The 109906-nt window shown below is 47.0% G+C and overlaps 14 protein-coding genes, 2 long non-coding RNA genes and 1 other non-coding gene across 32 annotated transcripts; 9 read left to right on the forward strand and 8 right to left on the reverse strand.

The window, feature by feature from the left end:
- The first annotated feature begins 23106 nt into the window (after window positions 1-23106).
- LOC112878788 (probable arabinose 5-phosphate isomerase) lies at window positions 23107-26256 on the forward strand. Its single transcript, XM_025943003.1, has 3 exons — window positions 23107-23935; window positions 24938-25161; window positions 25708-26256. Exons 1-3 carry the CDS (start codon window positions 23279-23281, stop codon window positions 25862-25864), a joined length of 1038 nt encoding a protein of 345 aa, XP_025798788.1. The 5' UTR covers window positions 23107-23278; the 3' UTR covers window positions 25865-26256.
- Window positions 26257-26438: 182 nt separating this feature from the next.
- Window positions 26439-29946, reverse strand: LOC112878789 (single-stranded DNA-binding protein WHY2, mitochondrial). Its single transcript, XM_025943004.1, has 8 exons — window positions 29786-29946; window positions 28685-28770; window positions 28486-28583; window positions 28315-28407; window positions 28085-28179; window positions 27930-28003; window positions 27440-27528; window positions 26439-26940 (listed from the first exon to the last, which is right to left on the reverse strand). The coding sequence occupies exons 1-8, from the start codon at window positions 29821-29823 to the stop codon at window positions 26824-26826; spliced, it is 690 nt and encodes a 229-aa protein (XP_025798789.1). The 5' UTR covers window positions 29824-29946; the 3' UTR covers window positions 26439-26823.
- Window positions 29947-31131: 1185 nt separating this feature from the next.
- LOC112872654 (protein IRREGULAR XYLEM 15-like) lies at window positions 31132-33526 on the reverse strand. Its single transcript, XM_025935726.1, has 3 exons — window positions 33250-33526; window positions 31862-32631; window positions 31132-31761 (listed from the first exon to the last, which is right to left on the reverse strand). The coding sequence occupies exons 1-3, from the start codon at window positions 33268-33270 to the stop codon at window positions 31503-31505; spliced, it is 1050 nt and encodes a 349-aa protein (XP_025791511.1). The 5' UTR covers window positions 33271-33526; the 3' UTR covers window positions 31132-31502.
- Window positions 33527-33890: 364 nt separating this feature from the next.
- Window positions 33891-37558, reverse strand: LOC112890853. Its single transcript, XM_025957755.1, has 2 exons — window positions 37249-37558; window positions 33891-34541 (listed from the first exon to the last, which is right to left on the reverse strand). The coding sequence occupies exons 1-2, from the start codon at window positions 37405-37407 to the stop codon at window positions 34176-34178; spliced, it is 525 nt and encodes a 174-aa protein (XP_025813540.1). The 5' UTR covers window positions 37408-37558; the 3' UTR covers window positions 33891-34175.
- Window positions 37559-39022: 1464 nt separating this feature from the next.
- Window positions 39023-44929, forward strand: LOC112878774 (protein PECTIC ARABINOGALACTAN SYNTHESIS-RELATED-like). The gene is made up of 11 exons (XM_025942989.1): window positions 39023-39522; window positions 39635-39685; window positions 39782-39872; window positions 41215-41291; window positions 41737-41825; window positions 42760-42879; window positions 43153-43269; window positions 43400-43543; window positions 43636-43759; window positions 43880-44071; window positions 44270-44929. Exons 1-11 carry the CDS (start codon window positions 39178-39180, stop codon window positions 44627-44629), a joined length of 1710 nt encoding a protein of 569 aa, XP_025798774.1. The 5' UTR covers window positions 39023-39177; the 3' UTR covers window positions 44630-44929.
- A 159-nt stretch (window positions 44930-45088) lies between these two features.
- On the forward strand, window positions 45089-47990 carry LOC112878775 (SNF1-related protein kinase regulatory subunit gamma-like PV42a). 3 transcript variants are annotated; one of them, XM_025942991.1, is made up of 5 exons: window positions 45089-45761; window positions 45861-46200; window positions 46284-46747; window positions 46787-46803; window positions 47585-47990. In XM_025942991.1, exons 1-3 carry the CDS (start codon window positions 45244-45246, stop codon window positions 46728-46730), a joined length of 1305 nt encoding a protein of 434 aa, XP_025798776.1. In that variant the 5' UTR covers window positions 45089-45243; the 3' UTR covers window positions 46731-46747; window positions 46787-46803; window positions 47585-47990. The 3 variants fall into 3 exon arrangements, 2 of the variants coding, with proteins under 2 accessions (XP_025798776.1, XP_025798775.1); XR_003225866.1 differs by having other exon boundaries at window positions 45091-45761; window positions 46787-47159; XM_025942990.1 differs by having other exon boundaries at window positions 45091-45761; window positions 46787-47990.
- A 1621-nt stretch (window positions 47991-49611) lies between these two features.
- On the reverse strand, window positions 49612-52580 carry LOC112894855. Of its 2 annotated transcripts, none has more exons than XM_025962791.1 (4): window positions 52314-52580; window positions 51608-51704; window positions 50346-50501; window positions 49612-50254 (listed from the first exon to the last, which is right to left on the reverse strand). In XM_025962791.1, the coding sequence occupies exons 2-4, from the start codon at window positions 51698-51700 to the stop codon at window positions 49853-49855; spliced, it is 651 nt and encodes a 216-aa protein (XP_025818576.1). In that variant the 5' UTR covers window positions 51701-51704; window positions 52314-52580; the 3' UTR covers window positions 49612-49852. The 2 variants fall into 2 exon arrangements, with proteins under 2 accessions (XP_025818576.1, XP_025818506.1); XM_025962721.1 differs by having other exon boundaries at window positions 51608-51720.
- A 3801-nt stretch (window positions 52581-56381) lies between these two features.
- Window positions 56382-60644, forward strand: LOC112892634. Its single transcript, XM_025959765.1, has 6 exons — window positions 56382-56716; window positions 57168-57300; window positions 57523-57626; window positions 58303-58447; window positions 58534-58674; window positions 58787-60644. Exons 1-6 carry the CDS (start codon window positions 56676-56678, stop codon window positions 60296-60298), a joined length of 2076 nt encoding a protein of 691 aa, XP_025815550.1. The 5' UTR covers window positions 56382-56675; the 3' UTR covers window positions 60299-60644.
- A 4616-nt stretch (window positions 60645-65260) lies between these two features.
- Window positions 65261-69709, reverse strand: LOC112879041 (protein SCO1 homolog 1, mitochondrial). Its single transcript, XM_025943364.1, has 7 exons — window positions 69369-69709; window positions 69053-69256; window positions 68743-68833; window positions 66900-67112; window positions 66518-66607; window positions 66251-66383; window positions 65261-65689 (listed from the first exon to the last, which is right to left on the reverse strand). Exons 1-7 carry the CDS (start codon window positions 69456-69458, stop codon window positions 65584-65586), a joined length of 927 nt encoding a protein of 308 aa, XP_025799149.1. The 5' UTR covers window positions 69459-69709; the 3' UTR covers window positions 65261-65583.
- Window positions 69710-69878: 169 nt separating this feature from the next.
- On the reverse strand, window positions 69879-70075 carry LOC112879149. The gene has a single exon (XR_003225974.1). It is a non-coding gene; the product is annotated as a U2 spliceosomal RNA (small nuclear RNA).
- Window positions 70076-70668: 593 nt separating this feature from the next.
- On the reverse strand, window positions 70669-83714 carry LOC112888877 (DExH-box ATP-dependent RNA helicase DExH11). 3 transcript variants are annotated; one of them, XM_025955266.1, is made up of 22 exons: window positions 83500-83714; window positions 82868-83401; window positions 82688-82768; window positions 82489-82606; window positions 82125-82324; window positions 81847-81954; window positions 80901-81002; window positions 80362-80562; window positions 80136-80246; window positions 79508-79575; window positions 78147-78513; window positions 77729-77884; window positions 77533-77643; window positions 77021-77074; window positions 76149-76406; window positions 75248-75357; window positions 74444-74597; window positions 73308-73770; window positions 72178-72392; window positions 71522-71760; window positions 71184-71310; window positions 70669-71106 (listed from the first exon to the last, which is right to left on the reverse strand). In XM_025955266.1, the coding sequence occupies exons 1-22, from the start codon at window positions 83623-83625 to the stop codon at window positions 70894-70896; spliced, it is 4116 nt and encodes a 1371-aa protein (XP_025811051.1). In that variant the 5' UTR covers window positions 83626-83714; the 3' UTR covers window positions 70669-70893. The 3 variants fall into 3 exon arrangements, with proteins under 3 accessions (XP_025811051.1, XP_025811033.1, XP_025811041.1); XM_025955248.1 differs by having other exon boundaries at window positions 82125-82348; XM_025955256.1 differs by having other exon boundaries at window positions 82125-82327; window positions 83500-83713.
- A 1172-nt stretch (window positions 83715-84886) lies between these two features.
- Window positions 84887-89558, forward strand: LOC112879276 (myosin-2-like). Of its 3 annotated transcripts, none has more exons than XM_025943487.1 (5): window positions 84887-85176; window positions 85349-85499; window positions 87224-88610; window positions 88729-88944; window positions 89068-89558. In XM_025943487.1, exons 3-5 carry the CDS (start codon window positions 88341-88343, stop codon window positions 89467-89469), a joined length of 888 nt encoding a protein of 295 aa, XP_025799272.1. In that variant the 5' UTR covers window positions 84887-85176; window positions 85349-85499; window positions 87224-88340; the 3' UTR covers window positions 89470-89558. The 3 variants fall into 3 exon arrangements, with proteins under 3 accessions (XP_025799272.1, XP_025799281.1, XP_025799291.1); XM_025943496.1 differs by having other exon boundaries at window positions 84887-85172; XM_025943506.1 differs by lacking the exon at window positions 85349-85499.
- LOC112879293 lies at window positions 85581-87252 on the reverse strand. Its single transcript, XR_003226029.1, has 3 exons — window positions 87147-87252; window positions 86448-87061; window positions 85581-86328 (listed from the first exon to the last, which is right to left on the reverse strand). It is a non-coding gene; the product is annotated as an uncharacterized LOC112879293 (long non-coding RNA).
- A 2220-nt stretch (window positions 89559-91778) lies between the features above and the next one.
- Window positions 91779-93934, forward strand: LOC112901403 (F-box/LRR-repeat protein At3g03360-like). The gene is made up of 3 exons (XM_025970317.1): window positions 91779-93019; window positions 93100-93261; window positions 93359-93934. The coding sequence occupies exons 1-3, from the start codon at window positions 92045-92047 to the stop codon at window positions 93725-93727; spliced, it is 1506 nt and encodes a 501-aa protein (XP_025826102.1). The 5' UTR covers window positions 91779-92044; the 3' UTR covers window positions 93728-93934.
- A 2111-nt stretch (window positions 93935-96045) lies between these two features.
- Window positions 96046-98761, forward strand: LOC112901411. Of its 2 annotated transcripts, XR_003230278.1 has the most exons (4): window positions 96046-96294; window positions 97206-97381; window positions 97919-98036; window positions 98496-98761. It is a non-coding gene; the product is annotated as an uncharacterized LOC112901411 (long non-coding RNA). The 2 variants fall into 2 exon arrangements; XR_003230276.1 differs by lacking the exon at window positions 96046-96294 and having other exon boundaries at window positions 96399-97381.
- A 1170-nt stretch (window positions 98762-99931) lies between these two features.
- On the forward strand, window positions 99932-105172 carry LOC112878649 (nudC domain-containing protein 2-like). 8 transcript variants are annotated; one of them, XR_003225830.1, is made up of 7 exons: window positions 99935-100439; window positions 101590-101886; window positions 101991-102139; window positions 102274-102322; window positions 102778-102920; window positions 104055-104243; window positions 104352-104573. XR_003225830.1 is itself a non-coding variant. In XM_025942896.1 (6 exons), exons 2-6 carry the CDS (start codon window positions 101838-101840, stop codon window positions 104559-104561), a joined length of 516 nt encoding a protein of 171 aa, XP_025798681.1. In that variant the 5' UTR covers window positions 99932-100439; window positions 101595-101837; the 3' UTR covers window positions 104562-105172. The 8 variants fall into 8 exon arrangements, 7 of the variants coding, with proteins under 7 accessions (XP_025798681.1, XP_025798674.1, XP_025798689.1 ...); XM_025942896.1 differs by lacking the exon at window positions 104055-104243 and having other exon boundaries at window positions 99932-100439; window positions 101595-101886; window positions 104436-105172; XM_025942889.1 differs by lacking the exon at window positions 104055-104243 and having other exon boundaries at window positions 99934-100439; window positions 104436-105172.
- A 2020-nt stretch (window positions 105173-107192) lies between these two features.
- LOC112902586 (sugar transport protein MST5-like) lies at window positions 107193-109187 on the forward strand. Its single transcript, XM_025971712.1, has 3 exons — window positions 107193-107410; window positions 107530-108485; window positions 108602-109187. Exons 1-3 carry the CDS (start codon window positions 107275-107277, stop codon window positions 109073-109075), a joined length of 1566 nt encoding a protein of 521 aa, XP_025827497.1. The 5' UTR covers window positions 107193-107274; the 3' UTR covers window positions 109076-109187.
- Window positions 109188-109906: the final 719 nt, after the last annotated feature.

A 109906-nucleotide genomic window follows, 5' to 3' on the forward strand; every position in this document is an offset into this window, starting at 1 on the left:
AAATTACGCATAGGTCCTTGGAGAATTTCATCCCTTCTTCTCCTCTGTTTTTCTTTTCCCTGGTGCTCCCTTATCCCCTGCCGATGCCATCCCCATCTCTATCCCTTCCTGCTTCCCCTTTCTCTCGTCAACACAGGCAGCAGAAGCAGGAGGCAAGCGCTGGGGCGGTGGCGGTGGCAGCAGGCGCACGGCGCGGACGCGAGTGGCCCCAGGCGCTGGAGTGCAGGGTGAACGCGTGCGCGGCAGAGCAGAGCGGGCACAGATATTGGCGGCACTGGAACAGGTGGCCCGAGGAAGCAATGGCACGCGTGAGCGCGTGGTGTTGGCGCGCAGGGCGGATTCAAACGCGTGAGCGGCACGCAAGCTAGGCGGCGCTGGAGCGAAGCTCGCGGCGTGACAGCGCGCGAGTAGAAGAGGACCGGCATGGCACGTGCGAGCAGAAGACGGGCGGTGTAAGCAAGGCATGACGCGGGCCAAGAACGCACGCGGTTTGGGCGTGCGCGGAAGCGATTCGGCAAGACCGGAGCAAGCGCGGGTCCAACAACAAGAAAAGAGGAGTAACTGTGCAGGGTAACGACGTGCCGAGCGACGACGTGCAGGGTGGCGCCATGCAACGCGTGGTGGTGTTCTCGCTGGGCGAGCTCAGGCCGCGACCAAGTTGGTGTGCAGGAGGGTCGCGCGTGATGGACGCTGGAGGCCGTCAAGGAGAAGGCAACGGACGAAGTCCGACGTCACTACGGACTGCTCGTGGGGAATTTGGAGGTGGCCAGGTGCGAGCAAACCTCGAACCCCGTGGAAGCGGAGAGGCGCTTATGGCGCGGCAAGTCGGAAGGAGAAGTTACGAAGCGAAGGTCCGGACGGGTTTGGACTAACACGTCCGCGGATACGAGCGAGAGTGTTCTACCGGTAACCGGCTCGACTCGATTCAGCAAGCGCATGCGTATACAAGACAACAGGCCATCTTCCACCCACGACAACCCTTCCCGGCGAACTTCTTCGTCACCCATGGAATCTCGTCATCATCGAGCTTATCCTATCGCCAATCCTATTCACCGCGGGAATTTACTTTCCGCGTATTCTTCTTTATAACCAAGGCTACCCCAAGGTTCGCCCTAATCCACTGAATCTTCTTAATGCCGGCGATTCCTTTGCCCGAATGTTGTCGTTAACTTCCTATTATCTGTTGTCCCGACCAGGGACTTAATTGCTACATTTTGGAAAAGTTCTAGGGTGTTCTTTGTAAAATTTCCAAAGCTTTCTGTATTTCAAATCGATGAACCTCTACATTTCATAGATTTTCGTAGGAAGTTCATAAAAAGGTAAAATCAGTTTTGTTTGAAACTCTAAGTCAAACCCTACAAGTTTATATTGTGATCTTGAATTGAAAATCTTGATTTGTGGTCTAGGTTAAATGTTAGGGAATGAGTGCTTTATTATACCTTGTGTTGTATGCATGTGTTGTAGCTTAATATAGATCATAGGATATATGTCTCAAGTGCAAATGTGTGATATCTAGTTAATCTTTTCATACGAGTGCTCTTATCCTTACCGTCAAGACGTTATCTTTGTCTTGATGGCCATTTCCTTAAGATCCTTTTCGTAAAAGGATCCCTGTTAGTTTATGTACTTTTGTTGCTTAGCTTATACACCTCTGCGGCTATGCTTCAACGTCGGCTATCAGTTCAGCCGCTAAGCATTCGTTTCCCTTGAGTCTAGGATGTTTCTGTGTAACAGCTGTCAGTCGATGTTTTTACCACCGGCTGATTAGCTGATATAGTTGTTACCTTTCTAGTATCGGCTACTGCCGATACAATTCTTTTGTTCTGTCCTACATCGGCTGCACATAGTCGATATATCGGAGATGCACACACGATCTTAAGGTTCTCACCATCGACCTATCCAAACCGATTTTAGTTACTCTTTATATCAGTTATGGCCGATCAATCCTTAGTTTTCTCATCCTTATCCACATACTTCTATCCGTCAATTTATCGACTGAGAGATTGGCTATATATCTATCGGTCAGATACCCTTAACCACATTCCGTTCGGTTATACGTCACCCAATTGTTGTGCTGACGTAATCGAGTCAATATAACCACACTTAGTTACCTAGAATAACACTTAAGCACATCTCAGTTAAGACAACTGCTTTAGGAATCATCCTTCTGCTAATGTAATCGATGCTTTCATCGATCATCTAGAAACCCGATACACCTTTCAATCGAATAAACCTCTATTGTTTCCAATCGGCTCTGTTGTAATCTTCAACGAGCAGCCGATTCTAGTTAGTTGTTCCCCTAAAGCTTTGTCTAAGTTTAGTTCAGATCTTTTTGGCTGTTATGTGAGTGGTATGTTAAATGAGTGTTGGATTGCAACTTTATTGTGAAGTAAGATAGTTTTATGTGCACACTTTGAATGTATGTTGCATTGCATGTAGATACGACTACTTCTGCAAACGGTACCTACAAGATCTCCCCGAAGTCTGCAGAGGATGTTTTTGAAGACCAAGTCAACGTCACCAACGGATTATCTGAAGCCCCGAACCAAAGTTCGGAAGATAATAATACTAACATCCCTGACTTCAGCCCCACCAGTAAAGGCAAGCCCCGGACATATCCTACTACTTTACTTACACTGCAATCTATGTCTATCTATATTATACCTTGCATTAAGTCTAGGAATTGAAGTGAAACCCTAGATGCATGAATCCTAGGAATCCAATGTAATGCTCCCGAGTCCTTATCGGATAAATGCTCCGCTAATAGGACCGGTAGAAGTCGAGTGATTTCCTATCACTCGCGCGATATAGGAGTTGCATGTTTACATTCCTGCAACCACTATAAGGATGACGGACAGGGTCATGTGTTGTCTCATGACCTGGAAATTTACCCTGTCTGTTTCGTTAAAAGTTGATAAGGTCGATATGTGTGGTAGTGGTGGCTAAGCGTTTGAAAGTACTAGCCACATGCCGCGAAATATGGTAAGCGGTAAGCCTAGTACCCGAGTGGCCCGGCGAATGGACATGTCTCCACCACTCGATTTTTATTTTATGTTTACACGCACCAACGTGTGGGAGTACGTTCTGCAAGGCAGACAGGAATGCGGGTTTTGTAGTCGCGCTACAGACCTATGTCCTGTACACATTGGGTGTACGTACGGTCCTGCGGTCGCTTGTGGTGGCCCTGATCCATAACCCGGAATATGAGGGAAACGGTTGCTTCGGAACACCCTGTTGGTATTCCAAGCGTGTGTGTTAGGTTTACCTTGCAAGGTTGAATCTTGATTCAGGAATCGTCCGCCTCTCACGATGTATGAGACTGCTTATCCCTTTTACCACATCAAGTAAAAAGTGAAATTATTGATGGAACAATTTTGATGGATGATAATCTCTACCTTGTTTGTTTAGTGTAGGTGCTTACCTAGAATGGCTAATCAAACTAGAATCTGAAAGCTAAAACTTGAAAATAGGTTATATTCTTAGTTGCTTTTCAGCTAAAACTAAACCCGGAACCATTACAAGCTTTCATAAGTCTAGTTATGGGCTAAAGTATACCCAAACCCGGGTAAGCCTTGCTGAGTATTAGTATACTCAGCCTTTCTAATTTTATATTTTTCAGGTAAAGCCTTTGAAGACCCTACTCTTTCCCTGTCATGGCCCTGTGCTCTTCCAGAAGGTTGGTCCGTGGAATGGGATCCGTCCCCGACCAACTTTGGTGATACCGAGTGATGTCATGTAACACCCTGAAAATCCACCAAATTAAAACTATGCGTTAGAGTGTTCCGATCAAAAACGTACCCGTCGTAAAACCCTAGCCCTGACCCTCTCCATTTCCCCGCCACACTGACAGCCGACGCGAGACTGACCGTCGTCCCATCTCGCGCCACTTGGAGGCCTGCCGCCCACGCGCGATCGCCCGCCGGCGCGATCCTTTTTCTTTCTTTCGCGCAGCGCGCGAATGCCGCGCGCGCGTGGCCGACCGGCCGCGGTCGCCGCCGCGATCGGTGCCGACGCGTTTTCCTTTCTCCTCGCTGTTTTCTTCACTCAGCGTGCATGCGTCGCGCGCGCGAATCCCGCCACGCACGCGCCCACGCATCCTTGCTCCCCGTCTTCCCCGGCACTCGTCATTCTTTCTCTTCTCCCCATTTTCTTTTTCCTTTCCCATTTCTTTTTCCCTTTTTCTTTTCCATTTCTCCTTCTCTTTTCCTTTCTTCCCTTTTCTCTTTTTTCTCTCCTTTCTTCCCTCCTCTTCTCCCTGTTCCTCCCTCCTCCCTCTGCTCCTGAACGCCGGCCGGCCGTGCGCTGGCTCCTGCCCCGGCCGCGCCACGGCGCACGCGCACGCGCCGCGCGTGGCCGTGCGCCGCGCCGCGCCGCTCGTCGCCCGCGCCCTGCCCCTGGCCCGCGCCTTGCCGCGCCACCCGTGCACGCGCGCGCTCTCCCCTGCGCGTGGCCGCGCCGCCCGTCGCTGGCGCCCCGCTCTCGCCGCCGCCCGCTTCCCTGTGCACCCCCACGCGCGGCACTGCTTCCCGCACCGCTCGTCGATAGGACGGCTGCGACGTCGCGCCGCCCGCCGCTGGCGCCCAGCCGCTACCCCACGTGCGCACGCCGCGACGTGCGCTGCCTCAGCCCATTTCCCGTGCGCGCGCTCGATGTGCCCCTGCCGCTGACGCCCCGCTCGCGCCGCACTGTGCCCACACACGTGCCGAGCCATCGCGTCGCTCCGGCCTTGCCGTCCGCGCCGCCGCTCCACGACACGGGCGCCATTAAGGTGCTCCGCACCGCTCGCCGGCCCCCCCCTCACCGGCCACCACCATCCCACCGCCTTTAGCCGCCTATAAATAGGCCCCAACCCCGCTCCCCTTTCCACACAGCCCCCACTGCCACCGCCCGCCGCCTCCCAAGCTCGCAGCGCCGCCGCCGCAAGCACCTCCGCCTGCCGCCGCTCGCCACCGTGGGCAGGCCGCGGTACGCCACCCCAGCCCGTGGTGAGTGGGGGGATCGATTCCCCTTGACCCCCTCTCCGTTTTGCCCCCATCCCCGGCCGCCACCGTGCCTCAGGCCGCCGGAATCGGCCGGCCGCCGGCGCCCCTTCTCCTCCTCCTCTGTTCTGCACGGGGGAGAGAAAGGAGAAGGGCAGTTTTGCCCGTAGCCCCCCCTTTTTCCTGTTTTTCTCCAAAGAAACCCCTCTATCTACTCCCTTTCGCTAAAGAAGCCTACTCTTTCCGTTATTTCAAACCAAACCCCTCGATACATAAACCTAGATATACTTGACACCTGTTAGCATGCTCAGAGTATTTCTAGGATTTACAAATAGGTCCTTACTCTTTCCGGATAGTTACGAATAAGCCCTTGGGCTCCTGTTTAGCCCCTGAAACCCCCTTCGCCTCGTCATTTTATGCGCCAAACGACCTCGGATCAACCCGAAATTTTACCACGCCCTTTCTAATATAGTTTTAACCATGTCGTTAAGAAACCACCCAAAAATATTACCTCTACCTCCGTAACTAAATTATTTCCGATTCAAGCTCAAAGATAAAGGCTTTTGGTTCCCTCGCTTGATTGTGTGCCTGTTTATTTGCGTCGTAGGACACGGAGTGAACGAGGAAGGTCCCGACCGTGACCAAACGAACGAGGACCAGTTCTGCGACCCCAAACCCGAGGGACAGTGCTTCGATCAGGACCTCCCGCAAGGGTTTGACGATGGCAAGTTCAATTCCGCCCTTTGATGCATGTTTCTGTCCTAGTTTTTATAAACATAATGTCAGACCCGGGGCCACCGGGCTGGGCACATTATGTAGTCTAAGAGATTAAGCCCGTCTTATCTCTTATTCATTTCTTTTATCTCTTGTTTATCCCATTTAAATAGGAGATAGAGCTAACCAACACGGAGAGGATCTACTCGAGATATGCTCTGGCATGATCCCTTGACAGAGGTTGGTTAGCATCTTTGTAACTCTGACCTCTTGGATATATAAGGGAGGTCAGGGACCCCCCTCACAACAGAAGATCATTAGGTCATTCTACACCAGAGAGAATACAAACCACCATACAGGACGTAGGGTGTTACGCTCCGTGCGACCCGAACCTGTCTAAAGTCTTGTGTTCTTTGCACCTTCGAGTTCCTGATCTCGGCGTTCCCTCACCCAAAACTTGCCACCTTAGGTATATCCCTCGGTGGGCAGCCGGTTAAACACCGACAGCTGGCGCGCCAGGTAGGGGAGCGCGTCGAAGATTCGCCGGCGAGCTTGATGGCATTTTTCAAATTCATTAGGTCAGTTCCCTCTGAGGGAACGACGTTTGTTTTTGGCTCGTGGGTTTGCGTCGCAGACGGTGCGGGCAACTTTCGGCGATTCCTCATCGACATGACGCCGAAAACCGTCGCTGCGGATCCTCGCAGCGGCCTCGACAAGTTTGTCGACGAGCTCGACAACTTGCCACTCCACGCTTCCGCGGTGCAGGTCGAGATGGAATTTGTTCCAAGCTCGACTTCTTCTGGTGTCACGATAACTTCCCCTGGTTTGGACTTGTTCCAATTCAGGGATTCGCTGGGTCGGACTCAACCTGGCTTGCGCAAATCGGCCACTGATCTTCAGGAGGCCAATGCGCTTGGATCCCTCTACATGTCAGAGAAGGATCTGGATCTGTTGCTCCGGGACGGAAACCCTGAAGCCACCGCGTGTCGGGAGGCTTCGGGTTGTTTCGGCCCCGGTGATTTGGTGATGGCCTCCTCGCCAAAGGGACACATCGTGCATTGGAAGGGCATGAAGCTCTCCAATCTTCTCGAGGCAGAGAGCCGGCTTGTGGCTCACCTCGAGCCATTGCCTTTCCAGGAGGGCAGGCCGTTGGCCACCGCTGCGGAGGAGTCGACGGAACTAGTCGACGAAAGTTCTCATGAGCTTTCCTCCCGCCAGGTGCTGATGGCCGAAGAAGGCGAGGACGGTGGGAATCTCCTCATCGACAACTTTGATGTGATATCCGACGATGAGCTCACGGCCAACGCCAGTAACGAGAACGACGCCGATCGTGAGGCGCGGAGGGCCAGGAACAGGGCTCGAACAATCCGGCGGAGGAGAGCTAACGAGCGAAGGCGATCTATGCATCGCGAGCTCGACCCCGAGTTTGCTGCCGTAAGCGAGCGGGGCTTCAGGACCCCGGTGGCCAACATTGCTAGGGTCACAGCCATCCTCGAGCACAGCCACGACCCGGAGGTACGTCAAGCACTCCTCTTTGCGCAGAGGGCTTGGATCCAGTTGGATCAGCATAATCCGGCGTCCATCATCCGGGAGGAGCGCGTGGACGAGAGTCGGAGCCAAGCCCGCAGTCGAACGACCGGTGGTCGTCCTCAAAATCAGATCAGCAACGACAACGCACGCACGAGCCAGACCCCTGGCGGGAGGCAACAGCCATCGCAAGGGGGCCGTCCGCGACAGGCCAGTCGACGACCTCTTCCGGAGGACCTGCGCCAACACATTAATGACGGTCGCGACGCGCGCACCGTGATCTCCTCCAGGCGCAAGACTCGCGAAGAAGTCGAAGCTGAAGGTACTGATTGTAGTGATCGATTCCCTACTTTCTCTGCTCGTTTCAGTAGCTACAAGTACCCGGAGGGCTTCAAGCCGATCGGCATCACCAAGTACGACGGCAAGCAGGCTCCCCAGCAGTGGCTCCGTTGCTACTCCATGGCCATTGATGTCGCGGGGGGCTCAAATATCACCAAAGTCGTCTACTTCCCGATGGCTTTGGACCCTGCGCCGCTCACTTGGCTGGAGAGCCTCGGCAGCAACTCCATCGACTCCTGGGAACGACTTAAGAAGGTCTTCATCGACAATTTCCAGGGAGCAATTACCCGTGCAGGTACTCGGCACGATCTTGCCCAGTGCAAGCAAGAACGTAACCATCTCGGAGGAGGACATCATCGACTGCTTCTACAACAGCATCACCGACCCGAGCATATACAGAGATTTCGGGCGGAACAGGCCGAAAACTGTTGCGGGCCTTCGTGATATGATGCACGATTGGTCCGAGCAGGAGGAGAAGATGCGGGAGCGGTTCCCGCGGCGCCATGATAGCAATCTGCGGCGCCCAAACGACAACCGCAGCGACAAAGGCCAGCGGGACTTTTCCGGACCACCCCGAAAACGAAAGCCAGATGATGTCATCGCGGCTATCGATCGTCCTTCGCGGGGCAAGAAGTCGACAACTCAGGAGGAGTTCGAGAAGCTCCTACAAAAGAAGTGCCCGTGGCATCCAGGCGCCAACCACGCTGCCATCGACTGCTACCACCTTCGGAGGACGTTCAGCAACTCCGGTGGCGGCAGGAAGAACAAGAAGCCTGTTGACAAAGAACCTGAGGACGATGATCAGGAGGATCACGGGCGCAACCCGAAGTTTCAGGATGCGTCGAAGGTGGTCAACGTCATCTTCGGGGGGGACGAGGATTTCTGTTCCAGGCGGGATCAGAAGCTGCTCCTCCAAGAGATTATGTCCATCGAGCCGGCGGTACCACGACCACTCCGTTGGTCGGAGGTCCCCATCTCGTTCTCTCGTGATGACCAGTGGACGAGTTTTTCCGAACCCGGTGAGTTTCCCCTGGTTCTGGATCCTGTGGTGGCGGAGGTCAAGCTTACCAAGGTCTTGATCGATGGCGGGAGCGGGCTTAATCTCATCTTCGTCAGCACTTTGAAGAAGATGGGTCTGGATTTCAAGGATATGCTGGTACCCAGCAAGTCCCCTTTCTACGGCATCGTCCCAGGTAACGCGGCACATCCGCTCGGTATGGTGGTCCTCCCGGTAACCTTCGGTACGCGGGAGAATTATCGTACTGAATTCATCAAGTTCGAAGTGGCTACTTTTGACTCTTCTTACCACGCAATACTGGGTCGACCGGCACTCGCCAAGTTCATGGCAGTGCCGCATTATGTCTATCTGCTTCTTAAGATGCCAGGACTCGGTGGCGTGCTCACCCTCCGCGGTGACTTGAAGAAGTCGTACGACTGCAATCAGGAGGCGATCCAGTACGCCTCGACTACTCGCGTGCCAGATGCTTCGGGAGAAGTACTCGCGGCCGCGCAGCAGCTCTCCCAGACCGGGCTGGAGATTCCATCCAAGAAGGCTAACAAGTCGAGCATCCAGTCAACTGATGATGTGGCCCTCAAGACGATCCAGCTCCAGGAGGGAGATTCATCCAAGACCGCCATCATTGGTGCGGGCTTGGGTGACAAATAGGAACTCGCGCTCGTCAGCTTTCTTCGGGCTAACCGAGACATATTGCGTGGAAACCAGCGGATATGCCAGGGGTGCCCAGGGAGTTGATCGAGCACGCCTTGAATGTACACCCGAAGGCTACGCCTAAGAAGCAACGCCTGCGGAGGTTTGCCCACGACAAGCGTGAGGCCATTAAACGGGAGATGCTAAACTTCTCGCGGCTGGATTCATTAAAGAAGTAATCCATCCAGAGTGGGTAGCGAATCCCGTCCTTGTAAAGAAAAAGAATAATGAATGGAGAATGTGTGTCGACTACACCGATCTCAACAAGCATTGCCCAAAAGATCATTTTGGGCTGCCGCGCATTGACCAAGTCGTCGATTCGACGGCCGGGTGTGTCCTTCTTTGTTTTCTCGATTGTTACTCAGGGTATCATCAGATTGCACTCAAGGAGGAGGACCAAATCAAGACTGCATTCATCACCCCGTACGGGACCTACGCCTACAAAACAATGTCCTTCGGGTTGAAAAATGCAGGGGCGACATATCAGCGGGCAATCCAGATGTGTTTCGCGGATCAGCTGCATCGAAATGTCGAAGCTTATGTGGATGACATGGTCATCAAGACTAGGGAGTCCGATAACTTGATCACGGATTTGGATGAGACATTCAGCAGTCTGCGCAGATTCTGGTGGAAACTCAATCCCACCAAATGCGTCTTCGGCGTACCTTCAGGGAAATTGCTCGGGTTCATCGTCAGCAACCGAGGCATTGAAGCCAACCCTGTGAAGATCACGGCCATCACTGATATGGAGGCTCCGGCCACAGTCAAGGATGTGCAAAAGTTAACAGGTTGCATGGCAGCTCTGAACAGGTTCATCTCCCGGCTTGGGGAGAGAGGACTACCATTCTTCAAGCTCCTAAAACGACAGGATAAGTTTCAATGGACGGAGGAGGCCGAGCGAGCTTTACAAGATCTGAAACATCATCTGCAGTCACCTCCAATCCTCACAGCACCGTTGCCAGGGGAGGATCTACTACTTTACATTGCGGCAACAACTCATGTCGTCAGCAGTGCTATTGTAGTCGAGCGAGGCGAAGAAGGCCATGCGTTTGGAGTGCAGAGGCCTGTCTACTTCATCAGCGAAGTCCACTCCGAATCCAAGGTACGGTATCCCGCTGTTCAAAAGCTTTTGTACGCTATCTTGATCACATCCAGAAAGCTGCGCCATTACTTCGATAAGTACAAGATCACTGTGATCACAGACTTCCCGCTGGCGGATATTCTGCATAATCAAGATGCCACGGGGCGCATATCCAAGTGGGCAGTGGAACTGGGGGCTTTGTCAATAGACTTTAAGCCACGCACTGCAATCAAATCACAGGCCCTAGTCGACTTCATGGCTGAATGGAGAGAGAATCAGGTCCCACTCCAGTGGACAAGCCAGAGCATTGGACCATGTATTTCGACGGGTCCCTCAAGCTCGACGGCGGTGGCGCTGGGGTTCTGCTTATTTCCCCACGAGGTGAGCAGTTGAAGTACGTCCTTCAATCCTGTGGGCGGTATCCAACAATGAAGCCGAGTACGAAGCTTTGCTTCACGGGCTTCGTTTGGCGATATCACTAGGGATCAAGCGACTACTTGTATATGGCGACTCTCTTCTTGTTGTTCAGCAGGTCAACAAGGAATGGGATTGCAACAAGGAAACAATGGACGCTTAGTGCAGGAAGTGCGCAAGTTGGAAAGCAAGTTCTCCGGCCTGGAAGTTCATCATGTATTGCGGGAGCACAACATCGGCGCGGACACCCTGTCTAAACTGGGGTCCACGCGCGCCCAGGTCCCGCCGGGAGTCTTCGTCCAGGAGCTCAACCAGCCATCGATCAAGTCTTCCCGCAGGTAGCCATCGACGCGGGTCCCAACAACCCGATCGAGAGGTTATGGTGCTGGAGGAAGACTGGCGAGGGGCTTTTATCGACTTCATTCGAGATCAACGGTTGCCAGCGGGAGTCGACGCCAGGAGTGCTGACGCGGCTCGCTCTTGCGAAGAAGCAAAGGATTCATCCTGGTCAACGCAATCTCTATCGGCGAGGCGCCCGGTCAGGGGTCTCATGAAGTGCGTCACAAGGAAAATGGTTACGCCATACTGCGGGAGATCCACGACGGCGTCTGCGGTAATCACGCGGCTTCAAGAACACTGGTGGGGAAAGCCTACCGAGCCGGCTTCTGGTGGCCCACCGCGGTGACCGACGCGGAGGATCTCGTGCGCAGGTGCCAAAACTGTCAATTCTTCGGCAAACAGACGCACGTTCCAGCTCACAGCCTCATCACCATACCGCCGTCCTGGCCTTTCGCTGTTGGAGTCTTGACATGATCGGGCCCTTCACGACAGCACCAGGCGGTTTCACCCATGTTCTGGTAGCTATCGACAAGTTTACTAAGTGGATCGAGTACAAGCCGATAGCCAAGCTTACACCAGATCGGGTCGTCGACTTCATCTCAGATATTCTGCATCGTTTCGGCTTCCCCAACTCCATCATCACGGACTTGGGATCAAACTTCACGGTGAACCAGTTCTGGGAGTTCTGCGAGAATGCCTGCATCGAAGTCAAATATGTCTCGGTTGCACACCCCAGAGCTAACGGACAAGTCGAACGGGCGAACGGTTGATCATTGACGGCCTCAAGAAGAGACTCTATGACGAGCATAGTAAGAAGGGAGGAAAATGGGTGCATGAGCTACCACATGTCGTCTGGGGGCTTCGGACTCAGCCGTCCAAAGCCACAGGACAAACACCTTTCTTCCTCGTGTATGGATCTGAAGCTATCCTACCGCCGATATCATGTGGAAGTCCCCAAGGGTTGAAATGTACAACGAAGGCGAGGCGGATGAGGCGCGGCGATTAGAGCTCAATTCCGTGGAAGAAGCTCGCTGTACCGCCCTTGTTCAGTCAGCCCGATACCTGCAGGGGATCCGGCGGCACCATGATCGCAACGTCAGGGAGCGGTCGTTCAGCGTCGGCGATTTGGTCTTGCGTCGCATTCAGGACGAGTCCGGCCTACATAAGCTCAATTCAAGGTGGGAGGGCCCGTTCGTCGTCAAGCAGGTCACAAGGCCAGGGTCTTATCGACTACAATTCCCCGATGGTCGCGAGGTCCCGAACTCCTGAAACGTTCAACACCTGCGCAAGTTCTACCCTTAACTCGAGACCCGGTGATCGCTAATTCCCCGGGGGCTCCGAAGATTTTCTTTCCCCGAACATATTTGAAGGCCGCGAGCCACATCACTCGAGTTGTACATGCTGGTAGGTGTCGCGTGCAAAACGTATACAACCAAATCGACTTCTTGTCGCCCATGACGCGGGGGCCACGGCCACGGTCATCTCCTTTCGGGTTCCGCCGCGACTTTCGATGGTCGCACGCGACAGCAGTCGCACCTTTTCCAACACAGTCGATCCGTTCGACTGGCCTACACCTAGTACGTTGGAACGGCTCGTATACAGAGCTACATCGACTACAGTCTGGGTGGCTGCACTCAGAACAGTCTTGTTTTTGCCAAAAGAATGGCAAACTCGCGGCGCTGTCCGCCCCTGCTCCTCGCAAGCTTGATCCGTCTGTCCGGGTCCTACCTAGCCTGCGGAGCACGCTCACAGAAAGAGCGCTTCTCGACTACACTCCGAGGCCTCGAACTCGGGGTAGTCCCCTTTCCGCCCTACGCACAGCAACCCCGCGACGATGCTCGCGTGCTTCCCTAACAAGTCTATACCCGCTCGATCGAGTTGTGGCTACTCTGTTAGACGAATTCTAGCCGCCCTTCGGGTCGTTGCACCCAAGGACATGTTCCCTACTTGAGTCTCGTAAGCCTGGATCTCAATTCAGCTAAGACATGAAAACAAGTAGAGGCGTCAAGGGAAGCATTTACATAAAAGAATAATTAAGTGGTTCATACACCCTAATACTGCAGTACATTGTGTACAATCTGTTCTGCTACGGGTTGAGCCTCTTGCAGGTACTCTTCGAACCGCTCGTCTGGGCAGTCCGCCGCCATCCCTTGCACGAAGATGCTCAGCTGCGCGGTCGGCATGAAGGACTTAACGTACGCGAGCGCATTGCTCACACACGCGACCGGAGCCTCTGACAGGAACTTGAGCACCTTCTTCGGGGCTTCGCGGAGACGCTCCAGCAGGGGCCGCGGACTTACATCGCCTTATTCCGGCGGATCCACCATGTCCACCAGCTCCTGGGCGGCTCCCCGGAGCTCCTCCAGCTCCTTGCGTTGCTGCTCGTCCTTCTCGCCCAGAGTTTTGACTTGCTGAAGGCAATCGACGAACTAGCGTTCGGTGTCGCCGATCACCTTCTGCAGCTTTTCGACTTCATCTGTACGTCGATACAGCATATTCTTCACGTCAGTAAGCAACTCCTCTTTGTGTTTCGTTATTCTCCTATGCTCTGTGATAAGCGTACTTCAGCATCTAATGGGGAGCTACTGAGGGAAAGTACTCGAGGGGAGCGAGGGCCTACCTTGGTGCGCCTTCTTCTCCGCCTTGAGCTGCTCTTGGTGTTATGCTTGTTGCTCCTTGAGCTGTTGTTGGAGCTCGGAGTTGGCCTTCTCCATGTTTTTCAGGTCATTCTTGAGCAGCCAGGTCTCTCGAGTCCTTTCCTGCTTCAGCATATCAAGCTCTCGCTGCAGATAGCAATTCTTCGTCTTCTCCTCGGAGATGCGCTTGTCCAGAGCAGCTAGCTCCCGCGCATCACTCACGACCGCGTGGAGTTTCTCCGACTTCTTCTGGGATTTGGTGATTACATGCTGCACAAAAGGAGGAGAGTGAGTCATAAACAACTCGCCAAGGCGCACATCGGGTTCATCGCCCGAGTCTTACCATGGAGAAGTCGTACAGCTCCTTGAAAGTACTCTTGAAGGTCTTCAGGTTCTCCGCCGACAGCAGAAGGTCATCCACCAGGTCGGTAGTGATGACGTTCCGGTGCCCGGGCCCGGCCCTCAACACCTCACGGGGACTCCTCGAGGGCCCGGTGGCATCCCCTGGCAGCGGCGGCTGGACACCTGCAGGCATACGAAATGGTAAAAACACTACGCCCAGACCCCGGCAGCCAGACGCGGGCGGATAAGTGCCTACCTGCGCCATCAGTATGAGCGGCGTCAGGGGCCTCGACTTGTTCCCCGCCACTGGGTCCGGCTTCCTCTAGTCGAGGCTCGGGAGGCGGCAAGTCAGGGAGCGCCACATCCGCTTCAGGGGCCACCTCCGCGGGTACTGGCTCCTCAGGCGCCGGGGGCTCGGGGGCTGCAGCGGCCGAGGCAGGCGCCGCAGCCGTGCCTGGTTCGATCTGGAGTTTGACGGCGCTCGCAGCCCTGGTGACATCGACAACATTGTTACCCGAGCGGGCACGAGTAGGATTTTCAAGCGTTCGAAAGGAAACTTACAGTGTCGACTTCTTCTTGGCAGCCTTCTTAACCCGCCAGGCCCGACGGGGGACGCCCGCTGCGGATGGCGGGGCCTGATCGGCCGATGGAGGGGTCCCCGCCACGGCGATTGTCACCGTCGCGGCGTCAGAGGGGCCTGCCTCCACTCCTTCGGGTTCAGTCCCGGGCGGCGGAGCAGGGAGACTGCAAGGGGATGCTGTCAGTACTCAGCACCATGGAAACTTTGGAACTGGCCAAAACAGCAATTCCGTACCTGGAGGACTCAACTTCTTGAGCCTTGCGTTTGCGCACCTGGCGCTGGCCCTTCGGCACCGGTGGCAGAGCGCCGGCCAACTCCACGCTCTGATCGGAGAAGTTGTCCCCGCGCGGCTCCCCCACGGTCCCTTCGCTCGCCTGCGAGCCCACGCACTCAGTGGACTCGCTGCTGCCTTGAACCGCAGCATGGCGAGCCGCCTTGGTGGCAACGGCGGCAACAGGGCGCGGACCTCCCTCGGCTTCTTCCCCCGCCGACAAGTCCGCGCGTTCGGCGGACTCGTTGCGGCTTTGGGTCGCATCAAGGCGAGCCTTCTTGGCCGCCGTGACTGCAGAAGGAAGGAGGTGATACGCCCGGGGGAGGTCCGGCTGCGGTGGGTAGCTGCAGTACAGTTCCGAATGTCCCTGCAGCAAGTCCTTCAGTTCAGTACCGGCGCAGTAGTCGATTTCTTCAGCAAAAAGAAGTCGAGTACTTACCGGCGGGGGCGGAAGTTGCGCGGAGTACAAGGTGGGCACGTACGGCATGGTGTTCACGTCCAGCAGCACCCGCTGAACCCGCTGGAGCGCGACTTCATCTGGCACCTCTTCTGTGCACATGCGAGAAGGGTCAGCAGGGCCGGTGTACTCGAAGCCCAGGCAACATCTCTGTTGGATGGGTTGGACGCGGCGCTTGTAAAAGGAGAACATGACGGAGGCGCCGGTCACCCCCTCCTTCTTCAGTGCATCGATGGCCTCCAGCAGCTCCTTGACTTGAATTATTTCCATGCCAGAGGGTTCAAGGTTCCATTCCCCCCTCACCACGGGCGGTTTGCTCGACTTCGTCGGCAGGGGGGGAGCATGGTTTTCGATGTAAAACCAAAGGTTTTTCCACCCAGGAAGGTTGGAGGGGAACCTATATGCAAGGTATTTTTCGCCGGCCTGCTGTCGCAGTTGGATGCCGGCGCCCCCTACCACAGCGAGTTTTTTCATGGTTGGCTGGGGCTTCACGCGGAAAAGGAAGCGGAATAGATCCCAGTGGGGCTCAATTCCGAGAAATGCTTCACAAAAGTGGATGAAAATGGAGATGTGGCAGATGGAATTCGGGTTGAGGTGATGGAGCTCAAGCCCGTAGTAGTAAAGAAGACCGCGGAAGAAAGAACAAGTGGGGAGGGCCAATCCCCGTTCGGCAAAATGGTAGAATGTGACGATTTCGTCGACATTCTCCATGGGGAAAGGTTCACGGAAAGAGGGGCGCCAGTTGACGAGATTTTTCTCTTGCAGCAACCCCTCGGAAACAAGTTTTTTCAGATTGTTGAGGGAGCACTTACTGTGTGTCCACTCCGCGGTTGTTGGTCCCGCATCCTTCTTCATTCCCTCGATCTCTGACTTCTTGGACGTCATCTCCGATGCGCTGGCCACGAGATGCTCGGGGGCTGCGGGGAGAGGGGCGGGGAGGTCGGGGTGGGAGTTTTTCTTGGGGGAAGGCGGCGGCGTTTGGCTCGGATTGGGGAATTTGGTGGCTCTTGATGGAATGCAGATTGAAAGCGTGGTTTTTTCCTACAGTTATCGCGGGGTTAAATAACCAGCGGAGTGGGGGAAAGTTACTGTTCTTAAGTTCAAGAGTCGTTTCGTGGAATATTCCGAAGATGAGGGGTCATTTGGTGATCTGATTAGATTGAATATTTGATTAATCATTTTTTCAGGGCTAATTAGCCCGAAAAAAAGGGGTTTTTCGGATCTTTGGTCTAATTACATCATTTGTACCATCGCTTTGGTCTCCCCTTAACGTGTCATTGTTTAGCCTGTATGCCACGATTTTTGGACCCTTATCTCCAATTTTGTGGGATTCGGATTCAAGGGTCGGGGGCTGCGGGGTACGTGGCATCGACTACTTATTTTTCAAATTTCTTTGAAGGGTAAGGAAGATTACAGACAAGTGAGACTCTCAGCCTGATTCTCCGATTCAACCTAAGGCTCGGGGGCTACTCCATATGGAGTGCGATTTTGCAATCGCACACCATATCAGAAATAAAATTCGGGGCATGAGCACCTCATAGCTTCGATGCAGCCAAGCAAGTACTCGAAGAAGGACTTCAAGACGAATCATCGGAGGAAGTCGAAGACTGCTTCGAAAGTACTCGATAAGCCTGCAGTACTCAGCTACGAAGAGCTCGGGGGCTTGTCAGACCCGGGGCCACCGGGCTGGGCATGTCACGAAGTTTAAGGGATTAAGCCCGTCTTATCTCTTATTCATTTTGTTTATCTCTTGTTTATCCCGTTTAAATAGGAGATAGAGTTAACCAACACGGAGAGGATCTACTCGAGATATGTTCTGGTATGATCCCTTGACAGAGGTTGGTTAGCATTTTTGTAACTCTGACCCCTCGGATATATAAGGGAGGTCAGGGACCCCCCTCAAAACAGGAGATCATTAGGTCATTCTACACCAAAGAGAATAAAAACCACCATACAGGACGTAGGGTGTTACGCTCCGCGCGGCCCGAACCTGTCTAAAGACTTGTGTTCTTTGCACCTTCGAGTTCCTGATCTCGGCGTTCCCTCACCCAAAACTTACCACCTTGGGTATATCCCTCGGTGGGCAGCCGGTTAAACACCGACAGTGATGGATTTGATAATATTGGATGCATGAAGCGGGATCTCCAAAACTACTATCGGGGACTGAGGGAAAAAATAAAGAATGCGGATGCTCATTTATTTGTGGCACTGAAAGGACCAACACTAGGCCTAGAGGGGGGTGAATAGGCCTTGTTCAAATTTTCCTGAAAAATTTGACAGAAAAACGTCAGTGGCCGGATGATCCGGCACTAGGTCGGATCTTCCGGGGGTCGGATGATCCGGCCTAAGGTCGGATCTTCCTGCCGGGAGAAAATGACCAACAACTAAATTCAAAATATACTTAACTTTTGACAATTCCCTTTGAATACAAAGTTGATAAAAGGTATTACAAAGCCTATGCAGGTATCCAATGTGAGAGATCTACACCTATCTAGTAGATCGGGTCAAAATAAGTTCAAGAACGATATGAACAACAATAAGTAAATGGAGACACAAGATTTAATTCGAAGTTCACTCCACAAAGGGGCTACGTCTCCGTTGAAATGCTCATAAAGAGCCGGGCTGTCACTAGCCCCAAGTCTCTCACAATCAACCACGAAGGAGGATTGAGTTACTTACTATTAATCTCACAAAGAGATGGGTAATACAAACTTCCGAGAGCTCAAACCATAAGAGAATGGGAGCTTCCCGGCACCTCTAACCGTCTAGGAGCTGGGTTCCAGGAGTAACAAACGCAAATCGACGAATCAAAGGATGCTTCAAGTGCTTCTTGAGATGAATAAGTGAAAGCCCACAAAGTGCTCTCTTCCCACACCCCAAATCTCACTTCCTCTCAGTGCCTAAGTGAATCTTTGCAAGAATCAAGCTCTTGGATGGAGGAGAGAGTTGAAATCAATGCTGTGGAGGGGTGTTGGGTCATGGGAAGCAGCAGCCATGAATGAGGGGGTGAGAGGGTATAAATACCCCACCCTCCTCAAGTGACCATTATGTGTAAACTGAGGGGTACCGGATCATCCGGCCTATAGCCGGATCATCCGACCCAGCACTGACTTTAAGCACGAAAAGCACTCCAGAATTCCCAGGGCCGGATCATCCGGCTAGGGGGTCGGATCATCCAGCTGGCAACAGAGGGTTTCAGGCATGTAGGCCGGATCATCCGGCATAGGGCCGGATCATCCGACCCAGGGCAGAGGGGAAAAGACCAGGCAGACCGGATCATCCGGCCTGGGGCAGAGGACTTTTGCTGGCAGGCCGGATCATCCGGCCTAGGGCCGGATCATCCGACCCAGATGAATTTGGAAGAAAGTTTTTCTCAATAAAGTATTTCATCTCAAATTGAAGCACTTTGACAACCTAGATCAATCGACAGCATCCCCCTTTATAGTACGGTGGTCCTATACTCAAATTCAAAATGAAAATTTGAATTAAATAACCAGTTAACTCCACCACCATACATATTTAAATTGAGGACCTTCTTTTCATCTTCTTCTTAATTCTTTCATTTTATTCCTGCACACAACTTTATCAAAGTATCATATCCCAAATTGTGATTGTCAAGAATCACCAAAATCAATTAGGGGTCTAGATGCACTTTTAGGCACAGATGGAGAGGAAGGAGGAGGCAAATTCTGCATTCTTCTATGATTTTGTTGTCGATGAGCATGGAAAGTTGGTCTACATATTCTGGTATGATGCTACATGTAGAAAGAACTACAGTCATTTTGGTGATTTAGTGTCGTTTGATGCAACATATAGAGCAAACCAGTACAATATGATATTTGCACCTTTTACTGGTGTGAACCATCATATGCAGAGTGTTTTCTTTGGAGCTGCTTTCTTAGTAAATGAGAAGATTGAATCCTATGAGTGGCTGTTTAAGACTTTCTTGGTGGCAATGGGAGGGAAAGTCCCAAGGCTTATCATAACAGATGAAGATGCTAGCATAAAATCTGCAATTAGAACTGTTCTCCCAGATACAATTCATAGGTTCAGTATGTGGCACATTATGGAGAAGGTTCCAGAGAAGGTTGGTCCTCCTCCAAATCATGACAAGGAATTTTGGGATATTCTGAATAATTGTGTATGGGGTTCAGAAACTAGAGAAGAATTTGAGATGCGGTGGAATGCTATCATAGATGCTTATGGTCTTCAGAGCAACGAATGGCTGGTAATAGATATCATATCCGTGAGTTATGGATTCCAGCGTTCTTCATGGATATATCTCTTGCAGGTGTCCTTAGAACTACTTCAAGGTCCGAAAGCTCAAATTCATTCTTCAATCGATTTATCCATCGAAAATTATGTTTTGTTGAGTTTTGGCTTCGATTTGATACGGCCTTGGAATGCCAACAACATGAGGAGTTAAAAGCTGATAATATTAGTCTACATACCACACGTACCTTATGCACCCCATGGGCTGTGGAGAAACAAGCAAGCATATTGTACACGCATAAAGTATTCAGAATATTTCAGGATGAAGTGGTTGCTGCTAGAGACCATTGCTATGTTCTAGGAGCTATACAACAAGACGCAGTGAAGTACGTTACAGTTAGTGATGGGTCTACGAGGGATAGAGTGGTTCAGTGGTGCACGCTAAATATTTTTGGTAGTTGCTCGTGCAAACTATTCGAAAAGATTGGAATTCCATGTTGTCATATTATTACGGCACTGCGAGGTGAAAAGATATATGAACTACCTTCATCTTATATTTTAAAGAGATGGGAAACACGATGCAAGAGGTAAAAGAGATATAAAACCTTCATATTAATGTTGACTATCTTTTTATACATCCTTACTTGACTAACTTTTTTAAAAAATATTACTTTAGAGAGATTGTGCATGATGATGAAGGCAACTTATTGGAAGAGAAGCCCGAAGATGCTGATGAAGTGGAAAAAAGAAAAAACTTGTGGTTATTCGAAACAAGATAGAAGATTCGATTCAAAGAGCAAAGAGTTCAAAAGAAGCTATGGATTTCTTGGTTTCAAGTGTGCTGAACATAAATGATTCTTTAGGACAAATTGTACCTAGCATGGTGCAACCTTCGCAACAAGAATACGAGAATTTTATTGGTTGCGAAATTCCAGAAGAAATACAAATACATCCTCCAAATGATGTTCGATCAAAGGGAAGGAGTAAAAGAACTAACAGGGCTAAAGAACTACCAAAGCATCGCAAAGGAAAGAATGCAAAGAAAGACAAGGACGCACCTATATAGATTATTTTGCTGCTGTTTCTATGTGCAAACCAGCATAATAATATCTAACTTGTACTGATATTTATTGTATCAATTACAGTGCTATTTCTATGTGCAAACGAGCATAATGATATCTAGCTTCTACTGATATTTATTTTATCAATTACAGAGACTCATATGAGCTCATTTGGTCTGCGCAGTTGTGTACTACTCATACTGACCGAGTACATGTTGCCGGAGCAAGATCAAAATCTTTGAGGCCAAAACAAGATCATTCTAAGCCTTTATGCGGTTACTAAATCACTCACACATCAACACAATCAAAGTGTTGTTTACAATTCCACAAATTTTACATGGTATAGTTTACATTCTGAATCTGAAACACCGAGGTTTAGTCTCTTCCGTTCTGTAATACAGTTTCTTGATGGTTGCACTGTCATCGTAGAAGCGCTCAAGGTGGACAGATTGCAAAAGCTTCATCGTAATGTCTATTGGCTGGGTTCTGCGGATTGACTCCTCGATAGCTGCTGGCTGGGTTCGCCGCTGCATCCAGGAGGACCGCTGGCACGCCAAATGAGGAGCGTCGTCGCGTCTGAGGACGGCCGCCCACACTATCGCATGCGGGTCGCCGTCGGCTGGCCGAAGCACCGATCCGAACCCTACTTATTCGTCATGGGAGCCAGCAGCTTCAGACTAGGTTGGAAGTGGTGCCGGTGTGGGCGGAGATCGGCGGTGTGGGCGGCGGCCGAAGTGGTGGGCGGCCCTCGCCGTGGTGGGCGGCCACGGGCGGCGAGCGCGTTGTACGTGCCGCCCCTCTACTCTCCACCGTGCCGATCGTGTTTCTTCTATTTGGGGAAGAAGGGGGTGGCGGGGGGGGTTTCCATAAAATATCCAGGAAGGACTTGGGGGAGGAGTGGGGGTTGGTGGGGGGCCTGTTTGCAAAAGGGGACGCTGAACGTTGGATCGCAGATCGGTAGCCCATGTTCTGTTTGCCCATGAGAGCACGGAGCTAGCGCATCAGATACGACGCCAGCTGGGAATGGGATGCGCGGCTGCGATGCGATCTCCCTGCCTGGCTGCTCTTCTCCAGGGAGCCGAGACACGTGCCCGTCTGCCACAGCACCCGCTCCCCACGCGCAACGCGTGACGCCGACACTGACACATCCGTGAGTGGTTCCGTGCCGCCGGCGGAGCACGTGTGCGCGCGCAGCGGCCGACAGGCCACGCCGCCAGCCTGCGGCGCCTCTGGAACTCTGACGTTCTGAGTCGCAGCGCACGGCCTTGAACCTGAATGGGCAAAAACCAGCGGCAGATTCACGTTGGCGGCCGGCCGGCCTCGGCTTGGCGGGCGCAGTGAGAGCAAGTATTATGGCTGGCCGCGAGCCGGCTGAATCACCGCTGGCGGAGAGAAAATGTGGAGCAGGCGTCTCGCGAAACGGCGGCTTGAAGCGGGCGGATTCGCGCGGGCTGCGCTTCCATTCGCTGCTCTGCTGCTACGTTCCCTCCACATTATCTGCATGTGCTACTGCAGAGCTAGAGCTATCGATGCTGCTGCTGCGTTAATTGGAAGTCACGCTGGAGTTTATTTGGCCAGCGAGCGGAGTCCACGTCAGCGTGAGCGGTCATCACTGCCAGGCCAGGACGCCGATCAGAAAGCTCAGGGCTGGTCTGGGACGGAGTTGCATGATTGCACGAGTCCAAACCTGTGTACTACGCAGGTTGGAAAAATTCTGTCTAAATTTTCCGAATAAGAATCCGCGCCCAACTCACGATCGAACTTTTTTTCCGAGGTCTTTAAGTAGCTGATGGGCTTCACTAAATAAAGAAGAACACTCTATACATCAGTTTGAGTTGGAGGTCTCCTCCATAACTGTTTTTTTTTCTTGGTTGGGAGTGCCAACCCCTGCTTCGTTCAGGTGCAAAAGACAGTCTAGCAGTATGCTTATGGATTTTGGGTGTTTTCTTGTTCTTTTCTTGGGGGGGCCGTGAACATTTTGCAGTTGCAGAGAGTGATGTCTAAATACTCTCTCTCCATTTTAGCCATCACTCTTCACAACAGTGCTTCAAGATCCCAGAGTGATGCAAGTTGAGGCTTCGGTACCAGGTCAATAAAAAAACGTGAGAGTCTAAAAGCACTTGATGGCGGTACAAAGAGAGCAAATGCAACAATTTATTCTTATATAGGGTCCTAAGCTTGGTTCAGGTGCTTAGATTTTACTTATTCACCATGTCCTAATTAGCAATTCTTTTGGGGTAATATTTGAATATTGTCAAAATTTTACTCCTCCAACAAGTATCTAATTTTGATTGAAGATAAATTGACAGCTCCAAAATTAATAAAACACAGGTTAAATCGGTTAAGCACGTGTACGCTGGATTTGTATATATATATATATATATTTTTTGCATTTTTCCCTCGAAATAAATAGGGCTCGATCTTGCTTGCCACATTCACACAGTTTCAATTGCTCGCTCGCACGCGCAAACGCCGCCTCTTCCTCCTCCCATCCTCCCCCCGACATTCGCCGCACCCGTTTCCCCAGATCCCAAGGAACGAACCAGCCCACACCTCTCGCCGCGGCATTTCCTCGAACATCCCGCGCGCGCGCGGGCGCCCCGCCGCCGCCGCCGCCCATGGGCTCCCTCCCGGTTAACGCCTCGCCGGAATTCGCCGCGCAGAGGCGCGCCACGGTGTCGGCGTCGGACCTGGCGCCGCTCTTCTCCACGCAGCGCCGGCACCTGGACCACTTCTTCGACCGCCTCGACATGTCGCAGGCGGCGGCGTTCGCGCAGGCGCTGCTCGACGCGCCCGGGGCCGTCTTCTTCACGGGCGTCGGCAAGTCCGGCATCGTGGCGCGGAAGATCGCGCAGACGCTGGCGTCGCTGGGCTTCGCGCGGGCCGGCTTCCTGGCCCCCGTCGACGCGCTCCACGGCGACATCGGCGCGCTCTTCCCCGGGGACGTGCTCGTGCTGCTCTCCAAGTCCGGCGCCTCCGACGAGCTGCTCGCGCTCGCGCCCTGCGCGCGCGCCAAGGGCGCCCACCTCATCTCGCTCACCTCGGCGGCGTCGGGGGCCGACTGCCCGCTCGCCGCCGCCTGCGACCTCAACGTGCACCTGCCGCTGCAGGGGGAGGTATGCCCCTTCGGCCTCGCGCCCGTCACCTCCACCGCCATCCAGATGGTGTTCGGGGACACCGTCGTCGCTGCCATAATGGAGGCGCGCCGACTCTCCAGGGACCAGTACGCCTCCAACCACCCCGCCGGCAAGATTGGCAAGACCCTCATCTTTAAGGTAACTACCTCTGACACAATCACACAAACTAAAACAGGCTACCCACGCATTACTTTGTTCAGAACGCACTTGCAATGATCTTGTGCTGCCACCCCCGTGGGAAACATCAGATCTCAAATGCTTGTTACTACTAAGATTCCCAAATTGTTCCTTGGGAAAAAAAATGGAGATTCATTACTATTGCGTGTCGGTGGGATTGGTTCTGTAGATTTCCCTGTGAAATGCTCTTTATTATTGGATAGTTTTGTCACTATCCACCGACATTTTGTTTCTGTCTATCGTTACCTGTCACCATCTTTTCATATGGGACGATATTATGCACATGCCATTTAAAACCTGTCTTTTTCATTGTCGCAAGAAAAACAACAAGAAAAGGACTCATCATTTGCGTGCGTTGCCCATTGTTTAATAGTGACAGGTTTTAACAAATTTCGTAGCGCTGAGTTATAAGTAAGGCAGGTCTTTTAGACTATGAATGAGGTGTGTCTTTTAAACTATATGTTCTTATGCAAACCGCAAACGTTCTGTAGGTTAAGGCGGGTCTGTGGGATTGGTTCTGTAGATTGCCCTGTTATTATGAAACCGACATTTTTTTTCTGTCTATCGTTGTCTGTCACCATCTTCATATGGAACGATCTTATGCACATACCATTTAAATCCTGTCTTTTTCATTGTCGCAAGAAAAACAACAAAAAAATGTCTCATCATTTGCGTGCATTATTGATTGTTTAATAGTGACAGTTTTTAACAAATTTTGTAGCTCTGAGTTATGAATAAGGCGGGGTGTGTTCGTGACATGACATATTTGAATGAAAGTCTTGTACTCTTGTTAATGTGGAAAGTAGTTACTGAATGCGAAAACAAGGGTATATTTTGTTTCTTCAAAATTACTACTATCTGATTTCTGTGGGTCTTGTTATTGATCCAGCATGCTATCATTTTCTTTTCCTTTGGGTGAGGCATATCTTTTATACTATATGTTCTTATGCAAACACCCTGCAGGTTAAGGATGTTATGAAGAAACAGAATGAACTTCCTCTGTGCAAGGAGGGAGATATGATAATGGACCAACTCACAGAGCTCACCAGTAAAGGTTGTGGGAGTCTGCTTGTGGTTGATGAAGAGCATCATTTGATTGGCACCTTCACTGATGGCGATCTCCGCCGTACATTGAAGGCAAGCGGGCCAGCTATTTTCAGTCTCACAGTTGGAGAGATGTGCAACAGGTTTGCCAATATTACCTTGCTATTGTTACTGGTCCTTTGTTAATTATTTCTTGTAAGTATGAGGTGGTAGTTATATGACACTGAAATCGTTCTAGTACATCTGGGATTTAGAGCCTGGCACCGCCCCTTTGGTTTGCTGTAAACTGAATCGCTTGTTTTCCTGCCAGCTTATCTTTTTTGGCCTATTGTTTAGTCCAATTTCTGAAATTATGTTGTTTTGTTAAACCATTTAATTTACATGTATTAACTTTACAGGTGCAATACTATGGAAATATAATACTGGGCCATAACATCGATGGCTGGCATAATTTAAATGGCAGGATAAAATGTTGAAAAAAAATGTATTGCGAACAATTATGAAATAGCTGAGTTCCCTATAAATTCAATACATTATTATAGTAAATTAGACTCAGAACATTATGCTAATGAACACTATCAAAGAAGGAAAATAAATGTGCTGGTTACAATATCCACTTACTTAGTGTAGATAATGCTGACTTCCTTGTATTTGTGATGTCCTGTGTTCTGTTGCATTTTATCTTACAGGAATCCAAGGACAATCACCGCGGATGCAATGGCAGTCGAAGCCATGGAGAAGATGGAATCACCTCCTTCACCTGTGCAGTTCTTGCCTGTTGTCGACGACAACAATGTCGTGTGTGGGATCATTACACTGCACGGATTGGTCTCTGCCGGATTGTAGACTTCTGTGGTCATCACCTTCTGCTGGATTACATGTTTTTTGTACCAGCTTACCGGGTTCTTAATGATTCAGTTTGTCTGCGTCTATTTGGCTCTAGGCTGCCAATTGCATGTATTCTTGCCGTTCAGTTTAAACCTGAACGCGTTTTGTTGCTACGGTATCATGTGTAGCTGTCAATGTACCCTTATGTATAGTGTTTGGTAAGAGGAATACGCTCCTCAAGGCGTTTTATCGCAACAGTGTCACGTGTAGCCTAGACTGTCAGTTTAACCTTATGTGTAGTTGGCTGCTTGTGTATGTGTCGTACCCTGTTCTGTAAATGATTGTGAATGTTGAGACATTTCAATGCTGTTGAGCAAGCAGAAGCTGTAGCCCCACAAACCTTATTGATCCTTTCAATTCTTGTGTAGGGTTGACAGTGTTGGTGTTTATCTAAATTCTTTATCTGTGGCAGACTGGTCTCACGCATTTTGCCTGACTGCTCCGTGTCCAAATGCAAGTAGTATCATCTGTTCTAGTCTTCTAAATTACAGATTGCATCGTGCCGATTGATGAACACCAAGCACAGACATCATTTACAGGAAACCGTAGTGCTACCAGCTCAGTCGACTAGAAACATGCACTTAGTAGCTGTTCTAGTCTTCTAAATTACAGATTGCATCGTGCCGATTGATGAACACCAAGCACAGACATCATTTACAGGAAACCGTAGTGCTACCAGCTCAGTCGACTAGAAACATGCACTTAGTAGGCATGGTGAAGTTATACATGCACTGAACAAACACAATGGTCCATGCTCCATCGGGCCTTCAATCTCAAGTTCCAGAAATCTAACGCAGACTGTTCTGAGTCGATCAGGAGGGAGGTACAATCAACGCACACCAATGTTCCAAACTTTGCAGCAGCAACTTCGTAATGATGCCCAAAATACTACATCATCTAGCTGCTACAAGGAAGCTTCACCTTTCCCATTCAGAATCCGGGTGTGGACGCTCCACCCGGGGCTTGCTGCTAGTTAGGGGAGCTGGATGGTGCGTCAAGACCTGATCCCAGCCCATGATGTGTGGCAACGCAAACTGCACGAATACAAAGAAAGAGCAGTCAAAAGCATGAATAAACCATATGCAATATATACAATGAATGAAGAGGAGAATCAATAAATAACAGTGGCATGTGTACTAGTTTTAAGAGCGTTCTGACTTGTGTGCACCAAAGTGAAGTTCGAGATCTTAGAAAATGTATATGCCTGAACACACTACCTAGTCATGGGCTTCATGCTTTCATGGCACTACTGGTTGAGTAGGCAGGCAGATGATAATAGACATAAGCTATCATTTACAGGTGCAGATAAGAAAATGGATCCATGTAAACCGGCATGCCCTTTCTTCAATGAAGAGCTTTGACGGAAACATGACACCAAAATCTATTGATTCTTAGACGGAAACATGACACCAAAATCTATTGATTCTTAGTCATTTATTGGCATGGCCTAGCTTAATTGGACAGTGGCATAAACAAACTTTTTAATGGTTCATATAACTTTGATAGATTGCAAATGCAAATATTGCAACTTACACTCAGTGCTGTGCGCATCACTGCAAACTCAGCTTTTGTGATAGGGACTGAAAGGCGATCAGTAGTCTTCTGCAAGTTGTTCAGAACGGCTGCAAAAAAATTGTCACACATTTCCAATTAGAACCGATAAGTAGAGAAAGAAAGTTCTAACCAGATACGCAAGGGTACAGAGCAAATAAAAGAACAATGATGTCATAACGTAATGGTAAGTGGTAACTAGCCATAGCAGGAAATTCTGTCAAAATGCTAGCTATAGCAGGAAGCATTTCCTTTTTCATTTTAGGAAGCAGCTTCAACAGTGGCAAGCAAAACCCACAAATCCCAACTTAATATTTGATAAATGGGTAGTGCCTCAATAGTTTTCCTAAGCTTCTCAAACATAATTCCTTTTGGTTAAAGCTTTTAGGCTATGCTCAATATATATGGCGATATCAGGTATCTAACATCACAGAAATGGGCAGTTGAAAAATGCAATGTAAGAGTCACTTACTTATATTAACAAAGTAACCGCTATCACTGCCAAGGGGAGTAATCGACAGAGATTTTTTCACCTGTCCTTCATGACTTGAACACAAAAGGGTTGGTGTTAGAAGGCTAATATAAAAACACAGGTTACCTGTCTGATCACGCAATACTATCACAAACCTTGATTTCATGGACGGATCATGGAAAAACTCACAGGAGTCAGCAGGCCCAAGACTTATCAAGCTTCCAACTTCAGTAGGTGACAGAGCAAAAAGCTACATAATAGACGTTCCACGATCATAAAATTAAGGCACATGTGATTGGAATAAAGAGTAATAAGTCTTCATTAGAGTAGTTTTCTTCAACAGGAAATTTAATTTCACAAAACTAATAAAGAAAAATAATCTTACCTGTTTCTTTGTATAGTCATACTTCCTTTGTCCAACAGCAGGAAAGAATGTCAACATTACTGATCCATTTCTGTTCATCCGAGATCCTCCAGACTAATGAAACAAAGAAATTATGTTTTGAAGGAAGAACAATGTATGCCCAAAAAAACAAACAAGTAAAAGGAAACATACTTCCATTTTGCTGAAACTTGGCAGTATAGGATGAATAGAAAGTGCAGCCTTTCCCTTGAATACAGTATAGCTTGCAAATTTTTTACCAGACAGGTTCTCTGCACAAAGGGATTAAGCAGGCATCTTATCATGCAAGCAATATCGATACTAGCACTCAGCATGCAGAAGGCTGATTTATAACTAGTGACAAAGGTTTCACCATCAAGATTTCCTGCTGAAGTTGAGACAGCTTGTTGGAATGTCAACGAACCACTCCAAAGAGGTTCTTTTAGATCAAAACCTCTCCTGCGAAAGGAAAACAGGTTTTAATAACTTACAATAGTAACTTAGCTTCGCATCTACCAATATATTGAAGACAACAGTAGGCTCAAATGTTGAATTAAGTCAAGCAGGGAAAAGGGTTGCAGAAACATACAGCAGCAAAGGAATGGCTTGAATATGGCATTAGGATTCAGTGATTTTGTTTTAATTAAGAACTTTGCATAATGTTGACCACCGACCACATCCATTGATACTTGATAAATTAAAATGGGAACTACACGAACATATGAAAAGCAGAAGAATAATAGAAATGATCATCCACATACAAACAGCTAATTTGCAGCAAGACTTTTGTTCTCATGATCACGCAACAACATTAATTTCGACCCTCAATATATTCTTAATAGTTTTAAGTTTGTTCATAATGATTTCTCTGACAAGGTCCATTCTTCATCCAATGCATTAGGCACACAAAACAAATGACACATTAGCACTTCAGGCAAACTGATTTACACAGGAGACAAGATATCTCAGCACTCAGGACAATCACATTCAGAAAACCAAATAATATTGATGTCTGTGTTAAGTAACAGTACAATTATAAAACGTAACTCCAGTTGCTAGTACTTAAGGTGCAAATAAGTAATGAGCCGCTATACATCGCTGCGCAATGTCATGAAGGAAAGTGCGGCTCAGGCTCAGCATGGGGAGGAGAAAATCCCTCTTTCCACAGCGAGAACTCCATCTACTACAACAAACATCATTAGTGGAAGCGAGGACAAAAGGAAACGCACCTGTACATAAACCCTACCCCTAAACCCCCCTAAAACCCCGGTCACTCTAACTACAACAGCAGGCACAGAACGCGCCCGGCCACACCTGATCAACGAGCCCGCTGGCGCTGAGAACACCAAGCATCACGCCCCGCAATAACGCACCCGGATACAGGAATGGCACTGCGGCGGCGGCGGCGAGGGTCCGCTCCGGGAAGCGGGGGATGGGGGGAGAGAAAGGGTTAGGGTTTCGGGTCGCGGCTCACCTGGAGGCGGGGGGGAGGAAGCGGGAGAGCCGCAGCATCGTCTCGTCGCCTTGGTGGTCGCGGCGGCGGAGGGGAGCAGAGCGAGCGCCGGAGAATGGGGGAGTGAGCGAGTTTCGTCTCACTGCGGCGGCAGGCCAAGGCGCGGCGTCTGTCTCGGGGACCGTGTAGCAGTGGCGACGTCTTTACGGGCCGAAACCTCAAGGTGGGCTGCCGTTGCCACTCTAAAGCCCAAAAACTAGCCTCTTAGTCTAATGCTGGGAAAAATTCTTTTTACCTTCTGAACTTTAGGATTAATCCGCATTTTCTCCCTTAACAATAAAACTATTTACCTGAACTTCTTAAACTCACCATGCCGGACACATATCTGTCTGGATTCTCTTAGCGGTTTCTCTCATTTTTTATATTTATTTTAGCTGTATCTTTCAAATATCATAGTAAATCAAAAAAAATTATAAAATTGAAAATACAATTTTTTGGACTCCACATTAGCAGATCTATGCAGTGAACATATTATATAATATAATTTAATAAAAAAAATTATTGTACTTTTAGATATATAGTTTTCTATAATTAATTCATAACTACAGTTTTCGTGATCCAATTATAGTTAAATTTTTATAAGGGGCTAATCATTATATTCTTGAGCTGTACTAAAATTTTCATATTTATTGAATCATGTACGCTTGAGCAACTAAATTCCAAGCTATATCAGAGACTCTTCAGTTTCTCAAGCATACATGATTCAATGAGTATGAAATTTTTACTATAGCTTAAACATATAATTATTAGCCCATCATAAAAATTTCACCATAATTGGACCATGGAACTGTAGCTATGAATTAATTATAGAAAATTATATATCTAAAAGTACAATAAATTTTTTTACTAAATTATATCATATCATATGTTCACTGCATGTATTTACTGATATGTTCACTGCATATATCTTCTCATGTGGAGTCCAATAAAATTGAATTTTCTATTTTATGATTCTTTGTAATTTGCTATCATTTTTTAAAGATTCAGCCATAATAAACATAAAATAAAAGGAGAGAAACCAGGCAAAGAGAAACACGGATTCGTCCCAAAATTCATGGAGGTAAAAGAAAACTTTTTTTTCTTAGTTCTGCATAATTAGACCCCATTTGAACATTTTAAAGAATCAGCGCATGTCGCCCGAACAAAGGCCAGTCATAATTAGACCCGATGGGAACAAAGGCAATAATCCGTAGTCCAGTTCCTTTTCTTTTGCCCTGGCTCGATAGAACGCTTGCTTACCCCTGGCAATCTGAGCAGGACCACTGCTGCACCGCTCTTTCAAAATCCTCGAGGGGATCATCGTGAAATAAAATGGAAAAAGAAAAAGGGCAATTTCTTTTCATGCCAGGCACCACAATTTGGTTTATTCGAGGGGAGAAAATCGTTGGGCCACAGTACATGTGATGTGAGAGCTCGATTTGTTCGTCATTGAGACGCTCCATCAGTCATGGCCTCTTGCTCCCCTGATTCTCAATTGTGCGAGTCCGATCCCTTGCATTCCCCTTTCTTCTTCGAGGACATCCGCAACTCCCATTTGCTTGGACGAGACTAGGGCACGATGGATTTTACAGATGGTCACACGCATTAACATTTGTTTGCGCATCATGCATCACAAAAATGGAGCAGGAGACTAGTTCACTAGACGGGGAGGAGAGAACGAAGGGGGCAAGTGGCTAGCTTAGTTGGATTTCTTGGCTGGCGGGCCGCAGAAGGCCTCCCGGTTGGCGGCGCCGCCGCCGCGGACGAGGAAGTGCCCGAGCGACGGCGTGGTGGTCCCCGTCACCCGGTTCTCCTCGCACAGGAACTCCCGCCCGCACGCGCGCTCCACCTCCCGCTCGTAGTCGTGCACCAGCACCTCCGTCTCCGCGCCCTTGGTCCGCGCCATCACCGCCGCCGAGTAGATCGCCGACATCCTCCCCGGCGACCCCTCCGTGAACCTTCACATCATAATCAATTAGCTTGTCAATTGGCTTGCTTACCGATCCAAGAAACTATGGACGACGCACGCGACACGCGTGGCGCATCGCTGGCTCGTACCCGCGCGGGCCGTCGACGAGGATGATGTCCCAGGCGACGTCGTAGAGCTGGTTGGGGAGGTCGTTGATGGCGAGGCGGCACTCGGAGAAGAGCAGGTTCTGGACGGGGCGGCACTCGGCGGCGCGCGCGGCGCGGGCGGCGTCGAGGAGGTCGGGGAGCTCGCGCACCGCCGTGGCGTAGGCCACGTCGTAGGCCTCCAGCCCCGGGTGCTTGCCCTCCAGGTGCGCCACGTAGTAGGGGTTCTCGTCCAGGAACACGGTGCGCCCGCCGTGGTTCAGCGCCCGCCACAGCGGCGTCTCCGCGCCCAGCCCGAACACCAGCATGTTGCACGGCGCGCGCCGCCGCAGCACCGACGCGATCGCGCGCACGTCCGGCTCCGGCATGCACCCCGACGAGTTCCCCGCCGCCGCCGCGTACTGCACCAGCGCGTCGAACACGTACAGCGGCAGGCCAGCCTCCGCGACGGCGGCGCCTCCTCCGCCGCCGCCGCCCGAAGCCGCGGCGGCGGTGACCGTGAACAGCGTCGCCTGGTACGCCGCCGCGGCCGAGGCGCGCGCCGTGGAGAACACGGTGAGGAGGGACACACAGGTGAACAGGGCCAGGAAGATCACCAGCCACAGGCACCGGGACCAGCCAAGAAACGACATGGGGGATGTCGGCGCCACGGCGTTCGCCACCTTGTTCGAGGACGTGTGCACGACGAGCAGCCTCGGCCCGGCCATTGCCTTCATTTCTTCCTCCTCCTCTGGCTCTGTGTGCTTGTGTTGTGTCTGGAGTGAAGGCTAATAAGGTTTAGTAGATGAGGGTGGTGTGCGGATGGAATGTTCGCTCACACTGACATTGAGAGATCAGAGTTGGCAAGGAAGAAAGGAATGGAGGTTGGGATGGGATTGGGGGTTGGGGTAGACAGCAGGCCAAAGCTAGCTGAATTAAGCAAAGTTAAATAAGCGTATGTTGGATTAGTAGTTGGCATGTTTGGCAGGAAAGCAAGCTCGGTTAAAAATTGCTTGAGGGTTGCAACCTGCATGCTTTGCTTCAGAATGGCTCAAATTTGGGTAGGTTTTGATGGCACTCTTTGATTTTGACACCAAATCTTTCTTATAAAATAGGCTATACGATGTCTTGTTTTAACCACTTTTTAGAAATGAAAATGTACACAAAGACCGCATTGAATGTGTACTTCTTTTTTTTGCCAGATATTCTGTTAAATTAAATGAAAATATTTTTAAGTTCCTACTATTGAAATTTCTGAGTACCAAAAAGGCCCATTAAAATGGGAATGAGCTGAATATGGATATTCCCTGAACAACCTAGTCATGATACTTTCTTAGAAAGAGTGAGGAATATGGTTTTGGGTGTGAAACACACAATGCCAAATCTGCCATTACCTGATGATAGAAGAGCATCATTAACTGCTCGAAAAGCTACAGAAGATGACACCTGGTTTTAGGAGGACAACCAGCAGCTTTCTGGCCATCACCAGTCACATGAAACAACAGCAGCCAACACAGCATATCAGGTTTGGTGAGAAGAAAATGTTGATGAAAAGGAGACTGAAAATTCCTCTGGCTGATCGCAAGATGCTATCAGCAAACACTTGGAATGTAAGCCACGGGCGTGCCAGGAGCTAAAGTCTTGCAGATAGGAGGTGGCTGTCAGTCTGTATCTCTCCGTTGCCTTCAAGTAAAGCCTTGGCAAAACCGGGCATGAAACACGCATTGCCCAACCCTTGTGCTGTCCAGAAGGACCAGAACAATTTCATATCTACAGGAGGTAACTCGAAGTCACAACATAAAGTTGTTCACGTCGGTGACAATATCATATGAGCATGGGTTGATCATCCAGACAAAAGATTAGTTGCTCAAGAGATGCTAAAACATAAAGTGAAAACGAACTTTATAGGAATAGCAGGCAGGGATGGCAATGCTCCATCTCCTTTGCATATTTCTCATAAATACAACTGGTGCACCCAGTTTAACATCTGCGGTGTCCAAGCCAACCGCAAGAAAATTGTTTTGCCACATTCAACTATTGGAATTTGATGACCAAGCCAAACATCTCAACAATTTCCAATTTCCATCAGCAGAAAAGCACAAACACAATACAGGGGATTGAGATGGAAACTTATAGTTCATAACATTTGCCGTTAGGCGTTGGCAATGCATTAGCTTCAACGAACAGAAGATGCATCTCTGGCATCCCTGCAGTAAAGAAGCGATACTCGGAAGAGAACCAAGTTTTTACAAAATCTCACGGGTATCATGATCATCGCCAGGTGTGACCAAAGATATAATACAGCAAGATGTCAGCAGGATCATGCAGTACCGCACCAGTAGGCCAAGTGCTCATCCTTGCGAGATGTGCTATAGAGCCCACCACATTTCAGGCAAATGAAGCTGCTTCCATCGGCAAATGCATCCAGGATGATCTGCTTCCTTCCACTCACGGAAAGAATGCAGGTCTCATCAGAATTCAGCATATCGACAGGGTCTGACCCAGGTCCTTGTCGTGGGTTAGCATTTGTTGACTGTGCCTCTGCTATGGCACATTGGGCAAGCAAAGAGGCAAGCTCATCAACACTAGGACTGGCCTGCAATCTCTGTGCGTAGAGTTCCCGCGCACGGTTCATAGTCTGGATGAGAGCTTGTTCACCACCTTGTGATCTTATGGCTAGGAGAACCTGCATAATTCCATAAGTTCAGAATCAATAACACATAGAAATGAGCCTTCATAAGTTCAGAATCAATAACACATAGAAATGAGCCTTCATGAAACAAGATAAATGAGTTAGACAAGGTAAGATTTGAAAGCTAAATTAAGTACCACATGACCCATCATAATCATCATCATGAAAAGCAACAGTATCAATAAGCCTTATTGGGATATGTAAGAATATCAAAACAAACATCTTCCATAAAATCAAAAAAGAAATTATGCATTCAAATACAAGCAGAATGCTCGTGCCAAATTGCCAGTGTTTGATTCATTGCCAGAATGAGACCTACGAAGTTATTATGGGATATAATTATATCACCACAAGCATTGGATCTCACAGGCGACGGCTAGGGGCATAATCTTATATCGCCAAACTCTTGTTCTGAAAATCAGTTCCGCTTAATACACGCATAGCTAGGGTGCAGGCAGGAAGCACTAATGACATACTGCAGTGTCCCAATTAGGAAGATGCTCACAAAGGTTGAGCATTTTCATTTGACCCATGTGATACATCAGGTAGGATGCTATAGATGTCCAATGCAAACAAGATATGGAAATTCCAAGTTTCCAACACCGCTGAATGACAATACATATGTAGTGAGATTTGGTTAGTCCAATATTGAAATTAGCACCTTAAGACTTGAATAGTTTTATCAGGGTACCAAACACTAACTTATCCGGTATGACTTTCTTCCTGTTCAACTTTTTCCATCTAGATCTTCTAGTTTTACTAATTCCCAGCTATACAAGGTCTTGATGGTCATTTTCAACAGGCCAAATCGTAAATGGTTGACATGGACTGGGAAATAAACATTATCGAATTCGAATGTACTCTGCCCATATGAGTAGGGCGCCACCAGTTTTGCAAATAATATACGTGCATCAAAGCTGACATTGGGTTTAGCTCAAACTCAAGCACATGTAAGCATTTTATCTAAAACAAAATGGTCTCATGAGATGGTAATAATTTGGTCAACAGAAACATAACATTAGCTGAACTTGAAAAATTCACTACATGACAGAAGCAACGCATGTTCCTCAAGCTCAATACAACCTGGCTGCTTGAGCTGAAATTGCACATCCCGACTTTGGGAATACTCAGACAAATCACAGTCTAGAACTCTCCATCATAAACAACATTAATAGTTTAACTACTTCTCCAGATAAAATGCGCACCATACTGAAGGCTCGGAAGAATCATTAAAATTCCACAGTACTTTCGAAAAGGAAGATAATCAATCTCCATGTTGATAGAGGGGAAAAGGAAAAGTGGATTTTGATGACATGCCACTACCCTAAATCAAGTTTCAGAAATACTGAACATGAGACCATACTTCAGTGAGGTACGGGAGTGACAATGTCTCATCCTAACTTTCAAGGGGTGTCATATCCTCAAAAGTCCGGAAAGTAAATACAGAGTATGCATAGTGTATGGATATAATTAACTACAGTAATTCATAGGGTAAACACAAAGTGCATAGTCGGATATTCTATGGATAGAATTAACTACAGTAATTCATATGGAATTCATAAACATGAAATTTTACAGTGGTGCGAGAGAAGGTAAGGCAACTTTCCGCTTCACACAGGATCGATTAAATGTTACTCCTTTACAAATTTCTCTTTTAGGTTTCGCCTCTACATAGCTTAGCCTAGCACCAAGCAACAATGACTATATGTAAAGCCATACGGATAGTCGGATTACTGATTATAGTCACCACATTTTTCCTGACAATTCACTCTCTAGATTGGAAGCAAAATAGGGAAACAAACTCTAATAGAAATGACATAGTGGAGATGAAAATTGTATTGAAACTGACCATTGGCCCTAACTATCAATGCATACAATACCAACAGAGCTAAGCATTCGATAAATGCGGCCTAATCAGCTGGTGTCATCAAATCATCAGAATCAACAGTATAGCAAAGGAATCTGATAGAATGATAAGGATCATTTCGATAGCTTTTCACTACACTGCATATGTTTGTCCAGAACATATGCAGTGTTTACTCACTGTTGTCCAGAAAACTCATTTGTGAACCGAACATTGAAACAGTGAGAGTTTTGTCTGTGAAGAACACAAACAATCAGCATACCGGATGTACAGATTCTGGAACCAAGCGTATTTGGACGAAATATTTCGACAAGCATAAATTACAAGAGCTAAACATGAAATGGCTAAGGAGTGTTTAAGATGTGTGCATAAATCCACTCTTTCTCTTCTTCCTCTTCTTGAAAACCAGAGGACTACTCCTTTTTGCTTGCCTAAGAAACAGGTAGACAGTAAACGAAGGGGATAGCTGCAAAAGCATCAAGGCACCCAAGCACCTAACCAGAATCCTCTAGAACGAATCATACCTAACCAATCCCAAACCCTAAGGCCTAGAACGGATCGCACCTAAACCCCCTTTGCTCCCTCCGGGCAAAACCTCGGGCCGGATGGCAACATGGAGGGAACGACCCTAACCGAGATCGAACTGGGGGAAGCCCACCGCGAATCCGCGATCGCCTAACCGAGCGATCGCTCGCCCTCCGATCCGATGGGTAGCATACAAGACGCGAACCCAGAGAATTCCCCATCCCGTCGCCTCGGGGACGGTGGGAACGAACGCCACACGCAGCACGCGAAATGGGGGCGGAACGGAGGAGGGAAGGAGGAGAGAGGGCTCACCGCCTGCAGCGCGAGGGACGGTTTGCCCTCCTCGAGCAGCGCACGGGCGCGGGACAGCATGCTCCACCCCTCTCCAGCCGCTGCCGGCGCCGGAGCCGGAACCGGATGCTGGGCCGGGGCCTCGGGCGCGGGCTCCATCTCGACGTCGGGCGGGTCCATCGGCGGCGCCCTCGATCTCGCTCGCCGTCTCTCGTGTGCTTTCGCCGCCGGGTGGGGAGCAGCTCGCTGATGGCTGGCGACGGCTGCGGCTGCTGTGCCACGGCTCCAGATGCTTCCAGGTGGGCTGTGGCGGCTTTTGTGTTCGTCTGGTCTTGGTCTAGTAGAGAAAGACGCACAGGAACGGAAACTGCCGCCCGTTTTCCTTTGCTTGATAATAAATAATTTTTTTATAAATTAGAAAATATTTTGACGTTTTGCGAGCACCATCCGGGTAAAAGTTAGGGAATCCCTTCGAATTTCTTTGTAAAAAATAAGAAAAATGTTGGAAGTACTTATTATAATATTAAGACTTAACTACAATTTTTCACGATGAGTTTTTTTATATCGAAGTAGATATCCTCACTCGGAAGAGTTTGTTAGTAATATTATGAAAAATTCTTAATATATTATATTGTTGGCAGTTTTTCTACACTTTCAAGAAAAAAACAGTATAAAATAGTAGTTTGTACCATTAACAAGTCGAAAGCTTGTATTATGGCATCACATGAATAGAAATGTAACTAGAGTTACCACGGATGGCACATAAAATAAATAGATGGCAGGATTGACTACGATAAAGGCAAGAGTCATTAGATCACATAAAAAATGCAATTGATTTTTGCACTATGCAGCTGTATCTTTGTACAATCTCATAAAAAACCACGCACCTATTGATGAAATTAGTAGGGATACTTCTTAGGATTGATAGATATCATAAACATTGTAAAAATGGTCTACCAAAGAGTAATCACTAACTAAATGTACGAGCACGATTATGCCGAGTCGGAGAATGGAGATTCAAATCTGAGGGGATATGTTTTACCACAAGAAACATAATACCTAATTGGCTTTGAGATATTTAGCTAGAAACTGATATTTATAACTATAATGTGTTAGGTTTTAGTTGAGAGTGCACATCCTATGCTTGTTTGCTAACAGTCTTTGTTGTACTGCAAGTATAACTAAGTCGCACAAGCATACATATGAATTGTATAAGCATATTTACCAAAATTATAATTTATCATTTGTAAATAGCTTTATCACTTAATCACGGCTATATTGCAATTGGAGCTATCTCTTTTTTTTATTGACGCTTAAGGTTAGAAATCAGTAGCTCGCCCTGTTTTTTAGAATTTTTATCTTTTCAACGGGACATTATTGCTTCATAAACTCACTAACTTATAACTTATAAACATATAAAAGTTGTTATTTCTTCCTGGCATAATATTTTATGTTCTAATGAGTTAACCATTGTTCATGAAATTTTCTATAACTCGCAATTTGCCCTCATGAGCAAAATATATCGCGGAGAATTTTTTTCACCCATCTTCATTCTAAAAGTAAAATTACTCACGGTTAGTATAGTCTATTTTAAGCACACAAAATAATGTGCACTATATCCGTATATTTATTTTTATTTTTGTGTAAAACATCCAAATAATTCGAAAAGTACAGTTGTTTTGCTTGCAACGTCTGGTAGAGAAAATCAGGCAAAACCCCGGAGGTTTTAGGTAGTATTAAGCCCAAACAAAAAGCAGGCCTTTCTCGGCCCATCTTTCCATCTACACCCCTGCGCTCGACTGATAGCCTGCCGCCGGCTCTGGTCCGCCACCGCTCGCCACGGTCGCGTACTCCACTCCGAGCAGGCTCGTCAGGGAACAGGAAAGCAAGTGCAGACTCCCACTCCCACTCCCGCGCGCCGCGGCCGGCGGCGGCGACGGGGCCGCTGCCATGGCGGAGCTGCGGCACTCGACGGCGGCGCGCGCGTCCAACTCCCCCGCCAAGCGCGACTCCGACGCCTCCGCCGCGTCGTCCCCATTCCTCGCCTCCCCCTCCGCCCGCGGCAGCCGCGGCGGCGACGGAGACGACGGCAAGGACACCCACCGCTCGTCCCCTCTCCTCTCGCACCAACACCACAAGCGCGTCCACCTGCTGACGTCCCCGTTCCGCTCCCTCCTCGCCCTCGAGGACCCCAGGTCCCCTGCCGCCTCGTCCTCCTACCGGATCCTTCTTGCCCTCCTCGCGCTCCTGCTCGCCACCGGCATCTTCTGCGCACCCTTGCTTTGGTCCCGCCTCGTGAGCTGCTGGCCCCCCTACCGAATCTTCACAATGCCATTCAGTTTCGTCAGGATTCTGACTTGCCACTGACATTTTGTTGTTGTTGTTGTTGTTTCCTGTCTGGTCCTAGAACACGCCTTACTTGTGCCACAAGGAGGGGATCACGCTTCATTGCCCTGAGGTGAAGTGTGCTTAATTGGCTAATTGCTGCAGACGTTTTGGGACTCGTGCTTGCTTCAGGAACATTTGGTCTGAAGAATTTCTGCTTTGGGTGCAGACGAAGGAACCCCTCTCGCTATGGGAGAATCCACGTGCTGCCACAACATCTTGGAAGCCCTGTGCAGAGCGACGTAGTGATGAGCCCTCAGGTAAGTCCACCATTCATGTTGCTTGAAGACAACAATATACTCCCTCCGTCCAAAAAGAATGCAACTCTTGCATCTCGAGCAAGTAATTTCAAATTTCACCAAATCTATACAAAATAGTATTAGCATTTATATTACAAAATAAGTATCATTAGATTAATCATTTAATATATTTTATACTAAATCTATTTGGAGACATAAATGTTAGTAATTTTTTGTATAAATTTGGTCAAATTTAAAACTGTTTGACTTCTTGGGGAGTGAGAGTTGCATTCTTTTGGAGACAGAGGGAGTAACATTTTTTTTAAATAAAGGAAAATCCCGGCCTTGAACATTCACATGTGAATGTCTATAGCCGAACGTTACAAGAGTTCTTAGACTCTAGACCTCAAACGAGGATAAAAAATAAGAAAGAAAACTCTAAAACAAAGAAAGAAATCAAGAAGACTAAGCTTCAATCCTTCACTTCGTCCACGTTCCATCCTTGCAAAACCTTTACGCTGCACCAAACCATCACATCACTTGTCTTCTTAGAAACTCGATGTTCGAACTGTCTGATGCCACCGAGGTAACTAAGTCGGATCGAAGGACCTCCAAGACGATGCTCCAAGAAGAAAACGACATCAAAGACGCCGTCGCCGCCTCATCCAGCAAGCCAGAATTGAGTTTTCACCCGGAGATCCATCAAAATTTGTGTAGATAGCGCATCGGCAATGCCTCCAAGAAGGAAATCGGCGCAAGAAGCGTTGCCATTGCCGGCCGGCGTGAGGCCGGACTGGGATTTCTCCTTGCGCTCCCCGAAGCCACCTCCGCACGCCAGCGTCCACCAGGAGCACCTGCCACGGCCAGCCTTCGAGGCCGACTCTCCACCAACGGACTGTAGATGCCATTGCTGCCTTCCAATCCCGCAGTCACTCCGGCATCATGGCCGAGCCTCCCCCCGGACAGGGTCCAGCAGGCACGCCGCCGCCGCGTAGCGGTCGCACGGCCGCCCCGTCATGGTAGCGCCGGGAGGGAGTAACATACAATATACATTTCATCCTTGCTTTATACTGCACGCAATCACTGAAGGTCAGTGACCTTGATTGTGCAAATTTTGACCTCTTGGTTGACTAGTGTACTGTGATGCGGCAAGCAATCTGATAGGCCCGCTAAAACCTGATTTCCCAATTTTTCTAGAAAACACGCCAATTTTTTGTCTGTAGTTCCATGTTAGACGCCAGACTTATGAGACATAAAGGCCTTGTTGTTTGTATAAAAAATGTGCCTTCAAGCATCATCCACCATTTGTTTCCCTTCATGATTGGGTCCTGATGGCTGATGATATCATGTATATATCATGCAGATGTCCCGTCTGAGAAGGAAACCTCTGGGTATATTTTTATTCATGCCGAAGGAGGACTAAACCAGCAACGCATAGCTGTATGTATGCACTTATGTTCTCCTCAGACTCCCTCTCATAGCTGTTTGTGTTAGTTCTGAATATTTGTTTTGATGTTGCAGTTTCTTTTGTAGTCTAAGCTGAATTTTTCTGATACCTATTGATGTCCTCAAACTTTGTTATATGATAATTTTAAAAATATGTTTCAATGTAACTTTGTAACTCCTTTTGATTGCTTGTGTTAGCGGTGACCTAGGAAATCTTGTTTAGAAAAATCCTGTTAAGCAGTGACCTAGGAAATCTTGTTTAGAAAAATCCTGTTGTTTAATATTAGAATCCCTCTTAAGCAGATCATGCCTCTTTCTTGAGCAGTGTTTATTAGTTTTCTAAAATGCACAGAGTTTCAGCTACTTCTGTCAAAAGGTTTAAGTAGCATCAGTGACCCATCAGTTAATTACCCATATTTGGTGTTTTTGGCTTCTGCAGATATGTAATGCTGTTGCTATTGCTAAGATAATGAGTGCAACACTTATTTTGCCAGTTCTGAAGCAGGATCAGATATGGAAAGACCAAACGTAAGTTCCGTTTCCTGTTCTATTATATTTCACTGCTGTTATTCAGGTGATTGTTCTATCATATAAAATCTGGTCCATAAATCTATAGAACTTCTATCTTCTAGAAACTGAACATAGCATTCTACTAGAACACTAAAAATGAACTTCTATTCTTTCACCAAAGCTGCAACCTTGTCAGGGTTATTGAAACTTGAAACTTACTTCTTGTTAGTTGTCAGAAGTCCAAGTGCTCGTGTTCCAAAAATCTGTAATCAAAATACTTTTGCTAAGTAGCCATTTTCTAGGTTAAAATATGCGGAGTAATTATCTGTGTAACATACATCTTTACTGAGTATTAATTTCTTATAGAGGATGATTTGATTTGCTATGCTGTTACTTAATTTTCAAAGTATGTGCTTCTAAATGTGACTGCCTCATTTATTATGCTTCTCCTATGATTATGGTACTGTCTTGTCACAAGAACATCCTGATTGTGGGCTGTATTGGTGAAGCTGTGATTACTGGAAAAAATATACGTGTAGTTGATTAATAAAATATCTACCAAACGTGCCAAAATGTATTTTTGACCTGAAAATTTTGCAGCCATTGATATATAGATCAATATATAGTTGATAAATCAGCTAAGGAAACTCTTGATCTGTGATGTAAATGCATTCAAATAGTATACAGATTATAGAGACTAGGGCTCCAAGGCCCAATCATCTTTGACACATTTGAAGTAGTTGTAGTGGTGAAATTTGCAAGCATGGAAGTTTGCAATATGATGTAACAGTAGGTCTGAAGTTTCCTTGGTTCCATATTGCCACTGTACAGTGAAGTAGTCGCTATGAGATACACCACATATTCATGATTTCCTTAGAGCCCTTTACATATGTTGTGTTTTGCTTTTCTGAAATATTGCCTACATTGTTGGGAACATTTGCCTTTTCTACAGGAAATTTGAAGATATCTTTGATGTCGATCATTTTATAAACTATCTGAAGGATGATGTACGCATTGTCCGAGACATCCCAGACTGGTTCACAGAAAAAGATGAGCTTTTCACCAGCATAAAGTAGGTGCTACATTTTGGTTTGATCATTGTCTTAACTACCTTAACTCAGAAATTGATCTTGCTATATGCAACCACTGTTGACATGGAACTTTGTATATTTCTCACCTCTTTAAATGCCGCTGTGCATATTTTCTTCTAATACTGTAATATGAATGTTTGAGACCAACCGACTTTATTACATTCGTATTTTATTCTATTGCTCCCCCCCCCCCCCCCTCCTCTCTGTTGGACTTTTTTTTTCATAATATGTATTGAATTATGTGTCTATAACAGGCGAACTGTGAAGAACGTTCCAAAATATGCATCTGCCCAATTTTATATTGATAATGTACTTCCAAGGATCAAAGAGAAAAAGATAATGTCCATTAAGCCATTTGTCGACAGGTTGGGGTAGGTAAACATTTGAATGCAATTATTTTTGTAATTCATTCAGTTTTGTTATTCCATGATGTCAGAAAGGTTGCTCTACAATTTATCATATTGGAAGAATCTGAACCTAATGTAAAGCTTCAAATTTCAGGTACGATAATGTTCCGATGGAGATTAACCGGCTAAGATGCAGAGTCAACTACCATGCTCTAAAGTTCCTACCTCATATTGAAGAAATGGCTGATAAGCTTACGGCAAGGATGAGGAACCGAACTGGCAGTGTAAATCCATACATGTAAGCTATAGTTAACTATCTTCTATCCAACCTAGCTGAAGTTTGGCAGTCTCACGTTTGTTTCACTATCAAATATGGCACTTCTTTTGAAGGGCTCTTCATCTGAGATTTGAGAAAGGGATGGTGGGCCTTTCTTTCTGTGATTTTACTGGCACGCGGGAGGAGAAGGAAATGATGGCTGCTTACAGGCAGAAAGAATGGCCAAGGCGCTACAAGGTCAGACAAACCCTGAGAAATCTGTTGTGTTGAGTTTTTCTCTAAAACCTTGAGGACATGAAGTCATGAACCACACACTTTATACCATTTTAACAAATTCCTATTGTTTTGTGCTTGCAGAATGGATCCCATCTATGGCCGCTGGCGCTTCAGAAGAGAAAAGAAGGGCGTTGCCCTCTTGAGCCCGGTGAGATTGCTGTGATCCTGCGAGCACTGGGGTACACGAGTGGAACACAGATATACGTTGCGTCAGGGCAAGTGTATGGCGGCAAGAACCGGATGGCTCCCCTCAGGAACATGTTCCCCAACTTGGTAAGCTCAAATCCACAGCTCAGTTGAAAACACAATTTTCCGCCGTACTCGAAAAAAGGACGGCAAAAGCATTGCATAAACTTTCTGTTTCCTTGAAGCCATGAAACAAGATGGCCATTCTATTCCACCAAGCTAAGACCATCCATACCAGCCAGCCATGGTGATGGTGACCTGCATTGGCATTGCTCATCGCTGCAGGTGACGAAAGAGGAGCTGGCGAGCGCGGAGGAGATGGCGCCGTTCCGGCGGCACGTGACGAGCCTGGCGGCGCTGGACTTCCTGGTGTGCCTGCGGTCGGACGTGTTCGTGATGACGCACGGCGGCAACTTCGCCAAGCTCATTATCGGGGCGCGCCGCTACGCGGGGCACCGCCTCAAGTCGGTGAAGCCGGACAAGGGGCTCATGTCCAAGTCCCTGGGCGACCCCGACATGGGCTGGGCCTCCTTCGCCGAGGACGTCGTCGTCTCGCACCGCACGCGCACGGGCCTCCCGGAGCCCACCTTCCCCAGCTACGATCTCTGGGAGAACCCGCTCACGCCCTGCATGTGCAGGGCCTGACTCAGGACTGAGCCCCTGAGGTCCTGAACCAAACACCTTCTGGAGCCCTTCACCTACTAGAACTACTAGTCAGTTACAATTCCCTGGCCAAGCATTCTCTCATCAGCAGCTATGCTTCCATTCCATTAGCTCAGCATTTGCAATTTCTGCATGTTTTGTGGCCTAATCTGTAGTCTCACATAGATCGGTTCTTGCTGAAAATAGTCCAAGAACTTGGACAGATCAGTGAAAAGATAAAGTATCAGTTGAAACGCTCTCCAAAATTCTCTTCGGATTTGCCAAACAGATCCACTAGACTAATCTTGCCAGAGTGTTTCGGGCCAGAGTTTTGCGGAGACACGAGTACTCCGTAGTAATACTAGATTTGGCTGGCGACATGATGTGGACTACTAGAGAACTCATCGGTGAACTCGCTGGTCGTGACGTTTCTTTCCACGCGGCAGCTCGGCATGGCCATGCAGCCTCTGTGCTCGACACGTCCTCCTGCCTCTCGAAGCACTCGAAAGTTATTTAGAACTCGATTGGGTACAGGGTTCTCGAACGAGCCTGGCTCGCTAATCTCGCGCACAGGAGAGGCGAAGAGCCGCTACTACTACTAGCTAGAGTGGTCAGCAATGGCGCAGCTGAGAGCACCCGCCGACGAGCAGCGGCAGCAGGAGGCGCTGCACAGCGAGAAGGACGACGTCGCCGGCGGCGGCGGCGGCAACGAGAGCAACAAGAAGGCGCGCGCGGGGCTCTGCGGCGTGCTCCGTGAGCGCAAGGTGGTGGACCTGGCGCGCGCCAAGCGCCGGCTGGTGGAGGTCCCCTACACTGCGACGCTGGCGCACACGGCCAACGCGCTCCTCGCGGCGCGCGTCTCCGCGGTCGCCGTGGCCGCGCCGCCGGGCCACTGGATCGGCGCCGGCGGGTCCATGATCCTCGAGTCCGACCCGGCCACCGGCGCCGTCCGCAAGCACTACATCGGCATGGTCAACATGCTCGACATCCTCGCCCACATCGCCGAGGCCAGCGACGAGGCCGAGGCCGACGACGAGGCGGTCGACCTCGACCGCCGGATGGCCGTTCCGGTGTCCTCCGTCATCGGCCACTCCCTCGAGGGCCTCACCCTCTGGACGCTCCATCCAAACACCAGGTGCTTCCATCTTGTATTGGATTGGAACAGGCACTCGTTTCTTCTTGGATCGGATTGCAACAATTATTAGAATTCTTTTTTCGTTTCTTGTTGCATCAGCGTGCTGGACTGCATGGAGACGTTCAGCAAGGGGGTGCACCGGGCGCTGGTGCCGCTGGAGAGCTCGGCGGACAACGTGGTGGCGGTGGAGCTCGTGGAGTCCGCGCCGGGGTACCGGATGCTCACCCAGATGGACGTGGTGCGGTTCCTCAGGGCGCACGGCGCGGAGCTCAAGGGCGTGCTGTCGCGGACCGTGCGCGAGCTCGGCGCCGTGAACGAGGCCGTGTTCGCGTTAGCGAGCGGCGCCAGGGTGATCGACGCCGTCAAAGCGATGCGCGCGGCGTCGCTCACCGCCGTGCCCGTCGTGGACGCCGCCGTCGGCGAAGAGACACTGCAAGACGTAGACGCGCCTCTCGATTATTCCCAGACCGAGCTTCCAATTCTCTGTGCTTATACACGCGCTCGCTGCTGTGCGTTCTGCAGGGGGTGGGCAAGAAGGCGATCGGGACGTTCTCGGCGACGGACCTGCGCGACTGCCCGGTGGCGCGGCTGCAGCCGTGGCTGGGAATCAGCGTGACGGAGTTCAAGAGGAAGGTGGCCGAGTACCGGGCGAGCAACAAGCCCGTCGTCCCCGGCGCCGACGCCACGGACACCGGCGTCCCGGTCGCCGCCGACGCCGACACCCCAGCGGCGGCCGCCGTTGCCACCGATGAAGAACGGAGCAACGAGCAGCCGCTGGTGACGTGCTTCCCGGAGAGCACCCTCGGCGAGGCGATCGAGGCGGCGGCCACGAGGCACGTGCACCGGCTGTGGGCGGTGGACGGGGAGGGGCTGCTGCGCGGGGTCGTGTCGCTGACCGACGTCCTCCGGGCCGTGAGGGGGGCCGCGCTCGGCGAGGATCGGGAGCTCCACAACATCGTGTCGTCCTAGAAGTTGGCACTGAAGTGGTCGTCCATCCAAAGTGTGAACAGCCAAATATAATGTTGCTGACTTTTCCACTCGTGTTCGTCGGCAAGCTTGTGATTTTGCCTTGTTCCTCTGTTCAACGGGTCCCCAGGCTTAGTTTGTGAGTAAAGGGTTATTAACCCAGGGAGAAGGCCGGGAACCCGGCGGGGAAACGAGTTTCCAAACGAGCCTGCGGGGAAAGCGTGTGCCTCGTACGCCATCCCGCGCGGCCGCGCCTCCCACTTTTCTCCCGCTGACAAACGGGGGCCACCCAACCGTCCCCACCCGCAGATCGCCTTCCACCGCCGCCACTCCGGCTCGCCGCCGACCACCAATCCCGCTAGCCGCTATGGATCCACGCCTCCGCAAGCTCGGGGCGTCGTCCATGGCGGACGTGGAGCGCCACTTCGCTAGGTACGATCCGACCACCACTCAGATCGACGTTGACAGGAGCACGCGCCTGGTCGATGCCGTGAAGATGTACGAGCGGATGCGAGCGGGTGTGAGAGGCGAGGACCGCATCCAGGTCTTCAACCCGGAGCGATTGCTCCGCAAGGTAGAAGCCGAAGAAGCCATGCGCGGGGCGGTTGAGGAGATGAACAGCTCCATTGGCAAAGCGAACTTGAAGATCCGTTCGGCGAATGCTGGGATTCGTTCGGCGATTTGGGGCGATTCGTGGGTTCATGCTGGGATGGTCTGATTCCGTCGATTTGCGATTGGGTTTTGGGGACTGAGATATCAGGATTCGTGGGTTCATGCAGGACTTCTAATTCGTGACTGTTCTGATTGGTGCGGGGATTCAGGATTCTGACTGGGGATTCTTCACTGTTCATCTGCAGACACAGTTGGACATTCCTAACCCTGAAGCTGAAGACGGTGTCCCTCCAGAAAGGGAGATCTCCAAGAAGCAGAAGCTGAATCTGCGGAAAGCCGACGCCGAATCCCAAGTCACATTTTGGAAGCTCAACCTGACAGTTCGAATGCTGCGTTTTGTTGTTACCGAGTTCAGTGTCAGACAGGTATAGAGTTCAGTTTCAGATGGTATAGAGTTCAGTTTTACTATTTTAGATCAGAAGACATAGAATTGTGATTTTGCTTCCTAGCACATATTCTTAGGCTTCATAAGCTTTTGTCAGCTTATTTCATTGTACTGCTTGTTGCATGGAACACATTCTGATGCAGTTGATATCTGTGCTACACAAGTATTTGCACATGTCAGTTTTATCCATGCTGAGGTTTCTTGTATGCTGAGGTTTTGCTTCTCTGAACCATGAATCAGTCACTTCTTCTTCAGCTTGATGAACATCAAGTATATTTACTAGAATTAGCATCACGGATGTGATGACTCTGTATGGGTGTTGAATTTCCTGTTGCCTTCTCTTGAAATGTTTCAGATCACTCTCTTGGTGCAGGATAGCTTAACAGGTATGCAAGTATAACTCATTAGTAACTAGTAAGTTGCAATATGTGGCTCTAAGCCTTTAGCCACACCGAGTACTAAACTGTGCATTTTCTTTGTCAAGCCCATGGTTATCTGAGAAACCAAACCAGCTTTTCTGTTGTGTCCTTTGATGCTTGGATTTTATTTTTATTCCTGCATATGTAAATGCAATTCATCATTCAAGAAATTACCGTGCAATGGTACTTCATTGTGATCCTCGCAATTGTTCTTCTTAGAGTTGGAATCAGATGACATGCATGGATGTGGAAATTGCGGTACAAATTTGTGGTGGGATTGAATTCATAAATTTGCATTGTTTTTGGATTAGATATTACTGCTTAGGTACTGGGCATGATAAGCAAATGTCGGGTTATGCAGTTTATGAGATCCAGTTGATACAGTATATTGCGTGATTTTTAAGCTCAATGGCAATGGGTGGAATTTGTCAGGGTTTGTGTTGGTTGTAGTTTAAATGTTTAATATCTTAAACCATTGAAAGTGCAGTTTATTTTGTGATCAAGGTTCTGATATAGCAGCTTGTTCTTTTTCTTGGACTAATTCAATATGCAAGCAATTTAATTTCTCAAGTAATGTAATATATGCCCCCTGTGTGCTTGATTCTCTGAACTGATGAGCATTCAAACATTTTCTGAATTATTGAATGGTTATAGTGGTTGGATACCAATGTTGTTAGGATGCATCATGCATTTCATTTTGATTAAAGTATCCCATCTTATTTTGGTGTACGTGAGAGGATTTCATCTCCTTGGTTCCGGTCGGAGAGAGACTGCCGGAGCAGGGAAGAGGGAGGCAGATTGGATGCCTTCTTTTTGAAAGAATTGACCGGGGAGGTGGGCTGTGGCCTGTGGGCCAGCTGAAGGAGGGGGCTGCATGCGGCATCGTCCGGGCGAGCGTGTCAATTGTCAAAGCATTTTCGTTGGGATATTACAATTGAGCACTACCAACACTTTAGTATCGTTGACGCAGTTATACACATGCAAGGACCCTAGGCTACCGGAACCTGCTTGGTAACACAGGTTTGTCTCTTCCCATAATCTGCTGAGCTAGCGCGATTAACCCACTAATGGTGTCATTAGTTCATGATTAACACACATTAAATAACATTACAGAGTAATAAGATCGATTCAAAAGAATTGTTGCACGTATTAACATTATGACGATGGTTGTTCGCACGGAGTACAAGGGGGTGTCGTCCAAAAACTCCAAACTGATCCTTGTGCTGATCCATTTCTCATCCAGATTCCAGTATGATATTTTTTTTGTAGGAATCAAGTACAAGATTTGAGAACCGGACCAATTTGGGGCCATCCTTTGGTGGGTCCATATCGTCAGTTTGTTCAGGGTCAAAACAGTCATTGCAAATTCTTAATAAACAGAGCTGATTTTAATTAGTGGCACACGAGAGAAGCGAAGTATTTTCATGGCACGTGAGGAAAGTGTATAAATCTCAGTGGCATATAAGGATTTCACTCTTACAAATAACAGGAATAAGACTTTATCCCAGTGAAAGTAAAAGGATAGCCTAGAACAACGCTGAAGCTACAATTGCACATGTCAAAGTGAAGCTTGAAACTAGTCAACTCACGCAAAAGAAAATGGTGGCTCCAAGCAGGTCCACATTAGTCCAGGTCAATCAAAGTGAAGCTTATTCATCTTCGGCCACCATTGCAAGCCAATCTGGGTCAATTAGCTTGTATGGCCAAACATTTTCAACATCCCTACGACGGACTTTTGTAACTTCAACAATACCACGGTGATCTTCTTTGAGAAGGTATTTTCGTGCAACATTATAGCCATCAACAAAACGAAGTCCATCTTCTGTATCCAAGTCAAGAGTTATAGAAGCTACCATCGGTCTCGGATCTATCTTCATGGACTCAAGTATTGTACAAACTCTGAGAATATGGAGTGCCAGCTCAAGCTGATCTTTCTGACCATAAAACCCCGTAATATCGACCATCTTCAAATGGGTGTGAGGGTGCCAATGAAGGCTCCTTAGCTCACCGTGACACTTGTGATACCGTTCAAGGTTACAGTCCATCCACATCTGCAAAAGAGATGAATATGAATTCTCTACATGAGAGCACCGCCATACACTTAAATGTTCTTTCCATATCGCTGCGAAATATATAACTTACATGAACTTCCAGGTTTTCCATCAAAGGAGCAACCTCCAGTAAGCAGGCTAGGTCAAGGACATCAGTCCTCTTTTTTCTCAGGGAAACAAAATTTAACTCCAATCTCAGATGTCTTAGACAGAGAAAATTGAAAGGTTTGTTCGGCAAAGTTGCTCTCTAACATAGAAAGTTGATTGAAAAATTAAGACAGATTAAACTAAAATAGGGATGCACATGAACATTGTAATCAAAACAATTATGTGCAGCTCAAACCTTTAGTTCTTGGCAATTTGGTGAAGATATATGCGAGAGAAGATCGGATATCCGATGATTTGATGGATAGATTTCTCAAAGTGCTAGGAGGTGCTTAAATGAATCAATGGGCCTTCATATTCAAACGTTATCAGGCCAACATTTAACTCTATATCTTGAAGCAAGATGCAATGTCTGACTTGCAGATGCTTAAGGTGACCTAAAGGATGAGGTATATGTAGGCTAGTGAGCATTCTACAACAAGATATTCCAAAGAACCCCAAAACGTTGCAGTTGGACAACATAACTTTAAGTTCATCACTAGTAATATTCACATCTACTAGCTCAAGCTTTTTAAGGTTTAGAAAAGCATTGATTCTTGCTGGCTGCTTGAGAGAAACAGAACCAAGTTTTATAGATTGCAAGTGGGAACCACTAGTAGTATCAAAAAACTGAAAAGGGAAGCTATATGGTTCCTTCCCAGGACGTTGAACTACAAAGTCAAAAATAAGTTGTTTTGTCTTTGATGCAATAGCAAACTTCACCCATCCATCTATGTGCTCTGTGTGTTCATTGTGTAATGGTGAAAAATCGACTTCCATTTTCTCAACCCCTATGCCAGAGTGTTGCTTTAACACTGCATCAACCCTCTGAATAAAAATGTATTCACTTATGGAGAAACGGGGATCTCCTAGATCCTTTTTTATGAACCAATGATTTGAAAGAAAACTCCATGTTTGTGCGTGAACACCAAACATGTTTCCAATGTTTCGATAATATGCTTGTCCTCACACCCTCTCTTATTGGTAATCGTGATATGATAGAATGTAAAATATCCTGTAGCAGAGAAACAACAGTGTCACAATTAATTAATCATCTCTATTTTAAAAACAGGAAAAAACACATGGTAAAAGAAATGCATAGAAAGGAGAGTAGATGTGTTCTATAGTCTAAGCACGGTACATCATGTAGAGGTAGGAGGAGAGCCCAGTTATGTAATCATATTACTTGAGTCGTTTGATATTTCATACCATTGGTAAATCGCTCAACTGAAGCCTTGGTCTCTTTTCTTTCACCAGTGGTCCATTCTGTTTACCCTTTGAACTTCTCTTTCTCTTTGCCATTCAACTGTATCAACCACTTTCTGTAAGAAAGATTTGCGCAAGAATAAATTAACTGGAACTGTTGCCTACTTGTTTGCTTATGACTACCTGATTCCAAACACATTGTAATTGTTTTTAATGAATTAATTGAAGCAAGCCACAACAAATGATGAGAATTGAGAAATCTTATTTAAAACGTTCCTCTACTCCTCTTTTGTACTAATTTGTTTTAACACAAAACTATAACATATCCAGTACAGTACACTATGTGGCCTTTTTATATTTGTTACTAGAAAAAAGAGGGAAGCAAACAACTGGAGAATTGTAGCCGTGGTATTTAATAACTTAGTTCTTAGTGCACGTACAAGACTACCGGAGCGCTAAAGTTTTAGCCACTGTCATAATAGTAGGGTGCCAGCAGCGTGGAATTTGCAAGTCAATGATGCCTGTGTTGGGAACCAATTATCTCCCAAATTAATCATAAGAAATTCTCAGCATTGAAACGGCAGAACTGAAAGCGGCGCCCAAGTCAGCTCGAGTTGGGGATCAACTGCTGCTGCTCTGGAGTTCTAGATCTGAAGAATCTAATTTTTATTCGTATAGAGGCCTAGTAGAGAGATAAAAAGAAAAGTACCCGACTGGAAGTGGTGTCGGGTTGCGGCGGCGAACGGAAGAAGGGATGCCGACCTGCACCCTGCTGCAGTCGGAAGGCGGCCCGACGACCGCGGGCTGCAAGCAGCAAGGTGCGTCGTGGCCAGGAGCCACCGTATCGACGGCGTGGAGGTGGACGGAGGCGAAACCCTAGCCAGGGGCTGTACGGCGCGACGACCCGAGAGAGGACGCGGGTCAGTGAGGTTAGAAAGGATCCGTCCGGCGAGCCCCCTCCTGCATCAGCGTCCAACCATGTTCATGGGATGAAAAACGAACCCGTTCGGCTAGGTTGAGCCGCCGCGATCAGGAAATAACCTAACCGAAATACAGTATGTCGCCGGCCCGGCCCGGTGAGGTGCCACGCGGCCTTCTCGCAGCTGACTTTCCTACGTGCCTCGTTGTGATCCTACACGTACAGTCGCGCCGCGACCGAGGCTCGCCGGCACATTAGATGCCCGGGGGCTCGTCAGCAGCGGTGGCAGTAGTGTCAGCCAGGTACTCAGTCAGGTTGGTCGGCCATTGAGTCCGGTTTGCCTTCGTAGGACGTCGTGCGCTGCATTCCTTGCCAGAGCCGCTGGCTGCCCGGCTCCGCTCGGGCGGAGGCGGAGTGGGTCGTGGTGAGAGAGACTCGTGACTCCACGGCCGCCGGTCGCGTGAACGCGGGGTTGGGCGACTGCCACACAGCGCGCGCGAACCCAGCTCGGGCCACGACCCACGAGAGGCTCGCCGAGCCGGCGGCGGCGGCGGCGAGGCGGACGCGAGCGCTGCGTCCGCACGCCAAGCTGGCTCCGGTGGCCGCTGTCTGCCCATCTGTGTCTGCCAGCGACGCGTGCGCGCGCCAGCGCGGAGACTGGACTGGATAGAGCCCGAGCCGGAGTCGGAGATGCGCACGCCCACGTCCGGGCCCGCTCCTTTAGACCGTTGCGCGCAGGTCTTTTCTTCTTGCACCCCCGCCCGTTTTTCCCCTTCTAGGCTTCCAGCATCTTCCCCATCTACCTTTCCAATGGGGCAGACGGACGACCAGTCCAAGCGTGCTGCGCGCCTTCAGTAAGAAATCCATCCACTCCTGGGCCTTGCCCCGAAACAGCAAGAAATTCACGGCCCGCTCATCATCTCAGCGAATGGAGGTCGGCCCGTGTGTTTTCTCTCCGATCCTTCTTCCTGCAGTGTCAGCTTCTTCCTTGCAAAAAAGAAAAAGCTTCTTCAACGACGTTCACAAAGCGCACTCAATGGCTAGGACGTACACGCACGCGCACTCAATGGCTGGCAACGGCTGTCCGGCGAGGAGAGCGCGTCGCTGACATCGAATCGAAGGCCGGCGCATCAACTTCGTGTGGCGGTATGCTGTGCGTTTGCTTGGAACGCGTTGCCAGGGGCGCTCCGGGCTGGCAAGTCCGGGCATCCGGCCGCCCGGGAACATGCCCATGCCGGCCGTTCGTCCGGCGGCGCACCAACCTAATGTGCCGCGCCCGCGGCGTCCCGTGAGGACGGACACCTCTCAAGTCTGAACTTCCAGGCCAGGTCTCCATCATCAGTTTATCAACCGCCCCCGCTGGCTCCACTCACGCCAGTCCGGGCTGTCGCGCTGGGTCGCGTCGCGGCGCCGACGCCCCCAGCGTGGCCGGGACGAAACGGGACGGGTGCTCGTGCTGCCCCCGCGCGCCCCGGACTGCACGCGGAACGGGAACCCATGCTGGTTCCGGTGGACCACCCCACTAGCCGATGGAGATGGCGAGGTGCCGAGGTGACCACCCGTCCACCCGTCGTCTGGCAGCGACGTGCAGTGCCTCCGGCCGGAGTCTGGACTGGATAGAGAGCTAAAGCCAAGCCGAGAGCCCGGGACGCGCGCGCCCACGTCGTTTTCCTCCCTTTTCCTCCTCGTCCGGCTCATCATTTCCGGCCGCCACCGGGGTCGACCGTTGCGCACTTCCGTCGTCGCCTTTCCAGTTTCTGGATTTCCCCCCTTCAGCTTCCAAATCCAGCCGTAGCAGAGGAGGCGTGCAGCAGCCAGTATCACTGACACCCCTGTGACCTGCACTGTGTTTTCCCTGCTCGTACATCACGCTGTCAACTGTCAGACGGGCGACGTGAGGACAGAAAACCTGGACGCATGAATTTGGCAGGACGGTTGGGAGTTGGAAAAGCGAAAATCCATGCTTTTGCCTCTCTTTTTTGTGCAAAAAAAAAAAGAAATAGGGAATTCACGAGGTGCACGCATGCTCGGCAGCGAGGTTCCTGCCTGCCGCCGCCGGCGAGTTCCTCTTCCTCCTGCCCGTCACTCGCTCACGCGCCCGGCGTGCGCGTCCGTCCTGACGCCGGTTGGTTAGGCGATGGAGTACGGAGTACCTTGGATCACTCAAATCGCTCCTACCACCAGTACCACACGCACCTTCACCGTCGCCAGCGGAGAGCCTCATCACGACCGGCGCCTCTCCCAACCAACCGTGCCGGCCGATCACTGCACGCGCCCGGCCGCTCGAGTGCCACTGAAGCTGCTCCACCTCGCCGATCGCAATTAGCAGGAGCTTAATCTCACTTCCATTAATTAGCACCTGCTCACATGAGCACGCAGAGGACCTAACGCGTGTGCCTGAATACTACTAATCCAGACATGAGCCACAGGTGCCGCAGCCTTGCAGGGCGCAGATGGCATCTGAATGGTTGGATTACGCTGTCGCGTGACCTGTCAGTAGCAGTGCTATGTGACTGGACTGCACAGCGGAACCGGTTCCTCTGCAGTACTGCAGATAAACTCGGCGCCACCGAGCTAGGAGGCTGTATGTCAGTGGAACGAGTTCCTCTGCAGTCGTCTTCCATTTTGATGGATAGGTTAACCGTGGAGCAGATTCAGTCAGCGTTGTGTCGGGCCATCAGCTGGTGGAGTGGAGATGAGATGGGGGCGCAGTACCTGTAATCTTGAGCCGTAATAAACTATAGCCAGTGACAGCCTTATTAAGGGCTAACATGAGTGTGATTAAGATTCTCCACCTACGGGCGTCGCATGTGAAAGTAGGAGCGGAGCACACCTCAAAGTGGGCATCGCCGATCGGGTATGCGCTGCACAGATTGTTGGCCTCAAGTTCTATTAATTGTGCGTGGGGCCCACAATCTGGTGGTGAGTGCACTAGCACATTGAATGCTGTTTCTTTTCGTTTCTTTTCCCGGTTTTCACTTCATGGGAAAGGCAAGGGAAAAGTGTGAATTAATTTCGGCAGAAAGGGAGACAGGTCATGCAAGACAGAAGGTGCTCATTAGTTCCTTAATTGTTACAGCTAGAAAGAGTGCCAGTTTCCTATTTTTCTGTAATTGTTTTTTTTTCCATTTATCCTGGTCACGGTCCTAAAAGTAGCTTTTTTCTAGACGTGATCCTACAATTTTTTCGTAACAGCTCTGCGACGCTCCAGGGGAAATAGGCTCACGAAGCAGTTTTGATTCGATTTTTGAATGCTTATGCTAGAAGAAAGGCAACATCCCAAATTGCTCATCCACTCCAATAAAAAAAAAAGAACTCATGGGACACAATGATTTGCTGGATTTGTTTTTCTGGTATTTCTGAAGTTTTTTTTTTACAACCAACTCAACACTGAAGATTTCGGCCTACACTCCTGCCCTCACAATTCGCATGGTAACTGAATCACAAATAGTGATTAAAGAACTTTATTTTCCTAAAGAATTTACTACCGCCTCTTCTTCCCTCTGTAAAAACTAGGGCAATATTAAAACTTCATTTTATTTTTTCCTTTATAGAAAAGCCCTTCATTTTACCCCTGTTGCCCCTTCTCCTCGCAAGTTTTTTCCACTTGTTTCTTGGGCAACAGAGTGAGGTTATGTTTGGATGGGCTAAAAGTAAGAATTAAATATCTACCCTAGTTATAATAATAAACTAAAAATATACTAATTATAAATTAATTAGAGTTAATGGAATCTACACACTAATTAACCACTATTTGTGCAGATTTGTTCATATTTAGTCCTACCCAAATTTGAGGACTAAAAACTAACCAACCCTGAGATCCAAACGGCCGAGACGAGGCCTCATGGCCATCTGGCTTCTCATCACCAACAGCTCACATTGATTTCTTCCTTCTCCACTACCTCCACCTAGCCATCTTCCCCACCCCACCAGGCTGCCGCCACCACCACCTCTCTCTCCCTTCCCCTTTCTTTTTCTCCTCCCTTTCTGATGCTTTGACGCCACCGCTCGCAGCTTTGGCCGTCTCTGTCTGTCTCCCGTCATCTCCTCCTCCTCCGCCACTAATTAAAGCAGAGGCAGGAGTTGTGGGAGAGAACTGAAGAAGAGAACAGACTAGAAGCGGAGGCGAGGGGAAGGAGGGAGCGGGGCGAGATGTTTGACAGCTTGCTCAACTCCAAGTTCTACAACAAATGGTACAGAAATCTTTCCTGCTGGTTCAGTTTGGCGCGTGATTGACGGGCTTCAGGTCCGGTTGTTAGTTGTTACCCGATGCTGGCATGGCTGTTCTTGCGGACAGTCGAGTTCGAAATCGAATGATTTGGGCTCTCTTCGTTCGACGATTTGTTCAGCTTTTCGATTTGCGCAAACGAAAGGAGGTCGAATGTTTTGTTGCCAGCAGCCGCACTTGTTCGCTTGCTTGAATATCTGCGTCCATCGTTCTTCAGTTGCTTGATCTTTATGAACTTTCCTGAACTTCCAGTCCCCCCCTCCCCCTCTTTTCCGCAGGAGGTTATCAGGCCCTGTTCTTGATTTGTGTTCTGCTCTCCTGTTGATTGTTGGGGTTCCTACATTCTCGATTTGACCCGTATTTGTTTGTTTTGTGCTATTTCCCCCTAATCGCTGGTTTTTTTATTGATTGAGCAGCAAGCATGCAGTCAAGTGCACCCGGACTCGGCTGGATCTGCTCCGGCGGAAGAAGCAAGCCATGGTGAAGTTCCTCAAGAAGGACGTTGCTGACCTCCTCTTCAACGGCCTTGAATCGCACGCCTTCGCACGGGTACTGTCTGCACTCTCAAGGCTTCGACCTGAATAGTTCAGTGGTCTTGGATGGATTTAGCTTTGGTGCGAATTTGACAAAACAGAAATATTTCTCGAAGTGCCGATGCAGTTGAAAATTAGTGCTTTGCACGGAGAAATTTGTGATGAAATGCAGGATCATGTGAGGGTTCCTGTTGTGATATGTTCCTAATTGCTGTTATTTGTTTCCCCTGGACTACAGATGGAAGGGCTGATTGTTGAGATGAATCAAGCATCTTGCTATGATATGATAGAGCAGTACTGTGAATATATTGTGAAGCAGCTCAACAACCTGCAGAAAGAGAGGTAATTGTCACCCTTGTCGCACTCATCAGTGATGCACCAAATTCATCCTGCTAACATCTGTTTTACATCGTTTGATGTTATGCACATGTGCTCTGCATTTGTTTCTGTTCTTGCTAGGAAGAAAATTGGAAACATTATCATTTCTTCCAACTTTAATTGTAATATCTTGGATTTCTAGTCTGCTGTAGCTGATTAAGATGGCTTAGACATCATCCCTTTTGAACATTCAGTTAGACTATGACAACTTTGGTCTATGAAGTCCTAGCTTATCTGGATTGTTTGGTGATAACTGCTTTACTGTATAGCTATTGTTCGATTGCCTTGTTTATTCATACTCAAGGCATGCCATACTCCTGTTGTTATGCATGTGTCTCATCAAGATTGAAAATTTTAATACTGAAAGCTCAGTCAAGGTAGTTAATCATTGACTTGATGTTTGCCTTTCTGGTTTAACAGTTTGCATAGTATTCCCAAGGTTATAGAAGATATGAAAATCTCAAAGCTACATATTCGCCATCGTTCATAGCTGGAATTGAAACTATTCTCTTTTGGTTGTGCTATATGAATGAAGTGTGTGTCACTATCAAAAGATCTTGTTCTTTCATCATTATTTAAGATTACAATAAGACTTTCTTCCTTCTCCAATTTTCACTGAATCTGTGATGTCCTTCAACAGTGAATGCCCTCAGGAAGCCTTGGAAGCTGTGTCTACTCTGATATTTTCTGCTGCTAGATTTCCTGATTTGCCTGAACTGTGTGACCTCAGACATATATTCACGGAGAGATATGGGAGTTCGGTTGAGCCTTTTGTTAATTCTGAGGTGCTTAAAATTCTTTTTCTTTCTTATGTGTGAGTTGATCTCCATCATTTGGAACATATCAATTAACTTAACCTTTGTGTTAACAGTTTGTCCAGAAGCTTCAGAATAAATCATTTACTAATGAAGAGAAGTTGCAAGTGATGAAATCCATTGCTGAAGAATTCTCCGTTCCATTTGATAGCAAGGCACTGGAATGGAAGATAACTTGTGGACCTCAAAATAAGCATGTATGATCTTAGTTAACTTCTTTGCATTATGTAAATATATGCTCTCCTTTTTATTAACTACTCAGCCTATGGGGTCATTCAATTCTATTTTTGACATTCTTTTTTTCATCAGGATCTTCCGAAGAAGAGTTCAGTTAAACGGGAGGTAGAAGCATCAGCACGAAATGGACACAAGGTTGATAGGCATGCTGTGAATGAAAGAAAATCTAACCCTGTGGCTGAAAACTATGGACAGAAGCAGGAAATGAAGACAAAGCCCAAAGATATCCATGTCATTCCTGATGGAATTGGTCAGTTAGGTGAGAAAAGCAGGAAGAACTACTCAGATAAACCTAGTGAAAAAAGGCACATGGATAATTCTTTGCCTCCTTTGGACGTGAAAGAAAGGAATGGCCAGAAAGAAATGAAGAAATATGAGAAAAAGGATGATCACCTTCGAAGGGAACTAAGGAATGCAGAGGAGTTGGACCTCAATGGCTTAAAGAAACAGGATGGTGGTTTAGTGAAACCTCCCAGTGGCACTGAGCATAGTTGGGGACATGCTGACTTAGGGCTTAAAACTCTGGGCCTAGAAAAACATGAAATTGATTCAAGTTGCACCTTGAATGGTAAAACAGTGAATAAGGCTCCTCCTTATTCTAAGCCCTACAGAGCAACAGGTGAGATGTCCGCTGAAGGAAATTCTAACAGTTTGTATGATAGACGAAAGCATGAAGGAGAGTTTGGACAGTCGATGCGAGATAGGCAGCATGTGCCAGAGAAGGCAGCCAGTATGCGGCCTCCTTATGTTAAGCCAAAATTTGAAAAGCATACTGGTGCTGAAGAAATAGGCCACCCGAAGGGTGAACCGGTTTATGATCCTGTTTCCGTCAGAAGCAGGCATGCAAAACCACCTGCACATGCTGATGATTATGCCAGAATGGCTTATGAGGAAAAGATGGCAGACCAAGCACCTGATGGCCGAAGAAGACATTCAAGCAGGAGGAATGGTGCCTATGACGATTATGACCAGAAAGTTGGTCATGTGCTACCCCTAGAAGTCATGGGGGGCAATGATGATATCAACAATGCGAGACCTTTTCACCGAATCCCTAGTGAGCGAAGAAAGCACAGAAGCAGGCGTCATGGATCAACAAGTGGCAGCGACTACAATGGGGCCATTGATGACCACGAGTCAGATGAGGACGAGGCGAACACCGCAATTGATTTTGGCAATCTTCTGCCCCGAGCCCCTAGTTCACACAGGAAGCACAGGAGTCGGAGTGCTGATCCCCGCAAGGGAGGCCGTGACGATGAAGAAAGGATGATGGATAAGCTCCTCATGCATTACAGCAAGAAAGGTCTAGACAGGGAGGAGCGCAAAGAAAGAGTAAAATCTCGTATCCCCCGGCCTCGAGCTGACCGACCTGCTGATGGTGCTGCAGAACTATCTAACAAAGAAGGGGTGTCTGCAAACCGCCCTGAAAGAGCTCTATCTCTACCTTCAGAATCTGCAAGCCCAAAGGCGAAGCCAAAGGCCCCTGTTCGGTCCATGTCCATGCAGCCAGAAATTTCTAGAGGGAATGTGCACCCACCGGATTTCGACGAACTGGCTGCACGGATCAGCGCGCTGAGGAACACCTGAGCTGCCACGATACTGTCTTCAGCATGGCCTCTATTCGCTCAGGAACTTATATCATAGCATCTGAGAGCTGATGGTGCCTGGGGTCACTGGATTGAGAAGAGGACATTTGAAATGTGGTTGCCTCCTATTTTTTGCAACATTTTCTCATGGTAGTATACTTGTTTGTGTTGCTCTGAGTGTAATCTTGGTAGAGCATTGGCAGGAAAGTTAAAAATGGCAATTCATAGGATACCATACCTTACTACATTGATTTGGATGTGGTTGTTTGTTGTACTCATAGAACAATTGTTGTCGCTGTACAGATGCCATTGATGAGGCTATAGTGATAAAGTGATTTTCTACATCACCGTTGAGTGCTTCCTCCATTTTACAATATTTTTACAACCTCACTGTCAGCATACACTGGAGAAGATTAGGCATTTCTATCAAGATACCATAATAATTGATCTAATGACTAATTATACTTAGCTGCCAACCGTATAGGATTGTCAGTTTTGTCTGACGGACCACCCATCATCATCTGGAGCCATTTTCTTCAGCAAAATTAGGCAGCATGGTTGCCGGATTTCTTATTTCTCCTAGGATACGAAGACCATGTGACGGTTGCCGCACAAAACGGTGCCGACGTCGATAGGCTCTGGTAGCAGAGCTGCCTAATAATTCTGCGCACGTTCCTCTGGATTCCTGATCAATCATCACTGCTACCTAGTAGTATTCTATTTTTTTCTTGGATCTTCAAAACAATATTCTAGTAGTTGTACTAAATTGTCAACAGAAACAACTACCACTCTTATTTCCATTTCGCCCGTCTAGACATAAAAGTGGGACAAATTTTCATGCTATTCTTTAGTTCCTCTGTCATTTTGAGTCAAAACAACTGACGAACGCTTGCCAAACTGCTCTATCATCTCATCAGTTTGTCAAAAGAAAACGGCAAATCTAAGTCAGTAGTGGGTGGCGGCTTGGACTCAGGCCGTGCACAGGACTGCAGGTGCAGCTAGCAGGCTAGCCCAAGGACCTCATGACACCGACGACGAAATGCAGGATGCAATCGTCGCCGCCGCCGTCGAGTATGTCGTCGCAGACCAGCCGCTCCAGCGCGGGGTCCCTCGGCAGCGCCCCGGCGTGGTACAGCACCGTCGCCGCCGTCGCCGTCACCGGCCGCGTCGCCACGCAGGCCGCCAGCCTCGCGAACGCCCGGAGGAACAGCGGCAGGAGGCCCTGCACGCGCGCACGCGTTAGCTGACGGTTGCTCTCCATTCGCGCAGCGTGCTCCTGCGCAAAAATGCAGTGAAAACCACGTGCTCACCATGGGAGATCACGGCCGATCAAATGTGCTCGACGATGCAGCAGCATGCGCGTGAGACCTGAAGCCTGAAGGGTTGGTTAGTGCGTTGCTGATGTTTATATATATACAAATCGGTAGCATCGGAACCATCTGCTGGGAGGTTTGGAGTTGCAAACGGTTGGCGGTGGCAACGACGGGCGCCCATTGTCGCCTTCGGTGCCGGCCGTTGCTCGCTTGTCTCGGCACTGTGCTCTCTCCAGTCCAGCTCTCGGTTTTGGACTCGGCTGCTTCCTCATATTCTTTGCCTCTGCGTCCTGCTTTCCTTGCGTGCCTTTCTCCTCGCCAGGGTCGCAAAGCCGCCCAACGATGACAGCGACCGGGGTTGTTGGCATCGCTCGAGCCTGGCAGCAGGAAAGCCCTGGTCAGTTCTTCCAGATGAAGAAGTTCAAGACCGGTGAAATCTCATCTTGTGCTATAGCTTGTGAGACTATGATCCCCTCTCCTGAGTTTTCTTCCACGAAGGGCCTCGGATGGATCCTTGATTCCTTGATACACTACACAAGGTATTGCTGCAGTTAGCTGCGATGAAGGTTCCAGTGTGCCATTATCGAAGAGGTTTCCAATACTATACATATATTCAATGCATAAATACAAGGTGTAGTATAGCACGAATTTATTTTCTGCTAATGTTGCATATGTATATACCTGAGATAGTATATGAATATATGACCACCTATACTACATATGTTCATATGTTCCAAAAATTGTTTTAAAAACCAGGAAGTTTAGTTATTCACCACCTTAACCCTTGGTGTCTCATGAAACGTAAGAAATCAAGTGACGCCTACCCTTAACTTTTTGCAAGGCGGCAGGAATTAATTCCCTGCTAACAATGCATATATACATTCTATGACTGACAAGGATTAATTTCCTGCAAGAATGTGGTGAAGACTGCAGTATGGCAGGAATTAATTCCCTGCTAACAATCCAAACACGCTAGGTGCAGTATAGCACGAATTAATTCCTCCCTAAGATGCATGCGTAGCAGATATTGCCTGATTTAACGCGTCATCCATGAGAACGCCAAGCGTCCCCCTCTGAATCTCTCTCGAGCATTGCCTACAAATAGGCACACTCGGTGACACCAATCAACACCAGCTCTCTTCTTCCTCACCATCAAGTGGTTTGAGGCCATGCCTCGCAACGCCTCGGCGATGTCGTCCATCCTCCTGATTGTGCTGCTCTTGGGCCTTGGTAAGCATGGATGATAGTCAAGGACGATCCAGCAATTCAGCAGCTCAAGCACCTCACCAAATGATCAAACAATAATCTGACCATACTAATGCTAGCAAATTCTTCAGTCTGACTGCTATGTTGTTCTTCGTGTATGCAGGTGGCCACACTAATGCTAGCAAATTCTCGACGCTGCACTACGATGTCCAGCAACCGGGAGCTGACGAAAGCCCTCGTGAGGAGCACCTTCAAGAAAAACTTGCAACCATCATGTCATACAATCTTGACTGGGCCTGCCTTCCCAATGATCCTTCCAACCCAAAGTGCCGCGCGAGCAAGTTTTCCTGGCCTGAGCTGGTGGGGAGGAAGGGCAGGGAAGCAAAAGCTGTGATTCAGAGGGAGAATCCTTCTGTCGATGCTGTGGTTTACGCCCCGCAAGACGCCATTGTTACGGACAAGTACTGCTGCAATCGTGTTAGGCTCGTCATGAACTGTGATGCTGGCTGCGACTATGAAAATGCTACGGTGTTCCAAATCCCAATTGTTGGGTGATGAGCAGGTTATTTTGTTGTTGGGGGGTTGCAAGTGCATATGCATCCTCTTTTTAACTGCTGCCACAGCGAGCATTCTCCATTGTGCAAAAAAAGAAAAAAAAAGGAACCACCTGAAAAGTCTTGGATTTTAGAAAATGCCCCAAAGAACAAGTTGTGTACAAGAGATGCAATGGAGGCATTTTACTTGTCAAGGAGCAAAATGATGAAGGAATTCAAGATGAGAGTTTATCATGGCGTATGTCAAGAATATATTGCAGCAGGTTGGCACGGCTGATTCCAAGCTTACTCGATATAGAATTTAGGCATTGGAAGATCTAAAAACCACGTAAAAGTTGTTCTAAAAATTAGGAAAACTAATTCACCCCCTCAACCTTTGGTGTCTTATGAAACTTGAGAGCACTTTGTTGGCAGTTGCACGCAGTGCATGACATGGGCTGGACCGCACGGCTCAGGTGCCTGCGTAACGGCCCAGTCCAGCTACTTAGAGCCTTCCTTACCTGCTTCCTGTTCGCTCTCCACGCGCGTACGCCGCCGACACACGACAAAACGAGGCATAATCATCGTGCGTGGAATCCGAGCCAGAAACCTAAACGAACACCTGATCCAAGATTCCAAGGGTTCTAGTCGCCTACTCCGCACGTCCTTGGCTGTATATATACGAAGCAGACATGCAAACCCTCTGGCCCCTCCCGTACGTCGCCACTGGATCACGTACGCCTTTTCGATCGAGCAAGCTCTTGGTCGTCGACGACGACGATCGCCATGGCGGGCGGGAGGCAGGGCGGCAAGCAGAAGCCTCTCAAGGCCCCCAAGGCTCCCAAGAAGAAGCCGCATGCAGACTGATCTGGAGAACCAGAAGAAGAAGAAAGAGGACGAGAAGGCCCTCAAGGAGCTGAGGGCCAAGGCGGCGCAGAAGGGCCCGCTCGGAGGCGCCGGGCTCAAGAAGAGCAGCGGCATAAAAATAATTCTGAAGACTAGTGTATGTCTTATTTCTGTTTTCATCAGAAGATAGAAAGAAAGAGACATGCATGGTGCCTCAATTTTGTGCTGGTCTTGATCTTGCTGGTGTAGAATCTCGTAGATTACCTGTCCTGATTCTGAAATTTTCTTCAGTTTCGTATGCCTCGTGTGGTTTGTATGAAGTTGGGAACGATACAGCAATTCGCTTAGAGACCGTTATTTTTAGGTGGTGTTTGGATCCAAATGCTAATGGCTAAAAGTGTTAAAGTTTAGCACTAGTCCATCTAAACAGGAGTGCTAATATGATAATCTAAACTTTAGCCAAGATTGAAAATTTAAGAAAAGATATTCAAATACTAATATGTGCTAGAATCTAGCACTCAACTTTAGCTTATCCAAACAGGCTTTTAATCCTCCTCTCTAGTGTTGGTATCGCAAAGAGGACAGTAATAAGGTATTAGCATCCGGAACATTGCAAAGGTAACAAATCCGGCTCGTGTAGACCAGCTAGCTATGACGCTGCCGGCCGCTACTGTTGCTAGCCAACGACCTCCTTGCTACGAGGCAGCTGGAATCGCCTACTTCTGCACGAGCATATGGCGGACCGAGAGATTGAAAGCAGCCCGGGCGAAGCGCAGGTAACTCTTTCTTCTCATATCTGGCAGAGCAGATGGGCAAAAGATTCTATGGTTAGCCTCTGGATACAGAGGCATCGGAGCCCGGGCGCCCTGGGTCCGCCGCATACGAGCATGTCTGCCAAGCATACCATGTCCGCCACACTCGAGTGTCTCCATTGTCTATGGGAGTGAGGAGGCCACACGCAAAAACTTGCGTCGCTCCTGGCATTTTCACTTGTCCTGTGAAAAAGAAGTGGAGCTCGAAAAGGGGCTCTAAGCAACACGCATCAAGCATAAGGATAAAGCAGTCTTGAATCGATAAACAATCTTTCAAATGCTTTCTAGTTCCGAACCAAGTATATCACGTTCCGCAGTGAACATCGCAGGTGGCCAAAGCAGATGCTCACTATAACAAAATGACAGAATTGCTATTTCTGGATCTATGCTGCAAAGCGTGCACGCAATCTGCTGCGATAAACTGCCTCGAGATTCAAATATCCTAAACCTCAGAAACGAACATGCAGCAGCTAGCGACCCACATGATCTTATGCGTCAGTTGGTCTTTGTTGACTCGGACAAAATTCTTGGGAGAGATTCAGAAAACTAAGGTGCCATTGCTGAGTGCCATCTCAACTACTTGTGCTCTTTAATTTCTTTAATGATACCGTCAGCGAGGGAATCTGTATCATAGTTCTTGCCGTAAAACTTGACAAACTCCATCTTTGGATTCATCAAGTACCTGAAAGTAGATGAACAACCAGTCAGTGTTTTGAGAGGGCATATCTGAATCTTCTCAGTATCACTAGCCACATGGCAGCAGAAGAATAAATCAGAAGCTTCTACAGTTGCAATGAGTTTGGAGGGGGTACTGATGGAGAATATAACAAATCAGAATGTGTGCATTTTCTCAGTATCAGTAGATGGTGCATGGCAGCAGTATTAACAAATTAGAAGCCTCCTACAGTCCTTATGAGTTCAAAAGGAATATATCTGTCAACCACTTAGTTAATTTGGGATTCAGGCATTCCCAGTATCGAGTCTCTAAAGCATCCAAACGAGTGTATATCATAAGTAGTTCCTACTGGATACCCGTTGGAGCCCTGCAAGATATATTCAGAAGGGTTCATATGCAATAGAGAAACTAACAGGTTTCTTCATTTTGCTATGGATATTGTAGATATGCCATATCTTGTAACAACGAAATAACTAGAACCAGAATCATCTCAATTGCAGAACATTAGCAAAAATAAAAAATAGCCAAAGTCATTGTCCAGGAGAGAGGAAGATTAAAATAACATACATGACAATTGAGTGGTCAACGAGATAGTCAGAACCCTCCTCCTCCGTCTTCATATAGTAAACTCGGTAAGCACGTGCAACTTTTCTTATCTCATCTGTTGTGCCCGTTAGTCCTACCAGATCTGGATGGAACTCTGGGAGACACAAATAATTCATCAATAATAGGAAATTCATTGAATAAGATGAACTAATAATAGTTCAAATAGCAACAATCTTTAAGTGAACATAAGCATTAGGAATTGAGGGACATAAGTGCACGGACACACACCTTTAACATAGTCCCGAACCTGCTCAACAGTATCTCTTTCAGGATCAACTGTAATGAAAACTGGCACAATATCCAATTTTGCCTTTTCCTCTGCAAATAACAACGGAGTTTATTAAAAATATGCTAATTTAACTGTCTACTAGCTCTAGTTAGGCACTTCAGCGGAATTTTTCACCAAGTGCTGTTGTATGTGCATTCCACTTGCCCATTCACCATATTACTTTGTACAGTAACGTGCCTTCTAGTTTCTAGGTGACCATTTAAAGCAAGATAACAGTGTTCTTATACATACCATGAAGACATGAAGATATATCAATAGACAGTAAACAGCCAATACATGACCTAGGAAGGTAGTTATATCCAAGGAACAAAAGAAACATACTAATTTTGTCAATCGCTGCAGCCATTTTCTGGAGCTCATCTGGACAAATGTCAGGACAGTGTGTGAATCCAAAATAAAGCAGAGTCCATTTTCCCAAGAAGTCCTTTTCAGTGACAGGCTTCCCATCATGGTTCAGAAGCTTGAATGGACCACCAATGGCTGCAGTGCCTACTGATTGTCCAGGCTTCACAGCACTTGTTCTATTCTTCAATTCTGGGGAAGATGGAACAGAAAATATCATGAAAAAAATTAAACAGGATTCAAGGAGCTGATGCCTTCCTACTATGCTGATAATACTTCTAAAAGGCACATGTCCATTTGTACAATCAAGTAAAGTTTTGCGACAATTGCTATAATAGCAAATAGAGATCTGATTCTGAACCAGGAAGATGGTTTCTTTTCATATTCAATGGTGTCAAAACAACATACAAAAATATATCAGATATGATTAGCACGGAGTCCTCTAGCAATTGTTCCACTGGCCCTATAGTATGGTTTCTGAATTTTTGCTGATGTCATGAAGAAGTATGACAAGAGCAACAGTAGCCACATATATACCGTTTGTTCAACAAGTTTAGTGTCCCGTTCAACTTTTGTATATGTGTCCTTGAAACCCATGCATATGCATTTACAAAGAAGTTAAAAACAGCAACAAAAATGCCAGCAGTGGTTACAGAAGAAAATGCAAACAAAACATTGGTCTTCAGCTTATTGTCTCTTAGTGTAGACTGGGACCAAATTGTTGCTAAAAGCACACCAGTTTGTGGCAGGGAAAGCTTAGGCAGCTGGCAAGGTTACGGCTCTCCATTTTGTATAAACTGACTTGGAAGAATTGACAAGAAATGTATGAAATCGCCAATTGGTCCTTTCTTGCTCCAACATGGCTGTCACAAATCCAGTAAGCTAACTCTTCCCTTAATGATGATTTCACTTATAAGTACCATATGTTTTCCAAAAAGAAAAGGAACTTTTCAGAATAGGAGATGTGTGCTCTACATTTTTATAGAACTTGCATGAAACGCTGAATAAAAAATAATACAATGCTAGGGATGTAAATTAGGTGCTAGCAGAAAAAATAAAAGCTCTAAAAATTCCTATTTCGGCACTCACAATAAAATGGGATTAGAACAAACATGAGACAATGCATTTATTGCGGGAAAAATGCATTCCAGAACATCACATTCTAGTAAGTAGGTATACAGCAAGGTGCCAAGGTGCAGCAGCAGCAGCACTCATGCAGGGAAATTAGAAGGCATTAACATGGGTAATATATAAGACTCAGAAGCCAAATTCTCACTAAAAAAAGATTTGGAAACCGATAAACTATACTTCTCGTACATTTAAATGTCACTTTATACCAATCAATTCACAGCCAGCATGACACTCGAGACACTTCAGTGCACATGTATACCACACGCACCAAAACATTTTTTTCCCATAGCAACATTCCATATAGCCATGGCATAATGTCACAAAGTGTAGCCAGAAATTTTAAGATGGGGTTCAAGCATTGGATTTTATTATTAGACAGTTCGATATTTATATGGACTGAAGATATGGTATAATGAAGGTATATACTAGGTTAAACTGTTTGCTTTAACATAATTTTGAAAATATCTGGTGAGTCAATTGAATCCTGTGAACTATGAGAAATCCACTCACGACATCATGAACTGCTTTGGCTTATTGGACCAGCATAACCTCTTCAAATTTGGCTAACCGTGTTTCCTCCAATCAATACGCCATCGTACCAACACGGACACTACGAATATTTTTCTATTCATAGCTAGATACAGTCCTAGCATCAGTCAAACAACAACACAAACTCACCATAGTAATCTACCTTCAATGTGACGCTTCTTTTCTTTATCGTAGTACACAATTATCCCTCCTCCAGTCACGAGCAGCAGTAGAAAACTGAGCCAGGACACCGGCTGCAAGGAAGTGACAAGTGCTTCTGAATTAGCATTCAGAAATGGCCTAACAGTCTAGAAACAATAAATGCCCTAAGGAAATGAGAAATTGGTCTCTTGTTAGACGCTACGTACATCACTACTAATTCGTGCCGAATGAAAGATTTCAGAGCAATTGTGTTTATTTTCCCCTGCATAAGGAGGATAGAGTACGAATTGGGATTACAAGCCATAACTCACCCCTCCGCGGACGGATTTTCCGGCGTCCGCTTGCTCAGATTTCCCAGACTGCCCATCGCCGCCTCCATCCCCGCCCGTCGTCGCCGCCGCCGTCGCCGCGGGAGGCTTCGACCCGCCCTGCGCCGCAGTCGAGGCGTCGGCGGAAAAGAAGCGCGCGCGCCCCAGGAACGCCGCTCCGAACCGAGACTCACCGGGCCCAGTGATCTGCAGCACGAACAAAACCAAACTAATCACGACCCGGCGTCGCTACCAGAAGGGTGAGAGAAGATCCCGCGCTCGGCGGTCGCCAGCGACGAAGAGAAAGGCGCTGAGGTACCTGAGGCAGAGCTCGAGCGGGAGGAGGGGCGAGGCCGGGAGCGAGCGCCCGCGAGAGGAGCGCGCGGAGGTGGGACACGCGCGCCCTCATCGTCGACTCCGCCCGCGCCGCTTCGCCGGACCGGGATTGGATTCCGCTGCGGGAAGGGCAACGGGTTGCTCCGCGCCGTCACCTCGTGGCTCCGGCGGCGCCGTGGGTTTCAGAGGGGGTTTTCCAGCTGCGATGGTTTGCGAATGCTTTGCTTCTTGTGCAAGAAGAACGTTTCAGTTTCACGAATCGCAACCCAGGAGGTTAAGCGCGTCAAGCATCATTAACATTTTACTGACTTGTAACATGTCTAACGATTAACATTACTTCAAAGAGTACGTCCTTTGCGTGTGAGCCTGCTTCAATTAACAAACCTATTTCGCAAAACTTTCTTCTTAAGTTGTCAAGTAACAAGCATTACTAACAAACGAAAGCAAGGGTATACTGATTAGCCATCCAGTCAAAAGTTTAATTTGGATTTGGTTGGGGTGCGCCAGGCCCTGCCAGCAGTGCAACGGCTGGGCGACGCTCGAGGGCCCCAGTGGCAAGCCACTGTAGTGGACCCTCCCCCACAAAAAATAAATTTAATATCGAAATGGGCACATGGCCCACATATCAGATATTAAACTGATAAGAACAGATACTACACTTGATCTTAGCCAAAAGGCCGAGAAAGGTATGATTTGGGATGGAGCCCTGCGCCTAGTTTTATAGCACGCTCGACCGCCTCACCCGCCTTCAGCTCGCGATGTGGTACTATCCGGGAAACCAGAAGCGGGGCGGAGGGGCGCTGCGCTGCGGCTCCCTGCCATTTGGGTTTCGGTGTTTCATTACGGCCCAACTTGGCGGTATCAGCCCACATGATCGGACGGCCCAGTAATGCGACTTCTAGAGTCGACCGGGCCACTTGTGGAGCACGGGCCGGCATTGATATACTCTCTCTCACACACATACAGGTTTTGTCAGTGTCTCACGCCAGTACGCCGCCTTCATGGTGGCAGCGATGCCATATGCTAGTAACAAGCAGTGTTTGGGTTATCAACTCAAGCAGGTCTTACTTCTTTCTAACCTTGCTTTAGGTCACCTCGTCTCTCAATCTACAGATTTTGAGAAGGTAGTTGCGACACCGCGACTCCCTAAAACGAGGCCGGGAGCTTTACCGACCTAAAGTTGAGAAGATAGCACGCAAGATTTACCGAACTGGGCTAAAAATATCGAACCGAGGATGCTTCTTTATGCAAATGGTTCCTGAGATTGGCAGTTACCCAAGTCCTGTTTCGCACTGCCGTAGGCATCAGATTCATATTACTCCCCAGATTTCAGTCATGGTGACTAAGTCCTGCTAACTACGAGCATGTTCGGCTTTCATTAAAGAACATCATTTCTTACATGCCATCGTGCTCGCTAAGGCTTGGCTTGAGCCGACAAATAGGATGTCCACCACAGCAGGGAAGGAATTTCTCTAACGACGGCAAAAGCGACTACAAGCTTACAGGTATCAGATTCCTGTGACATACAAGCTTGCTGCAAACACAATGTCACGCTTGATAGCATTAGACGCGACCTCCATCTTCTTGTACAGCGCAGAGTTCCCCATTATCGAAGCCGCGTTCCTGAATTCTCTGCATGTTTCATCCAGCCGGACGATTGTTCTTACAATGAGCCCCTCGGATACATCTGTCAGCTCACATATGTCCGCAAAAGGAGTTCCCTGCATTGAAGCAACATAAAACAGCATTACAATCCAGCATTCATCTTGGAGAAGTGTTACCATTACGATGTGTATACCTTTGCCCACTCGTAGACAACCTCAACAAGGCCAAACTTGAGATTGTCACGTGCATACTCCTCAGGATCCACAGGTACCTTGAACTGTGCTTGGAGCGTTCCTAGTCTGATCGCGGTATCATAAAGCCTAATACAGAGAAAAACACAATTGCAAAAGGTGCTTCAAACATGTTTTCCAAGGAAATACAACTGAGATTCTTAAGATGGATCATGACAGGAAACAAAAACATGATAGCAAAAGGTGATTGAAACATGTCTTCCGAGGAAATACAACTGAGATTCTTAAGAAGGATCATGACAGGAAACAGAAAAGGGGAGCAAAAAACTAAAAATCTAACCTCTTTTTGGCTTCAGTCAATTTTGGAGTAAGAGATGGTTCTGATGTATTCCTCTGCTGGAAGACAAATGCAGACATAATGGCCACGGCTTCTTCAGGTTCTAGGTCATCCAATTGATTCTCGAACAGACATTCTGTTGATATTAGCTCCTCACCGGAGTTCATTTCACAGGCTACTCGTCCCTTAAGTTGCACAACTAGATCAGAATCAATGTAGTTGATTACCTTTAGTAAATCAATCTGCAAGGATGGAAAAATTAAAGTGTTAGAAAATAACTTAAAAGTATAGAAATGAAATCAGAGGTGGTTCACGGAATGATATTAAATTCTTGAAAATCTGATAATAGCCAATATAAGCATTCCACGTACATTCACCTCGATCTTAATGATTTGCATGCAACTTTGTGATCCTGTATGGATTGGGTATATATGAATCATTTATCTATTAAGCCCAGCATTTAAAATCGATAATTCAAACTGTTGTTCCAGCACAGTAGGACTGGGACCAAAAACCTCCCATATGCACCAACGCAAAGCAATTGAAGAAATGACAATATCAGGTTTTTCCTATGCTGCAGCGGCTATGATCCCTTGACCCGTTTTTCTTCATGTACACAACAGGGCAGCAAGAGGAAAGAGTACATGAAGAAGTCTTACTCTGCCTTGAAACTCCGGCATCTGTTGAAGCGCCTCATCTGACATTTGGAATTTCAATTCATTCAGCTGATCCTTGTACACCTTTTGCTCCCTCATCAATGATATATGCTCCTTCAGTTTTATACAACCATGACACTTGTTTTCAGACATTTTTTGCAGTAGTCTGTGATATGCATGGTAGCTTTCAACAAGAGACATGCTCTTCAGATTTAGATCTATAGCACCAAATGACCACATCAAATAGTTATACAGTTTACAAATCAACTGAAGGAAATCAGTGTGCTAATGTTATATTCAGAGCTAAAAATTAAATTAAAGGGTGAAATACACCAGAGGTCCTTAAACTTGTTCCAGATTCTCTTCTTGGTCCATAAACTCCGAAGTGAGCATTTGGGTCCTTAAACTTTTTAATTGGTTCATTCCAAGTGAGGTCTAGGTACATAATTGGACCTGAAGTGAACTTAGAATGATCCACTTGAAAAGTTTAAGGAACCAGATACCCACTTTGAGAATTTATGGACATAGGTGAGAATCTGAAAAAAGTTTATGGACCCCTGGAGTATTTCTCGATAAAACATACTGCTGATATTACTTGAGAACTTCGCAGGCATGAAGGCCAACACACCTACACCATTATATAATTTTTGAACCAAAATTCCTATTTGATAATGCTGTTGAATTATTGTGTCTAACCCACTCATCCCCCTAAATCCAGGAAAATAACAGGCTAGGAAAAATGTCAGGCACAGTATAATGTAAGGTACTAAGATGAACATATGGAACTTCAAGTTCAACATCACTTGGGTTTGAGTTTTAAATTCGGATGGTTCAGCACAACCTATTTACAGTTGTACATGGTCACATATTTTTACCATATTCATTTGGGTTTTTCAAAAATCCTATCTCTTTGGTCACTCAAACTTTGCCTGATCCAAACAAACGCTTAGGAGTTTGGTGGTAAGTATAAGCCACGAGAATGCAGGAAAGCACCCATTTACACTGTCCAACTTACAAGATTGACAGAATCATAAGCAATCCACTGTTTTAAATAGCTGACTCCTTTCCTAGCCAGTTTAAACTTCAATAAAATAGCACAAAACAAATAATCGAGCCATGCAGAAAATTTTTACCTTTTATTGCATCTAAAGCAGGAGGATACTTAGTTCCTTCTGGTTGCTCTTTTATAAGCAGTTGGACAGTTTTGAAGTAAGCAGCTTTGCTACCGTCCTCAAGGAGTTTAACTTGATCAATCTTTATTTTACTGGTGCATATACTCATGATCTCTTTTTTCTCTATTGCTCTTACTTCAAAGCCCATTCCAGATGCATCCCCCTTGTATGGTAGGGAGATTTTGATAACACCTGAACCTTTTCGTGAGCTGCCGGAAGAGTAATATTCATCATCCATGCCACGTTTTCCTTTCGGGGTAATAAAGCGTCCTTGTTGAAAATCCCCAGGTTCCTTTTCAGTTTTATTGGACAGCTCAGGGGATAATGCAGATGAAGTGCAATCACCAGTCAATACAAGAACAATGTATTTGTTTAGTGCTTGAGATGGACCTTTCAATATAACACCAAGCAAGTGATCATCATCCTGTCAATATGTTCAAAAGTCATAGGGTTTTAATGTGGAAACTGGAAAGGATGCAACTATAGCACATCTAACAGTATGTGTTCAAAAAAACCAGTCTTGTTCGAACATAGGGCTATGGTACAAATGATAGAATGATAGCCTCCAAAAAAATTAATAGAACCTTCCGAAGTACTTGCTTAAATTTCCTGGTTAATTTTATCCTAAGCATTTAAAGTGGAGGTGCTAAGTAAAAAGCTCACGGAAATTTAGATCGGCTTGAGCAAAGAATATTCTAAGATCAAGCTTGATTTCAAGCTCAAGATTGATCCCTAGCAAGCTAATATCATGCTTGTGTATGCTAAAGTCACATGATTTTTAGTGATTCTTTTGGATTTTGAACTCGGATGTTTGATGCTAATTTAACAAGAGGGTTTAAACTTCAATTTGGAACTTTAAAGAATGCTTTGGTTTCTTCTAAGCTTCTCATATTTCTTTATGTGCTACTTCTGTATCTTGCTAAATGCATATAGAAAATCTAAAGACCCAAGTGCCGAGCAAACTTTCTATTGAGTTTTTAACAGTTCGGTGTTGTGAAATGAAGCAATAGAACTATGTAAATAAAAGCATTGCCAAAAGGAACCGACAAACAAAGAGGAAGTGTGCAAAGAGAAATCCAAATATGATTAAGACATACAGTTTCAGATTTAACGACCACCAATCTCCCAGGCATTAGGAACTGTTGAGCACTGGACGACTGCATAATTGCCTCTGTTATACATTCCCTATGCGCCTCAGCTTCTAATGACATCTCATAGTATTCTTCAATTGAAGGCTCTCCTTTTATGCACCTAATACAAGAATATATATAATATAAGGCAAAGCGATAAAAGAAAAACTAAGTTCAGTGCACACAAATACTGGATACTACACTTTTATCGGTACTTCAGATAAACAATGAAAACGTATCATAAACTGCCATTGCAAAGAAATTATAAAAATAAACTTGTTGCAATTTTATAAAGAATGGAAAATGCCTACATCAGCAGGCTTCTCATCCTTTGGGAGCTAAGGGCAGCTCTAAGCCTATCCACGTTCAATATCCACATCTCTGCATTCGTGGAATCAAATCATCGTCGCTACTCCTAGAGTTGGCTATGAAATAATTGCTGCTAGCCTACTAGATTGCTTGTGTATTCATTATTGTCAATTAGACAAACATTTCCACGGTCCATATGATTTATTTATTTATATATATATATTTTCACCTCTTCATTGTGCCAAAGCAGTGGTAATTACAGCCTACAAAGGATCGTGGTTCCAGAATTTGCCTACCAAAATCACAAATAAAACACCAATACTTCAAGCTTTAGCTTTATATGTCAAATGAAGATTCACTTCTTTATGTTTCCATTTTTATGTAGAATTTGGAAATTTGCTTTTGAAGTTTTGGCATCTATTGTATCAATCAGGTAAACATGTTAATGTCTCAGAATCTTACTCTATTGTCTTTGTAGGTTGACGAAGCATTTGTAGAAGTAGCTTTTCCTTCTCAGGCAAATTCTTTTGTGCATGGAATTCTGCAAAACTTCTCTTGAGCATGTCCTCAACCTATCAGAAAAATCATCATTGAAGTATATTACCTTCCCTATGCATGAGGGCCTATTTGTTTGAGCTTCAGCTTTTTGAAGAGCTGATTCTAGATTGTGGCTTTGAAAATGCTGATTTCCAAAAGCAGACTATTGGAGTGCACATGCTCATAAAAACTGGATACTTCTAGTGACAGAAAAGAGTGCCCCTGTCGCCCTTTAATAGTCAAATTAGTATCAAAAGGAGAAAAAATTTAACATCAAAAGAGCCCTGATATATACACTATTGAGCAGATAATACAGAAAGTTTATCAAAGACAGCCTTGGAAGTAAACTTTGTTAAGGCCTTGAGGGCAGTAGCATAATAGTCTGATGTTAGTGCTTCACCTGATGGTTTGCTGCAATGTTTTTTTTTTTTGAAACATATGGTTTGCTACAATGTTATGTTTTAGGAAAGACTTCAGTGGCATTTCAAGAGCCCAATGGGCAACCATATGTAGCTAAACTATACAGAAAACAAGGACGTTACCACAAATACTCCTAACCGACACATACTATTACACAGCTACCCTTGACATGCTGAAATTTGGGATGCCTTTAATTCAGAAATGCTTCTATCACCACACGCACACACTTATTGATTTAAAGTATTTTAAGGAAGCGCAGAGGCTGATACAAGTACTGCCATAGGAACAACATAAATGTCTTGTCTAGTTCTGTTTTCAGTCCAAACTCCAAAAATTCAAATGTGGACCTGTAAGACTCTAAGAAATGTGCATGGATGCCAACAAGTATAAGTGTTGATAGGTATACCTTCAGTTCCTCCACACGTAGAAGATGTAGTATCATAGTGTATGTTAATCGAAATTGAGATTCCAATCGAGTTGGTTTTCCAACAATCAAATTTTTCAAATCACTTTCTTCAGGAATTTCATCACGACACATAATGATCACTGTACCAATGTTATCAAGTCCTCTCCTACCAGCTCGTCCAGCCATTTGAATATACTCCCCTGGAAGCAATTTTCGGTGTTCTTTTCCATCAAACTTTCTTAAGGAATCAAACACAACCTGTTGGGTTTACAAAAACGCACTCAGAGCTAGCTTCACAATCCTGAGCTTAAAGGCATGGAAAAAGCAAGTGCAACCTAAGCACAGTTAAAGTTAGCTCAGTCCAAAAGTGCACAACGAAACAAGAAATCAAAGCATGCATCTGTGTGTCTCAAACATCTATGTTTACATGAGTTCTCTTTCCAACAAAGAAACACTGAGCAATGCATCATATGTAACTGTGAACAGCAAACAACAGAATATGTAGAAATGGAAATATGTAAACAAATGTTGGTAAGATTAATGCATAAAAAGTTGGTTTCATCAAGGCATGTTGAATTAAAGCATGCCAACCTGCAGTCCATAGTGCAATCATATAAATTAGATTGCTATTTGCGCTTAAATATCCCTGTAGCAGCTTCCAATTTGGAAGAGATTGTGTATCAACAGGAAAATGACAGGGATTGTGTTCCCATGGTCGAAAAAAAACACAAATAAAATTAATAAGTAGACAGTGGAATGCAAGCGGTACCACCTAACATAGAGTCGAATGGTATTTGGTAATAAAAATACTACAGCGATTTATTCAAGATACAAAAGCCTTGAAAATCTTTATTAGGCACAAAGAATCTCACCGTTCTTGCTGGTGCATTAACACCCATAGCAAATGTCTCAGTGGAAAACAGTACCTGAAAAAAGTTCAAGAAAGTTAAAAATTTACCATTCAGTTAATTAAGACGCAATTGTACCACAACATGCTATAATTGTCAAAGGAGCGTTAAAAAAAAGTAACTTTTCAGGAGCAACTGACAACACTGCGATGTGATCACAAACATAGTTTCTCTATTACTGTTTCAAGTTAATGGACACCTGCAGCAACTTTGGACAGGACAGGATGTACTTAAGCCAGTGATCAGCATTTGCAATTTTTTGTTCTAAATCTAGTAAACATCCAACAGTCTCATAAACTAGAGTTCATGCATGGACTCGTTTCCTACGAGCTTCAAGAAGTGAAATTACTAAGGCAAACGCCATCATGAAAAAAAAAAGGAACAAGCTGCTGCATCGGTTAGTACTTAGTACAACAGCATCTAGTATGTAATTAAATATGCTACGTATACAAGTTACCAGATGTTCAAAGCATAACCTTGATTACGCCACGACAGAATAGCATCTCAACCACTTCCTTCACAATAGGGAGAAGCCCAGCATGGTGTACTCCAATTCCTCTTCGTAGAAAACTTTGTATTCCTACAACCTATCAAGGAGGTCAAAGTTTAAAGCACTGATTGAAGCAAAGGCGCACAGGATACAGCACTAAAATTTATGAGGTATTAGATCACCTGTGGAAGGTTCCTATCAGATCCTTTAAGGCGCGAAAATGCCTTGTCACAGAAGACACGGATTTCACTTTTCTCCGAACTACTGGTGAGATCAGTGCCAAACATGCTATCTGCCGATTTATCACAACGGTTCTTTGAGAAACAAAAGATCACCACCTGCAAAAGGACCATCTAATGATCAGATAAACACATTTCAAATGTGAAATGACATGGTATGATTATGATAAAAAGGAAAAGTAGAATCCATAACCAAAATGTTGAGTAATTGTCATTTTACAACATGTTGAGATAGGCTTCAGCATACAAATCTAGGGTAAAACAAATTCAATGTAAATGCTGAACAAGAAAGAGGTCAAATAGAACTAATAATGTCATGATTGCATGATAGAGAAAACAGAAAAGTTATACTCTCACATACAGGCACAAGGGATTTCTTCAGCAGGTTATTCACAAGTGGCATCCAAAATGAAGATTCTGATCTCTTTGGCCCTGAGGAGCTTTGTGAAACTGCTGCTGCTCCTGAATTGGCATTGTGGTGCTTTGGGTACTTCTGATCTCTCCCCCTGCTTGATGTATCAGGATTTTTGCCTTGAATTCCAGCACGTACTGCAGGTGTTCCTGATTTTGGACCAGGTTTCACTCCAAGCTTGTTAGAATTTTTCTTTTTGAAAGCATCCTTTGCTTCTCTAAACCCTTGAGTAAGAAAGGTATCCCTCTCACATATTTTGTACATTTCTCCAGAATAGAACAAGCAATGCTCAAGCGGAACAGGCCTTTTGTTAGTCCTGGTGAACACATAATGACAGTATTGTGCAATCAAAATTATAGCTGGAGGTATCCAAGCATATTCAAATTTTGCACTTTAAGGCAAAGCTACACTATCAGCCACTTAACTGTTTGGCCCTCTGCAATCAAACCCCTAGTCTAATCTTATTTATCCAATCCCCTATATTATCCACTTATATGTAATCAAGTCCCTTTAAACCAATCGATTTAATTTGTGCTCCTCAACCGATTTTGTTTAGTTAAGCATGGCCCTTTCAATTGGTGCTACTCAGCTTTATTCAACTTTGAACTAATGCATAGGTGTCTGGACATTAAGTTAAATCAATCAAGATTTGCATCTTAAACTCAAAATGTTAACTAACTAATATTGGTCTAAATCCTCATTAAAAAATAAACTCTAATATGCTGCCAGGTTTTGGCTTATAAATGTATCATATTTGTGCAACGTTAGCAATCTGTTGTAATCTAAATTCATTAATCATCTATATTACAAACAGAGGAGAGAGCCTTTTCTACAATCATCTTTCATAGTGTACGGGCAATCATTGTCCTTGGATCGCATGCGTTTACTTGCGAAATTATTTTCATATCCTGAAAAATTCAAGGCCAAACTAAGGTCGTGTTTGTTTCAGCTTCGGATTGTGGCTTTTACAATCATAAGCCGAAACAAATAAGCAGTCTGTCACCCCTGATCATAACCAATTAATTTCCCTCTTATACAATTGAGTACAAGAATGCTTCAGAACCTAGAAATGAGTTGTATTTAATGGCTACACCACCCTCATAACCTGTCATAAAAAACAAGTAACTGAAATTTATGATTTTTAAAATAACAATTCCCCGATAAGGTAGATTCCATGTACCCGTTGACTAGCATGGAGAAAGGAGCTAATTGGGTAATTAGAACCAACCTGGTGGCTAAAGCAACTGATAATACAGTTCAAGGGCCTTAATCTAATTAATTATCTTAAAATACGTACTAACAGCACTTACGACGTGACACGAATTTTCTTCTGCTTTGTTCGACCAATCCAGTCAGCAAATTCAACTGTATTTGGAACCTGAGAAGAAACAATTAGGGTTCAACTCCAAACTAAATTTGAACCAGAGAAATAATATAGAGTTCTCGAACTTTATTCATAACAAGCAAAGAAATTCCGACTACTGCAGTGCATTAAAATGGTAATTTTTGCATCAGATTATTGTATTAATCATTGTTGATATTTAGAGGACCAATTTTCAGTTATTTTGTTTCCATGTAGTCCTATTTCAATTTGTGGTTGAATACTAACAGCCAAAATTTGGACAATTAACATCAGAGAAGATGTCACTTTAGTGCATGAGTATCAGAAATCAGGGTGATAACACTATAAGATCAAAGTCACATGCTATAAACTCGGCCAATCGCACTTCCTAGCAAAATTCACCTAAGGTCAGAGTTCTGCATCAACTATTTCAAAAGAATAAAAGATCAAAAGCGACTACAAATGGCATTAGCATGCCATACTGTCCTAGTTATTATTAGGCAACTGTTTGAACAACCAATAGTGTGCACTGTGCACAGAATGTTTGGTTGATAGTGAGCATAGTGGCTCAAGTGCAGTTCTCATTAAATCCGTACCGTTGCCGAAAGGAGAACAATGTTAATGTGCTTCGGGAGCATTATAATAACTTCCTCCCAAACTACACCTCTTTCAGCGTCGTTTACATAATGCACTTCATCAAAGATTACCTGATTGTACAAGTAACCACACATCAGCACACACTACTCCTTAAGATTATAAAAATGATATTCAAAATTAAAGGCACAGAGTAATACACAATGATGCAGAATTGAAATGGCTTACCCATTCAATGTCACGTATAATGTCCGCACCTCTGTAGAGCATTGAGCGCAATATTTCAGTAGTCATAATTAAACAAGTTGCCTCTGGCCTGATGCTGACATCTCCTGTCAGAAGTCCCACATCAAACTTTCCAGAGAAATCTCGGTATTTCTGGTTGCTGATAGTTTTAATAGGAGCAGTATAGACAGCCCGAGTACAATGCTGCATAACAAAATTATCTGTCATCATAAGACCCATGCTAACATTTTCTTTTTATCCGGTGCTGGTTTAAGCCAACTATTATGGTAAGCAACGAGAGATAGTGCACGGAAGTATGTAGTCTAAAGCTCCATCTACTAACAAAACTACAAAAGTAACGGTGAAATCTTATCAGAAACTAAGAACTGCACACTTCTCAAAGGTTAAGTTAAAGCTTTCCCTCCTAACAGAAGCTGGGTGCTGAACATCACAGTTTACAAGCTATAAATGTGGAAGACGTTAGGTGGTTTCAAATGAACAGAAGTGCCCAAAAAAAGAAGAAAGAGCAAAGGCAGTCATACTTTTGTTGCTAAAGCAAATGCATACTCGGCAACAACTGTCTTTCCTGCTGAAGTATGGGCTGCAACGAAGACTGACTCACCCTTCTCAAGATAATATATAGCCTGTGCTTGGTAGACATAAAAAATGTATAGATTATCAAATTGGCAATTATACCAAGCATTTAAAAACGTATTAATTTCAAAAACATATTGGTAGGTGATAGCAATTAAATGCCTCCTTGTAATACATAGTTCGCACAGGAAATATAGAGGAAAGGAAATATCTGTCCACTTGGTGTTTCCTTTCATTCAAAATTTCTGTGGTAATCTTGTATTCCAGTTCAAGGAAGGACAAGATAAAGAGAAGACTGGACAGCACAGAAAAGACAGAATAGCATCGTCGTTCATCAATTTCTTAATTGCTATTCAAATTGAAAAAAAAAACTCAGAAGTATGAAAGCCAGTGACCTCAGCTGGGAAGGACAGAAATTTAATCAGTAGAGTCTTTTGGAAGGACTAATGATTCCTAGTATAATTTGAGTGAGGTTTTTCAGAGTTCAGGTTAACTTAGAAATTCACACTATGGCACATAAAGAAAAATGGAGAAACGGCAGAGCAAGAGGTTTAGATGGCGAACATTGTTAGCTCCCATACAAAAAAAGCGGGAGTAGTATTCTCAACACATCTATAGTGACTAGAAATAGCCACTCTAACTATCCTAAGTCCTAATAAAATCTTGTCAAGTTCAAGTTGTGACTGAGTATATACTATCAAACTAAAATTGCAGGCCAAGCCTGTCAAATATATACAAAGTATCACAACCACAAATATGTAGTATGAATGTGCCTATCAAAGTTCATGTAAAAGGAGCGGTGTATACTCTTTGGATGCAGTAGTATACTAGATGCTGAGATAAGTACTGAGAAGGCATTAAGATAGAAGGCACAGATGATTATGAGTACCTTACCTCCTTCTGGAACTTATCTAATTCAAATGGAAAGTCGATTGCCATATCTGGAACGAGATTGTAGAAGTTAGTCACAATATCTTCGTCCCCACCAACAAGTGCCCAAACCTATAAGTGAAATAGAGATACATTGCCGTTAAAGATTCATCCATGATCTATCTTTAGACTTTAGGGAATTGAGAGACCACTTTCTGCAACACTATCCACCCATGAAGCTTATGGAATGAGAAGCACAGCATACGAAGTGAGATACAAAACGAAGCATAAAGTGTGCCTACCTTGCCATCATGTGTTGGCTTGTCATCACCTGATATACCTGATTCTTTTCGTGTATCTTGAACTTCAGAAGATAACATTTGATCCAAGTCTGTTTGAGTTTCAGGATCATCCCTTATAACATCTGCTTCATGATTCTCGGCGTCTAGCTTTGTTATAGTCTCAGAAGCACCTTGCCACACATCAACTTTTTGTTCGCCAACTTCTGCCATCGGAAAATGAAAATCTTAACAAGAAACAATAAAGAGTTAACAAAAGCACAGAAATGCAATAATGTCATAGTAGCAATAATGGTGATGACAGCCCATAGTCTCTTAGCTATTACAATTTGCCAAGAGAATATGCTCATGCGACTTGAACATATACCTTTGGTTCCCTCATCTTCAGCCGATTGTTGAACACCACCCTCCTGCAATGCCTTGTTGGCAGCATCTTCCTCCCACGCTATCTTGAAAAGATCATCAAACTGCACTGAGTACTTCTCCTGCAGGAAAATGGGATAATCAGACTATAATAACTCTAGAATGGCAAAGTATGCAGAAATGTGGAATGTTGCTCTAACTACCATTGCGTCATTCGATGACGATACAGGTTGCTCCTCTACAAGTTCTCCATTCCGGAAACACTTCCATTGGCTTTTATACTCCTACAAGAGAGGTATAGACAACCGCAGTCAGTTTGGCGCATCCACAACAATCCTTACGGTTACATGGCAAAAGAGAGAGAAATATAGTAAAGGACAAACCTTCAATTGGCCCAATTCCAATCCCTTGCGGAACCCCGGAGGAGCAACCTGTGCCGGGCCACCAGTCATAAGCTCACGCATCCAATCACCGTTACGCGCACCCTCCGGGAATGCCTTCTCCAATGCAGCCGCCTCAACATCGTCATCCTGTAGACCACCCGGACGAAAGGGTCTGTTGTTGATGCTCCCCCTGACGAAGTCCTTCGCCGGACCAGGCATCCGTGGCGCCAAACCCACGGTCCCCGAACCGAACACCTCGCCCATCTCCATCTGCACGGACTCAGGATCCCACACTTGCGACTCCAACGCAGGCTGCGACGTTCCCCGGCCGCGCCGGAAAGGCGGCTCCCAGGCGGGCGCGAGCACTGTGCGCGGTGCGGAGGGCTCCAGCGGCGGCCTGGTCAGTGCAAACCAGTCCACGTCCCACACCCTCCCGGCATCGGCCGCGGTGGGGAGGTGGAGCTCGGGGTTGAGGTAGTTCGCCTCGAGGTACTCCTTCAAGCTGCTCGGGCTCCCAGGCGGGTAGGCCGGCGGCTGTGGGTCGTCACCACAACAATGGCGGGTTTAGGGTTTACAGATTGCAGAGAACAACACGGGTGATTTAGGGCGGAATTGGTGGGTCGCGTACGTACCAGGACGAATTCGGGAATGGGGCTGGAAGGGTGCGGGGTAGGGTCGAGGCGGAGGTGGCCACCGTGGCCGGAGAAGCTGATGCGGAACGGTAACTCGCTCGCCGGCGAGGGGGCAGGGCCGTCCATGGAGGCGCCTCGCGGCGAGGCGGCCGTTTCCGTTTCGACGAACTGCTTCAGAGTTCAGAAGCTTGGAACTTGAGAGCCTGCTTGCAAGTTCACAGCGTTTCGGTCATGTCCTGGAGAAATCATTACCAAAAGATTTTGACAGCATGTCAACAGGGTAAGGCTTGTTCCAGGTCAAAAAAAAAAGATCACAGATTTTTGCCCCTTCGTTAAGACCCGTTTCAAACCAAAAATCCCCTTTGAAATGCTAAGATTATTATGCATAAACCAAATAATTTCCGGTGGAAACCAATAAAATCCCCCCCCCAACCCAGTACGGATCAAGGTTTTTTTTTACTTATGCTCTTCATAATGGTCAAGGCAAGTATGGAATTCAGTAACTTTAATATCTCCTCTTTCTTTTTATATAAAATCATAAAGTTCATAACAAATCCTTGTACGTAAATGTATCTGCACGGAGAATTAGTACTTTTAGTATTTGACCTCTCAAAAACTGTACGTATGTTTCACATAAGAACCATAAGTATGATTTCATTTTCACGAGGATCAAAGAAAGAACATGTTATTAACCTCATCTTGCACCTAATGGCATCGTGAAATTTGCCTAGTGATAGTTTTTTTCTATAAATTAAATAAATCAACATTTTATTTCATTTTCAATTAGAGTAGAAATCTTATCTGGAGCATGAATTATTTGCTCCATCACATAAGAGTTTGAGCCATGTGATAAGTTTTCAAGCTTACATGGTCCAGGCTATTGCGGTTTTGTACGGTAACATGGCTTCCGAGTTTTAATTCTAGAATATTTTGAACTCGACATCTTGCATGATCGCTAAAGAGTAATGTTCAAACCTCCTTGCATACCATGGCTTTTAAGAAAAAATTGTGATGAGTTGTTTGGTAGATTACTCAATTTATCTTCATCTGTAAAGTATGATAGCATCAATGACACCATTGTTATGAAACCCTTCCTAGAGCTCAATCGTGTTTGTAACTTGTTGTAGTTTAATTTGAAAAAAATCCAATTTACTACCTCCAAATATATGGTAGATCCAAATAACCACCTAAACAATAAAATGGTTTATTTAACCCCTAGTTTGCTAAACCAGATCAAGACACACATTTAGTACATATTTGAAACCATTGTTGATTAGGCGGAATTAGAAATCTAGTTTGCTAACTAGGATCGACATGTCAGCAGCCCAACGTGGCACGTATATTTATGTTCAGATCACCCCCTGCCTGACAATACATAGTATTACTCATGTTCTTCCTCATTTCTATCCGGTTCGACAGTGCCCAGCTCCACCGCCGGCGGCCGCGAGGCGCCGGCACAGCGGCACCCTCCCGGCACTGTCCTGTTGCCGCTTGGTGCAGAACGCCTGGCTTCACAGCAGCCTTTGCCCCTGGGCGGCATCTGGCTCTTGCCTCGCCACCGCTTGCTGCTCGGCGCACGGCTGGAAGAGCACGAACTAGGAGCCGTTGTTTTTGGGGTGGTGTCACTGCCGGCTCTAAGGATCAAGCGACGCACATCCTCCACCTCATGCTGGGTAGGTATTCGATGAATTGTTTCTTTAGTAAATATTTCACTGACGCAACAATTTTTATAGCCTGAGGTTGCCTTGGCTTGTAATTTTGTAGTAAATTGAATGTACAAATTTCAGTTTGTTGTCTTCTGCTACTTTATGGTCCATTTGGAAACTGATTGGACCCAATCTCTCTCTAGAACTTGACAGCATCGAGCAACTTTTGGACCCCATGGTCAACTCTACCAGGCTCTTTGCTTAGTATCTCTGTATCTGAAGGAAGAACCGTACAATGCCGCACTGAAGTGTTCCAAGTGACAATGTACCACTGAATTAAACCATCATATCCAGGTAACTAATCAAAATTAAAGTACAGTGATTTACTAGACTACCAGCTAGCAATTATTACATCGAAATATAAGGAATCCTGCCATATGCTACCAACATAGCATGTTACTGCCTGGAAGTTTTTTTCTTTTGCTTTGCAGCAGCTAGTTTCTTCTTCTTGCTCGCAGTACTGTTGAAGCTGCTCTGGGAAGGCATATTAGATGCCTCATCTTGAGTGTTGCCTGGAGCTGCTGCATTGTTTCTGGACTTTTTTTGGCCCACTGCACTCCAAACCTGGAACAATAATTTCAGTTAACAACACTTAAATAATAATTAATTGTATAGCAAAAGAATGAGAAATGTTACTTGCCTCTTTGCCTTTCTCCATGATGTTTCTCTTCTTTGATTTAGACTTTGCTCCACATCTTCGAATGTTGTGACCTGGTTGATGACACTTGCTACAGTTACCTCTCGAGCCCACCCTAGAGACCTTTGTGGCCTTTTTTGCTTCACTAGGTTCCCTTCTTCTCTCCTTTCTCGGCCTACCTGGCATCTTCACATAGGCTGGAGGCTTAGGCTTGCCGTGACCTCTTGGCCACTGTTGCATTCCCTCCATTGGCATCATGCAGTGATCATATGTCTTGTTGTAGTGCTCAACTGAATAGCAGTCAGCTATGTAATCTTCAGGTGGTTTAGAACTGAGATAAAGTGCAGTGATAGCATGAGCACAAGGGATACCTGCCAGCTGCCAGTATTTGCAAGAACAAGTTCTTCTCTCTACATCAATTTTGAACCTCTTGTCCCACACTTTCACCTCAAAGCCATCCTTCCCATTCCAAATTGCAAAGCATTTCTGTGCAAGATTAATATACTTGTTCACATGTCCACATGACTAATTCACCACCTACAGCCTTGTATATCTCGGCATAAACTTCAGCTACTTCACCCACTATGATACAATCAGACATGTACCTGCAACTCTGATCATCAGCTAAGCTCCTCACACCGTTACTCATATCAGCTCCGGGGGGCAGCCAATGAAAATCAACATCCTCAACTGTCAAATTGACAGGGTCACTAAGAAAACCCCTCAACTCTGGCAGTGATAGCTTATCCCTCTCTATGTGTGACAATGCAATTCTACCACGCACATAGTTCAATGAGTAACCATCAAAATCAAATTCGCCTCCAAAGTGAAATCTTACAGGCACTACCTCCAGAGGGTCCATATCCCCTGTCCAGAATTGTAAAAAGCAAGGTGTATAACCATCACATTTTTTCTAGAAAAAAAAAAGAAAGTGAAATCAGACCTGAGTGCTCCGTGCTGCTAGCTTGAGTACTAATTATATTGATCCACAAGATATCTAATGACCACGTTCTTGGTCCCTACCTAAGCATGATGGCCATGGTCATGTTCATGCAATTATCCCAACAACCATTAATATCCCTCCTCACGTCATGACACATCAATGTGCACAAACAAAAGATCCTGCTCCAGTTTCTCTCTTAACTTCACGGTGCCATCCACAGTTTCTACCTGTGCTACGAAGACACGTCGCCGGCTGCTACCTTGCAAATACACAACCCTAGGTATCCAAAGTCCTAGCCGCAAGTGCAAATTAATATGTCATATTTGCATCACACGAGGGAGATTGGAAAATGGAAACATACCTGCCCGTTTTCGTTTGTGCTGATGAACTTGTTCACTCCTATATCATTCACCTAGTTGATCTGGCTGTGTCACGCAGAAACCGAAGGCGAGGGCCGGCGGCCGGCGGGCGAAATAAAATTGACGAGCGAGAGAAGGGGAAGACACGGGACGGCCTATTTTGGATCTAAAGATACTTGCCATGTATGGCTGCCAAGGTGTCAGTCTTAGTCATAAAAAACCGGCCATGTCAGCAAATCTGGTTTTAGATATGTGTAAAAGGTGTGTTTTGATCTGGTTTAGCAAACTAGGGGGTTAAATAAACTATTTTATTGTTTAGGGGTTATTTGGACCTACCATATACTTGGAGGCGGTAAATTAGACTTTTTCCTTTTAATTTCGAAGGTGCCTTTTTATCCCTATTTTGTGTTGTAATATATTTCTAAATTTTAGTAGATCTAAGACCGTGAAAGCATTTCTGAAGACAAATGCACATGAGTAACTTGTATTTTCCAAACAGAAATGTATTTTGAAGTCATTGACGTACAAGCTTTAAAAAATCTAACCAAATGGATTATTTTATAAAAGGAAAAAAATGTTTCCTATATTGCAAGGAACTAGTTTCCATTTCTTTCCTAAAAGTTTACATGGCACATGTTTATAGATTGCAAATTTTAGTTCCCTTCTTAAGGCCTAACACAGCAAGATATATTGAAAATAAAGATGCATAGCCTGGACATAGGCACGTAGCAATAAAAACTTAACCGATAGCACTACAAATATCTTCTGCATGTCCGAATTACCAACGAAGGCATGCCCAACTCCGATCAGAAGTTTGAAAACAAGGCAACGAGTTTTCAAAATTCAAAAGAGTTTAATTCACAAGACGAAAGACAAGGCCTATGGTTAATTTAGAGATCCTATATTACCGGGTGCTCTCCTCTCCTCAATCCCATCGCTCTCCTTGTTCGCTCCGGGCTCCCACTCCGACTCGATCCCTTCACAAAAACACCTCCATATGCATGCACCTCCTCACCGATGCTGCCGCAAGTCGTTCCGAATTCGTCTTTCTTTCCCGGAGCTCATCACATCTCGAGCGCGCGTTGAATTCCTGATGCGAGGATAGGAATCGATCGACCTGCAGCTTCCACACACGCGCCGGTGCAGCGGTCTCTAGTCGGCGTCGGCGTCGGCGTCAGCTGGGAACGCCGCCGGCCATGGCGATGTCGGCTTTGTCAACGTCCGCCCTGAGCTCTCTGGAAGCGATGCTCCAGTCGCTGATGCGAGGATCAGGAGGAGGAGGCGGCGACGACGACACGCCCGTAGACGACACCCTCGCCTCCCCGCCGCCGCCGCCTCTACCCGCACGGCCGACCCCACGAGGCCGTCGTCCCTCGCGTCGCAGAGTCCGGCCCGCCGCGGCGGCGCGTACATTGATGTCACCGCCGCCGTCGTCGTCGCGGTCACCGTCGCCGTCACCGCCCAAGGTTCCACCCCCCATTAACGTCATCAGCATTGTCCATTGATTTGTCTCAAATGATCCGTGATCGCGAGAATTAACCAGCCGCCACGCATCTGATGGCTTGCGTTGGCTCATTATGGCAGGAACGGGAAGACGCTAGGACGGATGATGTCTCGCTGCTGGTGGAGGGGCTGGAGAGGAAGGCGGTGGAGTTGGAGGCGCAGCTGCGGCGCCGCAGCGAGGAGGAGAACGCCGCGCTGAAGCGGCGGATGGAGAGCTACCACATCCGGTGGCTGCAGTACGAGATCAGGATCAAGTCCCTGGAGGAAGCCTTCCACGAACAAATGGCCGCTCTGCAGGTTCGTCGGAGTCCTGAATGAGCACTGCAAAAGTTTTGCACGCACCGTCGACATCCCAGTCTGAAACTCTGAACGCGATGATCCATCGTCTTCTTCCTCGCGTGTCTGTGTTGATGCATGCAGCTGGCTCAGGACGCGGCACGGAGGGCCGAGGAAACGGCGGCGTACGACCACCGCGAATCCTCGGAACACCACGTCGACGCGCCCGAGGACCCGCCGGTGAGGCTGTGGCACGGCCGGGACCGCATGGTGGTGGGCGCCAGGCGGAGCGCGGTGAGCCGCCTCGGCGCGGAGTTCCGGCGCCAGAGCCACACGCTGGAGCGCGGCGCGGAGGCGCTCGTCGCCGAGGAGCCGGCGGCGGCCGCCCCGAGCGGCGGCTGCCCCTCCTCCTCCGCCGCCGACGACCTGAAGAAGCTCAAGGCGCAGTTCCGCGCATGGACCAAGGACTACAAGGCCCGGCTGCGCAGGACCAAGGCCGAGCTCGGCAGCAGGGACGCGCGGCGTCAGGGCAGCTGCTGGATCTGAACCTGTCACGTATGGAGTTCGTCTATGAATGATGGTGTGAAATTTTAATTCAGAGATTCGACGAATTTCATGAAATCGATTCAAATCTTGGAGTAGAAATCTTTGGCAACGTTGAATGAGATGTAGCCGTACAAAGAATTCAAATCATGCGCATGCTGTAGCCGTTCAGTTGTTCAACCACTGGAGTAGCAGCTGTGAGTAGCGCAGGAAGACGAGATAAAAAAATAAGTTTGGCTTGATTTCAGGTGAGGATTTTACCGGTCTACGATTAGGGATTACGTTACCGTCACCTTGCTTGAAAGGTGCTGCACGATTTGACGGCAGGGCAGGGGATTATGCGGATGGCTCCTCGGCTCCTGCCCTGGGCCTGCTACAGCGTGACCGCGAAACAGTAATCAACGAACGATGTGGCCATTTTCTCTGAGAAGGGTTAGCGCCAGCTACTGGGTGTCACCTCACCAGGAAAATGTCCACGACAGCGAGAGGAGAGGGAGACCGGGAGGAAGGTTCTCTGTTCTCTCGACATTCAGCAACGTGTTTTTATAGAAGTTTTTGGGAGTTTAGCACGCCTGACATCCCAAACGAGATCAAAAACTGCAACGAACGACCCTTCACTTATCAACGGCGGAGCAGCCACCGGCATGGCAATATGATGGAAACGACTGAACTGAAAAAATCGCTAGCATTTTTGCATATGAATGTAAAACAACAATGAGATGGCTTTCCCACGGGTTTGGCAGGGGAGAGAGAACCAGGGAGGGTCATGTGAAAGTGGGTTGGAGCACGAACCGACGGCTATATTCTTTTTGCAAACCTTTATATCTTTATCAGCAAAGAACAGTTGAATTGCAACCATTAGATCAATCATCGAATTCTAGGGTTTTCATTATCTCCGAACCAGCTACAATGACCCATTTCTCCTCCTCCTTTTTGTCTTGAAGTTGAAATTGGCATAGGTATCACATCATTGACTACAACACATCATTCTTGGCTTTCTATGCCGTCATCTTCTTGTACTATCTCTTTATATTACAATATGCTCACGACCCTTCCATCTGAAATTACTGGTTATTATTTATTCATATCCAACATTTTGTCCACTAGATTTGTGATGGAGAGATAGATGCAAAAGCATTGATTGTTATATGACATCTTGTGGTGGTGGATCAAAGAATGAATTCTGATGCCAATCAAATGGAAAGTCATTCAATTGTCCCCCAATATAAATGTCTGACTAGTTAGCAGAACGGAATGAGATCACTGGTTTCAATAGGATCATATTGTATGAAAACCTACGTTTTTCATCTTAATTTTGTTTTGCTTTGCTTTGCTTTTAGTTAGTGTTTGTTGATTCTCTTTCGAGTCCTGTCTAATAAGCTAGGGCTCCTTCAACCCGAACTTGCATCGATTTTGACTATTTAAGGCAACTCATCATATCATAAAATACTTGACGCATTTGATAAAAAAATCTTGCCAAACTTTTAAAGCCACGACCATCAATAATTGTCATAATCTTATATTTATTCGATATTGTGACTATACTTGTATAAGAAAAGAAAATACTAGCCAAAGCTAAGCATCAAATCAAAAAAGCTATAGACATCAAGTATTAGTGACCGGTTCAACCTTATATTGGCACATATACTGCTCTGTTAACCTTTTTCCATTATTAAAAGGTGACAATTCTCGTGTTCGCTAAAACGCGGTAATATTTGTTACTTGTTCTTATTTCTATGTACTTTCCTAAAACAACTGACTAAACCGTACCAACAATTTTTTTAGAAATATGACCAATCAATTTATTCTAATCCACTCGAAACAAGAAGATGATAACAAGTGACCGAACATGCAACCACACACGTGACTCTTGTATTCTTTCTCGTTCCTCTCAAGTGCCATGGATACTCGCTACGCCTCTATCTCCCTTACCACTATCACTCACCGTGATACCCCGCACCAGCACGTTCAATATAACCTAATCGCTAGATCGATATGGCTTCTATGCGAAGAAGAGTGTAATCTTAAACCTGACTTCTTTTTTGGCAGAAAAAATAGGAAGATCCTCTCCAAAACGAAGCAGTGGAATTAAAAAAAGGAAAGAAAACAATGCCTGCTTCCACAGAATTAGCAGGCATTTTATCCGAGGGCTCAAGATTAGCACAGCATTGAAAACGGCGCGAAAGGTAAGCAAAAAGGGAGAGAGAAGAAGGTCGCAGCCGGCGACCCGGCGAAAAGCCCAAACGGTAAAGCAACGTCGCACCGCACCGCATCGCAACGCAAAGGAGGGGAGCGAGCGGAGGAGCGTGAGCCGGGTGACCCGCGCCGCGCCCCCCACCCCAACAAGTAGCCAGCCAGCCAGCCAGAGCACACCACCAGCCGAGGCCAGAGAGAGAGAGAGGGAGGAAAGAGGGAAGCGGGCACAAGAGGCCACCGCAGCGGCGAGCAAGACGCCTCCACACGTCTCTCCTCCTTCCCCTTCTTCCCCTCCCGTTCCTGTAGCGGCGCCCAGCCCAGCCCCAAACCCCGTGGAATCCTCGCCCGATGCGGCGCGGGTAGGGGCCGGGGGCGGAGCGGAATGGCGGGGGGCGGCGAGAAGCGGCGCCGGGTGGGAGGTGGGGGCCACGAGGAGGAGGAGGAGGAGGTGAAGGAGATGGACCGCATCTCGGAGCTGCCGGACGCGCTGCGGCTGCAGATTCTGAGCCTGCTGCCGCTCAAATCGGCCATCCGCACCGGCGCGCTCTCCTCGCGGTGGCGGGGCCTCTGGGAGCAGCGCTGGCCGGAGCCGTCCTCGCTGCGCGTCCGCCTCCCGCCCGGCGCGGCGGGGGCGGCGGCGCGGGTGGAGCAGTTCGGGGCCATCGACCGCCGCGGGAGGCGCCGGATGGACTGCTTCTCGCTCGCCTTCCACGGGGGGCAGCTCACGCAGCCGGACCTCAGGCGCTGCCTCGACTACGCGGCCGCGTGCGAGGTCGAGGACCTGCACCTCCGCCTCGACGGCGCCGCGGGGAGGGGGTCGCGCGGGGGAGGGGGCGGGGCCACCCGCGGCCGGGGCATGCTCACCGTGCACTTCCCCGTGGGTAGCCGCCTGCTCGCGCGCCTGTCCGTGCGGGGGCTCAACCTCACGGCGGCGGCCAACGCGATGGTCGCCACGCTCGAGGTGATCCACCTCCACTCCGTCTTCCTCACCGACGCCGCGCTGCGCCGGGTCGTCGCCGCGTGCCCCCGCCTCCGGGAGCTCGATCTCCGCTACTGCCGCCGCCTCCGACGTATCGACTTCAGCGCCGTGGGGGTGCCCAACCTCAGGAGCTTCACCATCGTCGACTGCTCCCGCACCACCGAGATGCGAGTCCCAGTGGCGCCACGCCTCCGGTCGTTCCGCTTCAGCGGCGCCTTCCTCTCGAGCAACATCCTTTCCGGTGCTTCAGGGTCTCTTGAGCATCTCTACCTCTGCTCCGGCGGGCCAGAGACCGGCTTGCCGCCCACCAACTTGCCCACCTCAGTTCCTCGCCTATCGAACCTCAGTGTCCTCACCCTCTGCAGCATTGCGCTCCAGGTCTGCTCAGGGATCTATGCCATTTCCTTTCAGCCCATTTCATTGCTTACACGCTTATACTTGTTCGTATTGCCTTGTAGTACATCTCTGCTTCCACAGCCAAGGACGTAGTGGAGAGCAAGCTGCACAGCTTGAGAGAGCTCCATTTCCTCATGTTTGGCATGGCCAACTCCAACCTTGCTGACATCTATAGCTTCCTCAAGACTTGTTCATGTCCTCAGTTGGAGCGGCTCTTTGTGCAGGTATCTGCTTATTTTTTCATGCAAAAGTTTGCATTTGGTTGCTAGTTTGTCTATGGCCATGTGATCTGTTTCTCAACATGTTCCACTGAACATGCAGCTCCCGACGAACATTCATGATTCATTCACGGAGAATTTCTTGGCGGTAGCGGAGGAAGAGCCACCAAAAGGTGGATTAGAAAACCTTTGTTTAGCCAAGATGACAAATTTCAAGGGGCACCGTAATGAGATGCAACTAGTAGAATTTCTTCTTAGAAAGTCTAGTTGTCTGAAGAAACTAATTCTGACTGCTCCTACGGAGGATCACCCTCAAGGACTCCGCAAGATTCAGTCAGATGTTCTGCCCAATTTTCCTAAAACAGAAATATTACATCTGGAAAGAGCTTCAGCAAATACCCAGATAATTTTCAGCGAGCCTGATGGTCCTCAGATCCAACCATTGCATTCGGAGGTCTTTGTCAGGTTTTAGATTGAAATGAGCAAAATATTGTTGTAGTCCAGTGTCTGCTCATTAATTTTTAGATTTCTAGCTGTTAGATAACAGACATGGGGAAAAGAAATGTGCAAGGCATACAGAGTTTGATATATGTTTTCTACAATTCATGTTACTGAAATATTCTGGCATAGTGGTTGAAATGCGAGGTAATCTGATCTGCCACATTTTCCTATTCTACCATCCCCAGCCTCTCCTTGCCAGCTTGTGTGCATGCCTGAAGAATTGAATGCTTATCAGGCATCTCTTTGGTGCTAGCTTATTCTAAGCTGCTGTTACACAACCAACCATCTATTGGAACAGAACCACCTTCATTTTATTTGGGTGGATTAGTTTTGTTGTACATTAAAATCGGTAAGTTAACTGTGTATTCCAGATAACTTAAAGAGTTAGCTGGAGCTTGTGCAATTCTCTTGGTTAATCCTGAAATAACATTATATTATTCTGTCTAGGTTTCTTCTAGATACAGAAGGAATCTGATAGAGCAAAGTTCATATAACTTGTCACCTGTTTTTAGTGGTTCCTGTAAAATGATGCATCAGGGTAGCTTGGAAAATTGTCCTTTTGTAGATAGGATTATGTTACCTTAGTATCTATGGACTCTATCTGGATTCTCCATTTGTGTGAAGATATGGTTTAAGCTTAGATATGACTGGCAGCATGGAACATATTTTTTATCGTTAGATGGATATGATTGTATGAACTTCTGTACACTGAAACTTCCTTGCAGATTGAATCCATGATATCTACGCACCCTGTATGGGGGCTGTTATTTCTGGTCCTTGCATCCTGGTATTGTCTTATTTGTCTTATATCCGTGAACTATATAGGTCTTCCCTGTTTGACTATCTAGCATCTTGTTTATAGCTGTTCCCATGAAGTCCTATAAGAAAGTGAATGTATATTTGGAACCATATTTGATTCTTTTTTCGTGATTAGGGGTGAACGTGTTTCAGGACAACAGCTTGACATTGGGTAGCTTGGAAGTAGCGCTGCAATGTTGTTGATGTGTTACCTTCATGCCAAAATAACAGGCTTGCCTTACAATGACAACTATTATGAATTTATACTTTATGTGGAGATTACATCCTGATGGTACTAGATGTATGTGGAATTATTGGATGATTATGTTTTTTTCTTTTATTGCATCTTTATAAATGTATGAATGTAATGTTTATTGTTCTGATATTTTTAGTGTGATTATCCATAATTATCTTCCAATTTGGTCTACTATGGCTACTATACTACAACCAATCAAATTTATTATTGGCCTTGTATGGAAGCAGAATTGCGGATGGGGGAAATGAGCTTACTCACTACTATCAATTACGATTTTTTGAGGCTACTGGTTGCAATACTTCGATTAACAGGAAATAAGTTATCATGCTAATTTTTTTATGACATAATTGACAGTGTGCTGTTGGCAGTTTAGTTTAGCCTTAAAGATTTTATACTTGGGCTGTTGAGCCAAATTTATATTTGCTATATTTGGTCATCTGGGGGGTCTTAAGTGTTCTTGTTTGATGTTTGGGCCACTGAGTAGTGGTGGAGATAAATGAGGTGAAGTGGTGCTGTGTGCTTAGCTAGCTTTGCAGTGACGAGCCACTAAGGAATGTTGGGTGTAGCAATTTCATGCTGATGGTTGGTAGTATTTTCTGCGTGTACCTTGGGGTGTTTGGGGGGGGGGGGGGGGTGAATCTTTGTGGAAATTCTATGGTGCTACTTTTATGAAGTGAAAGCCATATCACCTTAGTGCTTTGCACTTGTGCCTTATCCTTTCAAACCATGCAGAGCTGTAGAGCCACACAGCATAGTGAAATGATATGGATAGTGTTGGTAAAGGCGTCCATTATCTTTGAACCTTCTTATGCACTTGAATGTTTGAAGCAGTGATATTTGTGCGTAGCCTTCATATCTCTCCTGAATTTAGCACTTCTTTTTGAAAGTTTGGGCTGCTTAGGAATGTCAAACTACAAGGAATCGCACTTGATGTGAAGTTACGGAGCTGGACTTTGGACTTGATGATTTATGAAGCTGAGTGTTACAAGATGTATGACAAGCAATACAGAATTTCTATGTTTCTGTTGCAAACAACCTGATGATCACTTGAGTACTTGACTATTAATATGCAATATATCGCTGCCTTCGACTCAATGTATCTGTCTGTACTGCTCCAGATGTGGCCACTTTTTGACTTGTTTACATATAATACAAGTGCACACTTCAAGTCTACCTTTGGAGCAAACTATGTGTTCATTCAACCCCTGAAATCCACCCCCCCCCCCCCCCCCCAATCTTTTAAATACTGTGACCTGGAAGGCTGGAACCCCCACTGATCAATTGTGATTTCTTCGTTAATGCCAGATTTTTTCATTAATATTTTTTAGTCTGTAATCTGCAATCATTATATAACAAATTTGTTGTAAAAAGTACTTTACCTATCTATATCCTCTAATTATATTGCCAACTTGCAAAATACAGGAATAAGAGGATGCTTACAAGATCTTGAAGAGTGTGGCATTTGGAAAAGATTGCTTATGCTGGTGAGGAAAAGGTGTATCCTACTTTGTGTAAATTAGTGGTGGGTCTAGGATTGACCTTGCAGGGGAGGTGCATGATTTTATTATTGAAGGCTGGTATAGTTATATCCCCCATACTTTGTTAAGATATGTCTTATTCAATCTCTAGGATATGTTGGGTATCTTAGGCATATAGGTGACTCTTGTTTGCGACACTACCCATAGTTCTTTCGAGTAACGTATGCTAGCTTTTCCTGTGGCTTGATAAATAGTCTTCTATTGAAGGGACTTGTACATTAACTAACGCAACGTCCAATTCTATTTTGACCTCAGAGATAACTTTCTTTTCTTGTCCCATTTTTTTAGTATAATTATTATCTCAATAATATATTCCTTTGTGTTAGTTTTAGGCTTTGAGCCTTTTGTGGTTCTACCAGGGCATAAATATAATATAGTTCTATCTGTTATTTGGGCCTTAGCTTTATGCGATTCTTTGTAAGATATGAATATCTCGAAATTTTCAGAAGATCCCAACCCAATTTTCATGAAGCATCTTTTCATGAATAAAGGTCATTAGGCCCAGTTTGGTAATTAAATACACTTATTAAATCAAAACTTTGAATCTTTAACACTGACATATCGATTTAGCCATTATGTATTAGTTTTATGAAGAGTTGAAAACTTGAGATGCATTCAGATGCTACATTTCTAATATTCGGGCATCTGAACTATCTAGTATTCTAGTGTGCTGTCAGTCTGCAAATTACGTCTTGTCCTTTGGTCATTTCTGCAAGTACCTGAACGTGTTTATGGTCCTGCACTCATATTTTAAATGTTGATGTTCAGATGAACGTTTATATGGTCCTGCACTCGCATTTAAATGTTTGGTAAATGGATGTTTCATTAATATTGAAGGGAAAGTTCTAACTTTCTAGGGAGTCAAGCCGAGGGAGAAAGCAATATTCTTATTATGTAATAACCAGAAAGAACCAATCATACATCAGCTGATGAAATGTCTGCATACGGCATGGCTGTTTGGGCTGCTCTTCTTTTCCCTTGCAACAAATTGGATAGGGTTGCTGGCATGGCAAGATAAAGTGGGGCTTGCCAGGTGGCTTCTACTTCCAATCTTTCTCAGCACATCTTGCATTACTCTTTATCCTTAATAAAACCAAGATCAATTAAATCACAAAATTATATGTATGTATGCTTTCTTAACGTCTCTTAAACTTTTGGTGTCCTTTTTCGTACCAGCTTTTCCTCTGTCCTTCCACTCCACTGTATTGCAACAGTATCTGTGCAGCTACTCAGATATGGTCTGCAAGAAACCTGCTAGTTGGGTGGGTGGGTGAGTGGGGTTGTCTGTGATTTAGAGTTAGGACTGCATTTATTTGTATGCCTCATGGTCGTGGTCCTTGGCCTATGTGCTACGGTCCATACGGGGTACGGGCCCAATTTATTATCACTGCTGATTTACTTCATCTGTTTAAGAGTGAACTCAATTAGTTTACAACTTTTGTGATACAAAATTGAAGTTATTATATTTGTATTCAAAAGTACTTTAATGTTCATATCAGAAAATGATATATTAATAGAGTAATGGTTGGTTAAAGTCATGTCCTAACTAAACAAAATATGTGTTAGACAGGGAGAAGCAAATAGTCCTACCCCATCCACAAAGTTGGAGAGATTAACATTGCATGTCTATGCTGCCTACAGAACCCTTCAAACAAGGTTTGGGTACAAAAGTCTCGCCAAAAAGAAAGGTAGCCTACAGAATTATCGGCAGCTGTAAGTTAAAAAATGGGCGACTACTGTCTACCTAATACTAACTGAAAGGCTGGAATTCCATCGATGCTATTTTACTTCTCTTGATACACTCATTTCTGGGGCTATCTACTCACCCTTGATTTGTTCCCTTCAACCATACTTTTGTGCTCCTAGGTCCTTGCTCTTTATAGCTACTAGGTTCTACAAAAAAAAGTGGGCGCTGGGTAGACATTTCATGCTCATCCATGTGTTGCAATTTGCAATGTTTTTTTTTTGAGACAGCAATTTGCAATGTTATGTAGTGGCACTCGTAGGAGATATGAAAAAGAACTTTTGAGCATATTATATGATCTTTCAAGAAACTTTTGTCATCCTTCGCTATCTCGTATTGAATTCTATCGACCAGCATTTTTTAGAGGATATTGAGTTTGAGGACCAGAAACGCTTCCTTGCAGGTGAACCCGGTCGCTTGGCCATTTTACATGGGTGGGGCGCTGGGCTGGCCGGCTGGGCTCTGGTGGTAGCTGAGATTAAATAGCATCAAGCAGGTACACCAGGACACTGCAACTTTGTTTGCATATTCAGAGGGATTATTTGTCTGGCAACTGCATTCAAGTCTTGATGTAGTACAAAATTCTAATTCTTTTTTTTTGCCTTTGATTGAGAGAGGTTATTAATTCGATAGCTGCATTCAACTCTTGCTGTGCAATGTTCTTATTTTTTGTATCTTTGAATTTGTAGCTTTAGCTCCAAAACTTTATCTCCAGAGTTTCCTGGAGGCATATCAAATAATTAATGATGCTGTCTGGAGGGTCAAATTTGGTTCTAATTATTACTATTATTATCCCTTAGGATTAGTACTGGCCGTACATTCTGAACTAACGAAGGTGCACTGGTACATCACGTGGGCGGTGGTACTAATAGACCGGCAGTACTGCACTACTACTGGCAGATGGTCCAAGTCCATACCTGCTCAGTCAGCCTCACCAACCGGATTGCCTGTTTCGATCACGTGCACCGCGTGTTAGAATGTCCCCCTTACAAATACCTCTTGTAATTAACAAAAAGAACTGCACCTGTTCAGATGCCCTTCAAATCGCTTCAAATTCAACACCATTTCGGTGTTTCCAGATCATCCAACAGCACAGGAATATGAAGACTTGAGTAGTGGATCTCCGGTATCGTTGGTGGACGAACGTCCACTCCAACATGGCGATAGAAAGCCGCACGGAATGTTGAACAATTACGAGTTCGAGTTGCGTAGCCTTGCGATTTAAAATTGAAATTTTCTCTACTTGATAAATTCAAGTGAGCATTCGTTTGGATCCTTGGAATTAAATTCTATTCTAATAATTATAATTTAGATATAGTTAATTAAGCTAATATAGTTATACGTGGAATATATTTGTATATTATTATTGGCTATATGGGAGAGATACTTATGTACTATACTTCTGCTATACTTCTGCTATAAGAAAGCGAGTCGAAGAGTGTGCTATAGGTTGTACATTAGAAACATAATATGAGATCTACGGAATCAATTTTCATACTCCACCCCCATAAATATAAGATAAACTTGTATATATATATATATATATTGGTAAATTGTGAAACGTCATATTCCAAGACAAATAGTCTACTCATAGATTCTAATTTCTCAAAATGAAGAGATCCAAACAGGAGGCACTAGAGAATTTAACTTTCTTGTTTATCTTAATGACGAAATAACATAAATTTTCTCTACTTGAAAAAAAGAACGGAATGGTGGTTTATCTTAATGGTTCTGAATTTTCGACTACCGGAATAAGTTAACGTTTATGAACTTTATTAGATTGCCAGTCAAATAAATTTCTGAGGTGGAATATATGTAGCAATTAAAGAAAGGAGAGAACGAAAAATAAGAAAATGGTATGGCGTGCTCGAAACCGGGTTCGAAGAACAAGCGAGTTGCGCGTTGGGAGAATCTATCGTTTCTTCCCAACGCATTTTCCTCGATCTCCCGACTGCTGTGCCCGCCTCCGCCCTGGCGCAGGTGGCGCTCCAAGAGCCGGCGGCCCTCCAGACGTCGTTGCTGCCCGAGGTTTGCCCAACCCGGAAGGGCCCAGCGGCGGCGTGGTCATCCCCTCCAGTCCGTCGATACCGGCAGACCCTACCTGCGGCAGCGGCGGACAAATCCACGAGTGGCGGCGCCTGGAGGCTGAACTAGCTGCGCGCGCTGTGCCGGACTGCCTGTGCGGTCGGCGCTGGCGGCTTGGGGTGCTGCAGTGCTGCTGCCTGATAGCGTGCGTCCTAGCGGTGCGGCCTTGCGGCGCCGCGTCGGAGCGGGAGTGCGGCACGCCGGTGTGTCGCCGTGCGCAGGCGGATTCCCGCCGCACACGCACTTAGAAGCAGCCAAGCAGGTCAGTCCTTGATTGTTGATTCAATATTCAGCAACGAACTCTACCAGTGGGACATCAGCAGCGAGCCGATTCAGCAATCAGTTTCTTCCCTTTTCGTCTCCCCTCTACCGTAGTCAAATAATTGGATTTCATCCCCTTCCTAGTGTTCAAGTAAATAAACGGAATGAAGTAGAGTTAGCGAGTTAATAGAAACAATTAGTGCTACTGATAACTGATCTAAGGTTCCTCCTCTTCTTAGCTAGACAGGTAATTTGCGATCGCTGATCCTTGTACATGCATGTTCGTAACTATTTTTTCCCCTCTGCCATAGACACTTAGCACTGGAGAAGGTTATGTCTAAGATATTTATTCTCTTCTCTCTCCTGTAGACACAACCCATGGACACTTAGCATTGAACCTTATGACGCAGAATAGTAGTAGTTTAGTTATCAAGATGAATGCATTAATACTTAATTGGTCCTTGTACATGTAACCTGCCACTCAACTTCACTAGATAGCGGATGCCATGCCAAGCTTTATATATTGATATTCAAGTGATTGAATTTAGCCTTCTTGTTTATGTGGCTGTTCATAATTTGGTTGCATTGGTTATTTGTAAATTTATTGTCGTATAGTTTGATTATGTATATTTATCTGCAGGACTTAAACAATTGAATAAAACAAGCCATGCTCAAAAGCATACAACACTGTTATGATCTCGGGCCAACATATCAACTTCTTCCTCCCCAATTTGCTCCACGAAGGCTCTAGACACATTTATTTTTACCTAGGAGCAACATGTACTGCTCCTCAACAGTTTTATTATTTTGGTTAGCTCTACCATGATCCCATCCAGCAAGACCCTTACCCTTCTAATAGCAACATTCTCATGTTGTCAAGTTGCCACAGCGTAATCCAATAGCTCAACAAGAAACAGATAGAAGACCCCAACCGATGCAGAACCATAATGATGCAAAATTTTATTGTGTACTGTCCATGCTCGCTAAAATACAAGTCTTATTAGATCACATTTCTCATCAGACACATTCTGTAACAACAATAATAGCCAGTCTGGACTAGAATAATAGCCATAGGTCACCTCTTGCTCTTTTTTTATATATAACTCTTGCTCGTATCCTTTGTCTCCTCTCTGATACCATTGCAATTCCAGGGTAGAAGGAGGAGGCACCTGCACAATGACGAGGCAACAAGGGATACCAGGAAGGGCAACCGGGCAACCTCTTGGGCCCTAGCAGTTTATCAATGGTATTTGGATATTAGAGTAGGAAAGAAGTGGCATTGGAGCAGTCTTCGAGGGCACATCACCCGTTCTTGAGCAGGGTCTCGAGCGCCCCAGAGTCCAGAACCTTCTAGAAGCATCAGGATAGCTAGAGCATCGCTCCAACCCTGGTGTCAACCATGTCGGAGAAGCTGGCCCCCGAGAAGCGCCACGCCTTCCTGCACAGTGGTGAGCTGCCTCCCCCCCATCTCACCTTCCATGGTCTGCCTCCTCCAGGGCTGCCCCCACCCTTCTGACCTAGGATTCGATCCCCACCCCCCTTCCATGAGCAGGGCAGAAGGTGTTCGAGTGGGACCAGACACTGGAGGAGGTGAACATGTACATTGAGCTCCCCAAGGGTGTGCCCACCAAGCTCTTCCGCTGCACCATCCAGGCGGGCCATGTGGAGGTTGGCATCCGTGGCAACCCACCATACCTCAACGTCAGTGCTTCTCCTCAATCTCCCTTTGAGATTTGGTTCCACTCAATTACCTGCTGATATATGTTTTTCCTTTTCCTCCTTGGACTCTGTGGCGTGTGGTTGGGGATTGATGCCCCTTTTTGGTGATTTTGCAGCACGATGTGGCGCACCCCGTGAAGACAGACTCCTCGTTCTGGACAATAGGTGAGTCCCAATTCCATCACCTCTGCAATTCTTGCTCTTCAAAATTTATCGTTTTCACTGAGTGTGGATGTGTGAAATGTTGTGGCCTCTGGATCTAGACATTGATTTGTGTATCATTTCTGACATCATTTGAGGACAGTTATTAAAACTTTTGTTCTGTTTAATTCATCTGCAATGCAAGCTAATTGCATTTGGGGATGACCTTTTGCTACATTTAGCAATCAAGATGTTTCTGTGCTGTGGTGAATTTTAGAACACCCAGTCGCTTGTGACTTGTTAGTGATAGTAATATAGCATGAGATTGTTTTTTATATCGATGCCGTAAGGATATTGTAACAAGAACCTGCAGCCACTCACAAATAGTACTATGGAGATGTTTGTATTGGCATTTAAGTCAGCAGCACCTTTTCCCACTCAAATAGTTATTAACACGGAGGATGGTGATAACAATACAGAGGATGGTGAGATGCATATCACACTGCAAAAAAGAGAGAAGGGGAAGACATGGTCATCTCCAATACAAGGGCAAGGTCTCTTGGATCCATATGCTGCAGATCAAGAGCAAAAACGGCTTATGCTGCAAAGGTTTCAAGAAGAGGTACACCCAACTTTTTGTACTAGCTGTGTTGATGTGCATCCCTTTTTTCATATATTTGGTCATGCTTTGCTGTTGGATCCTATTATTTTCAGTTAATTTAAGTGTTTTTAACTCACATATGATCACCTGACTACTGACATATGATCTGACAGCTTGATGGGATAGACAAATAGTCGGAACATATTTTGTCTTTAGTAGTGTGCCCGTGGAAAGTTGATACTTCATCCCTTTCCCTAGACAATGTACTTGTCAAAATTACCCTGAATGAACCATTTTTAGGATAATATGTCCAGGCTGTTGGCAGTTATTAGCATTTAGCAGTTTTGTGACTCTGATTTTGTCAAACATTGGATAAATGAGGCTTTTTGCAAGATCCTTTTGAGAACTGAAACAATGTGTATTTCAAAAGAAATTGGTTGATGTGATAATCCAACATGACGTGTTCTAGCCTTATCATATGCGTTTTCAGCTTGAATGTGCATTTACATTTTCTAATTCCATTATTTACCCATATGTAGAACCCAGGGCTCTGACTGAAACGCCCAGCCTGAACGGCATAATTCTTGCTATGTTCCTGCTGCTATCCTCAGCATCTTGTTAGATGCAGCAGCAACTGGTTGGTGTTTACCCTTGAAATAATGAATTAGTGATGATGTGTGACCCACCATTCCATGACTCTGTTTGTGACTTCAGTTGATTGTAAATATCCCTGAACCGGGCAACCTGTGCTTGTTTACCCCCGAGCTGATTATAGCTATAGGGTCATCATTCGGTGCCCGACTGCTCGTTGATGAATCAGTATTTGGGAGAATTGATGACGTGGCAGTCTAAATTGGCTTCCGGGATGCTCTAGTGTCTTAAATTTTTAATTGCCAGCCGTTTGATACACTCATTCATTCTTGCTTCTCTTGATACACTCAATTTCTGGGGTTACTCACTCCAGCTCTGTTCCCTTCTACCTTATTTTTGTGCTCCTAGGTCCTTGCTCTTTATAGCTCGCTGGCCCCGGCCATAGGGTTTACAGCTCATTATTTTTTGAATAAAACTACGACAACCCTGAGGTTGCCTGAACTTCATTGCTTTTGGAGACAAATAATTACAAAGATGACAAGGAACTTTCTTTTTTTGAACAAGACAAGGAACTTTAGAAGTAGCCAGAAGGACAGCGGGAAGATGTGCAAAGGAAGCTAGAGAAAAACAGCTAGTCCTATATTACATCGGGAAGAAATTACTCCACTCTACTAATTTTGCATTATCAGAAGGAGAAGAACATCTGTTAGACCACAACGTTAGGTCGTCCCTACGTCTCCGAGAGATCACCAAGTTTGTTTCATCCTCATGTCTAAAAACTTTTGCATTCCCGCATTTCCAAATCTTCCAGAGTATGCATTTCCAAATGTTTAAAGCTCATTACCATTCCCATGCTGACAGTTATGAACATCGCTTTGTCCACGACTGGTCATTCAGCCCCCGTGAGATTCTGAGCTGGCCACTCTTACCTGTGTTTCCTGCCAGCCCTCCTTGTGGAGCATGAACTCATCATCATCCCTTCTCCCGGCTGGATTGAAGCAAATGAGCAGAACATATCTGCAGGATGCAATAGCCACAGTACAGCGCCCCAATTCCGCGCTTGGATTGTAGCAGCCACAGAAAGATTTTACCAAGAAGAGCCGGCGGCTTGGCGACGACGATGACCAACACTGCGGCGAACATCAGTTTCTGCAACAGATGGAGCCGACAGCTTCCGTTCCTGTCCCCCGCAGCATCAGCCGCCAGCGAGCCCAGCCCCTCTCGCTCGCTTATGCAACAGATGGTATGCAGCAACGAGAGATGCTCGCCGCAGATCCGGCCGGCCACCTGCAGCGACATCGACGACTAGCGCGCTGCGAGGTCGGCTCGGCTGGGCGTGGCGCGTGGCGGCGGCGGAGGAGCGGGCCAAGGAGAAACGGACGCGGCAGGGAGATACGACGGGCGTTGGGGACGAGCGGAGGTCCGGGGGAGGAGCGCAAGCCCGTTACCGACGTCCAGGCGAGGCCGCCGTCGCCGGAGCCGGGCGGGAAAGGCAGCTACTGGGAGGCAGGACTGCAGGAGGGGCTATTTTGCAAATAAGTTGGATCGTGTTTGCACATAACCCCTCAGGGGGGTAAATGAAACTTAATAAGGGGTTTTATGTAATTAATTGGATCGGGATCAATAATCGCGATCCGGTTTAGGGTGTTTTATGCAAAGTATCACGTCCCCGTCCCTATCGACATGGCCGGCTCCGAGCTCCCCGAACCCGCCGCCTCTGCTTCTCTCCCCGCTGGCAGGAGCATCGTTTCCCCGTCCCCAAGCTACCCGTTCGCACTCTGATGAGGAGAAGCAATGAGACGAGACCGTCGACTTGTCTCGATCCACCGCCCCGGCCATGGAATGGAGACCGTCGTCTTCGTCGACGGATCGGACTCCCGCTAAGCCGCTCGCCGACCCTGCGGGATTGCCGCTCCGGCTCCGGCCGAGCGGTTCCTGGTCGTCGCTTCTTCCAATGTATCAGTGACACCATTCTGAATTTCTGAATTCTGATTGAACTCGTCCCGTCCATGCATGTCTCCATCATCGGCCATCGCTCAGCTTGTCTCCCGCCGCCTGAACCGCACCACGCCACCACGAGCGCACGCAGTCCACTGCTCTATATATTCGCGCGATCGCCGCCACGTACTCGCTCGTTCGCCCGCTCGCTCACTGCGCCGCCCGTCCACCCGCCCCTCCTTCGCCCTCTCGATCGTCGTAGCGCGATCCATCGAGCTCATCGCCGGCCAGCTCCATTGCCCGCGCCATGGCGGCCGCAGCTGCGCGTTCCACTCCGCCGCGGCGTGTCCCGGCGCCGCAGGTGGCCCTCGTCATCCTCCTCCTCTTCGTCGTGCTCGTGTGCGCGCCGTGCGGCGCCGGCGCCAGGCCAGTGCGCGAGGGGGTGCGTAGCCATACAGATAATGCGCGGGCGCGGACGTCGCCGGCGCTCGACGTCGGTCGCTGGGCGAGCGGGAGCGTGGCTACGGGGGCGGGGGCGCACCGGGTGGCCACGGTCGGCGGCGGCGCTCCCACGCCGCCCTCCGGCCCGTCGCAGAACCACAATTGACCGGTGGTGCTCACCGAGCTCGCCGCCGCCCTGGAGATCAAGATTTCCGGCTGTCCGCTCCAGAGCATCATCAACAGATACCTGGTTTATCCTTCCTTGAAAATGCCGGTGTTTAACTAGTTTCAACGTGTAAATCAGCTGCCTTTGTCCACGTCATTAGACAGTAGATGCGTGCTATTTATTACTCAGTCTGCAGTTATATATAGGCCAGTGGCCAGAGCAGGATTTGATTCGACTAAGTTTTGTTCAACCTATCGTGCCAGTGTTTCTTTCATTCCTCTTTGCAGTTTAAGCAAAAAAAAACTCAGTTTTTCGTCATATTTTGGTAGTTGTTCTTGATGGAGTATAGTTGTTCAGTTAAGAACTTAAGATGTGGCGTGCTACTATAGACAGCAGCTGACTGCGTCTCAGCTCAGCTCAGTCTCTCTCTCATGCATCGTTCATGCAGTCAGCCGGTCATGGACTGTGCTATGGAGATCAACCCTACGCCAGCAAACCATGTTGCCGTGTTGGTGCTACGGCCCCAATGGCCAGGCAGTGTCCGTGACGGATCTCACCTGCTCCCACTCACCAACACCGTGCATGCATTTGCAGTGGATGCGTCATCTGAGACCAATTCCCAAACTGAAAACTTCAGCTGCCGTGGAATTTCAAAGGCCGATCATCCTCAGTACAGAATCCACTACGGCTACGGTGCGTACAAGTCCTATACAAGCCGTAGCTTCTTTGTGCAGCAGAGGATCATACCCTGGCGGATGGATTCGCTTGAAAAATGACCTGTACAACAGCAGCTCCAAGCTTGATATCCATCTGAAGGGTAGACTTGCAAATTGAACTTTGCATTTGCCTCCAGTTTGCATCAGTTCCTGGGTGCGGTGCGGCGCATGATGCAGCATGCTAAAATTGGAAACCGCGGTGTCCAAGATTAGAAGCTTCAAAGCCGTGGTTGACCTTGAAACCATGGCGACGGGCGTTCCTGGGGGGACACGGACTCGCGCCCGGGAGAGGACACGACGACCGGCACGCGTCCTACGATTTAGGACGGGACCGCCGCACCACTCGCCGGGCCCTTCACCGGTTTAAGTGCTCGCCGCTCCCGCCCTGACGCATTCTTCCCCCCGCCACGCAAGGACGAACAGGAGGGGCCCACACCTCCTGACGCCCCCTTCCCGCCGAGAGAGTCGTCGATCGATCGACCGGCGGACCGGTTTGGTTCCGCCGCCGCCGGGGCCGGGCACAATGGCGGGAGCCGTGATCGTGCACCACACCACGAGGTACAAGACGTACCCCGGCGAGATCACCGGCATCGTCGTCTTCGCCTGCCTCATCGCCTCCGTCGCCGGCTGCATCTTCGGCTATGACATCGGCCTCACCTGTGAGTGAGCACCATGGCATAGATAGGCTAGAATGCCAAATCAGGGGATTGCTCTGCTCTGACGGGGGGTTTCTTTGCTTTCTGCTGTTGTTGTCGCCGCCGCCATGGTGATCGTGCAGCCGGGTTGACGTCGACGGAGCCATTCTTGGTCAAGTTCTTCCCGTCCATCTACGAGGAGACGAAGAAGCAGGTGGTCGTGAACCAGTACTGCAAGTTCGACAGCCAGCTCCTCACGCTGTTCTGCTCCTCCCTCTTCCTCTCCGCGATGACCGCTGCCTTCTTCGCCGGCCCCTTGACCCGGGCCTTCGGCCGGAAGTGGACCCTGTTCACCGCCGGGTCCGCGTACGTGTGCGGCGCGGTCCTCGGCGGCGTGTCCGTCAACTTCCCGATGCTGCTCACCGGCCGGATCCTCGTCGGCGCTGGCGTCGGGCTCTCCATCCAAGCGTCCCCCCTCTACATCTCGGAGATGGCGCCCGCGCAGCAGCGCGGGATGCTCAACATCATGTTCCAGCTGATGATCACGGTGGGGATCCTGACGGCGAACATGACCAACTACTTCGCGTCCAAGATCCCCGGCGGGTGGGGGTGGCGCATCGCCGTGGCGTTCGGCGCCGTCCCCGCCGGCGTCATCGCGCTGGGCTCGCTGGCCATCCCGGACACCCCGACGTCGCTCATCCAGCGCGGCGACACCGCGACGGCGCGCAAGACGCTGGCCCAGATCCGGGGCGTGGGCGACGTCCGCGAGGAGTTCGACGACCTGTCGACGGCGAGCGAGGAGGCCAAGGCCGTGGAGAACCCGTGGCGGGAGCTCTTCTTCGGCGGCAAGTACAAGCCCCAGCTGACGTTCTCGCTGCTCATCCCCTTCTTCCAGCAGCTCACCGGCATCAACGTCATCATGTTCTACGCGCCCGTGCTGTTCAAGACCGTCGGGTTCAAGCAGAACGCCTCCCTCGTGTCCTCCATCATCACCGGCCTCGTCAACGTCTTCTCCACCTTCGTCGCCGTCTTGACCGCTGACAAGGTCGGCCGCCGCGCCCTCTTCCTCCAGGGCGGCACGCAGATGATCATCTCCCAGGTCGGCCGGCCGCTGCTCATCTTCTTCTTCTTCCCTCCCGAGCTTGCCCATGAATGTGTCTGAATGCGTTATTCTGTATCTGATGCCGTCGCCATGATCCAAATTCTTGCACGCAGATCCTGGTGGGCACCTTCATCGGGCTGCAGTTCGGCATGAGCGGGACGGGCGCCATCTCGGAGCAGTATGCCATGTGCATCGTGCTGTTCGTGTGCGTGTACGTGGCCGGGTTCGCCTGGTCGTGGGGCCCCATGGGGTGGCTGATCCCCAGCGAGATCTACCCGCTGGCGGTGCGGTCAGCGGCGATGAGCGTCACGGTGGCCGTCAACATGTTCTTCACGGCCTTCATCGGGCAGATCTTCCTGACGCTGCTCTGCCACCTCCGGTTCGGGCTCTTCTACTTCTTCGGCGGCTGGGTGCTGCTCATGACGCTCTTCATCGCCATGCTGCTGCCGGAGACCAAGAACGTGCCCGTCGAGGAGATGGCGCACATCTGGAAGAAGCACTGGTTCTGGAGGAAGTTCGTCGTCGACACCTCCCCCGACGCGCGCAGCGCCGAGATGAGGAAGAGGATAGCGCTAGAGATGAGCTAGCTGATGATGAGGCCGAGCAAAGCCTCGTCATCAGCCAAGTACATTTGATGGATCGATAGATAGAGTGCAGAACACACATGAATGTTGTTGTAGATTTGATCATACATACTCCTAGCACATCTTGTACTAACTAAACTGTTTTACCTTCTCTCTTTTTTTCTTCGGTTTCATGTGCCGAGTTGTCAGCAGCATTTTTTTTCTTTTTAATTGAAGAAGAATACAGAACGATTTATCATCCAGTAATCTCACGTGGAGTGTGCTACTGTGATCACAATGATCGTTCTTCTTTAAGCATCACTTTTAGTAGTTCCCACTTATCATCCAGTACAATTGAAGTCCTTTTCTGTTCACTTTCCCTTTTCTCTACCTTTTTCTAAGTATTTAAATTCCTTTCTTTTTCTGTTCACTTTCCCTTTTCAAGATTCTTTTAGGCAAAACTAGCTAAGCCAGCCTACAAGGAATTAGGTGGATCCAAGATCCATGCTACGAAGAAGCAAAGCACCCAAACTCTCTTGTCAGTTTCAAGATCTTGACTTTCAACCAGCAATCCGCATACAAAACGCACAAAGGGAAATGAGTACAAATGAGGTCGTAGCATCAGGTTTCGGCAAAATTTGTAGCAGAAGCGCTAACCTTGCCGATCCTGACTTTCAACTAGCAATTGACTTTCAAGATCCTGACTTTCAACTAGCAATTCACGAACAAAACCCGAAGGGGAAATTAGTGATCTGGATGAGTACTCACAAAACGCGCAGGTAACTTAAATTTCACACACACAAGTACGTGTTCTTAGATTACAGGGATACTCTGCTGCTCCAAACACCACTCTGG

Source organism: Panicum hallii, chromosome 1, assembly GCF_002211085.1.
Source record: "Panicum hallii strain FIL2 chromosome 1, PHallii_v3.1, whole genome shotgun sequence".
Lineage (NCBI taxonomy): Eukaryota > Viridiplantae > Streptophyta > Magnoliopsida > Poales > Poaceae > Panicum > Panicum hallii.

Excerpts from the sequence above, each read along its gene's own strand:
- LOC112888877 (XM_025955248.1), bottom strand. The coding sequence starts at position 83,625 with ATGGACGGCCCTGCCCCCTCGCCGGCGAGCGAGTTACCGTTCCGCATC. Across the intron at positions 82,349-82,488 it reads TGAAGATGAGGGAACCAAAG|ATTTTCATTTTCCGATGGCA; the intron begins GTATATGTTCAA and ends TTTCTTGTTAAG. Across the intron at positions 71,761-72,177 it reads TGCCGGAGTTTCAAGGCAGA|ATTGATTTACTAAAGGTAAT; the intron begins GTAAGACTTCTT and ends CCATCCTTGCAG.
- LOC112894855 (XM_025962791.1), bottom strand. The coding sequence starts at position 51,700 with ATGGCAAAGAGAAAGAGAAGTTCAAAGGGTAAACAGAATGGACCACTG. Across the intron at positions 50,502-51,607 it reads AGTTGAGCGATTTACCAATG|AGAGCAACTTTGCCGAACAA; the intron begins GTATGAAATATC and ends TTTCTATGTTAG. Across the intron at positions 50,255-50,345 it reads TGGAAAACCTGGAAGTTCAT|ATGTGGATGGACTGTAACCT; the intron begins GTAAGTTATATA and ends TCTCTTTTGCAG.
- LOC112901403 (XM_025970317.1), top strand. The coding sequence starts at position 92,045 with ATGGCGGGGGGCGGCGAGAAGCGGCGCCGGGTGGGAGGTGGGGGCCAC. Across the intron at positions 93,020-93,099 it reads TCTGCAGCATTGCGCTCCAG|TACATCTCTGCTTCCACAGC; the intron begins GTCTGCTCAGGG and ends ATTGCCTTGTAG. Across the intron at positions 93,262-93,358 it reads TGGAGCGGCTCTTTGTGCAG|CTCCCGACGAACATTCATGA; the intron begins GTATCTGCTTAT and ends CTGAACATGCAG.
- LOC112890853 (XM_025957755.1), bottom strand. The coding sequence starts at position 37,407 with ATGGACCCGCCCGACGTCGAGATGGAGCCCGCGCCCGAGGCCCCGGCC. Across the intron at positions 34,542-37,248 it reads CGTCCCTCGCGCTGCAGGCG|GTTCTCCTAGCCATAAGATC; the intron begins GTGAGCCCTCTC and ends GGAATTATGCAG.
- LOC112879041 (XM_025943364.1), bottom strand. The coding sequence starts at position 69,458 with ATGAGGGCGCGCGTGTCCCACCTCCGCGCGCTCCTCTCGCGGGCGCTC. Across the intron at positions 69,257-69,368 it reads CCGCTCGAGCTCTGCCTCAG|ATCACTGGGCCCGGTGAGTC; the intron begins GTACCTCAGCGC and ends TTCGTGCTGCAG. Across the intron at positions 65,690-66,250 it reads GTTGACCACTCAATTGTCAT|GTACTTGATGAATCCAAAGA; the intron begins GTATGTTATTTT and ends ATCTACTTTCAG.
- LOC112878788 (XM_025943003.1), top strand. The coding sequence starts at position 23,279 with ATGGGCTCCCTCCCGGTTAACGCCTCGCCGGAATTCGCCGCGCAGAGG. Across the intron at positions 23,936-24,937 it reads GCAAGACCCTCATCTTTAAG|GTTAAGGATGTTATGAAGAA; the intron begins GTAACTACCTCT and ends AACACCCTGCAG. Across the intron at positions 25,162-25,707 it reads GTTGGAGAGATGTGCAACAG|GAATCCAAGGACAATCACCG; the intron begins GTTTGCCAATAT and ends TTTATCTTACAG.
- LOC112879276 (XM_025943487.1), top strand. The coding sequence starts at position 88,341 with ATGGCGATGTCGGCTTTGTCAACGTCCGCCCTGAGCTCTCTGGAAGCG. Across the intron at positions 88,611-88,728 it reads CGTCGCCGTCACCGCCCAAG|GAACGGGAAGACGCTAGGAC; the intron begins GTTCCACCCCCC and ends TCATTATGGCAG. Across the intron at positions 88,945-89,067 it reads AACAAATGGCCGCTCTGCAG|CTGGCTCAGGACGCGGCACG; the intron begins GTTCGTCGGAGT and ends TGATGCATGCAG.
- LOC112872654 (XM_025935726.1), bottom strand. The coding sequence starts at position 33,270 with ATGATGCTCTTCTATCATCAG. Across the intron at positions 32,632-33,249 it reads TGATGCTCTTCTATCATCAG|ACACAACACAAGCACACAGA; the intron begins GTAATGGCAGAT and ends CCTTCACTCCAG. Across the intron at positions 31,762-31,861 it reads CTCGTCGACGGCCCGCGCGG|GTTCACGGAGGGGTCGCCGG; the intron begins GTACGAGCCAGC and ends TATGATGTGAAG.
- LOC112878775 (XM_025942991.1), top strand. The coding sequence starts at position 45,244 with ATGGCGCAGCTGAGAGCACCCGCCGACGAGCAGCGGCAGCAGGAGGCG. Across the intron at positions 45,762-45,860 it reads ACGCTCCATCCAAACACCAG|CGTGCTGGACTGCATGGAGA; the intron begins GTGCTTCCATCT and ends TTGTTGCATCAG. Across the intron at positions 46,201-46,283 it reads GCGAAGAGACACTGCAAGAC|GGGGTGGGCAAGAAGGCGAT; the intron begins GTAGACGCGCCT and ends TGCGTTCTGCAG.
- LOC112878649 (XM_025942896.1), top strand. The coding sequence starts at position 101,838 with ATGTCGGAGAAGCTGGCCCCCGAGAAGCGCCACGCCTTCCTGCACAGT. Across the intron at positions 101,887-101,990 it reads CCACGCCTTCCTGCACAGTG|GGCAGAAGGTGTTCGAGTGG; the intron begins GTGAGCTGCCTC and ends TTCCATGAGCAG. Across the intron at positions 102,921-104,435 it reads TGCAAAGGTTTCAAGAAGAG|CCCTCCTTGTGGAGCATGAA; the intron begins GTACACCCAACT and ends GTTTCCTGCCAG.
- LOC112878789 (XM_025943004.1), bottom strand. The coding sequence starts at position 29,823 with ATGCTGCGGCTCTCCCGCTTCCTCCCCCCCGCCTCCAG. Across the intron at positions 28,771-29,785 it reads TTCCTCCCCCCCGCCTCCAG|GAGAGGTTTTGATCTAAAAG; the intron begins GTGAGCCGCGAC and ends TTCCTTTCGCAG. Across the intron at positions 28,584-28,684 it reads TTCAGCAGGAAATCTTGATG|AGAACCTGTCTGGTAAAAAA; the intron begins GTGAAACCTTTG and ends CCCTTTGTGCAG.
- LOC112892634 (XM_025959765.1), top strand. The coding sequence starts at position 56,676 with ATGTTTGACAGCTTGCTCAACTCCAAGTTCTACAACAAATG. Across the intron at positions 57,301-57,522 it reads AATCGCACGCCTTCGCACGG|ATGGAAGGGCTGATTGTTGA; the intron begins GTACTGTCTGCA and ends CCTGGACTACAG. Across the intron at positions 58,675-58,786 it reads GTGGACCTCAAAATAAGCAT|GATCTTCCGAAGAAGAGTTC; the intron begins GTATGATCTTAG and ends TTTTTTCATCAG.
- LOC112902586 (XM_025971712.1), top strand. The coding sequence starts at position 107,275 with ATGGCGGGAGCCGTGATCGTGCACCACACCACGAGGTACAAGACGTAC. Across the intron at positions 107,411-107,529 it reads CTATGACATCGGCCTCACCT|CCGGGTTGACGTCGACGGAG; the intron begins GTGAGTGAGCAC and ends GTGATCGTGCAG. Across the intron at positions 108,486-108,601 it reads CGCAGATGATCATCTCCCAG|ATCCTGGTGGGCACCTTCAT; the intron begins GTCGGCCGGCCG and ends TCTTGCACGCAG.
- LOC112878774 (XM_025942989.1), top strand. The coding sequence starts at position 39,178 with ATGGCGGAGCTGCGGCACTCGACGGCGGCGCGCGCGTCCAACTCCCCC. Across the intron at positions 39,523-39,634 it reads CCTTGCTTTGGTCCCGCCTC|AACACGCCTTACTTGTGCCA; the intron begins GTGAGCTGCTGG and ends GTCTGGTCCTAG. Across the intron at positions 43,544-43,635 it reads GGCAGTGTAAATCCATACAT|GGCTCTTCATCTGAGATTTG; the intron begins GTAAGCTATAGT and ends CTTCTTTTGAAG.